The sequence below is a fragment of the Haliotis rubra genome, unplaced genomic scaffold (assembly GCF_003918875.1).
Source record: "Haliotis rubra isolate DU_JTF1 unplaced genomic scaffold, ASM391887v1 Scf354, whole genome shotgun sequence".
Classification (NCBI taxonomy): Eukaryota; Metazoa; Mollusca; class Gastropoda; order Lepetellida; family Haliotidae; genus Haliotis; species Haliotis rubra.
This window is the reverse complement of record NW_025767029.1, coordinates 18983-140878: the sequence shown is the minus strand read 5'-3', so window position 1 is coordinate 140878 and position 121896 is coordinate 18983. Positions and strand designations below refer to the sequence as shown.

General features: G+C 42.1%; 4 protein-coding genes across 6 annotated transcripts; 1 reads left to right on the top strand and 3 right to left on the bottom strand.

The window, feature by feature from the left end:
* Window positions 1-1874: 1874 nt before the first annotated feature.
* Window positions 1875-20912, bottom strand: LOC124285186 (solute carrier family 35 member F6-like). Of its 3 annotated transcripts, none has more exons than XM_046721372.1 (14): window positions 20817-20912; window positions 19422-19513; window positions 17421-17488; window positions 17109-17161; window positions 15768-15829; window positions 15301-15380; window positions 9578-9713; window positions 8738-8832; window positions 8116-8160; window positions 4704-4884; window positions 3966-4048; window positions 3128-3170; window positions 2657-2859; window positions 1875-2594 (listed from the first exon to the last, which is right to left on the bottom strand). In XM_046721372.1, exons 1-13 carry the CDS (start codon window positions 20909-20911, stop codon window positions 2657-2659), a joined length of 1236 nt encoding a protein of 411 aa, XP_046577328.1. In that variant the 5' UTR covers window position 20912; the 3' UTR covers window positions 1875-2594. The 3 variants fall into 3 exon arrangements, with proteins under 3 accessions (XP_046577328.1, XP_046577329.1, XP_046577330.1); XM_046721373.1 differs by having other exon boundaries at window positions 1875-2563; XM_046721374.1 differs by having other exon boundaries at window positions 20821-20901.
* Window positions 20913-24713: 3801 nt separating this feature from the next.
* On the bottom strand, window positions 24714-50233 carry LOC124285160 (mediator of RNA polymerase II transcription subunit 17-like). Its single transcript, XM_046721336.1, is given in 15 exon segments — window positions 24714-25649; window positions 26593-26626; window positions 26629-26740; window positions 27337-27451; window positions 29021-29155; window positions 29549-29605; window positions 30501-30715; window positions 39713-39772; window positions 40623-40694; window positions 41082-41212; window positions 46644-46805; window positions 47427-47604; window positions 48157-48292; window positions 49203-49382; window positions 50137-50233. Coding segments are annotated over 15 exon segments (1890 nt in total). The 5' UTR covers window positions 50229-50233; the 3' UTR covers window positions 24714-25438.
* A 183-nt stretch (window positions 50234-50416) lies between these two features.
* Window positions 50417-62783, top strand: LOC124285159 (pecanex-like protein 4). The gene is made up of 10 exons (XM_046721335.1): window positions 50417-50507; window positions 51027-51881; window positions 52564-52734; window positions 54615-55147; window positions 55685-55821; window positions 57147-57621; window positions 58173-59393; window positions 60130-60250; window positions 60660-60846; window positions 61720-62783. Exons 2-10 carry the CDS (start codon window positions 51166-51168, stop codon window positions 61969-61971), a joined length of 3813 nt encoding a protein of 1270 aa, XP_046577291.1. The 5' UTR covers window positions 50417-50507; window positions 51027-51165; the 3' UTR covers window positions 61972-62783.
* A 5726-nt stretch (window positions 62784-68509) lies between these two features.
* Window positions 68510-81535, bottom strand: LOC124285187 (ketohexokinase-like). The gene is given in 8 exon segments (XM_046721375.1): window positions 68510-68973; window positions 69918-70032; window positions 70777-70900; window positions 71095-71173; window positions 73036-73170; window positions 80296-80412; window positions 81416-81438; window positions 81440-81535. Coding segments are annotated over 8 exon segments (927 nt in total). The 5' UTR covers window positions 81515-81535; the 3' UTR covers window positions 68510-68714.
* Between the last annotated feature and the right edge of the window lie 40361 nt (window positions 81536-121896).

Here is a 121896-nt window from a genome sequence, read left to right as displayed (position 1 = left end):
TCTACATGCATGGATTATAAGAAACTATTTCTTCCTCTAAATCTCCATGGGCTTACGGAGTGATGTGTGAAGGGCCATATGGTTTCCTTGTCTGACAGTTTACTCTGCATTAAGATCACAACACATATAAAAATGTTTTTCAACAAGTACAAAATGATGTATTATCAATTTATTTACCAGGTACATCTGTACAATATTTACAACAGGAGAAATTCATAAAACGAGAAATACATGTACATGATATTGATGCATACAGTTTTTGGTCAAATAACTTCACAAACATAATAGTTGAGTATTTAGGTTGCGAAAGTGAAAGTTTTGCATCGAAGTAAACCAACAAAACCTCTACCTCCATCACATCAATGCTACACATCCTGTATTTATGGCTGTAGTCACTTATAAAGCTAGATTTTCAACAAATACCCTTGCAATAGCACCATTTGAAAACGTGGGAAAACTTCCCAAACATCTCTAACCGAGAGACAGATGACTAGGGAGGGAATACATTTGATTTAATAGAGGATGTATTCTTAGAATTTAATACATAATTGTTAAAATATTTGTGACATTAGGAAATGAAAAATCTTTTGTTTTAAGTACTTAACCTACAAACAGTTCATACAAGATTGTATAAAAGATTTTGATACAGTAAAATTGGGATATTGTCCAAAGATTTGTGACATTAAGAAATGAAAAATCTTTTTTTTTAAGTACATTATATACAAACAGTTCATACAAGGTTGTATAATAGTTTTTGATACAGTAAAATTGCCATATTTAAGTCTGATGTGTGAAATAAAATGTGAATATATAGCAATTACCAGAAGCATATTCACTGATGTGTTGACTAAAGTACTGTCGGAAATAGAAAAAAACCCTGTTATTTCGCATTTATATCTATAATTTATGGAGTTAATACATGAAAGTGTGAAATATCTGTTAAACAAAGTTCGGCCTAACTACAGTCTCAGTGGTAGGGAGATAGGAAATGTAGAAAAGGGACTTTACTGAGGAGAGATTAGTGCAGAAATGGGCAATGTGTTTTTTTCTAAGTCCATGTCGACTTATTTGGAACAGACCATGGCTTCATGCTAATTAGTGTGCGATGATATTGTATTACAAAGGACACTTTTTAATGCCCATTTGGTAATTAAACTTAGCTTCATTATGAACGATAGCTGACATAAAAAATTATAACTTTAACACTTAAACTATTAAGGATGTAGCTGCCATGGAGTCTCATGGCAGAAAAAGAAACAGGTGGGAGGGGTCGTCTCAAAAGCAAAGCCAGGATGGGCTGGGGGAATAGAGATATCAGCTAAGATAAAATCCTTCAGGCGAATTAAACTGGGGAAAAAACCCGGCATGTCATAACAATTTACAAATAATATCCAATCCTGTCGATCTTCTGGTAGTCATGCCACCTATATATTTTGAGACATTTCATACGATGGCTGATATAAACTTTTCGTATCACAACATAAACTTTATGAAAGAAAGACACGTAAGATGTTAATAGACCAAACATATTCAACACACATAAAAAAAGCATAAAGTATCTTTGAGATGACCCCTTGTGCCTGTAGGCAGCACATGCATTTCATGCCAGGTGAGTCGACGGTCCCTCGTCATACCTGGCTGAGCGACCTAATTGCCATTTATAGTCTGATCTATTGTTTTCAGCAGCTGTTCGTAGTTTTTCCCGATTTTACGAGTAAACATGCTTTTCTGGATATCCTATTACGCATCCCACTAAACGCCAAGTTAGGCCGATGTGGGTTATTTCGACATATGCTATTTGCAATGGTGTAAATTTTAGGGATACAGAGTAACGTCCTAAAAAAAGTTTATTTCTATTTCCGACAGTACTTTAGAAGTCCACTGATGAGTGCACCCTGGGCACCATGGTGAGTTACAAAATCTAGGGTAGCCTAGTTGGTAAAGCTCATCCCACTGAAGACCTGGGTTCAATTCCCCTCATGGGTACAATGTATGAAGCCCATTTCTGGTGTTCCCTGCCATGATATTGCTGGAATATTGCTAAAAGTTATCAAACGTCGAGAATCCAAGTAACAAGTGATTGGAGAACATTTTAAGCTGTCAGGGTTTTGTTGTACATAGAATTTCCTATGGCAAGAATATGGATTAAGAACGGTTTTTCGGTTCAATTTGAGGGGACAGATCACTTGTCTGATATGAGATCATAGAGGAACTGGACAACTCTGATCAGCTGGAATCATCCTGTAATACATTATAGAACCAAGAGTGTTAATCCAAACCCATTTTGTTTTACAAAAACTTTGCAGTGTTAATTTTCACAAATGAGAATGTTGTTTTAAGCCCCAGTTAGCAATATTCCTTCTTGGTGGGCTGAACCTGCCAAACCAGTGACTGAAGGCACGAGTAGTGATTGACAATGATGGGATGGGGAATGTAGACTCTCAATCAGCCAGGTCCACACTGTAAACACCTGATCCTCATCATGGGTGCAGGGACCAAGCTGAACCTACAGACCTACGATGACGTATCTCCAGTGAGTGCTGACTGCGCGTTTTACAGCTATCTAGTCATATGATCGCTTGTCATCCAGCTGCCTAGTCATATGATCGCTTGTCATCCAGCTGCCTAGTCATATGATCGCTTGTCATCCAGCTGCCTAGTCATATGAACGCTTATTGTCGTCCAGCAGTCGAGAGCGTTCATCGACAGAGGAGTAGGATTCCTCGGCCCCCTGAATGTGTCGCTGTTCAGGGCGGATGTTCTGCATCTCCTGGCCTGTCTGACAGCAGGGTAACCAGGAGAAGTCCAGCAGGTTGTTGTACAGGGCTGTGCCAATCATCAAGAAGAAGAACCCATCAACTGAAATATATTTGTAGAAGATTCTTAACACCCAGAACAGTGTCATGTTGAATATGAAGTTTTTACTCCCAGCTACAGCTAATCGAAAATTGTCCCTGACCAGACAAGATGCAAAACACAATAAAACATAATCATGATAATTAATTCCACATATCGGTTTAAAACCAATATCACAGTTATCTATGATATGTTGTCAACTGTAACTGTTTGTGGGATAATATACTGAAATGAAAGGTCTTATGCTTGTTCCATGGTGCCAGAGTGTTACCTTGCAACAGTCCATATGTCTTGTCAAATGGCTCCCCAAAGTTCTGCAATGAAGAAAAGAATTGTGAAAGTTGACAGATTATTCTAGAAAATTTTATTTCATGGACACTATGATGTTTGTTTGTTATTGTTGAACACTGCACTCAGTAATATTCCATCTATATGGCGTCCATCTGTAAATAACCAGGTCTGGACCAAACAATCCAGTGATCAACATCATGAGCATCAATCAACGCAGTTGGGATATGATGACATGTCAACCAAGTCAGCCTGCCTGACCACCCGATCCTGTTTGCCGCCTCTTACGACAAGCATGGGTTGCTGAATATCAATTTAATCCGGATCTTTACAGGTGACTATGAGGATTGGGGTAGACTAGATGACCTGGTTGGCATAACTGTAACTTGTAAGATTTTATCTTAGTTGGTAAGCTTGTCCCCTTTGGTGTTTTGGTCAACTGAATTAGTTCTCGGTTTTTTTTCTTTAAAGCCACCCACAGCAATATTCCAGCTGTATGACAACGGACTGTAAAAGCTGAAATCTGAACAAGACAATCCAGTGACTTATAGTGAGAGCATTGTTCCTCACTGTCAGGTATGAGGACATGCAATCAACTGACTCTTAACCACCTGACCAGTTTGGTTGCCGCCAGTATAGGTTGGGAATCTATACTAACAGAGAATTCCCACATGGATTATTATTTTTGTGTGGTTATACAATCAGTTGCTCATAATTTCAATCACTGGTGTTAATATTGAATAATACACATGAAGGAAAGTAACTGAATAATTCCAGAGCCATGTAATACAACTGATTCTTGCCTTTTGAATATAATTTACCTTGTCGAATGCATAGAAGATGAACAGATCTACTCCCCAAACCAGCATGGTCCGACACGCATCAATCAGCGTCCGATGTACAGCTGGAACACACATTGTACAACACATTACACACATTGAATACAACACATTACACACATTGTACAACAACATTAAACACATTGTTTTACAAATCTTTTCAAACATACAGTATACACCTGGATTATATTACCTGTGAGTGACTTGGTCACAGACAACCTGAAGTAGTTATAGAATGCAATTGAGATGAGGTACTGCAGTATACACCTGGATTATATTACCTGTGAGTGACTTTGTCACAGACAACCCTAAGTAGTTATAGAATGCAATTGAGATGAGGTACTGCAGTATACACCTGGATCGTATTACCTGAGAGTGACTTGGTCACAGACAACCTGAAGTAGCTAAAGAATGCAATTGAGATGAGGTACTGCAGTATACACCTGGATTATATTACCTGTGAGTGACTTGGTCACAGACACTGACTGAGTTTAGTTTTACGCCGCTTTTAGCAATATTCCAGCAATATCACAGCGGGGGACACCAGAAATGGGCTTCACTCATTGTACCCATGTGGGGATTCGAACCCGGGTCTTCGGCGTGACGAGCCAACGCTTTAACCACTAAACTACCCCACCGCCCCCTGGTCACAGACAACCCAAAGTAGTTACAGAATGCAACTGAGATGAGGTACTGCAGTATACACCTGGATAGTATTACCTGTGAGTGACTTGGTCACAGACAACCCGAAGTAGTTGTAGAATGCAATTGAGATGAGGTACAGCAGACAGAATATCAGGAGACGAGGGCTGTTTCCTATCTGGTAGAGAGCATCGAGACTGTTCTCATAGCTGTTGTTGACCTGCTTCCCCGGGATAAAGTACATGGCAGGGAGCACAATCTGAAACACCAGAGTCGACCATGTCAGTCTTGCGGTCATGTAACACAATGGAGGGAACATGTCAGTCGTGTCCCTCAGGAAGAACCGCTCTGCTGGTCTTGTCTCCCTGTAGGTAACTGTTTTTGGTCAGCACACTAGGTCCACCTTGTCAGTTTGTTGGCCTTAGCAATATAGCTACCCTTGCAGAGCTAATCACCCAGTAATGTCAGCCTTGTGACCCAGTAGTTGTGGGCCTTGTCAACCATTAGATGTGGGCCTTGTGACCCAGTAGTTGTGGGCCTTGTGACCCAGTAGGTGTGGGCCTTGTCAACCATTAGTTGTGGGCCTTGTCAACCATTAGTTGTGGGCCTTGTGACCCAGTAGGTGTGGGCCTTGTGACCCAGTAGGTGTGGGCCTTGTCAACCATTAGTTGTGGGCCTTGTCAACCATTAGTTGTGGGCCTTGTGACCCAGTCGTTGTGGGCCTTGTCAACCATTAGTTGTGGGCCTTGTGACCCAGTAGGTGTGGGCCTTGTCAACCATTAGTTGTGGGCCTTGTCAACCATTAGTTGTGGGCCTTGTCAACCATTAGTTGTGGGCCTTGTTACCCAGTAGTTGTGGGCCTTGTCAACCAGTAGATCAGTCTTGTCAACCAGTGGATCAGTCTTGTTAACCAGTAGATCAGTCTTGTCAACCAGTTCATCAGTCTTATCAAGCAGTAGTTGGTGGACATTGTCAAACACCAGGTTGAACTGCCTCTCAACCAATGACTACTGCAAACTTCCGAATCCCAACTAGGGAAAGCATGGCGTACTTGTTTGACCCAGAATCAACAGGAGACAATCATAGGCTACTGGGGGATCTGTTCTACCCAGAATCCATAGCAACAGGAGACAATAATAGGCTACTGGGGGATCTGTTCTACCCAGAATCCATAGCAACAGGAGACAATAATAGGCTACTGGGGAACCTGTTCTACCCAGAATCCATAGCAGCAGGAGACAATCATAGGCTACTGGTGGACCTGTTCTACCTGGAATCCATAGCAACAGGAAACAATCATAGCTACTGGGGAACCGATTCTACCTGGAATCCATAGCAACAAGAGGCAATCATAGGCTACTGGGGGATCTGTCTACCCGGTATCCATAGCAACAGGAGACAATCATAGGCTACTGCGGAACCTGTTCTACCTGGAATTCATAGCAACAGGAAACAATCATAGGCTACAGGTGGATCTGTCTACCTGGAATCCATAGCAACAGGAAACAATCATAGGCTAATGGGGAACCTGTTCTACCTGGAATCCATAGCAACAGGAGACAATCATAGGCTACTGGGGGATCTGTCTACCTGGAAGCCATAGCAACAGGAGACAATCATAGGCTAATTGGGAACCTGTTCTACCTGGAATCCATAGCACAGGCGATAATCATAGGCTACTGGGGGATCTGTTCTACCTGGAATCCATAGCAACAGGAAACAATCATAGGCTACTGGGGGACCTGTTCTACCTGGAATCCATAGCAACAGGAGACAATCATAGGCTAATGGGGAACCTGTTCTACCTGGAATCCACAGCAACAGGAGATAATCATAGGCTACTGGGGGATCTGTTCTACCTGGAATCCATAGTAACAGGAGACAATCATAGGCTACTGGGGGATCTGTCTAACTGGAATCCATAGCAACAAGAGGCAATCATAGGCTACTGGGGAACCTGTTCTACCTGGAATCCATAGCAACAGGAAACAATCATAGGCTACTGGGGAACCTGTTCTACCTGGAATCCATAGCAACAGGAAACAATCATAGGCTACTGGGGAATCTGTTCTACCTGGAATCCATAGCAACAGGAAACAATCATAGGCTACTGAGGAACCTGTTCTACCTGGAATCCATAGCTGAACCATAGCAACAGGAAACAATCATAGGCTACTGGGGATCTGTTCTACCTGGAATCCATAGCAACAGGAAACAATCATAGGCTACTGAGGAACCTGTTCTACCTGGAATCCATAGCAACAGGAAACAATCATAGGCTACTGGGGAACCTGTTCTACCTGGAATCCATAGCAACAGGAGACAATCATAGGCTACTGGGGAACCTGTTCTACCTGGAATCCATAACAAAAGGAGACAATCATAGGCTACTGCGGGATCTGTTCAACCCGGAATCCATAGCAACAGGAAACAATCATAGGCTACTGGTGGGATCTGTTCTACCTTGAATCCATAGCAACAGGAAACTATCATAGGCTACTGGGGGATCTGTTCTACCTGGAATCCATAGCAACAGGAAACAATCATAGGCTACTGGGGGATCTGCTCTACCTGGAATCCATAACAACAGGAGACAATCATAGCTACTGGGGAACTGATTCTACCTGGAATCCATAGCAACAAGAGGCAATCATAGGCTACTGGGGGATCTGTCTACCCGGTATCCATAGCAACAGGAAACAATCATAGGCTACTGGGGGATCTGCTCTATCTAGAACCGCAGGAGACAATAGTGTATTTGGGACAAATTGTGTGCTTATAATTTCTATTGAAGACAACTAGGGACCCACACTGATGGCCTACAATCATATGCTAACATGACCCTATTCTGCACCGGTCTCTTTGTGAGGTACTGTAACATATTAGGACCTATTCTGTACTAAGAACTGCCCAATATATGCTTTACCCTCACTCTCTGAAACTCTAGTTCCTATGAAGAAAAACAACTTACGGATCAGTTTGGGTTCAAATGAGAACGATGAATGATTAAATAACTCAAAATAGGGATAAGTGAACAAAACGTAAATAAGACACGTGGTCCTGAAATCTCTGTATCCAACAGGATCGTTTTATGAACGATCACGGAAAAAGTTGTAAACAGCACCGACACACACTTCAGGTGCACCTCAGCACAGCCCCTCAATAGTCGGGAAACAGCCGGTGCTGTTCCACCAGCCGTTTGTCATCCCTAATCATGAAAATAGAACAATGTTAAAAAAAATTCCGTGATCGATCATAAAACATCAGATTTCAGATTCTGTTGAGTACAGAGGTTTCAGAACCATGTGTCTTATTTATGTTTTCTGCACTAATCCCTATTTTGAGTTATTTAGTCATTCATCATTCTCATTTGAACCCAAACGGGCTGTATATATCCTCATGATAACTATGCATAAACTGAAACATTTTGTTTTAATTCTGGCAATGTTGTTACAGAATTGCTCATGAAATCCATTATTTTCATACTCACAAACATCATCAAGAGCAGACCAAATGTCCCTTCCATACCAACAACCTGAAAAACAGAGGAGAGTACAACAGAGGAAATATCTGGACTTGTTTTGGAAGTCAGGCTGGATGTTTGGTACCAAGGTGGGTAAATGGAAATGTGATAGGATGTTTGGCAGTGTGGAAGGGTTTTGGAAGTGATGTAGGATGTTTGGTACCAAGGGTGTATGGAAGTGATTGATTGAGTTAAGTCTTACGCCGCACTCAGCAATATTACAGCTACATGGCGGCAGACTGTAAATAATCCAGTCTGGACCAGACAATCCAGTGATCAACAGCATGAGCATCGATCTACGGAATTGGGATGCAATGATGTGTCAAACAAGTCAGTGAACCTGACCACCCGATCCTGTTAGTAGCCTCTTACGACAAGCATGGGTTACTGAAGCTCAATATTGTAACCCGGACCTTCATGGGTCTTATGAAACTGATGCAGGATGTTTGGTAGCAAGGTGGTCTGGGAGGAAAGCTCTGATCTGGTATTTCTATGCCACATGAGATTATTAATATATGCAAAAAAATAATTAATACAAAATATGTATGCAAGTATATACATTATTGACAGGAAATTCAAAACAAAATACCTGTAAAGGGGGAAAATTTCTTTTCTTCAAAAACAGTTCTTCAATAACCATTTGGCTGGCGCTGACAATCTGACTGGAGACTATCAGGGCAATACCTGAAAGAAGCACCATATCTACCCATAGATGGCAATAATTACTCTCTACCTCTAGATGGACAATAATTACTCACTTTAGCCCAAGATGGGCAATAATTACTCACTCTTGCTCCAGATGGCAATAATTACTATCACTAGTCCTATACAGGCAATAATTACTCACTCTAACCTAGATGGGCAATAATTACTCACTCTAGCCCAAGATGGGCAATAATTACTCTCTAGCCCAAGATGGGCAATAAGTACTCACTCTAGCCCAAGATGGGCAATCATTACCCACTCTACCCCTTGATGGGCAATAATTAGAAATTCATCTTGTTGGAGTCTAGTAAAAATTAGGATAGTGCAGATCCAGTGTGTCAAGTCATCTGAGTTTGTAGCTTGTTGTGCTGCACAAAGCAGGGATTGGGGGATTCTAAACTCAGAAATTTGGCAGGGAAAGTTGGAAAATACTACTTCTAATAGATCTCCAGTGTTGCCAGTCCCTAAAGACTACCAAGATTGAAGTTTAACTACATTCATCTGAAATAGCACACACTACAACGACTGGAGAAATGTTGGTCAAATTCCCTTGCTTTTCTTTTCCATTCGTCTACTGTTTCAGAGATGAAACTATAGTTGATAGAAGATTACAGATTTATGTCATAACAAAACAAGAAACAAGTTTAACATGTGAGTTAAACCACAATGTCTAACCCTGCCTGGAACAAGGTTATGGGCTCAGCTGGGAAGACTGTTTCCCTACCAAGCAGAGTGTTGGATGCCGATGTTCCAGCTTGACTCTTGAAGACACTAGAACATCCCACCAACACCAGACCAAACATCGTCACAATCATCCCAGACCAGTGGATACACGTCAGTTTCCTTTTCAAAAATATTTTCTGAAACATGACACTGATATGAAAATAATATTCAGTAACTAAAAACTGAAAAACATGTATAACATATCTCAAATCTCTTGATGTGAGAGTAGGTCAGTTGAATATAATCCCTGATTGGGGAAGGCAAATAATCCCTGATTGGGGAAGGCAAATAATCTCTGATTGGGGAAGGCAAATAATGCTTGATTGGGGAAGGCAAATAATCTCTGATTGGGGAAGGCAAATAATGCTTGATTGGGGAAGGCAAGTAATGTTTGATTGGGGAAGGCAAATAATCCCTGATTGGGGAAGGCAAATAATCTCTGATTGGGGAAGGCAAATAATGCTTGACTGGGAAAGGCAAATAATCTCTGATTGGGAAAGGCAAATAATCCCTGATTGGGGAAGGCAAATAATCTCTGATTGGGGAAGGCAAATAATGCTTGATTGGGGAAGGCAAATAATCCCTGATTGGGAAAGGCAAATAATGCTTGATTGGGAAAGGCAAATAATGCTTGATTGGGAAAGGCAAATAATCTCTGATTGGGGAAGGCAAATAATCTCTGATTGGGGAAGGCAAATAATACTTGATTGGGAAAGGCAAATAATCTCTGATTGGGAAAGGCAAATAATCCCTGATTGGGGAAGGCAAATAATCCCTGATTGGGGAAGGCAAATAATCTCTGATTGGGGAAGGCAAATAATGTTTGATTGGGGAAGGCAAATAATGTTTGATTGGGGAAGGCAAATAATCCCTGATTGGGGAAGGCAAATAATCTCTGATTGGGAAAGGCAAATAATGCTTGATTGGGAAAGGCAAATAATGGTTGATTGGGAAAGGCAAGTAATCCCTGATTGGGGAAGGGAAGTAATCCCTGATTGGGGAAGGCAAATAATGCTTGATTGGGGAAGGCAAATAATCCCTGATTGGGGAAGGCAAATAATGCTTGATTGGGGAAGGCAAATAATCCCTGATTGGGGAAGGCAAATAATCCCTGATTGGGGAAGGCAAATAATCTCTGATTGGGAAAGGCAAATAATGCTTGATTGGGAAAGGCAAATAATGCTTGATTGGGAAAGGCAAATAATGCTTGATTGGGAAAGGCAAATAATCTCTGATTGGGGAAGGCAAATAATCTCTGATTGGGGAAGGCAAATAATGCTTGATTGGGAAAGGCAAATAATCTCTGATTGGGAAAGGCAAATAATCCCTGATTGGGGAAGGCAAATAATCTCTGATTGGGGAAGGCAAATAATGCTTGATTGGGGAAGGCAAATAATGTTTGATTGGGGAAGGCAAATAATCCCTGATTGGGGAAGGCAAATAATCCCTGATTGGGGAAGGCAAATAATCTCTGATTGGGAAAGGCAAATAATGCTTGATTGGGGAAGGCAAATAATGCTTGATTGGGAAAGGCAAGTAATCAATCAATCAGTTTATTGCATGAAGGCCAGAGGCCCATATACAAAATAAATATGAATGATATGTACAACATATACAACATGCGACATACACGTTACATTGAATCTCTTCTCAATATAAGCATGTGATAAATAAATAGAGCTATCTTATATTGTAATAGGGATGCTTTACATGAAAGTATTGAATACAGTTTTGTAGCATTAATATTTGATTGTAGCAATTGTGGAAAATACAGCTGCCTTAAATCATTATATGCAGGACAAAGAAATAGAAAGTGTAATTCATTCTCTACAGTATTACAAAATGGACAGAACCTTTGTGATTTTATAATAGATGAATATCTCCCTTGATTGATATATAAATCATTTAGGTCAAGTCTCAGGCGTATGAAAACATTACGAAGCATTTTACTACGTAAGTTGTATAGATACGACTCAGGTTCAAGTACAGATATAAACTCATGATAACAATCATATCTTGAACTTTCATATAAAGATGAATGCCAGTCTTGTTTAAAGATATCGATAGCCCTGATACGAAAGTGTTTGATAAATGTATTAACGTCGCCCAGGGTTTGGGATCACCAAACAAATCCAAAGCCGTATCTAACCAAAAGATTACGAATACGGGCCCCAAGTATTTTTACCAATATTATCAAGATGGACAATCATATTGTAGGTTTTTTTGGGCAGACGATGTTCTGGCATATTTATTACTGTCCACCAGTACTTTAAACAGCAAGAGTACGAAATTATGTACACAGGAAATCTCCCACATTCACCGCACACCATATTATTAGGGGTAGACATATCAACATTTAAAAACCTTTTACATGCATGAAGGTGAACCTTTTCAATGGCATAAAATTCCTTATAGCCCCAAATTTCAGACCCATAAAGAAGAATAGGCTGTACTTGGGAATCAAACAATTTGAAAAACATATTGGGACCAACAACCCCCAACTTTGGTATAACAGAGAGCAATTGAAGTAGGGCCCTTTTCCTTCTAAAACAAATCCAGTCTTTCAATGAGACATCTTGAATCAGTACTTCGGTCATAAAATGGAGAATTGACAGGGGGAACATATATACAAACAAGAAATAAGTCATTTGGTAGATTAAATACAGATCTCTGGAATTTCAAACACACTAAATTGTTGATTTCAGTCTTCAGTTCAACACATTTGTTTGCAATGTCCTGTCTCACACATACACACACGCCACCTGAGTGTCTGCCAGATGTGGACAGCTTAGCTGCTGGGGCAAAAAACAATTGGTATCCTGTTAACCAGTTTATATTCATGAAGTCTGTTATGAATGTTTCCAGCAAACATACAACGTGAAATGAATAAAGATAATCAATAAAATCACTGTCATCAAGTTTCTTCAATAGTCCATGACTGTTCCAAGATAAGAAAGTCACATGATTAGTATTACCGGTGTCTATGTTCGTAGTTCCCTCAGTGAAGGGATCTGGGGCCTGGTCTGATTGCTACCTCCTCTTCTGTCCACCGCGCTGAGACTTACTTCTCATTGGTGGTCTCGTTCTCTCGGGTGCCTCCGTTTCGCGTGGAGTTTCTTCATCGCGTGGCCTTGTAATTAGCATTCCATTTTTGAAATATCCTATCAGTTCCCTTTCCTTCGCGTCCTTTAGCTGTTCACGTTGTCTGACAGTGAGATCACTGGATACGCCGTAGCCGTTACACTTCAGTGCTGCTCGAGATTTCAAAATATCAACCTTATCCTCACTAAAACGTAACTTGGCAATGAGCGGTCTTGGTTTTGAACCATCACTACAGGGAGCTGCTAGTCGATGGGCACGGGCGACATCATTATTATTCCATGTTTTAGTCTTTACATTTTCATTCAAGACATCGATCACTTTGGACTTACAATCAGTATGCCTCTCCTCCGCCACGTTGTAGATGATGACGTTATCCCGCCTGCTGAAGGCCTCCAGCTTGTCGAGCTCACTGTCGAACTGGGTGACCTTCTGCTCCATGTTGTCCATCCTCTCCGCATACCAGGCTGACGTCCTCGTTCATGAGTTCTTGGTTGTGACGTACATTGTCCAGGTCGCTTTGAAGATTAGATAACTTCATTTCCAGGTTATCGAAGCGTTTACTCAGGTCTCGGACTTCGGTAGAAAGTGTGGTAATCTGATTTCCAAGTTCATGTTTCACGTTACGCACTTCCTTCAATAGAGTTTCCTTGACTTCTTCAAAATCCTTGTTTAGGGAAGGCAAGTAATCCTTGACTTGGGAAGGCAAGTAATCCTTGTTTAAGGCAGGCAAGTAATCCTTGACTCGGGAAGGCAAGTAATCCTTGACTTGGGAAGGCAAGTAATCCTTGACTGGGGAAGGCAAGTAATCCTTGTTTAGGGCAGGCAAGTAATCCTTGATTGGGGAAGGCAAGTAATCCTTGACTTGGGAAGGCAAGTAATCCTTGATTGGGGAAGGCAAGTAATCCTTGATTGGGGAAGGCAAGTAATCCTTGTTTAGGGCAGCCAAGTAATCCTTGACTTGGGAAGGCAAATAATCCTTGATTGGGGAAGGTAAGTAATTCTTGACTGGGGAAGGCAAGTAATCCTTGATTGGGGAAGGCAAGTAACTCTTGACTTGGGAAGGCAAGTAATCCTTGTTTAGGGCAGCCAAGTAATCCTTGACTTGAGAAGGCAAGTAATCCTTGATTGGGGAAGGCAAGTAATCCTTGATTTGGGGGAAAGGCAAGTAATCCTTGATTGGGGAAGGCAAGTAATCCTTGACTTGGGAAGGCAAGTAATCCTTGATTGGGGAAGGCAAGTAATCCTTGACTTGGGAAGGCAAGTAACCTTGATTGGGGAAGGCAAGTAACCTTGATTAGGGAAGGCAAGTAATCCTTGACTTGGGAGGCAAGTAATCCATCACTGGGGAAGGCAAGTAATCCCTGATTGGGGAAGGCATGCAGTCCTTGACTTGGGAAGGCAAGTAATCCTTGTATGGGGAAGGCAAGTAATCCTTGATTGGGGAAGGCAAGTAATCCCTGATTGGGGGGAAAGGCAAGTAATCCTTGTATTGAGTAGGCAAGTAATCCTTGACTGGGGAAGGCAAGTAATCCTTGTTTAGGGCAGGCAAGTAATCCTTGATTTGGGGGAAAGGCAAGTAATCCTTGATAGGGGAAGGCAAGTAATCCTTGATTTTGGGGAAAGGCAAGTAATCCTTGACTTGGGAAGGGAAGTAATCCTTGACTTGGGAAGGCAAGTAACCTTGATTGGGGAAGGCAAGTAATCCTTGACTTGAGAGGCAAGTAATCCCTCACTGGGGAAGGTAAATAATCCCTGATTGGGGAAGGCATGCAGTCCTTGACTGGGGAAGGCAAGTAATCCTTGTATGGGGTAGGCAAGTAATCCTTGATTGGGGAAGGCAAGTAACCCTTGACTTGGGAAGGCAAGTAATCCCTGATTGGGGAAGGCAAATAATCCTTGATTGGGGAAGGCAAGTAACCCTTGACTTGGGAAGGCAAGTTATCCTTGTTTAGGGCAGGCAAGTAATCCTTGACTTGAGAAGGCAAGTAATCCTTGATTGGGGAAGGCAAGTAATCTTTGATTTGGGGGAAAGGCAAGTAATCCTTGATTGGGGAAGGCAAGTAATCCTTGACTTGGGAAGGCAAGTAATCCCTGATTGGGGAAGGCAAGTAATCCTTGTATGGGGTAGGCAAGTAATCTTTGATTGGGGAAGGCAAATAATCCCTGATTGGGGAAGGCAAGTAATCCCTGATTGGGGAATGCAAGTAATCCCTGATTGGGGAAGGCAAGTAATCCTTGATTGGGGAAGGCAAGTAACCTTGATTGTGGAAGGCAAGTAATCCCTGATTGGGGAAGGCAAGTAATCCTTGATTGGGGTAGGCAAATAATCCCTGATTGGGGAAGTCAAATAATCCCTGATTGGGGAAGGCAAGTAACCTTGATTGGGGAAGGCAAGTAATCCCTGATTGGGGAAGGCAAGTAATCCTTGATTGGGGTAGGCAAGTAATCTTTGATGGGAGCAAGGCAAGTAATCCTCGATTCGGGAAGGCAATTAGTAATAAATATTTTAACCATCCAACATGTTTGAAAACTTTATACCAAGTCATAAAAAGGCCAAATTACTCCTGCCTCTATGCATAGCTGTTACCATGGCTACCTGGCGATGTCAATCACTGGACCTACCGACAGAATCCCTGCAAATATGATGATGGACCCTCTGAGCATCTGCCAGACTGAGGCGTCCACATACAGGAGGCCGATCCCTGCAACACAACTGTCTCTGTTTCAGCTTGAATGTGCAAGGTCTGGCCTGGTCTTATGAAGCCTCTCTTTAAAAAAATCAACTTCATGGAATTGTTTTCATCATTGCCAGACATTGCTGACTGACTTTGAGCTCTTTTCATAGACTGGTTCCCTGGCAATATGTGCACTGCATTACTTTTATCACACAAAGCAACATATATTTGCTTAATTCATTCTATTTTTTTATGTACTTCTGTTGTATTTGATGGCATTGGTTCTTGTTAAAGTGTTCAATCTTCACATCTAACACCCAGATGGCTGGGATATTGATAAAAGTGGTGTAATTTCCTTAACATGCTCACTCCCATCTGTAACCTAATCATTAATAACATAGAATGGAAAATTACCAGCTAGTGATGTCCCGAAAAGGTCACACAAGGTCGGCACAATCAGAATAAATTCAAAAACTCTGCAATGAAAATTATGGCATGAATAGACACTTTGTAAATATATTCAGGTATTCCTTTCAGACTTTGACTGAAATCCTTATAGATAATGTTCTAGACATACAATCATTGCTAACAATGTCTCAGACACTATGAATCTAGTATAGCAGTGACATTCAAATAATTTCCTACATTCTAAAACATTTACTTAATCTTCATTTCACAAGAATAACAAAATAAGGCAAATCTAGGCTCAGATACACAACTGGCATCTACTGTAACTACCCCATCTTCCAACCTATATAGGGGCGGGTGGGGTAGCCTAGTGGTTAAAGTGTTGGCTCGTCATCCCGTGGGGTTCAAATCCCCACATGGGTACAATGTGTGAAGCCCATTTCTGGTGTCCCCCTGCTGTGATGTTGCTGGAATATTGCTAAAAGCAGCATAAAACCAAACTCAGTCAGTCAGTCAGTCCAACCTATATAAAAGACCGGTTTTTAATCTTGCTACTGCAAAATTACTTTGCTGTGTTTAATCATACTTGCCTAAGAGATGACTATCACAAATGTCATTATTCTAGTCAGAGAACATTTTACAAACTCGACATCTGAGTTCCAAAAACCTGCTCACTGTAAGGACCACAGGCACTGACAATAATAATAAAGGAATTTCCAATGAAACTATTTTAGAAAATTAAGAGAAGAAAAAACATATTCAAAGTGGTTTAAAGTTTCCAATCAACTTGGCCAAGTACTTTTAAATATTTGACTGCAAACGTAATTCTTTTATCTCAACAATGACTGAATCCTCATTGCAGTGAGAGAGACTTAGTGCTGTATTAGATGTCCCCCAACAGTGTGTGCCGTGTTACTTGATACTACTTGGTCAGCGTGCCTTTGTCAGAGGTACAGATAAGCTGCGTATCTGCGTAAATTATGCAAATATTTATATGAAAACTCAATTCCTATTAAGTCTATTGCGTACAAGTACGCTTGAATTTTTGTAAATACCCAGTAAATGTGATCTTACATGCGTACACAACTTTATTATATTTTTACAATTAATGGAAAATGGCAAAATACTCAATTGTGTTTGAGTGAGGTGAGTATAATTTGTTTGGTTACTCAAAGGAAAATTAGGATACCCAATTGAGATGAGGGAGTACATAACTCAATGACCAATAATGTTATCTGTACCTCTGCTTTGTTGCTGTAAGAGTGACCTGCTGTTCAGAATGTTTCCCGGAACTTGTGCCGGTAGTCTACTATGTCTACTGCCTATTGAACCTAGAGACAGTCTCACCTTTTCTGTTGTAGAGGACGAATGGGAGCTTGAGGAAGTGTCTGGCTCGTCACCTAAAGTACATATATGTTGTTCAACACAAAATGTCATCTGTGCAAGTATCTTGTAGGAATGTTACTAGTCCCAATAGCCACCCCATGGAATAGAATAGAAATATATAAATATATAATGAAACTGTAAACAATTGATAACTGAAGTTCCGATATTGTAGAAAACGATGATCTTGACATTTCATTTGGAGTAATAATAGTAATTATTATTTAATATATTAACTGCAATCACACAATTTCACACCAGTTCTCATCTACATACCTCTTTTGCATATGCAATTCTTTCTCTTCTTCTGATGACACATAAACCAAACAGACAAAACATTTCACCTGAAACAACACGGACACATCATGCTAACAACATAAAAAAAAATAGTACAAATTTAAGCAGGCCTAAAATTCCAATATCCCATTATTTTCCAAATTAAAATTAATCTGTTGATAACAATGTGCATGACATATACACTACACAATAGAGCTGTGACGATATATTATATTGTAGCTAAAATACATGGAATTATCATGAAACGGCACTCCCATTATCAGAAATTTGCGTGCCTCTGCAAATGATATTGGACCGCTCAACCTTAACGACGGGCCACTATCAGTTCTGTTGTCAAGTGACATCATAGTGGGTGCGTGGGCTTAAGGTTCATTCGACATTGGCTTTGGACAGGCAGATATTCTGGTTCAAACAAGTCAAAGCAACCCGAATTCCCGCTTTAAATAGCGGTAATATTGGCTTTCTTGCTGGTGCTAACCTTAACAATTGCACTATTAATGTTGTTGTTGGACCAAAACCGAACACTGACATAGTTTGACATGTTGCAGGCTATGTTCTTGTCAAAGGCCAAGGTCGAATATCGTCACTTTCTGTTGTGACGTCACTGAATTGTTCGATGACGTAATTGCATTCGGGCAGTCAACCCCGTCAGAAGTTGGTTTTGAGTAAACTTACAGTCAAATTCCTTCATTGTTTCCTTTTTCTTTTCAACACAAATTCCATGTATTTTTAGCAATAATAATGGTAATGCTCCTTCGTCGGGCAGTTAATAGAAGACCTCGAGCTTCTGCAAATGATAATGCCCTAAAAAATAGCATTACCCTTATAATATCGACTATCGTGATATTATATCTGATAATGAATATATCAATACTTTTACGTATTGTTGACATTAAAATGGTTCATTTTCACTAGAAATTGACAGTTATGTCAAAATTTACACTGTTGCTTGCTATCAAAATACACCTTAAAATACATAATAACTACAGATAGCATATCACGATATGCATCGAATCAAATCATATGATTCCAAGATATCGTGATACGAATCGTATCATGAAATGTCTGTAACGTCACACCTCTACTACACAAAACCTATTATAAATGACCACAAGTGAAGGCACTGTGACAGCTGGGTGTTCCTTAACCTATTGAGTACTCTTTAAAACACCTGGTACATCTGTCCAGGAGTTGAACTGATCATCATCCCCTCCGCTGTATGAGATGCCTATTCCTCCAACACAGTAATGTGAGTGAGTGAGTGAGTGAGTGAGTGAGTGAGTGAGTGAGTGAGTGAGTGAGTGAGTGAGTGAGTGAGTGAGTGAGTGAGTGAGTGAGTGAGTGAGTGAGTGAGTGAGTGAGTGAGTGAGTGAGTGAGTGAGTGAGTGAGTGAGTGAGTGAGTGAGTGAGTGAGAATGAATTAATGCGTGCAGCAGCATCACAACTAGCGGTACCAAGAGATGTTTCCTGTTATGGGAATCAAACCAGTGTTTTCAGCATGAAAGCCAAAGATTTCAGCCACAAGACAAGGTAACCACACCCAAATAATGTTTAAACGGCATTATGTTAAAGTTTGTCACCTCTGACAAGCCTAAAGTTATAATCAGCAACTTGATGCCAAGTTCATTTACAAGATGTAGTTATAAACACAAACCCATGGGAACCATTATAAATGTTTTACTAGTATTTAACCATTAACCATTATGATATGTTTTATGCATTGATCAGCATGATCAGGCAAGATGAAAAAGTATCTCCTTATTCAATTCATTTTGTGTCAAGTTATAATTTCTCAATTATTTTTGTTCAGATTATTGTACTCTCTAAGTAAATGACACAGGTAAGGCTTACCTAAAAGAAAAACACTGTGGCTTCAGGTTTTACATTGTCAATGATTGTTAAGCAGAGGAAAGCCTTTGCCTCTTGCAACAAAGCTGAAGGTCCAAGTCAGTCCGCTCACTGATAATGCATAGCACTCACCTATAAACATGATGAAGGTCTGAAACCAGGGGTGGTCAAAGTCATGTGGTGTTGTTGTACTGTTGGCACTTCTGTCTGGGTATCCTGGGGCACTGACACACAAGAGACATAGAAGACAGTGAGTGAGTGAGTATAGTTTTACACCGCACTCAGCAATATTCCAACTATATGGCGGCAGTCTGTAAAAAATCAAATCTGGACCAGACAATCAAGTGATCAACAGCATATGCATCGATCTACGCAACTGGGATATGATGACATGTGTCAGCGAGCCCGGTCACCTGATCCCGTTATTCACCTCTTATGACAAACATGGGTTACTGAAGAACAATTCTAACCCGGATCTTCACAGGTACATATAAGACAGGAATAAACGTAAACACATTTGAAGACAGGGGAATGATGTATAAATTCAATTGTATTGAAGATCTGGCAATACTTTATGAATATATTAGTAGTACTAATGACAGGGCATATCAAAATTAATTTAAAATACTGAACTAGTATTGAAAATCATGAATGCATTCAAAATTTAAATTGCATTTGTGTCTGCTGCTGATGTGATGTCTGATTGTGTATGTTGCATTCGACCACATCTAACATGTCAAACTATTATTTATTATATTCTTAAGGGTGAAATGCTGTAAATATTGGTGAAAATAAAAATGGAATGTTCACGGAGTAGAATAACATGTTATTTCACTGAGTAGAATATCCCTTTTGCCTGGAACTAATAATAATAAAATAATAATAAAATGCAGACTTACTTGATGTCTCGGTCATTTATAAACAATTATCAAAATAGAATAAATAGAATATTTAGTTAATGTTGTCAGATAATATGTAGATCATCGAGTGGTCTGACAAAGTTGATATGTTCACTTGTGGCTGCGCCTCTATATAATACTAGCTTGGAATAATTCTGTGAAATACCAATAAGATTTACTTGTTAAAACCAGAGACCATATAATCTATTATATATACAGAAAACAAAAATGTTACCCAAGTCACAATTCTAAAAAACCAATACGTTGATATATAAAGAAAAGAAAAATCACTTACATTTTTGTTCTAACTTTTCAATGAATACCTACTGGAATTTGACAGAATCTTCCCATACTTGTATGATAGTAAACATGTTGTTCTACTAGGGATAACTATGTACGGGGAATGTATTTACGGGTTGACTGAAACAGACAGTGAAACAAGCTTGTCATGCGAGATACATAGTGTCATCAAAAAGAAGGTTGTGAAACAAAAATAAAAACATCACTTTGTACGGAAGAGGCGTGTGAGGAGAATATTACGTCAACACGTCAAGTAAACTAATCTGTAAGTGGAAAGGTGCACTATTGTCATTCCTTCACCAAACGTGAAATGGATTTAAAGACATACACACAATCATTCTGTGCTTTTTTACTGATCGTGTTTATGCTACCAGTAACAAGCATCCCAATCATGAGAGCTATCTGCATACAGGACAGCGCCATTTTGAAAAGTGATCATGTGACTACAAAACAATCACGTGATTCGCGTTGATACCGAATGCGTTGTCAAGCACTAATGGTTACATTTCACAGAATTAGGCAAATGCCCGTACAGTTACAATTTCGAGAGATTCAAGCGCATTCAAAGTATGTCTCTCAAACAAATAATATAACAACATTTTAAAAATTGCAGTATGTACAAACATATATAAGCGACATAAAGGTTTTTGGAAACATCTATCACTGTTTAAACTAAGCTTTTTTTCAAGGAATCTCATTGTTGTACTTCTATGGCCAATTTAAATATATTTTTTTGCAAAGTATTTCGCAATAAGCAAATTGTTGAGGGAAGCTATTACACTGTTTTGTTTAATATGTTTTGTGTTTCACGAAAACCTTGAAAAATGGAACCTATTTAGGAATCAATTAATCTCGCAGTTGCACTTCTATGATCATTTTAATATACTTTTTTTCAGAAAGCATTTCATCATAAGGAAATAGTTACCGGAAGCTATTACATTGTTACGTTTAATATGTTGTGTTTCACGAAAAGCACCTTTTGTACTTCGCTTTAATAAATAGTACCTCGTTCAGTTTTCTGTTAAACCCACAAATTCATCGACCCCTTTGATAAACATAATACTGCGTATATTGTACAGCACCACACCAAATGTACTGATGTTCAAAGTGTAAATGAAACACCTAAATGCAACAGATACACTCACTGACAAATACAATTATACCAATGTGTTTATATAAATGTTTGATATTTTTGGAGTATGTTATATATTTTGTGCTGCGATCGTTGTGGCGTTGCAGGGTGATCTATCGTCAAATCCCTGCATCGTTGACCTAAGAATACCTGCTTAACCCGTTCACATACATGTACAGATTCACTGAGCATAATTGCACCCCACAGTCGGGCCAGAATCCGAGGAGACTGGTTCGGTTCTCATATATTAGCCCTGATTACGATTCTTTTCTGTAATCGACATGATATTCCTGAGTCCCTGTTAGTCCCATGTAGATGAGATTGTCCCTGTTGCAGTAAGGAAAAGTTAGATTCAGAAACTATTGTCATTCATGTTGATATTGATAGTAAGTTTAATCATATACACATGTATAGGTTTAAGTCTTATGGAGGCATTATTTACGTCGACATTCATTCATTCACTCACTCACTCACACGCTGTACTAAACCATGAAAACAATAATATCATGAAATCAAGACAAAACTTAAGTAAGCAAAAACAACGTACACTTTACATTACGACAGACGTAGACAGACCCAGAGTATTTAGTTCGTGTCCTGATTATAGCTCTTGGTCTGTCCACGAGCTTGTGACGTGCTGGTAAATGTCATGGACCTTCCCTATTTCGGAATTTCCTTTCTCATCAAGCTGATCGTTTGGAATACTGTCAAACGTGGGAGCTCGCGAGAATGTCCCTTGCAGTATTCCATATGACCGACTGTAAAGTAAGTGAAACACTGTTCAAACAGTGTCAACTCTCTCTCCTTAATTCCATGACATTACATAACATGTGAAAGAAATGACATTCCAAAAGCAGGGCACAAATCGATCACATTGAAGTTAGATAGGTTACCTCTGTGAACGTACTGCACGTACTGCGCGTACTGTGGTCCCGTATCTGACAAACAGATCTAACTTAATGACACTGCCTTGGAGGACGTTAGATAAGGATATTGTTTACCCACCTGAGATATCGAAAGAGTAAATTGCTGAACACTTTGAAATATTGATTTGAAAGTTGAAATATTTGAACACTAGCTTTTCTTCCTCATTCTTGCAGGTGTGGTGGGACCTTCTGATAGGACGAGCTTATCGTATCATTCTTGATCATTGCACTTATATAGCTCAGTCCAGACTTGTACCGGTTTTACAGTGCAAGCTCTTTGAGATACCATTAACAAGGACACCCCGCCCTCACACAGTGTACCTTACTCCGAGTCGACTAGTCCATATTTTACCCTGTGAATGAGTGAGTTTCGCTTTACGTCGCACTCAGCAATATTCCAGCTATATGGCGGCGCAATTGGGAACCGATGACATGTGTCAACCAAGTCCGCGAGCCTGACCACCCGATCCCGTTAGTCGCCTCTTACAAGCATAGTCGCCTTTTGTGGCAAGCATGGGTTGCTGAAGACCTATTCTACCCCTGATCTTCACGGGTCCCAGACAGGGTAACAAGAAGCACCATCATTTAACGTCTATTGGCATGATGCAGCAGAGATCGAACCATCGACCTGCGTCACTGTGGGGAGACGTTCTATCCTTTAAGCCACGGAGGCATAGCACTCGTATAACTGTGGTTAACATGAGTGAAAAGGGGCCGATTTGTCTAACTTCAAATGAAATCCAAGTCAGAGTAAGTTTGAGACCCAAGAATTTAGTAACATATGCTTATATATTACAAAACGTGCTGCCACAAAAGCCCCAAGTTCAGTTTTAAAATTATCCTATGCATTTAGTGTTGTCAGAAGCCCCGTTAAAAAACTTGTTGAGACAAAATCATGCACGGCACACAAGTTATTTGGACATACGCGCGTTCGTTTGGAGCATGATACTCACACACGTAAGTTTTGAATGAAAACAGCCTCTAATTAATTTTTTCCACGTTATCAAGTGTCCGCAAAAACACTTTAGTAACCGCCATGACGCACCGCAATGCCGCCACACTGCCGGAAACCACTGTCTAGGCGCTGTGAGTATGCTGCAAAAATGAATGATGCCAAACGGAGCTGCAAGATAATTCAAATGTTCATCGAAACTCAGTGCATCTTTTTGGAGACGTTATCTACAGGACAGCACCGATGACCATTTGGTAGAGGCCAGGTAGTGGGAGAACATCAAGCATCTGGCCCCACGTCCAGCGACACCTCCGATTTCACTACAAAGTCACAATCAAGCAGGCCTCCATGTAGAAAACAAAACTTGCATAGCATACATTTCACAGTTTAATCCACGTTTCATCTGGACAGCTCTGATGGCCGTGCAAGGGTTTTGTGGGTGACCGGGAGTGAGTGACTATATGGGTTTTCGCTGCTTTTAGCAATATCACCGAGGGGGACACCAGAAATGGGCTTCAGGTATTGCAATCTAAGTGAGTTTATTGGAAGAGAGTGCTAAAAAAGATGACTTCAGTAAATCAAATTCCTTAATTATTTAATTATTTTTTGGGGGTAAGAAATCCACATTATGGAACTGATTTTGTGTGTTAATTCTCCAAATGTATATGCAAGCAGTAGTTGAATGAAATTGTCCATCTATCCCATTACAAAATGATTTGTCTGTTAAGTCGAAAAAGTGATCTTACTGTTTGGTGTGTTAAGTATGGGAACATATTTGTTGTTGCAGTGTTAGTGAGTGAGTTTCTTGGAGTGTCAGCCTGAAGTGATGCAGGTGCTAGACCTTTACCACATTGGTGGAACCCTCCAGCATGGGTATGGTGGAACCCTCCAGCATGGGCACAGTGGAACCCTCCAGCATGGGCACAGTGGAACCCTCCAGCATGGGCACGGTGGAACCCTCCAGCATGGGCATGGTGGAACCCTCCAGCATGGGCACGGTGGAACCCTCCAGCATGGGTATGGTGCCCACCAGTCTAGAAACATACCCGGTAACTGAGGCAAATCCCATGTGATACACTGGGATGGAGTATGATAGCACATTCAGTTAGCCCTTACAGCATGGATGATATAAATTATTAACATGGTTGTCTATATACATAATAAATGTCAACCAATGCAAATAGTTGCATTCAGTATTTCAGTGTAAGAAAAACATTGTTATCCTTTCTTTTATTCAGTTTCACTGAAAACATTGCTTCCAGAGACCATGCAAATGATTATTACATCACTACATGAGTACTTTCTTCATACTCACTAAATGATTCAACAATGTTCAATAGGTACAAAATATACAAGTATATGAAAATGTCACAATACACAGAATGAGATTGATCAATGGATGAATGACTCTTCTGGTCATGAAACAATTGTCTATTGTCTTGAAAACCTTTTTCAAAGCTCTGTCTGTAAGCTTTACAAATTGAAAATGTTTCACATATCATGTCATTGGCATGTAAAGGAATTTCTCCACACTGGTTGTTCAGATTAACCTTGATCATTTCAAGGGTCGTGACAAGGAAAGTCTGAGAAACGGTAACTAAACAACCTTCACTTCCGTGGAACAATGCCAGGTCACACATTTGATGTACATTTGATGTCTAATCACATGGATGAACTTTGACCTTGATCCATGCCATTACAGTGACCTTGACCATCCCACAATGAAATGTTTCCAAGGTAACCAGTGCATGAACTGCTCACATCCGTCCTCCAATTCTCTCTGTTTCCTCCTTTCGTGAGCCTCCCACATCTGTTCAGGTTTGAAGCCTCTGCATTTTCACACTGGATGAAGAATGCTGGAAACTGTGGTATTACGTCCATTATTTCCAAAAATGACAAACCCAGGTAATAAGTTAATGCCAGTTTGACAATATAATATTTCATCCTGAAGTCAGTTTAGCCATTAACATGTCCATCTTGCTGGCGAAGTTTCTCCCTTCTAGTCTGTCCAGATTGATAGCTTTAAACTGCCCGCCAAGGTTGTACCATTTGGGGTCTGTGACGGGCGACGACTTGTTGTACTCGCAGGGGTCAAGGTTCTTCAATGAAAGCGATAGCCCACTTGATGGGCCACTCTTTAAGGCAAGAACTCTGGAAGAACAGGGCTAAGGTGTTAGTGATTTTATCTTTTTCATTTGTTTAATGCTGCACTCGGCAATATGCACACTGAATAATGGCGGTCTTTAAATAACCAAATCTAGACCAGACTTTCCAGTGACAATATAAGCATCATTCTACTAACTCAGTATACCATGACATGCAACTGCATGGTGAGCAGTCTGACTACCCGGTGCCATTAGGACACTGTTACGGCTTGAAGACTGACAGGGATATGGAAGAGCAGATAACTGTTTACACTCACATACCACGATCAGTCTGGATTATATAAAACAAATCTGGCAAGTTCTATTCCAAATCAGTATAAAATAATATGAATTTTAGTGGAAACATATGTCTTGTGTAATGACACATGACTGTGTACTAGTCTAACGTTTCACCTGCATTTTCTGTTTGTCCATGTGTTTATTTCATAAGATAGTCAGGTGGTGTCATTTTGTGCCACATCCAGTGATATCACACCTGATTTGAGCCTGGAGCTGTAATAGCTATGGGACTTCAGGGTACACTGAAAGCTAGGTCATCATTTACCAGGGCTCTCACCTCAATAAACAGAGTAGATAACAAAAGGAGTCGACTGTTTTCAGTACCATGCTGACTCAACAAAATATTACTATACTTTGAGGTGATGTTAAAGTGGTTATGAGAGCTACCAACCTGTGAGTGAGTGATTTTAGTTTTACGCTGCACTCAGCAATATTCCAACCATATGGCGGCAGTCTGTACATAATCGAATCTGGACCAGACAACCCAGTGATCAACAGCATGAGCATCGATTGGCACAGTTGGGAACCGATGACATGTGTCAACCAAGTCAGCAAGCCTGACCACCCAATCCCGTTAGTCACCTCTTACGACAAGCATGGGTTACTGAAGATCAATATTCTAACCCGGACCTTCATGGGTAGCTACCCACCTATCTCCCTTGGGAGAAGCAAACATAATGGAGCCGCGGTGCCAAATGTCTCCATGTCTCCGGATCCAATGCCGCCGCTGAGAGACAGCAGCATCCAGCCCTGGAACTTGACCAGCTGCTGTACCACCAGGACGTGGAACTGTGACACCTGAACAGGGGACACATCAGTTAATGTGCTGATTGCATAGAATACATATCACGTTGTGTCAGCTTGATCTGAATGATGTAATTGCTTCCTTTCTCCACTCTGGTGACCCCACGAGCACTGGTCTAGTGCAAGGTTCAATATCACACACTGGGATTCCAACACAAAACATCATGAAGAGTATAGAAGGAACCTCAAAAGATCTTTCTTATTAGCATAATGTCAAAGACAATTATTCTATGTGACTGAAGATTCAAAGACTACGTGAGTAAACTTCAAGGGCTCCTGACCTCCTTTATATGAAACATGGGCCATATTATCAGAACCTTGTCAACAAGAAATGCAATTCCTGCACGAGATCCCTTCATGGTACCAATTCATGAGCTGAAATTCCAAATCATAGGACCAAGCTGTACTTGCAAGACAGGAACCTAATGTAACACCATTTAACATATTTTCACTTTCAAGTCATATCTGTTTGAATAACTGTAAGAACAATTAGCCTTGTGTAAGACAGGCCTTCACGATACACACACCAGCCCTGATATTTGAATTCTCTTAACACAGGTGTTACACAGAAAACAACATAAAGTTTTTACCTGCCAGTGGATCAGATCCTTCAGCTCCTTGTCTTCAAACGACAGCGTACACGTCCGCCCATCTTTCAATATCACCTGGATGGAGTCCACTCCGATCACAAGGCTGAGGTGTGTCCTACAAACGTCATCAAACCAATCATTAAACTCAACAGAGATGTTCAAGTACATCAAACCAACCCTACCATGGTGACATGACCAAGATGACTAGTTCCAATATTCAAACGAGCAAATAAATAAACACTTCCTGGTACCCCAAATAATTCAGCTTTTCCAGTTAGTGACATTACCGGTCTTACCCGAAATTGTCATGAAAACCGAAACACTGTCTGCCCTGCCCTCAACACTGACTCCCTCTTGATACTGACTTGCCCACAACACTGTCTGTGATGATCTTGATACTGTCTGCCCTGCACTTGACACTGTCTTATCTGCTCTGATCTCGACACTGTCTGCCCTGATCTCGACTGTCTGCCCTGATCTCAACACTATCTGCCCTGATCTTGACACTGTCTGACCTGATCTCGACACTGTCTGCCAGATCTCGACACTGTCTGCCCTGATCTTGACACTGTCTGACCTGATCCCAACACTGTCTGACCTGCCCTCAACACTGTCTGACATGCTCTCAACACTGTCTGACCTGCACTCAACACTGTCTGACCTGCCCTCAACACTGTCTGACATGCCCTCAACACTGTCTGACCTGCACTCAACACTGTCTGACATGCCCTCACCACTGTCTGACATGCCCTCAACACTGTCTGACCTGATCTCAACACTGTCTGACCTGATCTCAACACTGTCTGACCTGATCTCAACATTGTCTGACATGCCCTCAACACTGTCTGACCTGCACTAAACACTGTCTGACCTGCCCTCAACACTGTCTGACATGCCCTCAACACTGTCTGACCTGATCTCAACACTGCTGTCCTGATCAAGACACTGTCTGACCTGATCTCAACACTGTCTGACATGCCCTCAACACTGTCGGACCTGATCAAGACACTGTCTGACCTGATCCCAACACTGTCTGACATGCCCTCAACACTGTCTGACCTGATCCCAACACTGTCTGACCTGATCTCAACACTGTCTAACCTGATCTCAACACTGTCTGACCTGATCTCAACACTGTCTGACCTGCACTCAACACCGTCTGACCTGCCCTCAACACCGTCTCACCTGCCCTCAACACCGTCTGACAAGCCCTCAACACTGTCTGACCTGATCCCAACACTGTCTGTCCTGATCTCAACACTGTCTGACCTGATCTCAACACTGTCTGACCTGCACTCAACACTGTCTGACCTGCGCTCAACACTGTCTGACCTGCCCTCAACACTGTCTGACCTGCCCTCAACACTGTCTGACCTGCCCTCAACATTGTCTGACATGCCCTCAACACTGTCTGACCTGATCCCAACAGTCTGACCTGCACTTGACACTGTCTGACCTGCACTCGACACTGACCCCCTCTTAAAACTGTCTGCCCTGATCACGACACTGTCTGACCTGCACTCAACACTCTCCCCCTCTTAACACTGACTGCCCTGATCACAACACTGTATGACCTACCAATGAGTACCATCAACACAGTCTGTTGGACCTACTCCAGATACTGCCCAACCAACCTGACGCTGTCCTACCTACCCCCAAATCATTTATCATCATCCCGACCAACCTGACACTCTCGTAGCCATATGAAGTTATGTTGATGCGGACACTTGACTGCAGACTGTTGTTCAGGCAGTTCCAGTGTGCAGTGATCTGGGGGTCTTGAATCGACACAGCAAGTTCATCTATCAAATGCATCGTTCTGAAATAACAAACCAAACATAAAATCAAAACTGTACAGGGGTGGAAATAACCCATTGCCTGACGCCCGAGTCCAGTGTTTTTTTATGTCGGGCAAGCAAATTTGTATATCACACTGTACCGGAGTCCAGTTGACTTTCCAATGTTAATTATGTTGTTTATTTAAAAAATCAACAAGAAAATCGGTTAGTATAGTGGAAAAATTATCAAGGCAAGTGATTTTACTTGTGCCACTGTACCGGAGTACACTAGCAATTTTAAAGTTATTTCCACCCCAGCTGTAAAATCCCTTTTAAGATCTCAATATCAGATATTGATCCTAATAGTTCTAGCTATTCATGCAACCAAACAAAATGTTTCTACAAAATGTGAAGAGTTCAGCCACGCTCCTCACCTGACTCGTAGCACAGCATGTTTGGTCTGCTTGATGATCTGCTCCAACAGGGTGTCACTGAGAAGGAAACAAATCACAACATATCAATCACAACCCTGGCTTATTTCTCAACAATGATTGTGTCTCGTCCTCCACTATTCTGCAAACCTTGCTCTTGTTTCATATGTAGTTAATCTGCATTCAGCAATGTGACAGATATATGACAACAATTTGTACACTATCAGTTCAGAACCAAACGATCCAGTGATTGGCATCATCAGCATCAATCTCCACAACAGGGATAGGACAACATGCAGCAACCAAGTCACTGAGTTTCACCACCCAATCCTGTTTGCCTCTTGCGACAAGTATGGTTGCTGAAGAGCAATTCTAACCTAGATTTTCATTTCATCAGGTGTACCAGGACCAAGAATTGTGTGTAATGGTGGACTTCTGCTGGTGACAATGACACCACAGTGTTTACTCTTACTCCTAACACATATCTTGTACTACAAAACAGTATCAGAAAGGACAAAACCCAGGGAAATGGAAAACAAACTAAAGTTAAACTTAATACTGACATCAATAAGAATTGCAGTAAGCAAACATGAGGTACATGACAATATTGTATCATAACAACCAACCACACATGAACAAAGTAAGTTGAAAAGAAGCTGATATCCTATGATCTACATTTTTAACTACAGTTGATTATGGATTTGCTTTGAGCAATATTCCAGCTATGTGACAGTATGCTCCACAATAACAGGGATCCACACATGAGAACAGAAAACGCAGAGAATAGAAAACTGGCATTCAGCATTATGAGCTCAAAAACAAGACATGTTAATGGTGTCAGTCTAAATATCAGTAATGATCAGCTTTTATGGGATGTAGAATTATCAATCACATAACATTTACACTGAATGATAATGCAAACATCATCCAAGCCTTATTGCGGTAATAAGCCCACCTTGATCGGCCATATCGTGCTGCCATCTGTATGAGTTCTCCACGTGTGACGCCCTGAGGTCCGGCCAGTCGTCGCCGCTTCGTCATACCAAGCGTGGCAAACATGGGGTGTGGTGGATCAAGGTTGACGTTGTGGTAGTGGACCTCTCGCAGGAGTTGGTGCAATGAGTGCTCCAGGACGTGGTTGTGCTCCAGCTTCTGAGGTGACAGAGGCATCTACACAACACCACAGAAAGGACCTTAACTCCCTGGTCCACACTGCCTACAGGTGTACAAGCTAAGGGTGTACTAACTCCCTGGTCCACACTTCCTACAGGTGTACAAGCTACAGGTGTACTAACTCCCTGGTCCGCACTGCCTACAGGTGTACAAGCTACAGGTGTACTAACTCCCTGGTCCACACTTCCTAGAGGTGTACAAGCTAAGGGTGTACTAACTCCCTGGTCCACACTGTCAACAGGTGAACAAGCTACAGGTGTACTAACTCCCTGGTCCACACTGCCTACAGGTGTACAAGCTACAGGTGTACTAACTCCCTGGTCCACACTGCCTACAGGTGTACAAGCTAAGGGTGCACTAACTCCCTGGGCCTGGATTTTCGAAGCTCTCTTAGCGGTAAGATAGTCGTAAGTTAATGTTAATGTATGGCACTTACGACCATCTTATCGCTAAGAGAGCTTCGAAAATCTAGGCCCTGGTCCACACTGCCTACAGGTGAACAAGCTACAGGTGTACTAACTCCCTGGTCCACACTGCCTACAGGTGTACAAGCTACAGGTGTACTAACTCCCTGGTCCACACTTCCTACAGGTGTACAAGCTACAGGTGTACTAACTCCCTGGTCCACACTGCCTACAGGTGTACAAGCTACAGGTGTACTAACTCCCTGGTCCACACTGCCTACAGGTGTACAAGCTACAGGTGTACTAACTCCCTGGTCCACATTTCCTACAGGTGTACAAGCTACAGGTGTACTAACTCCCTGGTCCACACTGCCTACAGGTGTACAAGCTACATGTGTACTAACTCCCTGGTCCACACTGCCTACAGGTGTACAAGCTACAGGTGTACTAACTCCCTGGTCCACACTTCCTACAGGTGTACAAGCTACAGGTGTACTAACTCCCTGGTCCGCACTGCCTACAGGTGTACAAGCTACAGGTGTACTGAACTCCCTGGTCCACACTTCCTACAGGTGTACAAGCTACAGGTGTACTAACTGCCTACAGGTCCCTGTACTGAACTCCCTGGTCAGGTGTACTGAACTCCCTGGCCTACAGGTGTACAAGCTACAGGTGTACTAACTCCCTGGTCCACACTTCCTACAGGTGTACAAGCTACAGGTGTACTAACTCCCTGGTCCACACTGCCTACAGGTGTACAAGCTACAGGTGTACTAACTCCCTGGTCCACACTTCCTACAGGTGTACAAGCTACAGGTGTACTAACTCCCTGGTCCACACTGCCTACAGGTGTACAAGCTACAGGTGTACTAACTCCCTGGTCCACACTGCCTACAGGTGTACAAGCTACTGTACTAACTCCTGGTCCACACTGCCTACAGGTGTACAAGCTACAGGTGTACTAACTCCCTGGTCCACACTGCCTACAGGTGTACAAGCTACAGGTGTACTAACTCCCTGGTCCACACTTCCTACAGGTGTACAAGCTAAGGGTGTACTGAACTCCCTGGTCCACACTGCCTACAGGTGCACTTAACTTCCTGGTCCACACTGCCTACAGGTGTACTTAACTTCCTGGTCCACACTGCCTACAGGTGTACTTAACTCCCTGGTCCACACTGCCTACAGCTGTACTTATCTATCTAGTCGAGAGTGCCTACAGGTGTACTTAACTCCCTGGTCTACACTGTCTACAGGTGTATAAGCTAGAGGTGTACTTAACTCTCTTGTCCACAGTGTCTACAGGTGTATAAGCTACAGGTGTACTTAACTCCCTGGTCCACAGTGTCTACAGGTGTATAAGCTAGAGGTGTATTTAACTTGCTAGTTCACAGTGGTACAACCTGGATTCAGTTATCCTCATTTATTACTTGTATGTCAAGATCTTTTACTTCAACATGATATTTTGTATACAATGCTGTCTTATCAGCATATCAGTTTCATGGAGCAATTCAATAGATTTTGAAAACAAATATGTACCTGACCATCCCCATTCTCAAAATTATGTTCAAGAATCATGGCATACACAAAGAAACATCCTTCTTGTGGCTGCCTGGTATATTTCTAAAGTCAATGCATGTCATATATCTCACAGTGTCTCACACATTTTTAAGAGTAGTAGTAGAGTGGGGGTTTTGCATTAGATGCGGCTTAGAGGCTTATTTGTGGGAATTAAGCCTCCCAGCCCCCCTTAAAAACGGCGATGGTTTGTCGAGAGGCATCCTTCGATGTGCCAAGATAGAAAGATAGAAAGGTTAAAAAAGTAGCAACACGTCCCCGGCAGCCGCAATTCCCCAAGGGATGAAATCGAAAGATTGATGGTTGCGCATTTTCCCCCAAGGGGAATTGCGTCCGCTGCCTTTCTCTCGCCATGAGAGTGCCCCGCTCAGCTAGGCCCTTTTCAGAGACCCAACTGATGTGATCCTGATTCCTTACCCGAAACACCACCACCACCGAAAATTGCAAGGAATCCACTTAGGCAACTGCGGGATACGAACTGATAATGTATAGCCGCGCAAACTATACATTATAAGCCCGCACCACTCAACCGATCGCGCTACCGGGGACTTGACAGCTTAATTTCGGTTTAACGGGTCTATCCTGAGATTGCATCATGCTCTTAAACCGGGCTCCGTCTATAGTAGCACAAAGGATGTCTGAAACCCGTCATTCCACTTCCGCTTTAATGAGATCGCTCTCTTCAAACACGTTTGGTGGCTTTTTCACCTCGAATCAATGTCTCATAAAATACAAACAGGATGCCCGTAGGTAGTTTGAACCACGCTGAATACGATACATTAGTCGACGTACGCTGAAAAAAATTGTAGAGGCCACAATCCATTATTTATCTTGAGCTGGGCTCCGTCTATACTAGCTACAGTAGCTCAGAAACCAGTCTTGCTCGCCTCGTGTGAAACCGTACCCCACGCGCAACCGAGTCGAAGGACACTTGGCTGGACAAATCCCCTGGTACTTCGTGTTTTCCCGTTCGCTCGCGGTTCTCCATAGCACCGTGTAGCTGAAGAACATGTCGCTGTTGTCGATGCTCAAAATTTTGTTTCCGCTGATTTTGACGGTCGTTTTCTTCACGATGGCGCGACTTCTCACTTATCATCGTCGGATTCCAAACTGAAAGTTGGGAAAGCGCACCAACAGCGTTTGTTTTTCGTCGATCATGCTCGGATGTTTGTGATAACGTCACGGATTCACGCATGGCTTTGACCGCCAAGGGTTCTCTCAATTTTCGGTAAGGGTCGAGTTTTCGTCCGTATTGCGACGCCATTATATATATTAAAAATATATAATATATGTTCAATAAATAATTAATCATGGCCGACAATATTTCCATAGCGATTTGGGGGACGATAGAACCCCTTTGCTCGACGATGAGGAGACCTCGTTCACGCAAGGAAACATGGGTGATGATCTGCTAAAAACGACCGTCGATTATTATTACGATGCCCTGGAGCAACGAGAAAATATAGCTCCTCTTTATCGCGATCCTTCCAAGTTCGAACTCGATCATAAAGGGATACTGCGAGTGAAAGCTGCTCCGGGCATCCATTTCATGGACTCCCGTACAAGAATACCTCTCGCTTTGTCCACACTGGCCAGTCGCCACGGTGCCGACTTTATCTGCGATAAATTAAATATAAACAGCTATCGACAAAAAATAAGCCAGAAGTTCGACAAGGCTTTACGAGAAGCGAATGCTGAGCTCGATGCCTTGGCGGGTGCAGTCGGTCGAGATGATTTGAGTGACGTACCACAACGTGCTGACGACGCATCGAACAACATCGAAAAACTATTGACCACGTAGCGGAACGAACACTTGCCCGGGTTCGAATTTACCTTTCGGGAACTGCGAGGGCTCAACAAGGCCATGCAAACCATTTGCGGATCGCTCGTGGACAACGTAGCCAAACTGGACGCACTCGATGAGCATATGGCGCGTGAAAAAAACAAACTCAACGAAGCGGAGGACGAGTTCAGCCGACATCTGATCGCAGAAAGATTGCGCAACTTGGAAGAGGAAAGATCGACCCGATTGGATGTGGCGTCCTCCGTCCGAGACGAGCTTCGATCCCAGATCAGCCACATGCGCGAAACCACCGACCAAGTGTTGAGAGACTGGACAGTCAAAACAATTGAAATTGCTCGGGGAAGCCCTGGCGAGACTGGCCAGCAAAGCCGCGGAAGCCCTGCCAGGCATCTTGGGCAGCATCGTGTCCTGGTTGCTGGGCTTGTTGTTGAAAATGGTCACGTGATCCGGCCAGAACCTGTGGACAGTCGACGACGGCGTGGCCGGCCTGGTGTACGTCGCCGCTAAAGAATTTTAACCAAATGAGGCACACCCCGACCGCGATCCCGTCGACCATGAGCGCTGTTTTGCAATCGTGGTGTTGCTGATGTTTGACCTCCTCGCATGGTGATAGGCGTGGTGGTGATGTTTGATCGCTGGGCTCTGGTGCTGGTGGCGGCGTCACGATCCCCGTTTCACCGGTATGCGTGGGCGGTGGGACTCGACTCACGTTGACATCGGGATTGATGCCCAGTTTCTGATCAGCGGTAGCGATGACAATTTTGTTGTTGTATCCCACCGTTGTTGGAGCCATGTACAGTCCCACGCCGACACATAGTCGACTTTCGACCGGGCGTATTCCCACGTGTCCTGGTAACGCCGGATGGCACACGGTAAATCTACCGGTCTGGCGATGACTGTTTCTGCGCGCCGTGGGCTGTCCCTTGACCCACGATGCCGGAACGTGTTTGCAACTGAGCGCCAACACGTACGTTCAAATCGAATCGTTCAACCGTACGATGCCTGCACGAGTAAACCCTTTCGACGTGTCCAGCATATATATTTTCCAATCGTCTTCAACGTATTGGGGCTGCTCAACTTTTTTGGATGGTGAAAGGAATTCTACCTTGACCCGTAAAGTTCATGCGATCATCTCTCCATTCATTACTTTCAAGAACATAGGCCGGTGTTAGTAGGATATCTTGTTTTAACAAAGCAGCCCTGGCTTCTTTCACGGGAAGTCCATCACTGTAGGGAATAACCAACCCGTGGTTCGTATCCGGTATACGCCATTCCGTGTTCGGATCGATTTCGAAATCACCACAAATCCGTTCGTAAGCCCGCTGATGGTATGGATTGTTCGATGCATCCCATGCCTTGTCCTGCCGAATCGGGGCGCTGATCTCTTTCAGGATGCGTCTGATCTGGTAATACACATGGAAATAGAACACGGACCGACGAGTGTCCTTCAAGGTCACGCCGCACCCAGTCGTCGCGCACCACACGGCAAAATTGAGTTGATTCTGCCAGAATTGCATTGGGTTGTGAAACCATGCGTGGACTGCCTTGACGTTCGTGACTGAAAGCCTATACTTTTCAAATACATCGATAAATCGAGCTCGAAAGTGGGAACCGTCCTTTGCATCCACCACGATTTTCATGTGCGTGAAATCGGTAGCGGTGACAACATCGCTTTTAGGATAAATCACTCCAGGCTGGTACTTGGGTGTAAACATATTGAATTATTATAATTACGTACATTTTTTTTTTTTTTTTAATATGTACGTCACGCTCCCGGGAATCATGAACGGCGAACCCGTTCCGCTGCTGCAAGCGATCGATAACACGTCGGGGGAACTCGAAGTTGCGCTCTGGGATCTCACCTACTACCCGCGATGATCGAATATCAGCGCTAAGAGAAACAACAACCAGCTGTTTATCGATAATAGCCGCCACCTGTTGACCGATGGTTATTAAAACGTGTGTATGCTGGACGACGAAAAAATTTTTAACCCGTCGGAGCCAGTCTTAAACTCAACGAGTCGGATGCCACGCTCAAGTTGAAGAACAGAGACCAACCCATCAAACTGGGCCTACCCTTGGCGAGAACACTCGGGTTGACGACTTATGAGAGACACCGTCGCGGGCTCGAAATTGCCGAGCCTCGTCCCCTACCGCGAACTGTGCATTCACCTTGATCAGCTGAGCACAATGGACAACGTTCAAGGCGAACGACCTTCCACGCTGCTGAGAGCCGTGCCGGTGAAAAGGGAAAAGTACAACGACGGCAGAACCGAATCGTTTTCGACCTTGCAGTACAAGAAATTTACGCAAGGCAACATCACAGATATAAAATATAAACCCGTTCATATAGGATACCTCAGCGCAACGCTGCACGTCAAACGATGATGACTTCAGCTTCGGGTCCGGGAATACGACCGAGAAAATGCGCCAACCTAGCGATCTCCGACCTCGCGACGGGGACGCAGCGGCGCGACAACCCGGCGTCGACGGCAGACTGTACGCCTTGCAACTCAAAAACAACATTTACAAACGCGTCGAAGTGAGCGGCAGATCTGGTCGTAACCTAGGAGATTTAGACGATGTCGAGACCGAAGGTCCCTTAAAAAACATGCAGTACAATCTCGTTCGCAACGCCAATAACACATAGGTGATGGTTCCAATCTTCGGCGGCAAACTCTTCGACCTGGACGATGTTGAGAAGATGGTCGTCGCTCGAAACACGCCCGTCTTTACCAACGACAACCGATGGGTGTTCGTGCCCTCTCGAATCGACTGGAATCTCAACACCGCCCTTGACTCTCCCCACCTGTTCACAGAAAACAAAGACCACTACCTCACTAAAGTCGTGAACAACGGAACACTGATCATGGCTTAAGTCCCGACGCAAAGACGCAGCGTTGTCGTCAGCACGGTGTCACAACCCATAGCTCACATCCTATCGAGTAAACCCGAGACGTCAAACGCGACGTTGCAGTTAGTGTCGGAAGTCGACAGCGTGGTCAGCATCCTGCAAAATCTGCCAGTGCAATCCACGCTGATCATCCAAGTCTACTTCGGCGAACCACGGGTTGGTAACGTCGAAATCGTCAAAGGCATCAAACTCCAGTGGACCCAACAACACCAATACCAAGTTTACTCCGTTTACGTACGGGTGGGCGTGGATGCCTTCACCAGTCAGCAGGGAGTCAATGTCGCCGTGGAAAACACGATATCGCTCACGAAAATTTTTTACCTACACGATTACATACATCTGATCTGATTCCGAAAACCAATTAAAATGTCTTCTCTAATATAAACCATGACAAACGTGACTCCGCTAGCCACCATCACATTCTCTGATCTCGGGGACACGTGAGGATTCGACAAACCCAGCACGGAAAACGACTTGTACGTCCTGCACTTACAAAACAACGTGTACGAACGTCGAGAAGTCATCGTCGAATTGAACTGGATCATCAAAATCGTCCAAACCTACCCCTATCTCGTCATGGATCAGGATTGTAATATCCTCGAACTAAAAAACAATGGGATTCTACTGGGGAGTTTTATTCCGGTTCATTAAAAGGGAATGTACGCATCACCATTACCAGAACAAACGGGTTATATGCTAGTCCCTCACTCGGAAGACGCAACGAAATGGCTCTATTTAAATCAATATAGTGAAGTCCCAGACTCGTGGATCACTGTGATACCAGGTTCTACCCTTATTATTGACATCGTTCTTGGAAATGCCTCCCGACAATGGGTGGGACTTCCGTTTGGGTTAAACATACCCTGGCACGATCGCCATAAAAAAATCAACGCTGTTGTATTTATGTACAACTAGGAACAGCTTCCACCACAAGCCTTGAGGGAGTCGAGGTTTTATTACAGGTGAAATTTTACTCTACCAGAATTTTGAATCCGAACACGTTTACCTCATCAGCTTCAAGTATATTCATCGACGATTGACGGAGGACCAATTAAATATTATTTCGAAAACTATATACATAGTGCAAGATGGGATTGTATCCGGCCATGGACGACGTGGCTCAAACACTCGAAACCGTGGATGGATTTCGTTTGCGACAGATCAGCGACATCAAACGCCAACTGGAATGAGAACGCGATGTGCGACTCGGATTGCACAAAAAGGACCATTGGGCCGTCAATGCCATCGACGGCGTGGACACGGCCCTCGTGGTCGCTGGCATGGGACTCTGGGGTGCCGGCATCGGCTTGTTGTCGACCATCGTGGCCGCACCCGTCGTCCTCGGGTAAGAAGTAGCCGCCGGGGTATCGGGGCTGGCGGGTATAGCTCTTAAGCTCGTTTCGTGTCGGTTGCAACAGAAGGCCTTACAACACGACGAAATCCGTGTGTTGGCTGAAGCCAAGCTGAACACGATCAACAATCACGTCTCGTCGCGCTTACGGACTGTAAAATCTCCGAAGAAGAGTTCCGCCTGAATTTAGCCGAACTCGACAAGCACCACTGCATGAAGGAGGAGATTCGAACCAAGACTCGGAAAACCGCCGACTTCAGCGAAGACGAGAAGAAAAGGCTCATAGAAGAAGGCCGACAACAGGTCAATCAATCCTTCCTGACCAAGAATGTAAACGATTCACGTTCCACTGCTTCGTAGATGTCATCACCTAGGAGGAGGAATGACCCCCGACCTCGCTTACCCACGTGACCTGACTCGACTCTGACTCACAAAAGTGTTTTCATCGCTACCCCGACTCGAACTGCAAACGCTGGATTACAAGTACAAAGCTCTAAGCATCACACTGGCGAGCCAGCTGATAGTCCAGGGCTCGGAACTTTGGGTCTAAGCGGAGGGTGGCTATTTTAGAGCGAGTCTTGTCGGTACCATTCACTGAAGTCTTTATAAGCCTGTTTAAATAGTCAGTGATATATCCACTGTCTATTCAGGGCAGCACACAGCTATACATAACTCTATGGTTATACGCTCCAGCAGACCGGCTGTATGGGTGACTGCATTCAACCTATATATATATAGCTGAGCAGGTCACTCTGACTGTGAGAGAAAGGGTAGTAATAAGATTGGGGTACGGGCCACTGGCACATTGAAGGATGCCTCTCGACAAACCATCGCCGTTTTTAAGGGGGGTTGGGAGGCTTAATTCCCACAAATAAGCCTCTAAGCCACATCTGATGCAAAAAACCCACTCTACTACTACTTTAAGTCAGTTAAGAATATTTACCTTCTTTTCTTTTCCAGTATAATGACAGAGCACTATGCATAGCTGAATCCCAGGAAACACCTGTAAAAACCATTCATCAATGTATTGTTAGCATGGCACACAAATGAAATCATAAATGAAATCACAGGTTGTACATATTTGTCCCAGTAGACAGTTTTCCTATGACATATCCTCTAGTTTGGATACAAACCATGCCACTCTGCAGTATGTAATCCAGCTGTTTTATATTGGCCAAAAGGCCCCAAGCCATAGAGCTCTACATGCACAGAGACCCATCCTACTGGGCGAGTGTCCTTACTAAATTGTTTCACAGTTGCCAAAGTTGCAAAAATGTGTTAAATGTCTCGGCTTTGTCACATTTAGACAATAGGTTTCAGTTTTTAGGTTACTTTTCATAAATTGACAACAATTATCCCAACAGCTTGTCAAGATTTGATTTGGTTCATTTCCACGTGATCACTACGGTGGTGCCTATAAGTGGTGATAAGAAACGGCACAACGACTTCACTGTACACTGGGGTTTGTATTCTTCCCCAGCATGTACATTTCGTACAATGACAAAACATAATGTGTCCATTTATATAGCGCCAAACTCCACATGCTCATAGCGCTAACAATCAAGGCACAGCACATTATTACCCCGGATAAAACAAGCTGCCTGTCAGGCGCTAGAAGGTTATAGTCATATGACTTTTCCACCAGGTACCCATTTTCCAGCTGGGTGAACAGAGACAATTTTGAACAAACTCACTTGCCCAAGGTGAGACCACATGTGTCACATGTGCTTCGTTGTGGGGCAGGACTCAAGACCTAGAAACTCTCAGGAGTCAAGCTGCCAAACACGGTCACCCATCCAAGGACTCTCCGAGCTCGACGCTGCTTAACTTCACACAATCTATGCATTACTCACATTCGTTATTATCTGGTTGCTGATGACCATGTGTGGGGAGGTGCCTTTCACCTGGACGGCCTCTCTGGCTAACTGAAAGAGAAGTTTAAATTCTCTCATACTAGAGGTAATTCATGTGCGACTACTACTACATGTTTTTAATGCATTTACTGCATGATAAGTGACCAAACATCAAAACAATAAAATACTGGGTACACTTACAGAATACTGGATACATACCAACCATATTGTTAATGTCATGTCTATCTAACTCTAACGCTAGCCCTAACCCTAAACCTTACCCTAACCCGAACCCTAAACCTTACCCTAACCCTAAACTTTACCCTAACCCTAGGAGTTAGGAAGGTACCCGGTATTCTGTAATCTTACCAAATACTGGAACGTAACAGTAAAAGAATTGTTATAATCAGTCTATATTTACTCAAACTCTACATGACAAAAGGAAGCAACATATAATACCTGAGCAAATAGTTCTTTACAAAACAGAACATTTTGTGCAACTTCTAGTTTCTGCTGCCAGTAAGCATCTGATGGGACAGACCCCAGGCCAGCTGGCATCTTCAGTGTCGCCGATGTCAGATCCATCATGTCTGAAACAAAGACAGGGAGTGAGTTTCAATAGTATTACTATCACTGCACAATGTTTAGATGTGCATACTTTATGTTCCTTCATCACAAGTGTATGGATGAATTAATTATTCACAGAGGTTAAAGTCATGGAGATAAAAAAACTCATTCATGAACATTAAAAGGACCAAGTATTTATAGAACAAATATTGTACATAATCTGACCAAGGGAGTGAGTGAGAGAGTTTAGTTTTAATCCACGCTCAGCAATATTCCAGCTATATGGCGGCGGTCTGTAAATAATCAAGTCTGGACCAGACAATCCAGTGATCAACAGCATGAGCATCTATCTGCGCAATTGGGAACCGATGACATGTGTCAACCAAGTCAGCAAGCCTGACCACTCGATCCCGTTAGTCGCCTCTTATGACAAGCATAGTCGCCTTTTGTGGCAAGCATGGGTTGCTGAAGACCTATTCTACCCAGGATCTTCACGGGTCCTGAACAAGTAGACTTCTGAGCATGTTAGTTATAAGGGGAAATGATGACCAAAATGTAATTTTCTGACTAAAATTTAACTAAACCTGCAGAGGTTTCCAATTCTTTGAAGAGAGTCGTCCTTGGGGTATATATATGCATTTTCTGCAGCTGAAAATGTCCTGTGACAGTTGTATCAATGTTTTAATAAAAATATTGTACAATAAATAAAATCTTTTTTATCTATTATACGGCCCCCACCACATGGAGTTACCTCCCTGCTACGCAAGAGCAGCCAACCAGGTAAGCACCTAGGCCCGTATCATCATTCCTTCTGCTGAATATATCAGTGAACAGAATTGCGGGGAGGTGGGCGGCCCTACCCCAAGGACAACTCTCTTCAAAGAATTGGAAACCTCTGCTGGTTTAGTTAATTCTTTTTCAGAGAGATCGGCCTTGGGTTTCATATATGCATAAACACAGACTCCCAAAGACCGGAGGCCAGGGAGGAGGGAATTCTGTCAAGTGCACATGAATAGCGATTGTTAAGAATAATGTAATAGACGCCACAACACTCACCTGTCACGTGTCCCAGAGATTCCGTGAGAGGCATTATGGGAGGGTAACCGACAGGGAGGATAGGTACTTAGAACCGACCTCGTAGGTTAAGCATAGCAAGTTCACACATAGTGTGAAAATAAACAACCCCACCCACATCATGGTCTATTAGAGAGCACCATAGGGGGGAAAACCAACTCACAACCGACCATAATCTCGAAAGGAGTTAGATCACACAACAGGGTATATATGAATAAACACAATTGAAAGCAGCGTCAACTAACCAGATAACCAAGACTCACTCGGTCAGGGTGGCAGGACACTGTCCACTAGAGAGAACAGAACGGCCAAAACGCGCACCATCACGTGAATGTGTATCGAGCTGATAGTGCCTGATAAAAGTGCTAGGCCTGCTCCAAATAGCGGCAGAGCATATCTCTTCAATGGGTAGTGCCGATGCAAAAGCTTTTGACGTGCCTACTGCCCTGACCGAGTGAGCCTTCAACCCCTCAGGTGGAGGCTTGCCTTTAGCCTGATAAGCAGCACAAATGACCGAAACAAGCCAGCGAGACAGGGTCTGTTTGCTCGCCGGCACCTCAGCCTTCCCGCTACCGTAACAGCAGAACAGATGGGTACCCGTACGGATCCCCTGTGTTCGTTTGATATAGACCTTGAGAGTCTTTCAGTCATCCAACGGGTGAGTGTTCGTAGGAGAGGTCCCTGATGTGGAAGGCTGGGTAAGAGTAGGAAGTTCGATAGGAGCTGTCACATGGAAAGCGTGATCGACCTTCGGGCGGTAAGTATCCAGGGGGGTTAATTCTGACATGATCTGGATGGAACACAGTCAGCGCCGGGTCTGCCGACATAGCATGTAAGTCGCCGACCCTACGCCCAGATGTTACCGCCACCAGAAATACAGCCTTCCATGTTAACAACTGAATGTAAATAGCCGATAGACGTGAAAAGGTAGGACCGGACAGCCAATCGAGCACAATTGACAAATCCCAAGGTGGGCTGGTTCGCCTGACAGCAGGTCGAACCCGATCCACGCCAGCTAAAAGCGCTGCATGAGAGGGTGCTGGCCCAGAAGAGCACCATCGACAGGGGTGTGAAAAGTGGAAATAGCGGTGGAGTAGCCACGAATGGTCGAAGCCGCCAAGCCTTCTTCCAAACGAGCTTGCAAGAACTCCAATACTCGGACTAAATAAGCAGAAAAGGGATCTGCAATCCCCTTATCTGAACACCAGCGTGCATAGTGGGGCAACCTATCCTCATACTGAACGTTTGTCGAATCCCGCCTCGAAGCCAGAATTGTGTCTGCAACTGCTGCAGCAATTCCGCGTGCTTCGAGGCTAGACCTGACAGAGGCCAAGCCACCCACTGAATCCTTGGATTGGGGTATGGCGCGCCGTTCTGAGTGAGAATGTCCGGTCACAAAGGTAATAGAACAGGAGGCTGAGCCAGAAACCTGAGAATTACCGGAATCCAGCTCTGTGACGGCCATAGCCGTTCTGAGTGAGAATGTCCGGTCGCAAAGGTAATAGAACAGGAGGCTGAGCCAGAAACCTGAGAATTACCGGAATCCAGCTCTGTGACGGCCATAGCGGTGCCAGCAGCACAAGTAGCCGAGCTGGCTGGGTGGACAGCTGGGAGAGGACCCGGGGAATGAGTGGTAGTGGCGGGAACGCCCAGAGCACTTTGCCCGTCCAATCCAGCAGGAAGGTGTCGGAAGCCAACGCCCTCTGCTCTGAGACTCTGCTCCAGATCCTCCGAGTGAGCCCACAGACTCGCCAAAGCTTGCTGTATAGGGCGCATCCTCAACCGCGCCCGCCACACTACAGAGATAGTCGCCGCCATATGTCCCAGTAGACGGAGCCAAGTCCGCGCTGGTGCCTGGGGCTGGGAGAGGAACAAAGACACCATCTCCCGTACTCTGGTGACCCAGACGGGCGACAAGGAGACAAGATCCTTGTGAGTTTGGAACCGCGCCCCGAGAAAAACCAGATCTTGGGTGGGTACCAGGTGGGATTTCTTGAGGTTTATGATCCACCCCAGTCGAACTAGAACATCTATCACCTTGTGAGTAGAATCTAGGCTCGCTGGCTGAGTTAGAGCGCTGAGCAACCAGTCGTCGAGGTAAGGGTAACAACGCCTTCCTTGCGATCGTGCGAGGGTAGCTGGCACTAACATGAGCTTGGTTAACACCCTGGAGGCAGTGGATATGCCAAAGGGGAGCACTGTGAATTGGTAATTCATCCCGTCGTAAGCAAACCGGAGGTACTGCTTGAACGATGGATGAATGGGCACATGTAGATACGCATCCTTTAGATCGATCGACGTAAGCCAATCGCCGGGCTGAACAAAGGAGATCACCGAGCGAAGTGTCTCCATCTTGAAGGATGGAACCTCTAGCATGCGATTCAACCCCTTGAGGTCGAGAATGGGACGGAACCTGTCGTCTTTCTTCGGAACGAGGAAGTACGTGGAATAAAATCCCGCCCGTTACGCAAAGCCTGAACTTCGTCGCGCAGTATACCCGCCCCGACTGGACATGATGACACCGGAGTGCGACGTATGCCGGTGAATTCTGGCGGGCCTCGCTTCCACAGTGGTAGATGTCCGACACTGACGGTGGAAAGCACCCAAGTGTTGCTGGTAGCCTTCTCCCGCTCCGCCAGGAATAAAGAGAGGCGGCCCCCCACTGGGATGTGTGGTAAGAGAGCGTGAGTGGTCCCGTGCAGACGAACTGACTGGGACGGACCCACGGCGACAGCCTGTTGGGTTAACGGGAGGTCGGGCCAAACCTCCCGCGCCAGCGAAAAGGCTATGAGCCAGACGAAGAGGACTGCTCCTTGCCCTTACCTTTGGCGGGACGGCTCCTCTGCCTGCCCCTGCTCAGCGGCCTAAGCCAGCCGGTAGACTCGTCCCCCAGCTGGTACCTCTTTACGAGTTCAGGCAAGTCGAACCGGAGGCGTGTCCCAACCAGGAGGAGATCCATCACGTCCTGCACCAGGGAAGGCAAGATGCGGAGCAGTGTCTGTGAGGGTTGCCTTGGGGCAAACGCCTCGCCCGGCAGGCGGAACTCAGATGAGTCTGAGTGACTGGTGGGTACCGCGGCCTGGGAAATGAACTCGACGGAGACCTCCAACCGACTCATGAACAAGGGACTTCATCGAGTCCATATGATGCTGGAAAAATTGCGTAATTAAAGACATATCAAAACCACTGTATGACTGAGAAGGCGCCTTAGGCGCCTTAGCTTTCTTAGCCGGCTTAGACTATTTTGCTTTAGACTTCCTGGGTCAGTTCCCCTCCCACCTCTCGCAACTCTTTATAGAAGAGAAAATCCGCGGCCCTTCGTTTCTGGGCCCAGGGGGAGAAGGCCATGCAGAGTTCACAAATGTCAGGATTGTGGCCGACTTTTTCAAGACAACACAAGCACTTGTCGTGCTTATCAGCTCTGGGAATGCTCTGCCCACAGACAGAACACCCAGTAAACGCCTGAAAGCAAACACGCAAGCATGTAGCTAACAGCGGAGCCAGCAGCATAAATATACACGTACAAAACATTGAAAATTATGTCAATGCGACCACGGGAAGAAATACTTGGTTAATAACGCAATATGACAACCACATGGCACGCTAGACATCCCGCCATGGAAAAGTAACACGTGCGTAAACCACGGGAAAGCTAGCGTATAATTTAATACAAAGTCACAATTATGAGAAATAACTGACTGCAAAAGTCTTATAAAATTGTTCCGTCAAGAACAAATAAAGACCATACATACAGGTGAAGTCTCAGACATTATTCTCTTTAGAACAAGATATTCAGCAAGGCAACTCTACACGTCTGAACGGTTGAGTGACAACAGAAGGAATGATGATACGGGCCTAGGTGCTTACCTGGTTGGCTGCGCATGCGTAGCAGGGAGGTAACTCCACGTAGTGGGGGACGTATAATAGATAAAAAAGATTTTATTTATTGTACAATATTTTTATTAAAACATTGATACAACTGTCACAGGACATTTTCAGCTGCAGAAAATGCATATATGTACCCCAAGGATGATCTCTCTGAAAAAGAATGATATTTTATACTTATCCTGACTCATCCTAAATGCTTGTCTCCTTCTCCTTGCGAATGGCAACCTCCCCTCTTATGGCACTCTGGATTTCCCTGTAAATCCGGGTGTCGGGCATTCATACGGAGAGAGAGTGACAAGACATGGTCGGTCAGGTGACCAAAAGGGTGCCAAAGGGGCAAGGGAGGCAACTCCTGGGTGAGTAGTGATTTTACTTCTGCTTTTTAGAAGGGAACTTCAAGGGATTTCAAGTGTTCCACTATCATTCGCAAGGAGAAGGACACAAGCATTTAGCATGAGTCAGGATAAGGAAAAATTAAAATGCTGGCTTCACCTGGGACACTCTTGACCTCTACCTGGATGTAAGCCACGCCCTCCAGCTCACTGGGGATGTGCACCTCCAAGCAGCTCTTCGGACCCCCAGCATCCTGCTCTAATGTTGACTCGCTACTTTTTACAACCTCGAACGTCCCTGCCTGCATGAACCTAGAACCAGCTGCAGCCCAAAGCCAGGTGAATTAAACATAGACAACACAGTACATTTGTTATGCCTCAGTTAAGAATCTTTCATCATTTAATCCATATGATGTCATGAAACATTTAAATGTTGAACTGACAATAGAATACTAACTCGGAAGGTTTGGTCATGTGACTGACAGTGACCTTGAATATAAGTTCATCAAATGATCATTATTGACCTCATTCCATATGCACGATTTTTATCGATCGAAGGATTTGACAAATGGGAAAGCGGTGACAGCAAAGGAAGAAACTAACAAAACATTTCATAACTTGTGGCAAGTTCATTAAGCAAAAACAGGAACCTACAGTATAATGCCCAGTATCCCATAACATTTCTGTGGGTGCAGGTGTGACTTAATCCAGCCTGCCAGACTCTGGCAGAAAAAGTCATTGCTACACTGACTCAATTTTGAATCAGACACTGACATGTGACTCACTTATCTGAGAGCAACAACTACCTTTTTGATTACAAAGTTAAACATGCTAAAGGCATGAAGTAAATCTGTGACAAGTAGTGATCATAACATGTAGCTACAAATATCACTGACAACTTTAAAGACAAATACAAATTAGTTACCATGGTTTCTTGACTCACCCGATTTATAGCTGAGATCCCCAAAAATGGTGTTCCCCACACGTTTAAGCCTCCAGTTCTGTCGCAATTTGAGTAGCTCAATGTGGAAGTCATTCTGGGTTCTGTTAGAAGCATCTATCTGAGACTTCTTCAGTCGGTCAGCGCCTCTCATTAGGCATGCAGAGGCTTCTATCAGACTCTGTAGAAGATGAGTTACTTGTCACTGACAGTCCAACACAGGTACAACTTGACTGATATGACAGAAACTGAGACTTCAAATGTCCACAAATCTAAGTTTGATGTTCACACAATAACATTTTAGCTATTATCTTCAGTTTGCCAGCATATTTCAGTTATCCAGTACATTTTCAGATAGGGGTGTCATTAATCAGAAAGTTTAGTAATGACATATTAACTCAAAAGTATCATTTACATAATGACTTATATAGACAGACAGACAAAAATGCCCTACCAAATAACAGAAATAATTCATTATGCAAAATGTGAATACGACCGATCCATTAAATGTTAAAAATTTAACTAAAATTATATTGTCTATATTATGCATGATAATCTAAACATTTTCACATTTCTGTGCAAGTGAATTATTAATCAGGATTGACATTTGGATGTCATTTTAACTGTTTCTCATTTATTAACTCTTATCAGCTGCTGATGTATTGATAAAAAGGGTTTAATTAGAAATAGTAATTAATTATGATCAATATACACATGGAACAACATATTTCACCTTCTTCTTTGCTAGCAGTTGTAAGGAAGCTTTCTGATCTGGTGATTCTTGTGAGACATTTTCAGCAACCATGTACCGTTTCTCTTTGGCCAAGTTGAGCACATCTAACAACACGCTGATCTCTGTCAGGGAGGATCTGTCAGGACAACAAGACTACCTTCTTATCATCATGAAACAGGAATCAAGTTTACTTACATCCAACATGCCATGGGTGTGAAGAAATGGGGACCTAAAGACAAATTCAAGATGTTTGGGAATTAGGGCTGGGACAAGTCACATTTTACATCCCAGGAACCCAACCCTATATTTCCAGAACATGGTAACCACTGTATGTCTCAAGAGTTAGATACAACATGTCATCTGGAAACTTTCTAAATTGATCATGCTTACAATGAAGTAAAATGAACCTTTACTAAACTCATAAAAGTCTAAGGCATGTCTGTACAATCAGAATGAATAGTGAACAATAGCAACTTGTCTTGTTACCAATATTGGAAAAGCATCAAGCAAGATATCTTGCCAACATTACCACGGGTGTGGGTAGTCCTGTGGGTACTCTGGTTCTACTCAGGACCCACATAACCCCAAGACCTCAGTCACCCGTGCTGGCCCTAGGAGTGAGTGCATATGCATCTGCTTGTACTAGTCTGGACAAATCCTGGTTTGATAGTACCATGCCAGAGTTGTAACCAGCTGGTAACAAAGCTAACTTATTCATACACAGTAAACAGAGTCCTAGCGGACTAGTCCTTGATTTGTCCTTAATGCCAAGCACCAGGTATAGTAATAACTAGTACTATCCTTTAAGTCTTTCAGTATGATTTGACTGAGGATACAAAAATAGATCTTAAGTCTTCTGGCATAGTTTCTATCCACTCGACCACAGAGGCAGTCAAAACATACTATTAATAATATATGATTAATAATCTGACTATACCTCAGATATATCTTAAACATGTTTCAAGAAGGTGTGAATGACATGTAATTGCTTATTTAGTGAGTCACAACTAAGCATGTTAAAAACCAACACTATTAAAATCACTTACTTAAGTTTATTTCGTACTGAATCCCAGGGCCACAGAGATGGCTGAAAAGGGGCCAGGACTTTCTCCTCATCGCCGTCTTTCTCTCCTTCTGACGTTGGCTTGCCCTTTCCCTCACTCTCATCTTTGTAGAAATCAATCTTATGTGCAAGTTTTGAGAGGTTCTCCGACATAGACAATGGACTGCATAGAAAGAGAAACAATATCAAGGTCATGTATTCTTTCTCTGTTTACCACACTTCATCAAATTGATTCAACTAGCATTCCATTGCCATGTTTGTCTGAAGTGTAGTTAAAACAAATTAAGAATGGGCCTTCCTTTCAAATATTTAAAAAAAGATTCACATTACACTATTATATATTTTGTGAAATGTCATCTCACAAATGGTAGCCAGCCTTAGTGACATGAGTTGTGACAATAAGTTAAGTACTGTGCTGAATACTAAAGGTGCTTCTAATCACCCTTTATAGTGATGCCTATCATGCTTTCTATTATGGTAAAAGCAAACAGTATCATAATTACAGGAAAAGGGACTGGGACACCACTCACGAGACATAGAGGGACAAAACAAGGTTACAAATTTCATGAAAACTGAAGTTTTGAAATTATCACCATTGTTTATCATATTTACCCAAACTGAAAGTATTTACGAGAGAAACCCATGGAAGTATTCCGGCTAAAATGCACTTTACCGGGTGCAGTACTCCCAGTATTCCTAAGTGGCATAATCTCAACAATGAAGTACATCCGATTTACCCCAAATGGAACGGTCACTTGTTCCCGAAAACTTTCCATAGACAATAGTGAACTACCGCTGAACTAACTGTGACATAAAGCGACAGCATGCAACGTATTTGTTTATGGTATGATGTACTCTGTTATCTATCATTAACATAAACAGTGTGCATTGTTAAAATAAACATAAAATATCCGTACGGTACGTAAACTTCCTGTCCATCGAGCTTCACTTCTTGAATTTGGTGTTCTAACACTGGTTCAACTGTTACTGTCACACCGGCCAACGCCATTTTGAAAATATCTTTGCAGGTGCGTGGTTTAGTTCCGTATCTTTCCGAGACGATAGTATCCGACACAACGCTGTTATAGTAAATTCATAATCATATACTTATAGATATTTTGTAGTGATACACAAAACACTTTTTTTGAGAAAAAACTTTTGATACGAAAGCAAAAATGATAGCTTTGTCGTTGCAAAGGAAATGCCATTTGTGTCAAAATGGCTGATGTTTGTCTGTGCTCAAGACAACATAAAATTATGAAATTGGGCCATTCATGAGGTCTTTTAAGTAAGTTAAATTTATATCATAGCATGATTATTAGGTACTCTCGGTAAATATGTAAATATTAATCCTCAAGAAACTTTATGCACCTATTTAAAATGCATTTAAAAATTCTATCTTTTGTTTGTTTGTTTTGAATAATTCATATCATGCACCTTGTTTTGACAGCCGTGGAGTATTGTCTTTAGTTTCAGAGTGAAATACTATCAGCTGTGCATTCAGTGTAACTGATTAGCACATCATGATCTTAACTAGGCCTATTCCTTTTGGTTTTATCCATTTATGATTTACCTTGTTGGTTAAGAAAATGTGGCGATCATGTCAACCCCCACTAAATTTATTCCACAGATTAATCATTTACACGTATTTGGCAGACTTTCAGCATTGGAAATTTCAGAACAATTGTAATGAATCAATAAATTCAAATGTAGAGTTACAGTCACCATACAATGTTGGAGTAGACATGGTAGAAAAGAAACACATTTGGGATGATGATTATTTTACGTTGGTTTAACATTTTTACAGGAATTAAGAAAGTAAAGAATGGTGGTGAAACTTGCCCACCGATTCCTCAGCTTACCACCAACAGCATCTTGAAGTCCATTGTGCATCAGAAGTCATCTAATTTCTTCCTTTCACCCAGAGCAAAGTCAAGATCACAATCATGGGAACTGGAGTACCACTGCTGAACGATTACAAGCAGGAGTTTTTCTGGAAACGATTTCCACAGACTGTCCTAGGTGGTCCAAAGTTCCGCCTTGGCTATGATGCACCAGCTTACGTTTATCTGAATCAGATTCTTCTTTGGATTATTCCATGGCTACTTGGCGGCATTTTCACCCTTGTTTTGGAATTGAATTACAGCGATGAAGTCATACAGGAGCAGCTGCTGCTCTATTGCTGTGTCTATGGTGCGTGTATGTTTATATTTGTGCTTGTGCTGCAAGTCATCAGCACTGTCGTCAAAATGCAACAAACTGAACTTGACTTGAAAATACGAAACAAGAAAAATTTATTTGCAGAAGAGGATGAAATTGACTTTGAGTCCTGCTGTGGAGCAGAGACTGTTGAGTTTGTTACCCCACCAAAAAGTTACAAATTCAACATTTTCTTTCATGCTCTCGTGTCTGGAGCGATGTGTGGATTGACTCTGTGGTATCTGTTGCCCTACACACTAAACCGACTGTACGGTTTTAACTATGGCGCTACTGCTGTGTTGCATATTTTTGGTTGGTTGACTCTTTGCATGGCTCAGTACTCTTTGACAGCGGCACCCCCACCTGAGCCAGCTATTTTCAAAACAATGGATGTTTATGAGATAGCCCCTCTCATGCGACCATTTTATGTTCTAGTCTGTACATCTCTCCATGTGTTATACTGGTAAGTAAAAGTGGTAATAATAGAATCAACAATAATTCTGTTAGTAATCTCTTCATTTAACAATAGCTAACAGGTACAAATACAGACTGATGTTCAAATTTACATTCTGTAATCATGGTAATCTTTTCTACTGTAAACAGTAATGGCATTCCTTGTCCCTCATCATGATAACCTAAGCAGAGTGGAACTCCTAAAATATTATGTTGAATACAGTTACCATGTAATTATGGTAAGTATTATTCTCTTAGTTTGTTTACAGTATACGACTTCAGTGTCATCTTTGCAATCATTTGAATCTGGAAGTCCAGGTGTCTTGGGGGGTAGGCAGCATTGCATGCCGCCTGATAGGTTAAGCCACTCTGGTTGTTTTCATTGCTATTACTATTAGTGGTGGCCTAAGAGACAGCTGGCAGTTCCGGCAATTACTGATTGCGCGAATAATTGACTGTGCGATGTAGTCTCAACTGTCAATACTGCAAAATTTGCACCAAGCGAAAAGAAATTCCTTTACCAGTAGTCTGTATTTGGTTAGATCCAGTCAATGATCTAATCTAGCCTTCATTTACCACAATGTTGCATGTTAACATGGTTAAGCAGTACAAATTTGGTTGATGGTTGTCATGAAATAGGACCGTTCATCATCAAATTATATTGCATGTAAATATATGTTTTCCAACTTCAGGTATTATGACACTTTCCAAGTAGCCAACCAGGTTCTCCACATCCTGTTTGCTGTCCTTCCTCTCTTGTGGGTGACTGGTATCCTCCCACCAGTCGATGCCCTTTTCCTCTGGCTTATGGAGCAGGTGCATGTGTTTCTCCTCGGAGGCTCACCCATGGCTTCTAATGCAAGGTTGGTACCTGAGCATAGACATGGTTACCAGTGGCTGCTTTTTGAGGGCTGCAACTAATACACTATGAGGCGAATACGATGTCCAGGGCTCGAAAAATTAAAAAATCTGTACTCACCATACAGGTCAAGTAATATGAACTTTCGTCCTTCTAAAACTGTACTCGCCCTATAGATCATGCAACACAATGAATGTAAATTTAAATTGTTTTGTTTCAAAATGTTTGCTTGGAATATTACTTACTTTGTCTCCTGTACAAAGTCTTTTGTTTAATCTAATTTTCAGTTTAGTGTACGTGGTAAATCATATCAAGTATTTTCTCTAACCTGGAAATTACCTGTGTATCATAATAAAAACAAATCGTCACTCTAAAGAAAAGTTGACTACGATAAACGATTGGTAATAACAAGCAGGGAAAATAACAAGCAGGGAACTCACTATTATAAAGCTTATTCTGATTTGACAGCAGTAACATTCATGTGGTGATGATTTTTCTCATTGGTCAGTTTATTAATAGCAGCCAATCACGATATTCCGAAGCATTTAGGTTACAAAACCATGCTGCATGATCTACATGCATGATACCAAACGCATCAAGACTTAAACTTTGCGGTTAGTTTTCGGGGAATTTGAAAATACTGCTAATCGGGAATGACGATGTTAAAATTTAAACTTGTTGTTTTGACAAATGGTTGGGTCAGAAAACGTACTCGGCCTGTAGGACAAGCAAAATATGTTTTTCACTTGCCCAAAACATATCTTACTCGTCAATACGAGCGGACGAGTGGAATTTTCGAGCCCTGATGTCTTGTACAAATATGCAGTAACGAATACTGGTGAATTATAATGGTACTATTGATGTTGTAAGGTAATTATGGGTTATTGTTGTAGTGGAATTAAAGTTACCCTTTCTTAGTAGCTGATGTAATTGAGATTGTGATCATGGTTATGGCTGACAATGAACGGTGGGAAGATGACACAGTGTGTTCTCTCTGTTGATCATGTTGATGTTAGTATCATGTACATGTAACTAGTGGTTACAACTTACATACTTGATGTGACAGCATTTAGGACTGTTTATTGCCTGGAAGCATGTGGTGCAAATTTGCAATATATTGCAATGTGCATGATAGATATCAATATAGTGATATGCATCTCAATATGTTGTAATTGGCATAATTTAGCTGAAAAACGTAAACAAAAGAGATCTTTATGTGAACAGTGACAATATATAGCTGGCAATAACGTATGAAAGTGATGTTTTGCACATTCACTTGTATCTTTGCCCGGTGGTAGTACCTACCTATATGCCGTGGACAGTGCATACGTGAGAAAATGGGGCGGTGGGGTAGCCTAGTGGTTAAGGTTCGCTCGTCACGCCCAAGACCCGGGTTCGATTCCCCACATGGGTACAATGTGTTAAGCCCATTTCTGGTGTCCCCCGCCATGATATTGCTGGAATATTGCTAAAAGCGGCGTAAAACCAAACTCACTCACTTGAGATAATATTTGTCTTGGAATGGCTGTACCAGGACGATTGTGAATTCTTCTTCTTTTTTTTTAATCCCCAAGAAACACATGTATTTACATAATTTCTTAATATACCAAGCCATTTAGATGGTTTTGCAGTACATACCAATTAAATTTAATGTTGCATCGGTAATACTGTGTAGTTTTCAATGCTGTTATTAGTATTACAAGTCTTTCATGTTAGGATTCACCCTTTGTTCCTTCTACTGAGAATAGGGTGTAATGTGTTACTCGTAACGTCTTCCTTTTGCTGAGGACACTAGGTAGCAAGTACACTGTACTCTGCGTAACTGAGTAATGACTCTTGATAGTAATGACTCTTATTTATTCAGTGTTTCTTGTTTTCTTTCAGATTGATTGTGCTACTTGTTCTCTCTATTGGAGCTTATTTGGCAGCCTACTTCATTCCTTTTGTGTTTGCAACAGTCGTCATTTCAGCCATATTTGGCTACATTCTTAGCATTGACCTCGGTCATCTAGGCACACAGATCTGGAACCTGTGCCGAACTACAAACAGGATATCCTCCAGTCAGAATCTTCGAGAGTCCCAGCGGGTGGCTAAAAATGAAGGATTTCTATGGACATGGGGCTTAGCAACATTTGCATATCATTTCATCATGTTTGCTGTAATTGTGGGAGAAAGTGCAGCACTTAATTACTACTCTCAAAGTATTAGCACCAGTGTCAAGGACATCCTGGGCTATGCCATCATTGGAGTTTGTGTAGCAGAGAAACTGCTACGAGATTCACAAGGCGTGTATGTGTTCTTTGGACTCTACAGGAACATACTGTTTCCTCACAGCTGCCAGATTCAGAGGGTCTACAGAAGAAGGAAGACTCAGCTTCTGTACCTGGGCTTGATGAGGAGAGTGTTTATTACATTTGGTGAGTGGACACTGTTTCAATTTTGTCATCATCCTGATAATGTTCATAAGAATTGACTGCTTTGTTGGTTCCTCTCATCTGTACCAGTGGTGAAGGTTTGAACATAGGTGAACGGAAGTAGATCATAAATCACACGCGAATGTAAGAGATCAGTTCTTAACTTTTTACTTGTTCCAAAGTCTACAGTGAATAGGTTTATCCTTGACCTAGTCACAGTATTTTGGTTTCTATGATATTATGTTTTGTAGCTTTATTCATTCATTCAAATTGATTTCTGGGGGATTAAAACTTGAGTATACCATCTACATAATTGTCCAAAAAAGGGAAAACAATTTGATATCATATGGTCAAGACTTCTTGCTGTTTTAAGGTTTTCGGGCAGAAATTACAGTCTTTTCAAATGTTTAATTTACTTCTCCATGACATTGCATAGAGCTAGGACAAAATCAGACATGAACAAAGAATGTCATGAACACAAATCTGCCATGCCTTGTCTATTCATTCTGCAGCCCTGATTCAGAATGTGTTTGATTTCAGTTGGCCCATTATTGATGCTGGCCTACTTGTCTCTCATCGTCACGCAGACCAATGTGATGACGTCATCTGCAACAGAAGGACTGGATATGTACCATGCCATATGGTACACATTCGGTGTTGTCCGAGCTTTCAGAGTGGTATGTATGGCATTGGACATGTTACGTGTCTGATTTCTAACTGCATGCATGTTTTCTGAATAAAAGAACAACAGGATCACTAGTCACGATTTTCTAACAATACAGAGCGTATGAGCTGGCTGCAAGAAAATGTTTTCAAACTAAACAATAGGGCTCTAATCTTTGAAGGGCAATCAGAAGTGGAATGCATAAGAAAAACAAGATTTATGGATGTCAACTTCTTTATTTTGACTAACATGACATTTCAGAGTGTATGCCTGATGAAGGAGCAAACATACACTCTGAAGTGTTGTGTTATTCACAATAAAGAAGTTGACATCCATAAATCTTGCTTTTCTTAAACAATAGGGCTATTGGGGTCCCAGTTATCATAGTCCCTATGCAATGTGGTGTCCCTTTATAAGCTTGGATGTCTTAAAAGAAGCTTGGATGTCTGTCAGAAGATTGGACGATTCACCTTGATTATGTTGATTGTTGATGGATTTAAATGTCTAAGACTCTCCTCTCACATCAAGCTGACAGGTAATAATATAGCTGAAATGCTGTCTGTGTGGTAATGACTTATTTTGAGCAGAAGTAGCAACCACAGTTGTTAATGATCCTGCTGTAACATTCTCCTGAAATACTGAGTCACGAGGAGGTGCTGAATGATACTCATAAAGGTTTTACAAGATCTGGGTCACAATATTCTCCCAGCAGTAACAAAGTAAAGACACTGTACATGGATTTTGACTCTGTGATGTAATGTTTTACAATTGTGACAAGGTTTAGATCAAAAATAAAAGTATGTGCTTGCTTTGATGCTAAGAGGAATGGATGGCTAGTTGTCTGTTATAATAAAGGCACTGCTGTTGACTGCTATTAGTTATGTATGCCAGAAACCTCTGCTTGTTTTCGAATAACAGTTCTCCCCAATCTCGCTTTGCCCCCACCATTCATGTGATACCCGTGTAGATCCGGTTTAGAATTGATCTTCAGTAGCCCATGCTTGTCGTAAGAGGCGACTATCGGGTGGTCAGGCTCGCTGACTAGGTTGATACATGTTATCGTATCCCAATTACATACTCATGCTGTTGATCACTGGATTGTCTGGTCCAGACTCGAATATTTACAGACCGCCGCCATAAAGCTGAAATATTGCTGAGTGCAGTAGAAAACTATTCTTACTCACTCACTCACCCAGCCATACCTGTCAGGCTTACCTCCCTCATAAAGCTGACAAGCCAACAAGCCAAGATATAACGAGTAATGACCAGAGTGACATTAAACCCAACTCACATTTGCATGATGACATGAAATAAAGGTAAAGTTTGTTCCCCCAACAGACTTGGCAGAGCAGTGTCCATGCCCTCCTGGAGATGTCGGTGCTGCACATCTTCACCCTGGCCAGCTCCGCCACTGTTACGTCCCTGGGAGCACCCCTACTCCTCCTCATCATCGGACTGGCTCGAGACAGACTCTTCCAGCTCATGAACAAACTCTACTTCTTTTTTGTCCTGATCTCCACCTCCTGGCTTGACAAGAAACAGCGACGTGGCTCTACTGCCATTGTCATCTTCCTCTCTCTCATCTTCTTCCCCATCATTTTGGCAATACTTGGGGCGGCTGCTGCTCTTTCAGCCCCCCTCCTACCTCTCTTCACCCTGCCACTATTTTTTATTGGGTTTCCACGTCCCCAGAAGTTTTGGGCGGAGGCTGTAGGTGGATCTGCCAATGTGTGCACTGATACAGTCTACTACAGACAGTTCACACCCCAGTTTGCAAGAGGCCTCAAGGCTGCATTTGCCAATGGGAGTCTAGGTCAGTAACTTTACATGTACAGAGTGTAGGATATTTGTTGTAGTTATCCTTGTTAAGAGGTCTGTTTGCAGTAGTCTATGGTTGATATAAGTCATATACTCCTTCCTGGTAACTCAAGGTTTAAGATGTCAGAGGGGTACTCAAAGTACTTGACCTCGACTTCCAGTTGTCAGACTTCTATTTTGTTGTAGCTGAGAGGGTTAGATTGCTGATTTTGCCTGCTGGCGAAAGTGGCGATTAGGTGCCTGACTCTGCAAGTGTCAGAATCCTGAATGGGACTTATCTGAAAAAAATGTTCTAGAATCTGTACTTAACTGAGAAACTGTAATCCCAAATATAACATGTTACATTTGACCACTTTCTAAATAGCATTGCATATTCTTAGCTTTCGCCAATAGGAACATGCAAGATTTTTTTTCGCAGTCCAAGGTTGAAATCCAAGTGACACCACTATGAATGTATTAGTAACTTGAACGGTCATGTAATCATGATAGTGCTTTACCTTGTCTGGAGAACTGTTCCTCCTCAGCATGATTGTCACTGTTTTTCAGGCGAGCCAAAGCCAGGCAATCACTACCTGGTGCGTTTCCAGGACCGCCTCCTGTGGCTGATGATCCTGGAGCGAGGGGCTGGCTTCTGTACCGTCAGTGTCAAGGGGCTGGAGCTGCAGGAGACTTCCTGCCACACAGCCGAGGCAGCCCGACTAGATGATATTTTTGAAGTAGCATTTGAGAAGGAGGGAGGATTCTCACCTTGCACCTTTAACAAATACCCCTTGCACTCTCTGACCCCCATGGATTCAGCCAAAGTGAAAACATACTCTGATGCACGGAATGTGTTGACGGGTGTGATTGACACTCGGGACAGTGTCAACGCCACCATGGCATTCTTTGTGAAAAGCCTTGTGTGGGTGATCCTTCATCATGTCAACAAGACAAAGAGAAAAGAAGAAAGTATTAAAAAAGCACAACCTGTGATAGAAAGTAAAACCAATGAGGAAATTAATCACAACCACCACACATCTGATCTGAATAACAAACGAAACAATACAGTGACAAATGTGCAGTCGGTAAACAATTCTTTGATTAAGAACAACCTTGCTGCAATTGACAATGGAGCAAGGCCACCATCAGCCCAGTCAGTTGGCAAGAAGCAGAGGAAAGCTTCTTGGTCATCTTCAATTCACAGTTTTACTGATAGTATTTGGTCTGATGACTTTGATGCAGACAGTGACAATCGTAAAAAGATGAATCTGAGAACATCGAAGAACACGATGTCACAGCCCAAAGCACCCTCACCCGCTCCATACTCACAGGCGGCCAAACCTACAAAGAAGATGTTTGATAATGAAATTGATGATTTGTTGGATGATTTTGAGTTTGGGTTCCCTGCACAAGACATGTCTCGACCTAAGAAGCCAGTGGCAGCTGCTGTGTTTTCAAAGCCGGTCACAAACTCCAAAATGAATCCTGTCAACCATATATACAAACCCGTCACCAACTTGGCAGGTTCTCCAGACTTTAAGTGTCAACATTCCTCCCACATCAGCCTGCCTGTCAAGTGGCGGGAGCTGCCTATAGAGTACTCCCAACTGTCCAGGCATATCGGTCAGTTCCCGGTCACCTGGTACCGCAGTGTGCTCAGCCTTTTGGACTGGTCAGCCACAGGATTGCCAGGGGAGAAAGTAGCCATTGATGTGGGTGCCGATGATGCGCTGACCAACTGCTATTCACAGTTGATTATGGCTTGCTTTTCTGCATTTGATAGTCAAAGTAAGTTGAGATGGAAAATAGTAAGGCGATCCATTTCTTAAGCTTCACTTATCTGAGTTGGTACTGGGCCTCCTTTCAAAAAGCACTATGGTGATCATAAATCATTACGGTAACCTTGGTGCAATGTTAAAGAATAGGAGTTAAGGTTAACCTTTGTAAAGGTTGCTTTGTGAAAGGAGCCCCTGGTATTTATATTATGCCCAGTAAAACGTACTGCCGTTTTAACTGCTGAAAGCCTCTTAAAAAATCTAGTTGAAATGACCTATCCATGCAGACTTCCCCTGTATTGACTACTCATAACATACTTGATGCATATTTATAAATGGGATATTCATTACCCTTACCAAACATACATCTGTAATTGTATGGCTGTGTCATACACTGAGACTGTCTGAGCGGGGTATCCATGTTAATCTATGACATGGCATCTCTCACACACACATCAACGGTCTTCATCAACCCATAGTTCTTGTAGAGACAACCAACAATAATGGATTTTCCAACACACGGGAATGGTTAATGCATGTCCTCATAACCCAACTGCATTGATCAATGCTTATGATATCAAACACTGGATCATCTGGTTCAGACCCGAAATAACTGGAATATTGCTGATTGCAGCATTAGACAAGCAGTACTGCTATTTATGTTAATTTGATACATTTGGTTGTACAAAAAATAAATGTCTGTACTGAAAAGCAGTCAAACTAATTCAGTGATGATAATTTTCTTGCAGACAAGCCAAATGGCCCCAACTATCTGTACAAGTGTTACACAGGTGATGTTCCGTGGAACGCCATGATGGACTGGCTGGCAGAGGACAAGGAACTATACAACCTGGTCATCAAAGCATTCAGGTAACTGTCATCATGACATGCATTCTAGGGATCCTGGGTTAGGGACCGTTCATTATTTATGGCGAGGGGGATGATGATGATTTTCATGCTGAAGCATGTACAATGTGAATGACTCCCTCTCTCTCCCCCCCACCCCCACCCACCCCTAAAATTTACGTTCAATGTAAGTGACCACCCCCATATCATGTAAATCAATTACCCCCTCCCGATTCCCATAGATTTTAAATATTTAAACACACACACACACACACAGTACATGTGTACTAAATTGATTCCATGTGTTCTGGATGACCACCCCTTAAAATCATCATTCCTCCTCCTCTTTTCTCTCCCTCCCTCCCTTCTCTCTCCCTCCCTCTCATTCCTTTAAAACGTGTACAAGTTGCATACAGTGCTATTGTGCCTGCAGATACGGGTTGAAGCTGATGATAGATGAGGTGCTGCTGGGGCCGATCTCTTCGGATGAGGAGCTGATCGAGTACCTCCAGGACTATGATGACAGCTGGTACATTGGGCGTGATAGTGATCCGCAGTGGAGCAAGTCTGTGTTGGCCAACACCAACAATCTGTTCTCTCTTGGACACAACTCCATCCAGGTCAGTTGTACACACTACCTCCAACGGGGAATACTGCTTTGTTTCATTAGAATAACAATAATGTAAGAAAGAGAAAAAGCACATCCGTAAGTTGAAATTTGGTAAAATATTGCTCAGTATTTGAAGGGCAAGTAATTGAAATGTGAAAGGCATTTTTCTTCAAGTGATTTTGAGGACAATGAATATAAATTCGAGGTTTATGAGTAACTTCGACCGTTTGAAACAAAATTGTGATCCCAACAATAATATAGATCAGAAAGGATGTCTCTAGTTTTCCAAGTCTTGTGAAGATCTTCAGCCATATTACCTTGTTTCTCCACTCTGACCTCAAGTTTACATGATCTGCTTACCTTTCGGGGAAAAATAAACATTTCCAAAAATGAACGACTGTCGAGGCATGCCCACATTGGTGGATTTGTTTGTCTCATGACAAGCACAAGTAATGACAAGTAATAAAAACATTTAGAGAATGTCTTCCGAATATCTTTTCATATCATGTCATCATGAGTTGAAGATTTAAACCTGATGTAAGACACCTGGGTGAGATTCCATTAATTGTCCACAATCATCCTTCAAACTATTACTATTTGTAAACAGTAAACAGTGTAAAATGTAAAGCTAACCAGATTCAGGAGGAGAGAGGTTTGTGGTATCATTTGATTATGAAGTATTAATGGTCAGCAATACTTTGTAGCAGTATCTTCTGGGAGATCATGTTCAGGTGAAGGATGATCTCCGGAGGAGGTTTAAGTTTGTTTTGGATGATAAACAGGCAGAACCAGTGTCAACTCCTAGTCTTCTTGTCAGCCCTGGAAGTGTACATGCTTCTTGCTAATATGACTATGATGCTGACCTGTTGTTGAACCCCTGCAGGGAACGTATAGCAGTCGGGTGCTGTCCCTCCAGGATGTCATGGTGCACATCGGACGACTTAGCCCAGAGGTTGTCCGAGGTCAGTGGGCCAACCTCAGCATGGAGCTTCTCTACCTGACCAACGACGATGAGGAGCGCTACAGCATTCAAGCACATCCCACCATTTTAAGAAATCTGACAGTGCAGGCGGCTGACCCTCCCCTCGGCTACCCTATCTTTTCATCTGAGCCACTCACTATTCCTACATTGTAGAGGCCCTACAAGGGGGGCCTTGACAGCAAGGACTGGGGCTATGATGAATTATGCTGTATAATGCTATGGAATATTTGAAAACATAACGTGATACATGTCTTTGGTATAGTTTTAGATATCAGTTTGTGATGTCTCAACTCTCAAGGTGAGGTATGAAACTCAAACTAGGTACCACTTTATTACCTGTTGATAATGATTTTCTATGTTAAACGAAATTGATCATGCTATTTTTCTTCATAAGTATGAAAAATGTGGAGTGTTGTGAAGCAAGTGCCAATGATTTGATGTGAGGATATTGACTCAAATTGAATATAATAATGGATTTCTATTTGACTGTTGTGAAAAAAGAAACATTTGCCCTTAAAAATCAAGTAACGTTCATGCTTTGATGGGTGACCCTCCGAGAAACTGATTTAGTGTGGCGTCTAACATTGATTAATGCTCACGCTATCAACCCCTGGTCTACATGTACTCTGTTACAGTGAACATTGCTGTGCTAAACCCTACCCACCCACTCAATGGAACATGTGAATACTGTTGTCCCACCTCCCGATACTGTTGCATGGATGCTTAAGTATGCTTAGTGTCTCGGTTTCTGTCTTACAAACATTTGTGAGGATAATTAATATGTTAGCTGTATGTTGTTCATGTGTATCGGTGCAAGCCACCATCAAGGTCACATGTTTTGTTGATACGACTACATAAACGTGGAGCTAATTAATATGGAACATGCAAAGTATGATATACTGAGAGAAACAAATAAAGGATCACCGGAAAATTCAAGCGTTCCTTCAATATTTTCCAGTTTTCATCACCATCCTTGAATAATGCTGTGGTGATGAAAACTCGAAAATAATGGAGGAACGTTTGAATTTTCCTGTGATCCTTTATTTGTTTCTCTCAGTGTATATATATATTTTTTGTTATTGTGATTGTTGAGTTGGGTTTTTTATAGGGAAAATTTCATGATGCTTTACCATGCTAAATTGGTGACAAGCTTGGCTTTCTTGGGTATATCAAGCAAACATTGAATGTATCAACTTGACAGCAAACATCTCAGTCATTTGCCTATGGTTTTATATTCTCCTTTAGATTTCCTTGAAGTGTTTTCTACTTATAATAATTTGGGCAAGTTACTATAGATTATATATCCAAACCCACCAATATTTCAACAATGTGGAGACATGTTATTCCTTTTACAGGAGTATCTGTTTACTGTTTGTGTTTTTCAGTTAGTCAGACAGTTCTTCTGGCCTTTTTCACTTTGCTAACCTCTCTCGGTGACACTCCACTGATATCATAGTTCCATATTTGTCATGTGCCTGGAATAGTTTAGCTGTTCAATGCGGTTCGACTGGTGTGTTTACATGCGGCACATCAGGTGCTGCAGCTCGTCCAACAGTTACCTTCAGTTGTCATGCTCTAGCTTTGTTTCTGTGGGCAACTGGCTCAACACTATCTAGTTAAACTAAGATCTGGCTTTCCTGTGATTGCAAATGGAACATTCACCAAACTCCCTCACTCATTTTAGGTTCATAGAAAAATAACACTGAAAATTTGTTTTCCTGGAAGAAAAGAAATGGGAATAAGAGATGACAAATTTTTGTATGCTGGTACTGTAGTAAGCTGTTCCTCCATACCTCTAATGACTGACTGTGTATATATCCGTGACGTTATTAAAATACAATGTTGTTGTGACATGTTTAAGAAACTCAATGCTGTTTTGGGGATGCAAATCTAATGTAAGGCAAGTCTTGTTCCCTAACTGGCAAGAGTAAGTGAGTATAACACTATTCTGTCCTTGATATGGATTCATTTTGTTTATGATATTTTCTTATTCTGGAGTAGCCAAAGAATCTCAACCAGTGTCTGCAGACACACTGCAGGCACCTGGAGAAATGTGTGAGTCTGTGTAAGCTGTTCTCCTTTACACATTTGTTGTCCAATATTTATTTTTTAGTCATGTGCAGCATTATCTTGGGAAGACAGCTTTATCAGTTTCATTTTCTTAACATCATTTGTGTGTTATGTGTTGTATTTTCCCCTCAGTTTTTTATCAGTGTAGTCACAGTGAAACTGGAATAATGCTGATGCAGCTTGAAAACTTTACAGAAACACAATAAAAATGTCAACTCGTAAATATATTTGTCATTTGAATGGTAGTGAAAAATGGTTAAAGATACTAAAAAAATTAGTTATTTTTACAGGAGTCCTTTATGAATGGTAATGATATTGCATGTATTTGCATGGTTGCATAAAGTTTCTGTAAATGTTGATACCATGTAGAATCTCTTGTAATTTCATGTGTGAAAACAATTCATCTATAGCTATCCATTATGTTCTTGTGTTTTATGTTTTTCTTACAATTTTATAGCTAAATCAGTTTTGGATAGTGTTTATCATCATGGATCTATCATATATATTTTATTAGATTGTAACAATATTTGTGTCAAATATTGAAAATCAAAATTATTTTCTTTGCTTTTTCATTAGTCAGCAAAGTCAATATTTTATTTGATCATGGAGACAATTATGAGTCAATTGTGACTCAGTCAAGGGTATTATAGAAGAGAAACACATTTTACTTAACATTAAAAGCATGTGTTGAATGTGGTTAGAAGATGGCATTGTGTTGTGGATACGTGTGACAAAAGCGTATGCCTTAAAGAACATGGAAGTAAAATATGTTAAGAGATTTATTTATGTCCATATCAAACGAAGACATGTCAAAATCATTTAGCTCAAAGGTTTGTAGCCGTCCATTTGTACTGCTGAAAGAAGTCAGAACTACACTTGAACTAAATAGTCTTTACATCCATGATTCTACTGGATAGTGTACATTTACCACCAAATACAGTGAAAATAACAAAACGTTCAAATATGTTTATTAGTGCTGGTGTGACGTGTTTTCTATACATGATGATAATGAGTAATTAATGTCTGCCCCAAACAGGGTACTTTCACGTTTTTTACCTATTTTCTTTTCTGTGTGCAATACTCACAAGATGTATGTGCAGTTTTAGTTGCATGAACAGCTAATATTGTTTCGTTTTTTTAGTGATGTATGACAAGGAATCGGTGCATCTTCTGCCAAACGTTTCGCTTCTGTTTTCATTGTAGAGGCATTGCATTCTGTTGATAAACTAACCATCGATGATGATGATTTGGGGATTTTATGTGCATGATGCGGATTTCATGCACGGTAGTAACTGTCAACGCTTTATACAGTATATCCCTCCAACACCATTCGGTGCATACGGCCACTTTGCAGTGTAGTCGCTATTTCAAACCAACGAATCAAAACATGACCGTTACCTTGGAGAAAGAAGCCAATGTTTGCTCTGGCCAGTGAGCGCTTAGCTTACATCGCTCAAACGGTGACACGTCTCTTTCCATGTGTCATGCAGCTATGTGGCTACCTACTCAACACGTCGCTTCAATGTCAATCAACGTAGGGTTTGCACAGAGTCATTTATTAGATGCTCACGTCCTCCAACACCACATACAGGCCGTATGTATTCATGGAGGGACTATGTTGGGTATTAACTCTTAGGTAGTGACAATGATGAAATCAGTAAGACCATATCTTGGAGGGGGGAAGAATATGACTGCGAACACAACTCTAAATTATAGATGGTTTGGGGTTATTTGAGTATTGCACATGTAATATGTCCTCTCTTAATGTATGTTTTATTTTCTGTGTTTTGCCATTGGTACTTTGTACCAGAAATTCTGTGATAAACATATTTTTGTATATATCGTGTGGACATACTCAGTGAAATAGACAATTTAATATTGTTTTTGCCCATATTTAGACTTCATATGCTACTGATAACTGTGTGTCATGTAAACTAAAGAAAATAAAACGACTTGAAAATATCATGAATCCTTATTGTATTGTATGTCAGAATTACAGTCCGCTCCTGATTAAGATGAGTATAGGAGCCACGGCACTGTAGATTGATTGATATATTGACAACCGTTTACAATATCAACAAAGACCAGCGTTGATTACATACCTTCTGCAGAACTACGAAACTCCAAGAATCGTAGATGTCAGCAGCCTGGCAATATCAGGAGTCGAAAGAGCTGAATACACGTGGCTCTTTGACAGAATTCAAGAGAGTGATAATAAAGGGTTATGTTATAGAATGTCGGTACATCCAACAAGTGGGCGAAATATGTTGAAACTCCGCTGTTACCTGTGAGACAAAGTAGCAGTAACGTGTGATAATGAGACTGATAGGACTATAGATTTAACATACACATCTCAAATGTCTGTGATGACGTAACATGTTGGTCTTTAACATCTATTCATAAAAAGTCCAGTCGAATTACTACATTTCACCACTGAAAGTTTGTCAAGAAAAGATCACGAATATTTGACTCGAAAGGAGAGACTCTGATATGAACATAAAATTTATAGTGTCGCATTACCTGAACACCATTATCGAGTCATTGAAAGTTCTCTGTGCCTATCTCGCAAAGCGTGATTAGTACTTAGATGATCTTAATCCCCATACTTTGACATATGGTTATAATTGGTCGGAGCGTCAAGATCACTTTGTGGTCCTTGGTCATGTTGCACAGAGCGACCGTAGTGCTTCGACCGTCGTAAATCCTTTAGGTTATGAAAGACTTAGGCAATCGTAGCCTTCCTTTGCGCAGGTCAATGTTCAAGTAGGGGAGTTACGACGACTTTAGCACAACGGTGGCTCTTTGAGCCTGATGTGTAGTGAGTGAGTACAATAGCAATATTCTAGCAACATCACACCCATATCGGGAATCGAACCCGGGTTCGGCGTGACGAGCGAACGCTTTAACCACTAGGCTACCCAAATGCCCCTCCTGATATGTGAGGTGAGGTGAGGTGAAATTGGGTTTTACGTCGTGCTTGAGAATATTTCGCTCATATGACAACGTGCATGCGTGTGTATGTGTATGTGCGGCTGCTTGTGCTAGCCCAGACTTAAGCTGGTTTTATAGTGCTAGCCCACTGAGATACCATGCCGCAGTTAAGCATGAATACCCCACTCAGACACATTATACTGACTCTGAGCCGACCAGTCCTTGTTGTACCCATTAATGCTGAGCGCCAGGGACCAACAAGTACCATATTTTAACGTCTTTTGGTATGACGCGGTCGGGGATCGAACCCGCGACCTTCCGCTCTCCGGGCGGACGCCCTAACCACTACACCACGGAGGCGGTCCCTCCTGATATGTAACTCCCTTGGAAGTGGCAGACATGCGTCACTTGAACCTCCCACTTCAGGATGTATATACTCGCCTGCAACATAGAAGCCTCCATGCCACGGTAATTAGTGAGTGAGTTTAGTTTTACGTCGCACTCAGCAATATTCCAGCTATATGGCGGCGGTCTGTAAATAATCAAGTCTGGACCAGACAATCCTGTGATCAACAGCATGAGCATCGATCTGCGCAATTGGGAACCGATGACATGTGTCAACCAAGCCAGCGAGCCTGACCACCCGATCCCGTTAGTCGCCTCTTACAAGCACGGGTTACTGAAGGCTCATTCTAACCCGGACCTTCACGGGGGTCCACGGTAATTAGCCTTATACGTACAATGAAGAGTCATGGAGACCCGGTACCAAATGTGGTACCAGATTGGATCCATTCTCTTGATATGCTGCTGGAGGTGAGCAGTGAAGATTTGTGTATGACGATCACGCCCCCTGAGAAACACGCCGACCAACACGCCTTGCAGACAGGACAATGAAAGGTGTCATTATGAAGTCTCGATAGCTCTGTCTTGTGAACCTTCTTTGTACAACGTGGGGCAGGGTTTTGTCAGTTATAGAATGTCACCCCATACCTAAACCGATTCATCGGCGAATCTGTCTGTCTGTCCCAGATTGACATTGGCATTGCGTTCAACGTCTCCTGATACGACCACGCCAATCAAGGAGGTGTCACGTTAATCACAGTGTATGGCCTGCAGTGAGTACACACGTTGTGTGTGCACATTTGATGACTGTTAGCAATGTGTTGATTTGAAATGTGTCCTACAACACGTTGCTATCGAGTGTGGGGATCAGCTGCACTTGGACGATGATTAATTGTCCCACCGTAACTGTCATTATCCAGTTGCCGGATGAAAGTTTGCAGTCGTCTGATTCGCCGTTTGAGCATTACTTCGTAAAGCTTGACTTATAACTGAATTTGTGTTGTGTTGTGATACTGTAAGCAATATTCCAGTAGTATCACCACGACACACTAGAATGGGCACGCGTTGTCCGTATGTGGAGAACTGAAGCCTGACTAACGGCGTGGCGAACCAACGCTTTATCCACTCGGCGCCTATCGCCTCAGTTTGTTACAGCCATGTTATGTGTGTATGGTCGACAACAGTGTTACCTTTCTCAGTGGATCAGTATGCACTGGAGTTTCATTTCAGCTCCACTGGGATTCCACAACCCAGGCTGCTCATGAGGTGCTTGAAGGTTAATAGTCACACGTCATCTCAACCAACGTTATCATTAAACTGAAAACATGTAAAACAGACCCACGGCAAATTGCAATGTACATATTCTTTTCTTGCATTCAAAGCTTTTTCGTCTTGAGTACTATCTTGACATGATTAGACCTGACTAGTATTTTCAATCTGAAATATCCCTTCTCATTACCCAGGAAGAACAGAGCCACACAGTCTTACACACATGCACCTTACGGGGCAGCACCTCATCCATAGCGGAAGTTTACACGGGGGCATCCATACATTTAGGATTTCAGAGACGCTAATCCCTTTAGTCCTCTCATCCCGCACTTCATCCCGGCCACTTTACAGCCATGACCAATTGCCTCTGCTATAGATACTCCTCCGCCAGACAAGGAGAAAATAGATCCGGCAATGAATGTGTCACCAGCCGCCAAGGTGTCAACGACCCGTTCAAGTTTTACAGCAGGGGAGATAACTACGTCTGAATCTGACGACTTGGACGCAGCACCCTTGTCACCCCAAGCACAGATGACCGTGGCTCTGAAATAATGACAAGATAAATCATCAGCATGGAACAACACGGCGCATTTTACCATAAAATGGTGTCTGAAAATTTTCTCAAGATGTTTGCTGTTAAATGCCGAGATCAGCTATATCTGATCTACAGCTGTTGGAAATTAATCAGGACCAGACAAATCTGAGACTGAAAGACCGGTTTGCTTACCGCATTGGATCAGAAGCTTTTGAGACATTGCCAACCCAATAAGTCAAAATATGTGAGCGCTGTTTCTTTAGGGTTAGGTTAGGTTAGTGGCACTGCGGCATGTTGGTGGTCGACTCTGGACCAGATACACCAATGGCTGGCCCTAACTATATAACGATGTATTTTGTACTTTAACGTTAGGTGTATGGCTATTGTCATAGTATGCAAGTACAGTGTTTCCTTGATCACATTGTCAAATATCCTGCTGTTCACAAATATGTAAAACGGTCAAGACTAAGCCTGTATATGAAGTGTTACATGTTTACAGACTTTACCTCAGTAGTACACAGTACAGTACAGATAGCTTCATATAGTATACAAGTACAGTGTTTCCTTTGTCGCTCACTCTAACATGCTGTTCACAAATATGCAAATATGCATGTACAGTACAGGTAGCCTCATAGTACACAAGTACAGTGTTTCCTTGATCATATTGTCAAATATCATGCTATTTCCAAATATGTAAAATGGTCAAACTAAGCATGTATATGCACTCAGCAACATTCTAGATATATAAAGGTGGTCTGTAAATAATCAACCCTGAACGGGCCATGATATATGTCACCTCTTTCGACAACATAGCTAGCACAAAACTCTTTCGACAACAAAGCTAGCGCAAAACCATTTCTAACCTGGATTTTTATTGTTTGTCGGTTACAAAGGCCACACGGGTTTCAGATTACTGATATTAAGATATATATTGTACATATGTCCAACATACCCAGGTTTAGTCTTGGCGGAGAAGCCTGCAACAGCATCTTCCATGTTGTCATAGCCGAAATGCTGGGCAAACTCCTTACTCAGAAATAGGTAGTCCGGCAGTGCGAAGAGCTGCTCTGCAACACAACCTTTCTCAGTCTAAGTAAACTTAGGCTCAGTATTATTCGTTACACTGCTATATACTGATACTGAGTCTAACAAAACCTTGTGGAAGGTCGCGTCAGGTAACCTTTGAGCGACCTATGACCGTCCAATCAAACGCGAGACGACGGAACGGATTTAACCAATCAGACAACGGCTACTATTTAGGGTTCGGCGGGACTTACAAAATGGATTTATTCTTCCTCGGTCGCCAACACTGATCTCACAACAAATGAAAACCCGCATAAAACACAGATATATGACCTGCAGAATATACGCTTTTGGGTTTCTGTTGACATGGTTATCATTAGCGACTATTTCCGCAAACTGACAAAACGCTATTTTCAGTGACTGTTTACTCACGGTTGTGGCGTGCTCCATGTGCATCACTCGGAAGCGATCGTACGGAAAAAAGCAATCGGAATCGTTCAGGTACAAAACTTTTTCGAGGTAAAAGTTCAAAATGTATGCGCGAATGTCAACTTTCGCGATTTGGTAAGCTGTGTTCTGATTGGTCAATTGAAAACGTTACCTGACGCGACCTCCCACAAGGTTTTGTTAGACTCAGTATAGCAGTGTAACGAATAATACTGAGCCTAAGTTTACTTAGACTGAACTTTTCTGTGAGTGGTCATTATGATGTCTATGAGATAATGTCTGGGCAAACCCTGCGAGCTTATCTAAGACAAAATATATACTGCAAATCATTGTAAACTTACCACACCCGTTCCGACCTATTTTTTCAAACTCGACAGAGGTAACAATGCTGTGTAGTCCTGCTGTTTTATTATGATTCTGCACATGCTCCAACATTAGGGCGGTCTCCTGCACATTGGGCCGACACTGCAACAGCACAGCAAACGGTCAACGTCGTACAATAGTCTGTAGATGAAGGAGATGACTCCTAGAGGTTAAAGCCTTTGTCCCACCAAAGGTCGGATTCGATCAAACACGGGCGTATCGTGGGAATTCGGGAGAAATATGTCTGTATAACGCACATGATGATCAGACGCGATGTTTACAAGTTTAGCACAAACCTCGAAATGTATCCATTTATATTTGTTCCTGGAAAGATCTATTGCCGTGAAGTCGTCCGCATTGGCTTCTCTCAGATTGCTGGAAGAAGACAACACATTTATACATTAACAGCAATGCTACTGTTTTTCATCAGTGTGTATAGTGTAGCAGTGTAATGATTATCGCGGTATGAACTTGATTGAAGTGCACTGATAATGGTCAGTTGACCTTGATTTAGATTGACCTCCCTTTGTTGTTTTATAGTCCAAACTCCGTCCCGGTGCTTGACACATTCATTACCTTCCTCGAATAGAGGGTTCCTCTGTGTGTCTTGCATTCATTACGATGTTTGAGTCCAGTATATACGATCCGATTTTCGAGAAGGCGTGCAGGACGACAGGAAGATTCGAGACGTTCCTTCTACACCGTGACTTATCTACTCTCACAGTAAAGACTGGATACCTATCGGAAAACACACGGACATATCTACCCGTTCCCAGCATTGATTTCTAGAGTGTTCCAGGGTGCTTCTGTCAACAGTGAAAGAAGTGAAATGCTGTACATTCGTGGGTGCACTAACATTTGTAATTGAGCCTTTGTTCATTGTTTTGTACCATACATTTCGCTGCATTGCCTTTTATGTTGGTAAACCAACTTGTGTGTGTTGAAATATAGTTTCATTGTTCATTAATCTTGTATGTTCATCACTGGCATGGATTGTCTGGTCCAGACTCGATTATTTACAGACCGCCGCCATATAGGTGGAACATTGCTGGGTGCGGCGCAAAACAAAACAAAAATGTTAAATTGATATCACATTTTATGCTGTTTACGTAACAATTTCAGGGTTTACCCTCGCATTTCAATTCTGGAATCAAAATCAGTACTGGAAACAGCAGTATGATTGGCAATAGAGAGGCATATAATTGCATTGTCGGCTGTTGCTTACTGATCAAGTCTGACCCAGGACAATCAGCACGCAAATGAACACTAGTCTGAACATCGACTCGAACTTGAAGACACCCAATCAAATATGCAACCACTGAAACCGACGGTTCTATAATGAACCGGCCCTTACGGACAACACAGGCTGGTCAGCCAAAGTCGGAGTGGTTTGGCTTAATTTGGACAACGCCGGGTTGTGTCAGTATGCAGTATTGTTTGCCGTTTGACTGACTTGTCACTATGCAGTATTGTTTGCCGTTTGACTTACGTGTCAGTATGCAGTATTGCAGTTTGACTGACCTGTTAGTATACAGTATTGGTTTCAGTTTGACTGACTTGTCAGTATGCAGTATTGCAGTTTGACTGACTTGTTAGTATGCAGTATTGGTTTCAGTTTGACTGACTTGTCAGTATGCAGTATTGCAGTTTGACTGACTTGTCAGTATGCAGTATTACAGTTTGACTTACTTGTTAGAATGCAGTATTGTTTGCAGTTTGACTGACTTGTCAGTATGCAGTATTGCAGTTTGACTGACTTGTCAGTATGCAGTATTACAGTTTGACTGACTTGTTAGAATGCAGTATTGTTTGCAGTTTGACTGACTTGTCAGTATGCAGTATTGCAGTTTGACTGACTTGTCAGTATGCAGTATTGCAGTTTGACTGACTTGTCAGTATGCAGTATTACAGTTTGACTGACTTGTTAGAATGCAGTATTGTTTGCAGTTTGACTGCCTTGTCAGTATGCAGTATTACAGTTTGACTTACTTGTTAGAATGCAGTATTGTTTGCAGTTTGACTGCCTTGTCAGTTTGCAGTATTAGTTTCAGTTTCACTGACTTGTCAGTATGCAGTATTACAGTTTGACTGACTTGTTAGAATGCAGTATTGGTTTCAGTTTGACTGACTTGTTAGTATGCATTATTGGTTTCAGTTTGACTGACTTGTTAGTATGCAGTATTGGTTTCAGTTTGACTGATTTGTTAGTATGCATTATTGGTTTCAGTTTGACTGACTTGTTAGTATGCAGTATGGTTCTGGAGCCGTTGCGGGTGTTGACGATGACCACAGACAGTGGGCAGGACGTGTCCGGGCACACAACGATGTGGTCAAGGCTGACCCCGTAGCTGGCAAAATCCTCCCTGAGAAACCTGGAAAAAACACTCAGCGTTACGGTAGAATTTTGTTCAGTTGAGACATGTTATCTTTCAGTCCAACCATGGAAGATTATATGGCCGAAAAGAGGTAAATACGGATCAGGTGGTCACACCATTAAATCCACTTACAAACCCTTAGCCAACTTTAAACGTAGTCAAATTCGTTTCATCGTAATTAGCTTGAGTAGTATACACAATGGGGCTACGGGACCAGGAAGTCCCTAATCCCGTAGCTCCATTGTGTATACTACTACTGAGGTGCATGCCAAATTTGATGAAAATCGGTCGAATAGTTTAGGAAATAATCACTTTTTAGTGAGCATGGGGTCGGTCTGGCGAAAGGCTAACAATCCAACGTATAGTCGTTCTTGTTATATATTATTGAGGCGAGAGGTGTTTTCGGCCGAATGAAACGCAGCTCTCGGCAGTTCCCCCGAGCTGCCTTGCTACCATCTCCTTAGGACGTACTTGTAGCGATGTGTCAGCTGTCTGAAGGTGAATGAAACGCAGGTCTCGACAGTCATCACCTCGCTACCGTCTCGGGGATTGCTTTGAGCGAGCGCTAAGGACGAGTATAAGTGGGTGTGTGTGTGCGTGTGTGTCTCGGCTCGGCTATGATGATGCACGGCTGGCTGACTAGCGAGGCTACAGATGTATTAAGGTGAATGAAACGCATCTCTCGGCAGTTCCTGCCGGGGGGTCGCCTCGCTGCCGTCTCGGTATCACCGAGCGAGTGCTGTGAGCCAGTCGCAGTGTGTGTGTGTGTCAGCTCGGCTTGTACAGCCGACCGGTTGGCTGGGTGGCTGGGCTACGTTATGTTGATTTCCACTAAATCATACGCAAGCTCTCGGCAGTCCCCTCCTGTCGCCTCGCTGCCGTTTCGGTAGTACTGAGCGAGCGCTGTGGGTGAGTCGCAGTGTGTGTGTGTCTTGGTTGGCTTGTACCCCCGACCGGCTGGCTGGCTGGCTGGCTGGAGGGCTGGTTACGTTATGTTGATTTGTGCAAAATCATACCGCAGCTCTCAGCAGTTTCCCTGGGTCACTGCAGCTCTCAGCAGTTTCCCTGGGTCACTGCAGCTCTCAGCAGTTTCCCTGGGTCACCTCGTTGCCGTCTCGGTAGCATTGAGCGAGCGCTGTGGGCGAGTCAAAGTGTGTGTGTCTCGGCTCGGCTATACACCTACAGCTCGCTGAGCTGGCTGGCCGGCTGGCTACGTTATGTTGATGTCCGCGAAACAGTTTATTGTGAATCTCCTATGATTTGTTTGTTTTTTGTAATGAAGGCTTGTCGGGCCTGTTGCTTCCCTTGTTCTATGATTTTTTTTTTCTCGTCTTCACGAGCTTTTTTACGAGACTTGGTCCGAATCTCTTGTTTCATTCTGTGATATTTTGTGATTTCTGTTAGCACCAAACGAAAAACTCTTCTTCGGAGATTTTAGAGTTGGTGAGCGCAGTGGAAATATGATCGTCTATCGTGTTTAACTTCGCTTCGGCTAGAATTCTAATTTCGTCTTGTTTCAATGCTTTACGTTGCTGTCTGCGAGATACGAACTTATGGGTTAATCCCATCAACCCTGCAACTCCGGCTGTTATTTCGATGCCTAGCACCACGGGTGCGGCCACGATGGTGGATAATAACCCGATACCTGCCACGCCTAATCCCATGCTGACTGAAACCAGAGCGCTGTCAACACCGTCCATTGAATTGACGGCCCTGCGTGTTTCTGGAGACGGCCGTGGTCTTGACGTCGTCCAGGTGGAACAGCCTGCCACGGAACACTGGGGTTTATGTCCATTCGTCCTTGTCGTTGCGGATCAGGTCGTATCGTGTGTTGTTGACCGCTCCTTCTGTATCGACGAAATCGCCTAGGTCGTTGTTCTTACCACCACCACCAGCGGCAGTAGAGGGCAGCAGTTTGACGCGTTGGTAATGTTCTTTTTCAGTTGCAAGGAGTACAGTTTGCCGTCGACTCTGGGTTCGTCGAATCCGCGCGTGCCCCCGAGATCGGAGATCGCTATGTTGGCGCATTTTCTAATGCGTGTTCCTCGACCTTGAGACTCCGTCATTGTCGGATGTGCAGCGTCGCACTTAGATATCCTATACTTACGGGATCGTGTTTAATGTCTACAACAGATATTTTCAATTCCGTGATGTTGCCTCGGATTAATTTCTTGTACTGCCGCGACGAAAACAATTCGGTTCTGCCGTCGTTGTATTTTTCCGTTTTCACCGGCACGGCTCTCAGCAGTGTTGAAGGTCATTCGCCTTGAACGTTGTCGGTCGTGCTCAGCTGATCGAGATGAATGCACAGTTCACGATACAGAACGAGATCGGGTAATTTCGTGCCGGTCACGATGATTTCCGGTGATAAGTCATTCAACGTAAACCCGAGCATTTAAGCCAACGGCCGACTGAGTCTCAAGTCATTGATTCCGTTGTTGGCTGTAGTAGCCGTCCGTTATTTGGTGCGGGTGTTATTGACGAACAGCTTGTTGTTTCTGCCGTTGATGTTGGTCCATCGCCGGTAGTAGGTGATATCGCAGAGCCCGACTTCGAGCTGACCGGACGTGTTATCGATCGTGTGCAGCAGTTGAATGGACTCGTTATTCCCGGAAGCGTCACGTACATATTGAAAAAGTAGATATGTATACTATATATAACAATTCAAATATGTACAAACTGGGAGTGTTTCATTCTAAAAGTAATAATATAAGTGCTATCAACCTCACACAACCAAGTATTGTGGTCGATGCAAAGGATGGTTTACATTTCATGGTTCGGTTCATCGACGTGTTTAAAAATTACGTGTTTTTGGTCACGAATGTGAAAACGGTACACGCTTGGTTTAACAACCCGATGCAGTTCTGGCAGTTCCCGATCAATTCAATTTCGCCGTGTGGTGCGCGACCACCGGGTGCGGCGTGACGTTGAACGACACTCGTCGTGACAATCCATACGATCGACGTGCGTACCACTGCGGTTGCGATCAATTCGAACTAGATCCGAAGACGGCCGATTGACGTTTGCCGGGTCCGAACCCTGGTTTGGGGATTCCCATCGTTCACAACATGTCTCTCGTGGAAGCCAGCAAACAGCTAGTGAAAGATTGGGGTTACAAGTCGTATCATTATGTCACAACGAACGAGTGGAATGACGATTACATGGCTTTCAACGACAGCAAGGATTACCTTGTTGGAGGTTTGAGCAGGGACCCGTGGACGATTTGAAAATGTTCATGCTGGACACTTCGAAAGGGTTTACTCGTGCCGGTGTCGTCAGTTTGAACGATTCGATTCGAATGTAGATGCGGGCCGTGCTGGGCGCTCAGACGCAAACGCATTCCAGCATCGTGGGTCGTGAAGGGACGGCTTACGATGCGCAGAAACAGTTCGTGACTAACATCGAGGATGCCATTGCTAGACCGGTCGATCTACCGAGTTCCATCGAACACTAGGAAAACGCGCTGGAATACCCCCGTTCGAAAGTCGACTACATGTTCGGCATGAGACTGTACATGGCTCCGAGCGACATGCAACTGAGGGTGAACAGAGCGGTAGGCTACAACAATGAAACCGTCATCGTCATTGGCGATCAAAAGTTGGGCTGTGTTGAGTCATGCCGCAGTATGAAAGGGGCATCGTGGCACCGACACCTGAAGAAGTAGAACCACCACGACAGCAACAACAACAACAGCAGCAGCTGCCCCCACACGTGCACACAAACAATCAGCGGCACGTCGATCGCAAAACAGCGCTGGTGGTCGGCTAGATCACAGTAGGACTGTGTCTCATTTGCTTAAAAATTCCTTAGCTGCGACGTACAACAGACCTGCCACGGCGACGATGAAAGCCCACAGGTTTTGACCGAGCCACGTGACGGTTTTCGACAAGAAGCCTAACAACCAGGAAACGATGCTGCCCAAGATGACAGGCAGCGCTCCGGCGACTTTGCCGACCAGTTTAGCCAGGGCTTCGCCGAGAGATTTCAAATACTTTTTGATCCAGTCTCTGACGTCCTCACTTGATGATGGGCTTGGTGGTGTACCACCACCACCCGTCAGCGATACGACCAGGGTCGATGTGATGAAGCCCAAAGCTGTCAGAACGCTGGCGATGGTGATGCCTTGTTCCCGGAACAGAATTCGGATCCTGTCGGCCAATGTGGTGTCCTCGTTCAAGACTCGGTCGATGGTTTCGTGCACGCGGCTAATTTGCTCCCTGTTGGAGGAAGCGGCTTCCAATCGGGTCCGTCTCTCTTCTTCCAGGTCACACAAACTTTTCTCCGTGGTTTCGTCGTCGTCCACGATCTTGAGTTTTCTTTTCTCGCGAGCGATGTGCTCGTCGATTTTGTTCAGTTTACCCATGTTGTTCACGAGTTTTATATTAAACTTATAAAGTACATAGTTTCAAAATAAACAATGTCGCAATATGGACGAAAGCTAGATACTTTCCGAAGATTGAGAGAGCCGCTTGGTGTCAAAGCCGTGCGTCAGTCGGTGACGAGGTGCGGGAACGAGGTGCTGAGCATCGTCGACAGCAACATGTTTTTCATTTACATGGGCCTGTGGAGAACCTCGAACGAACACGATGACATGTTGTATCAAGGAATATGTCATGATAACGACCAATCGAACAACCAACATGTGGGAAAAGTTTACGTGCCAGACCAGCTTGGCAATATAATGACAGGAAAAAAAGCCGTCGCCGAGGCGTACGGAATCGGTTTTGCATACTGCTCGACTTCAAGCTGCTGGAGGGGCACATGCCGTTTTAACAGGTCGCACTGGGCGACCGGCTGGAATTCGAACTCACGTTCAACGACTACAGCAAAGTTATCTTCACGCCGGATGGCACCGAGGCCAGCTACATCTCGCTGGAGGTCGACATGGTCACGAGCACGGGAACTGGCGCAGCAGATTCGCAACCTGTACTCGGGGAAAGCTGTCCATCCTGTCAGATCGCGTGTTGCGGCACCGGACGATTGTCAAGGACAAGAGCGACACGCTGTTGAACATTAAACTGAACGTGCCGGCTCGATCAATGAAAGGCATCTTGATCATTCCTGTGGCAGAATACGAGCCGTTTCAAAGAGAAAGCGAACTCACTTGGAATCCCGAGATCACAAAAGTGGAAGTGGCTGTCTAGGGCATGCCCAACCAGCTTTTCCGTGCCCAACCAGCCGGAGCCTCGGTTCATCCCGAGAAGAAAATTCGACATTTCAGCGCCGAATCGCTTTCACCAAGCCAACCTCCTGTTCCTACCTCACGACAGGGTGAGGCGTAAAACCTACAAGTACGCCCTGACAGTCGCCGACGTCGCCAGTCGCTACAAGGAAGCCGAACCGTTGATGACCAAAGGTTCGAACGAAGTCACCAAAGCCTTAGAACGCATATACAAACGCAGTCGCTTGACCTGGCCTGCCGTATTGCAAATCGATCCCGGGACGCGAGTTCATGGGAGCCGTGTCACAACGGCTGTCCAAGCACAAAGTCCAGGTGAGACAAGGTGTGTCAGGAGCTCACCGAAGCCAAGCCATAGTCGAAAGATTCAATTGCACCTTAGCCGAACGTCTGTTCTCACATCAGTACTCGCAGGATTTAATGGATCCCAAAAACAGAAACACGGAATGGGTCGTACACTTACCGCGAGTGGTGGATGCCACCAACAACGAAGTCACCAGACTCGTGAGCAAGAGACCCGTCGAAGCCATCAACATGAAATCTGTCGAATCGTCGTCGGCAATGGCACGTCGCGATAAAACAGAGAAAACATTACCGGACCGGTCAGCGTTAGGTACTTGTACCAGCCGGGAGAATACGAGGGAGACAGCAGAAAACACACAACCGATCCGATATGGTCATGAAAACGTACAACGTAGACCTTGTCGACATCAAAGACGGCGAACCGAACTTGTACTACTTGAAAGACGGCCCGCCGAGAGCATTGGTCAGAGAGGAGTTGATGATCGTACCTCACGACACAGTCGCTTTTAGATCGCCCACTGTATGATAATTCTCATGACTATTTGTGTGTGCTATTAGGTTGTGGTATGCTATGTTGCTAGAGACGCAAAGTTAACACAACAATATGTCAGAGTTGTATTTTCTCAGAATAGTGAGCCCAGCTCTGTAAAAACCTTTACACCCCGGAGGACGCTGATAGCACTTGCAAATGAAAGCTACTTATCGATCTAGGCTGTACCACTGTCGATAGAGAGAGACGACCCATCATCATACTAACCATATTTTTACCCCTCCAGGAGCAATGGATCTTAAAAAATTTAGGAATCTGGTCCAAAACTATCATTACATAATGTAGCCAACAGCCAGCCAGCTCTACAGCGAGCTGCACATGGTGAATTATAGCTGAGACACACACGCACACACACACTTATACTCGTCCTTAGCGCTCGCTCAAAGCAACCCCCGAGACGGTAGCGAGGTGATGACTGCCGAGACCTGCGTTTCATTCACCTTCAGACAGCTGACACATCGCTACAAGTACGTCCTAAGGAGATGGTAGCAAGGCAGCTCGGGGGAACTGCCGAGAGCTGCGTTTCATTCGGCTGAAAACACCTTTCGCCTCGATAATATATAACAAGTACGACAATACTTTGGATTGTTAGCCTTTCGCCAGACCGACCCTATGCTCATTAAAAAGTGATTATTTCCTAAACTATTCGACAGATTTTCGTGAAATTTTGCATGCATCTCGGCAGATAGTTACGCTATAGCAAAACGGCATTGGGAACACTCTCGATGACTTCATTACATTAATTAAGACTTAATTACGACAAAAAGTTGGACATTTTGCCTTTTCCCGACTGACCCCATGCTCACTTAAAAGTCAATATTTCAAAAAAACTATTCGACCGATTTTCGTCAAATTTGGCATGCACCTCAGTAGTAGTATACACAATGGGGCTACGGGATTAGGGACTTCCCAAGGACTCAATTTAAAACTTGAGTCCTTGGGGGGGACCTGGTCCCGTAGTCCCATTGTGTATACTACTGTTTGGTTATTACAGTTATCTCATTCAGTACTTTAAATGTCGTCATTATAGTTACTAGAAAAAGGTGCGTAGTCACCACAAACATATTTGGGACTCCGAGGGTTGTATTACCTTAGTTCTTGAGATTGTGCTACCGTTCCGAAATATTCCACTGGTTGCCCCAGTAACGCCAAAACTGATGACGTGTTTGATGCGTTGCCACCACGTTGCCATATGCAATCCAAACACCTGTTGCAAATAATAGTAGAAAATGTGATCTTATCTAGATGCTGTCTATTTTTTACATATTAAAAAAACTCCGAACTTGCACATGTGAAACTTTACATCGTGTTAAATCTAACTTTGTTCAATCGATGCATTATCCGAGACTGAGAGAGTTACTGGTAGGACAGGGAATGTCTACAAAGGTATTTGACTGGATCAAAATTATATTCTAGTTTTAATTCCTGGTAGGTGTACGAGGTCCCCATCTCCAAAGGAGCCGGAATTCGCCCGTTCGTTCCACAGCCCTATGGTTGTAGGTTCGAATCCAAGGCAAGCTTATAAATCAAGGTGTGACGACGCGTGTTCCTAAGATTCATATCCGCGTGGAGCCCTGCATCACCTTAGGCTTGCTTCCCACATCAATCTGGCACACCGTGATATAAGTGGAATACTTTTTTAAATCAGCGCTATCACACACGCACGCACGCACGCACGCACACACACGCACGCACAATGCCTACAGTTTCAAAGCGAAACACTACAGTGGCACTTTCCAGTTCTTGTAACATTTTCCTTGTCTTGTATATTTTACCAAAGAAAGTGAAATCCCAGCCTACATACCGAGGCATTTTGTGTATGCACGTAACATCACAAGACGTGGTAGATTCAATACGCTGTGACACGATATGAACTGCTCCGTTATTACTATATGTTCACTAGGCGCCTGTGATAACTGAAAGAGTACGGTTTTCGACGCTTTTAACAATATTCCAGCAATATCACTGCAGATCCATTTTACAATTTGCAGACACAGCGGCCGAAACAGTAAACACCACCACAGGGCGAACCTCGGATGCGAACCCGCCATTATGGGTTTCTGGCACATCAAAGGGACGCAACTCTACACACCGAATTCCGGCCCCTCAGAAAACTTGGTCACGTGTGCCCTTTCATTCTTCATACTCCCTGCATTTCGCTGAAGTACAATCCTGTTTTCTACTGATGATGAGATGGGTTGTGTGCTCACCGTTGGTCGGAGTCTTCCTGGGGGGTAGTGTTCAACCATCTTCACTATATCCAGACACACCAGCCCCACGCACAGCACGCGCTTCCCATCACGTGACATCGTACACAGTCGAACGTAGTGGATCACTGCACATATCAACCATATGCTGGTTCAACATCTCCAGGCAGTAATAGAAGTGCATGATATTGTAACCCAACACAATTAAATATTTGAAAGGCATTTAGAAGTTGAATGCATAAGAAGAGCAAGATTTATGGATGTCAACTTCTTTATTGTGAATGACACAACGTTTCGGAGTGTATGCTTGCTCTTATGCTTGCTCACCTGATGAAGGAGCAAGCATACACCCCGAAACGTTGTGTCATTCACAATAAAGAAGTTGACATCCATAAATCTTGCTTTTCTCCTTCTAAATTAGTTAGGGGATCACCATACTGTGGCTTCTGTGTACAGCTGGGTTACCTGCAGATCTAACCGCGCTCATTTGAAATATGAGTGGGTGAGTGAGTTTAGTATTCCAGCTATATGGCGGCGGTCTGTAAATAATCGAGTCTGGACCAGACAATCCAGTGATCAACAGCATGAGCATCGATCTGCGCAATTGGGAACCGATAACATGTGTCAACCAAGTCAGCGAGCCTGACCACCCGATCCCGTTAGTCGCCTCTTACGACAAGCATGGGTTACTGAAGATCAATATTCTAACCCGAACCTTCACGGGTCATTTGAAATATGAACGGAATACCCACTGCAATAGAACTTTTCTATCGTGATTTCCGACTCAAATACAGTCACACTTGAATACTGCAGTAACCGCACATTTCCATTTCACAGTCTAAGTAAACTTAGTATAGCAGTGTAACGAATAATACTGAGCCTAAGTTTACTGCTACATTTCACGATGTGTAATTATTTAAAAAATACTTTCCGACAAAGCGTGTATAGTGAAAGGAGAGATGTACAACAAACTTCGTAAAAATCACTGTGGTTCATTGCAGAACAAATGTTTGTCTGAAATTTTAATAATGCATCTTTCCTCGATCTTTGTATAAGTTAGTTCTCAAATTCACATATTCTATACAGTATGTAGATGTATTTTCACTAATTTTGCACCTTAATCAACAGAGTTCTAGCCATACCTTCAAATGTAATGAAGGAAAATAATACACAATTTAGCTGACGTCATGCATGGCTTGTTTAATGCATTTTGTACAACGGCACCTGGCTAGTCAGAATGGAATTATTTCCATGGAAGAACATTGCTTATAGCGGAATGAGACATGTAAATAAGATAACGAAGAATTGTGCCCAACACGCTGCTTAAACTTAAATTTGTTGTATGGATAATATTACAGAGATCGCTTTTAGGCACATGATATGTAAATATACCATTAAGCTGGGCCCCGTCTCGCATATCGCATTATGTCGAACGTTAGCGCGCGTAAAGGGAGCCGGGAACCAGCTTAAATATACAATATGCACTGTAGCCCGCCTCTATCGCTGCAGCTAACTCTGAGAACTCTGCTTGAGTACACATTGCACCACGCTATTAAACTGGAACAGCTGTGTTGTCACATAGTGTCTTCTAGGATATACGTGCACGTCAATTCAGTACAGTATATGTTTCAATATGAACTAATAGTTCCTCTAAATTCATAACACACTAGTTCCAGTCAATACTCACCCTACACAGGAGCTAGATATGGTGCGCCATCGCAGCCTGGCAGCTGTGTAATCGGGTCACGCTTTAACTGAATCTTGGCCGGTGTTTTGTCACATACTCTCACCCTAAAATTGTATCCTGTACTGTCAAAAGATAACGTATATAAACACAGCGTGGGCTTCGCAAACATTTCATTTAGGAAAATTAAGACGTTAGCAATATTTTGAGCATTCAGTCCTTCGTAATACTGTATCTTCTTGTTGCGTCTAGCCGGCTGCCTCCAATAGATTGTTGATGAAGCGTTAAGCAATCATTGCTCACTCCCACCTCAGTAAAACATAGCCTGATTTTATCACAGATACGTGCAGACATCGGGAAAGTAATATACCGTACGCTTTCGTAATACATGTATCCAAACATTGATTAGGGAAGTAACAGAAAGTATGCTGTCGTATAAGTGAGCATCATAGGCGGATCCAGAGGGGGATGCAGGGGTGCCCTCCCCCCCTTGTGCTGAAAGTTTGTTAAATGACCATTGAAACTCGGGTAAAACTGAAGTGTGCACCCCTCCTTTTCTCAATAGTGTGCACCCCCCTTTCTCAAAAAGCTGTATCCGCCCCTGAGCATGGGTTTAGCAACATTTTAGCAATATTCCAGCAATATCACACCAGAGCGAGTAAGTGAGTGGAAGTGTTGTGTTGAATATAAAACATGATAAATTCAGTATAGATGTGGAAGTGTTGTGTTGAATATAAAACATGATAAATTCAGTATAGATGTGGAAGTGTTGTGTTGAATATATAAATTCAGTATAGTTGTGGAAGTATTGTGTTGAATATAAAATATGATTAATTCAGTATAGATGTGGAAGTGTTGTGTTGATGATAAATTCAGTATAGATGTCATTGTGTTGAAGTATGTGGAAGTGTTGTGTTGTATGATAAATTCAGTATAGATGTGGAAGTGTTGTGTTGAATATAAAACATGATAAATTCAGAATTGATGTGGAAGTGTTGTGTTGAATATAAAACATGATAAATTCAGTATAGATGTGGAAGTGTTGTGTTGAATATAAAACATGATTAATTCAGTATAGATGTGAATATAAAATATGATTAATTCAGTATGTTGGAAGTATTGTGTTGAATAATATGGAAAAATAGATTATGATTAATTCAGTATAGTGTTCAGTATAGATGTGGAAGTGTTGTGTTGAATATAAAATAGATGATTAATTCAGTATAGATGTGGAAGTGTTGAAGATGTGGAAGTGTTGAATATTCAGTATAGATGTGGAAGTTGTGTTGAATATAAAACATGAAATTCAGAATTGATGGAAGTGTTGTGTTGAATATAAAATATGATTAATTCAGTATAGATGTGGAAGAATATAAAACATGTGTAGATGAAGTGTTGTGTTGAATATAAAACATGATTAATTCAGTATAGATGTGGAAGTGTTGTGTTGAATATAAAACATGATTAATTCAGTATAGATGTGGAAGTGTTGTGTTGAATATAAAATATGATTAATTCAGTATAGATGTGGAAGTGTTGTGTTGAATATAGAAATATGATTAATCAGTATAGATGTGGAAGTGTTGTGTTGAATATAAAATATGATTAATTCAGTATAGATGTGGAAGTGTTGTGTTGAATATAATATGATTAATTCAGTATAGATGTGGAAGTGTTGTGTTGAATATAAAATATGATTAATTCAGTATAGATGTGGAAGTGTTGTGTTGAATATAAAATATGATTAATTCAGTATAGATGTGGAAGTGTTGTGTTGAATATAAAATATGATTAATTCAGTATAGATGTGGAAGTGTTGTGTTGAATATAAAACATGATAAATTCAGTATTGATGTGGAAGTGTTGTGTTGAATATAAAACATGATAAATTCAGAATGTGAGTATTGTGTTGAATATAAAACATGATAAATTCAGAATTGATGTGGAAGTGTTGTGTTGAATATAAAATAAGATTAATTCAGTATAGATGTGGAAGTATTGTGTTGAATATAAAATATGATTAATTCAGTATAGTTGTGGAAGTATTGTGTTGAATATAAAATATGATTAATTCAGTATAGATGTGGAAGTGTTGTGTTGAATATAAAATATGATTAATTCAGTATAGATGTGTAAGTGTTGTGTTGAATATAAAATATGATTAATTCAGTATAGATGTGGAAGTGTTGTGTTGAATATAAAATATGATTAATTCAGTATAGATGTGGAAGTGTTGTGTTGAATATAAAACATGATAAATTCAGAATTGATGTGGAAGTGTTGTGTTGAATATAAAACATGATAAATTCAGAATTGATGTGGAAGTGTTGTGTTGAATATAAAATATGATTAATTCAGTATAGATGTGGAAGTGTTGTGTTGAATATAAAACATGATCAATTCAGTATAGATGTGGAAGTGTTGTGTTGAATATAAAACATGATAAATTCAGAATTGATGTGGAAGTGTTGTGTTGAATATAAAATATGATTAATTCAGTATAGATGTGGAAGTGTTGTGTTGAATATAAAACATGATTAATTCAGTATAGATGTGGAAGTGTTGTGTTGAATATAAAACATGATTAATTCAGTATAGATGTGGAAGTGTTGTGTTGAATATAAAACATGATTAATTCAGTATAGATGTGTAAGTGTTGTGTTGAATATAATATGATTAATTCAGTATAGATGTGGAAGTGTTGTGTTGAATATAATATGATTAATTCAGTATAGATGTGGAAGTGTTGTGTTGAATATAATATGATTAATTCAGTATAGATGTGGAAGTGTTGTGTTGAATATAATATGATTAATTCAGTATAGATGTGGAAGTGTTGTGTTGAATATAATATGATTAATTCAGTATAGATGTGGAAGTGTTGTGTTGAATATAAAATATGATTAATTCAGTATAGATGTGGAAGTGCTCATCACATGAAGGTTCAGTACCGAATATGTACACAGCAAATATTGCTATTGTTTCTCGAAGTTTTATCGCGTGAATATGATCCGAGACTTAATATCGCCCGGTTGTGTGGCTGTATTTATACCAGAATGTGTTCAGTATATCTTCAATATGTTCAGTATATCTTCAACGTGTTCAGTACACCTGCGTGGGCGGGCAAACTGCGACTGAAGTAAGGCATCATGACGCCATCTATACAAATAATGAAGGTTGTACACACAGTTTTAGACCAATGTCGCACCCTGTGATAAAGCACTTACAAGCCTGTTCAAGGCCGGGCGGTAGTGATACTTGGTTGTATACATACATCATTACTGACAAAATCGTAAACTTGAGGTTTATGCTCTTAAAACATTTAGTTTAACATACCGCTTTTTATTGTGTTTTTTTCTCACATTTTTGTATTCCTCTATAGGTGAATGCTACTATAAATCTTAAAGGTTAACCTTTAGGAGCAGAAGGAGAAGCAAAGGACAAATTCCTTTGATTCTTCACACTCCGGTTTGTGAAGCATAAGAATTTTTTCGGCATCGAAATTCAGCATTACATTGATCTGATACCTGGCGATACGTGGAAAAACCTGGCTATGGCCGAAGACGAGTCGCCTGTCTGCAGACGGCCCATGGCGTTGTTGCTTTGTGTTTCAGTGGTGGAATGTTTTCGCTTGCTGTACAATCATGACAGACACTGCCAATCCATCGTTTTCATTCAAGCTGGTGTGTTTGGCCACCATGCTCCCACGTGGTCGCGTTTACCCCATGTTTTCACTATTTTCGTGGCAGTACTTTATTGAATCCACACAAATCACTCCTGGTGCTTACAGACATGAGAAAATTATATTTAGTATTCATTTTGTATGAATATAAGCAAAACTCCGTAAGATATTCTCTATTTTTCTACTTTTTACGGGGTTTTCTTGCACACAGCTGTCACACAAAATAACAACTTATTTGAAGTTTGACCCGGCAATGGAGTGAGTGGATCAATTAGGTGTAACGTAACTTTGAAACTTATTGCATTTTACTTTTTCCAAGATTGTTATTTTCCATGTCTGTATACACGGTGTAATCATCCATATAAGCAGTACATGTTCCTCTACAATATATGGTTCAATGAAAATCAGCCATGCTTATGTTCATTTGGATATTTCCAATCAATGTTACCTATATAGCCGTGATATTTCAATTAAAGATGATGTGTATCTTAACATATATCCCATATATCAAGAATATGGAATAATTTCAAGACATGTGCCTGGTTGCAGTGTGAAAATGCAATGAGTTCAGTTGCTTCATAATAATTCCTCCTTGAACCTGCTTTAAATGTGATCTTACTTCATGTATTCTTTGTAAAAAATGTGTTTAGTGATTAGAGTGATCACATTACTAGGTTGTTGTGTTTTAACTGAATCTAGAACTGGTATTTTCCTGTGTAAATTGTACTTTGTCTCTATTATGATTCCAAGCCAGACATGTTCTTGGAGCTGATGAAAACAATTTGAAAAATTTCCATCCAATCTCCAACCTTTCATTTGTATCCAAATGTTTAGAGAAAGTGGTAGCAGGCAAACTGAAGGTACATCTTGAGACAAACCACCTTGCAGAATCGTTCCAGTCGGCCTACAAGACATCTCATAGTACGGAGACAGCTTTGGTGCGTATCCACAATGCTATCTTTCTCAATAAGGGCCAGAAGAGGTGACAGCGCTTGTGCTCCTTGATCTTTCAACCGCATTCGATACCATAGCTCATACCTTACTCCTGCATCGACTTAAAAATCACATTGGGGTAACAGGAAATGCGCTGAAGTGGATTTCTTCATATTTACGAGTCCGCACACTATCTGTCAAAATCGGAAATGTTCAGTCATCAAAGTCACCATTGTTATATGGTGTTCCCCCAGGGATCAGTTCTTGGCCCCCTTCTGTTTACAGTCTACATTCTCCCCATTGGTGACATTATCAGGCGGCATTTCATTGGTTTCCACATATATGCGGATGATACGCAACTCTACATTGCCTTTGAATCAGACGATATTTCACTGTATATCAACAAACTTGAGCTATGCATTAACGAAATCAAATCGTGGATGACCTCCAACTACTTGAAGTTGAATGAGGAGAAGACTGAGTTCCTTCTCATCGGCTCCAATCATCAGCTTATAAAGTTGAAGACTGCTTTGTCATTACCTTCACTTCGTATTGGTGACACAGACATCCTACCATCAGAAAGTGCCCGGAATCTTGGTGTCATCCTTGATTCCAACATGTCCATGGATGCACACATCACCTCCATCAGTAGAGCCTGCTACTACAACATCCATAACATCAGCAAAGTCCGCCACTACCTTGATACTGACACTTGTAAACTTCTGATGCATTGTCTTGTCACTTCCAAACTCGACTACTGTAATTCACTATATGCCAACCTCTCAAATAAATCACTCCAGAAACTTCAAAGAATCCAAAATTCTGCTGCCAGATCACCCACACTCATCGTCATGACCATATCACCCCAGTACTACAGTCTCTACACTGGCTCCCCATCTCTGCAAGAATTAACTTCAAAATCCTCATTCTGACTCATGACTGCCTCTACAATGATAACTTTTCTGACTATCGCAAACATCTCATCTCTGTGTATGTACCTCAGCGAAGTCTCCGATCCTCCTCTGGCTATCTCCTAGCCCAACACAGATCTCCAAACCAACTGTCTGACCGAGCTTTCTCCTGTGCCCGCCCTAAACTGTGGAACTCTCTTCCAAAGGAAATCAGGAACACTTCATCGAAAGAAACTTTTAAATCTCTGCTAAAGACCGATCTGTTCACTGCTGCCTTTCTGTAAAGTTATATGAACTATTTCCTTCACCAATATTGTCACAGCGCCACTGAGCATCTCTATGGTGGATATTAGGCGCTTTATAAATACATTATTCACTATTATTATTATGTTTTACAGATTAAAGATGAAAATGCAGCAGAGAGGGTTCGGGTGATCCTGGCGCAGTCAGGCTGTTAAGGCTCATCATCAGCTCAGGGCCCTTGCCCCCTCTACACGAAGCCCAGACAGCGAATGGGACTTCTCCCAGGAAACACTGCCTAGTCGAACCCACCAAGAACTTTCCGGAGAATATGAAGGCTCCCCAACACGGCAGCCTTCTGCATTACCCAGAGTGTCAGAAGGGCTGTAGTCCCGGTGGAGAACCCGGGCACTCTCCTGGTCTGCGCCAAGAGATCATTGGCTTTATCAAAAAGGACAAGATCAGGTTTGTTGGCAGGAATTCTTCTGAGGCTGTATATGGGCCTGTTACATAGAAGTTTGAAAGCATCATTTTCCATGACGCCCTGGACATGATCAGGGTCGTACAATGGATGGACGTCGGAGTCAAAGCCACAGGCATGGCGAAGACGGTAGTACAAGCAACGAGCCATGCCATCATGTCTCTTAAGATATGCTGTTTGTGCCAAGGAAGGGCATCCACTGGCAGGGTGTTGGACAGTCTCTCCAAATTCATTATATAGTCGACATTTCATATTGATATTTTCTTTAAGAATCACATTTTGGCGATTACGAGTGGGAAGTGACACTATTATTATTATTATTATTATTATTATTCCGCACCGATCTGGCAAGAGGAAGCATACACTTGAATATGTGAATTTGACGATCATACGATCACCAACGGTTTGAGTGAGTGAGTAGTGCCTAACACCGCATTGTGCTGCTGATGTCTCTGTTTGGTTCTGTTGTACCTGATCCGTGAAGGTCCGGGTTAGAATTGATTTTTAGTAACCCATGCTTGTCGTAAGAGGCGACTAACGGGATCGGGTGGTCAATCTCGCTGATGTGGTTGACACGTGTCATCGTATCCCAGTTGCGTAGATTGATGCTCATGCTTTTGATCACTGGATTGTCTGGCCCAGACTCGATTATTTACAAACCGTGGCCATAAAGCTGGAATATTGCTGAGTGCGGCGTTAAACAACAAACTAACCAATCTAAAATTTGTTGTACCTAGCTGTAGCAAGGAGCTGGGCCTGTCTCATCAATGAGCGCTCTCAGACAAAAGGTGCGATTGTTGGGAACAGTCTTCAGTATAGTCTTTCCCTAAAGCACAGACAACTATGAAAGTCGTTGTTTCACTCCCGCCATTTTATTTATCAAGCTGCACCTGCAGTTGGATGATAACACTCGATGTTCATATAGCGGGACGTGTAAGTCGTTGGAAATGAATTGATAAAGAATAAACCAAACAGTTTTAAATAGCCATGTGTACACGAAAGGTACGAAAACATGAAAACTTGCATATCATCTTGAAGAAAAACACAAAGTTTGGAGTTAAACCCTTGAAACAAAACACTCTTTCATCCTTATTAGTTCAGGGCTAAAAACAGAAACTAATTCAGAAATCCGACATAGATACTAGTACGACGGTTACTGGACGTTTTATTGAAATGCTGTGGTTAACGTCACGACGAAGGAACGAGGTCGGGTACACATGGGGGAAAAATGCGTGTCCTCTATCTTGATGTTGTTTGCGGAACCACATTCACTCTCTCACTCGTTAATAGTCCCAGAAACGCACGTAAAATACAGTCAAAGGTTTTCTTGCAAACGGTGATTGGAGCCAGGGATTTTATTAGAAATCACGTTAAAGAACCACTAAACTTTGTTTTTTGTTACTCTTTTAACCATTACATATGACAGATGTGTGGTTAGTCTTATGCGGAACACCAAATTTATTCTTTAAAAACTTGTGGTTAATTAATACCGAGCGATTAAAAGTGGCCAAAAAGTCGACTGCTTCCCTCTCGCCCGCCAACGAAACCAGACAGGTTACGTAACTTTGTCGCCAGAGCACTGCAGTGACGTCATATGAGGAACGATTTTCAGTTAGTTGTATAGAAAGTGTGTAGCACGCTCATCATTTTGATGATTTCTCGACATCAACGACGACATGCCGAATCGTTGCTTTGTCGTCAATTGCTCCTAGGGGTCGGGCGATGGTGTCACCATGCACAGATTTTCACAGGACCCCGCAGTTCGTGCTAAATGGGTTATGTTTGTGAGTGCGAAGCGAGCGTTGTGGAAGCCTGAAACCATATCTTACTTGTGTTCAGATCGCTTCACGGAAGTTAAAGAATCAAAACTACTTACTAGTTGTAGTAAAATATGTATATGATTGATGACCATAAAGATTTTCCATGACACAACTTGTGACATAACGATTTCTTCCTCGGAAGTGAGGTTGTGGTCGAAGTAACAATAATATTGTAAGTAGTATTATATTGACACCCACCTCGTTGCCAGGAGAGAAATTGTTATGTTATACGCTATGTCATGCAAAATCCTATTGGCCATCAATAAACTACATATTTTACTACCAGTAGAAAGTAGTTTTGATTTTGTAACTCGGTGAAAACAAACCTAAATAGCATTTATCCTCAGACTGGCGGATGTTCGCCATTTTTGAAAATCGTAAAGTCTGTTAGAATTAATGAGATTATAGTTTGTTTTCATCAAGTTAGAAAATCACTACTTTCTACTCGTAGTTAAATATGTATTGGAATCATAACCAAACGGATTTTGCATGACACAACTTATAACATAACGATTTCTTCCACGGAAGCGAGACGGGGGTCGAAGTCACAATACTGCGCGATAAATGTCTTGCTACATTCCCATGGTTAATGTCCACTCACCAGTATGTAGATACTAGTCAATGTGCGTCTTTATATTTGGTCTTATAATCCTAATTAGTTTATTATCATACTTGTATGCATTTTGAAACTAAATAAAAAGCAGACGATCTCCTGATACTTATAGTGAATTATCTAGACATTTTATAGTTTTCCAATGTGAATCATAATTCGCACACACACCCTAGTGTATGTTGTCTGTCTCATTACACTTCACGGCGAAAACAATGATTCTGTTGAATGCTACGACAAATGAATAAAAACAACATGCAAACATTAAAATTAAAACAGATTCAAGTTATAAGAACAATATCAGGCCATTACCTTGTTCGAGGAATGTATCCATCAATATCCACAAAACTGTTCCAAATGATGTGTCTTTTAACAGTTTGATATACGAAAAAGTGATAAATCTTTTCAGGTATTGGTGTATAGTCCCATTGGTCATCCAAGATAGCACACCTGGCAACTAATTGCATAATGTCCGCCTTTCTTTAAAAACAGTAAATGAGTTAACCTATAATGGGCAATCAATCAATGTATTGCCGGTTAATCCTTTTTGAAAGAAGGACGTTGTTTTTACGCAGACACCGACACGACCGAGTGTATTCAGTATAGATTAGTAAATCTACATATATAAACACTACCTTTTGACAATTCCGCTGTATAAGATAAAAGTAATTAATCAATCAGCGTGTTATCGGTTAATCCTTTGATCGATGTTTATAATGTTGAATATTTACTCCAGACACAAGAAATGCCAAATGGGGACCTTTGTCGGGTAATCTAAGTGTGTTACCACTAATCATACCTGTTATAAATTCATTAACTGACCATCAAGTGAATGATGACAAATAACATGTGTAGGTTTATACCACCTAACACGGGTTACAACAAGGGAGTATTAATTGCTGTATTGCATGTGAAAACTTATGGGCCGACACTGTTTTGAGAATACAAACAGGTTTTTACATGACATGATTAAATATCGAGGTAAAAAAAACAGAAATGGGATCAATTTGGATCAGTCATTATACAAATAGGGCCTAACGACACCAATCGATTTTGACAGAATCGTCTATGAAAACAAGTTGTAACTCGGAAACTAGGCAAAGCAGGAGACAAAATTAAATGACAGTAGATTGTGAGAACATATAGCTTTCATTTTCCACAACAATTGTCACGATTTCAGGTTTATACCAGCCTGTAAACAAGATAATTTACCCCCTAAAATGTAGATGAATTCTGCATCGGCCCCCAAAGCTATTCCTCATATGACGTCACAGAGACGCGCCGCTCTGATTGGTTGAAATTTCGTTCGCGGGTGAGAATTGTGCACTGTTGTCAAAAAGGTCGATTTAAGTCAATTAAAGGTCGAAATGAGTAGTTTTAATGACGGGGTTTCATTTATAACGATGCCAGTTAGTGATTTATGTATTTATACCCCCTAGGGTTTATGTGACCTTTAAACCAAAATGAGAATTGAGAATGTAAGCGTTTTCCATTCAATGAACCAGGTAAGAAAAATATCGTGAACATCATTAAATATGCATGAAGCCGTTCGTATCACCCATTAAAAGCACTCAGTTGCATGGCGGCCCTCAGCAACACACCACTACGTTACCACAGGAGGCAAACCGTCATAACAAAAACTAAGGTGGAAATAATTGTGATGACATAGCGTTCGACACTCTTCAGTTCCCTGATTATCAATATGGCTCCTGCTTGTAATAGTTGTAGAGTTTTGACAGGCCAACAACATCACATTATGACGTGGTGCCCCCAGGACAACTGGAAGTCGTTAAGTGCGAGGTATCACGATCACGATAACGGCATTGAAGCCGTGTTTGGGCAGAGAAGGGAAGGAGTCCAAACTAAACGTAGTGTATGTGGAAATGCATGGCAAAATGTCGGCGGGTAACGCGTGTGGGCTGGTGGCAATGGTACGAAATGAAACTCGATTAAATGAAACGAAGGATAGGAATCAAATTCAAAGACTGACAGAGAAGTAGATTGATAGGAAGCTGAAAAGAACATGGAAATGTGTTTTCAAATACACAGACTCTTTAGATTTACTTGCTATTTCTCTATACCAGACAGATACATGTGTTCGGTCTCTGTCCTCTCATTGAGACCAACAATATTGACTGTGTTCAGGAAGAATAGAATGCGTTGACTGAAGGTTATTTAAATCTCTTTTGTTAGACTTGCTACACAGTCATCAATAGACATTTCGTAAAATCAGGCCTCAGTACTCACTAACACTAAACAGACAGCCTCCGTGGTGTAGTGGTTAGAGCGTCCGCCCGGAGAGCGGAAGGTCGCGGGTTCGATCCCCGATCGCGTCATACCAAAAGACGTTAAAATATGGTACTTGTTGGTCCCTGCCTGGCGCTCGGCATTAATGGATACAACAAGGACTGGTTGGCTCAGAGTCAGTATAATGTGTCTGAGTGGGGTATTCATGCTTCACTGGGGCTTGGTATCTCAGTGGGTTAGCACTATAAAAGCAGCTTCAGTCTGGGCTAGTACAAGCAGCCGCACCTACACATACACACGCATGCACGTCGTCATATGAGCAAAATATTCTCCAGCGCGACGTTAAACTCCAATTTCACCTCACCTCACTAACACTAAACAAAGATATGAGAACATACCATCAAAGGGCGTGTCAGAAAGACCTTTCGCTTACTTTGACCGACCATTGACATACAAGAAGCCTTAGAAGGCGACATTAGCCAACTTTCTTAAGCTATACAACATTAGTTACAATCTTTCCGCGAATCGAACCCACTCAGCCAGCGCTGCTTCCACGCTGGTGATTAGGTGATTCGCTCTGAGAGTGTGGACTCGCATTCCGGAGGGGACCCCAAAAAAGTACTCTTTACTGAGAAAGTGTAATCCCAAATATAACATATATATGTTGCATTTGACCACTTTCATGGCACTGTTTGTTCGGAAAAATGGGTGTCGTGTCAATTTAAACTTGTAAAAGGGGTACACAAAGTACATGATCTAGACTACCGGTTGTCTGACTTCCATTTGTGTGGAAGCCACGGTGGCTGGGTGGGTTAGGTGGCTGACTTTATGCTGACGAATGGGTGCCTCACTTAGAGCGTGGGTTCCATGGGACTATTGAGAAAGTGTAATCCCAAATATAACATATGAATTTAAGTGTACCCTGAATGAGTTGCAGTTAATACTATGATCAAATATAACCATAACATTGTAATCATTAATCACGCCACAAACATTCTTGTAGAAGGTGACGTTTGAACGTAGATATGGTTGAAGGAAATGTGCACTCCACTACATAAAGTGTGCGATAACCACATTAGCATGTCAAGCGATGGATTACTCTTCTTTTACACGATTAAGAAAATGTAACCAAGGCTTTCTATATATGTTGACTTATTTTTATGTGTCCCATTTTTTAATAGTTCTATTTTTGAGAAAATACTTACACCGCAGTGGCTACAATCATAATCGGAAACAGGGAAAGAGAGAATCGGTCTTTCCATAGGGAAAATGTGTTTTCGCCGCATGAGTTCGCGCCATCGTGATTAACTGGCTGCAAAGCATTTGCGAGAATGAAATAAATTTAGAATTCCGTGTTGTTAAAAAGATCCATCTGATGAATAAATATCAAACAGATGTTGCAAATGGTCGCAAGTTGTGTGTCGCGTTAGCAAACTACAGAAAAACTAGTTAACATACGTCTTCATTAAAGACTCGTACCAAGCGTTTAGTTCTACACACTGACCTGGATCCAAGCTAAAAACATATCCTTTTCAAAAGGAAATTCAAGAAACTGTCAACGAAGTATCCGGTATTTCACCCAGATTCCTATTCGCCACAGCTCAATGGCCCGACCATGTAGACTGTTTCCAGCTTGTAATTAAATTATGACATCGACAGCTGCACTTGAATAACCTAATTATTTCATTTACGATAACATCTTTGTAAATGTCTCCAGCATATACATATCTTGGAGTTGCTTCCACGCTGAGCCAGTGACTACTTCAATCAACTGCTGGCGCTGAGGGTCGCCCCTTTAACCTCGGTATGCCCTCACCGCTAACGCCGCATGTAAACAGGCCTTTCCAGTTCCATGTAAATGTTTACGTAATCCAAATATACAAGATTAACATGACTAGGTTAACGTTTAGCCTCTGAAGTGAACTATTTAAAGATTAGTTTTGCTTACATCGCCATTTAATATATGACAGAAAGACATTTTTAGAATTTCCGCAAATCTAATTTAGAACTGTGGACTTACTTGGGAGTCAGCGGATATATTTCAGGGTCTAAATGAGAGTCTGTAGTCCTGCATCAGGACAGTGGAATACATGTATTTTATGAACACAAAGCTAATCTAGACTGAAAAGAAAAAAAATATCTAGTCAGCGCTATTCCACATGAATAGAAATATGGGCCAGATTGTATTGTGTAATAAGATATGTCATCTGTTAAATGTCAGTCTTTGGACTGGTCTCTAGTCTGTCTCACAGTCCCTGACCCACATTATTGTCCCTACTGCCTAGCCCTCCCGGTCTGCCTCACAGTCCTTGAACCACACGCTTTTCCCTATTGCCTAGCCCTCCCAGTCTGTCTCCCAGTCCCTGAAACACATTATTTTCCCTATTGCCTAGCCCTCCCAGTCTGTCTCACAGTCCCTGAACCACATTATTTTCCCTATTGCCTAGCCCTCCCAGTCTGTCTCACAGTCCCTGAACCACATTATTGTCCCTACTGCCTAGCCCTCCCAGTCTGTCTCCCAGTCCCTGAACCACATTATTTTCCCTACTGCCTAGCCCTCCCAGTCTGTCTCACAGTCCCTGAACCACATTATTTTTGCCCTACTGCCTAGCCTCCTCCCAGTCTGTCTCCCAGTCCCTGAACCACATTATTGTCCCTACTGCCCTAGCCCTCCCAGTCTGCCTCACAGTCCCTGAACCACATTATTTTGCCTACTGCCTAGCCCTCCCAGTCTGTCTCACAGTCCCTGAACCACATTATTTTGCCTACTGCCTAGCCCTCCCAGTCTGTCTCACAGTCCCTGAACCACATTATTGTCCCTACTGCCTAGCCCTCCCAGTCTGCCTCAGTCCCTGAACCACATTATTTTCCCTACTGCCTAGCCCTCCCAGTCTGCCTCACAGTCCCTGAACCACATTATTGTCCCTACTGCCTAGCCCTCCCAGTCTGCCTCACAGTCCCTGAACCACATTATTTTCCCTACTGCCTAGCCCTCCCAGTCTGCCTCACAGTCCCTGAACCACATTATTTTCCCTACTGCCTAGCCCTCCCAGTTTGTCTCACAGTCCCTGAACCACATCATTGTCCCTACTGCCTAGCCCTCCCAGTCTGCCTCACAGTCCCTGAACCACATTATTTTCCCTACTGCCTAGCCCTCCCAGTTTGTCTCACAGTCCCTGAACCACATCATTGTCCCTACTGCCTAGCCCTCCCAGTCTGCCTCACAGTCCCTGAACCACATTATTTTCCCTACTGCCTAGCCCTCCCAGTCTGCCTCACAGTCCCTGAACCACATTATTTTCCCTACTGCCTAGCCCTCCCAGTTTGTCTCACAGTCCCTGAACCACATCATTGTCCCTACTGCCTAGCCCTCCCTGCAGTGCTAAAACCCTAAATGAAGTAAGCCTAGATATCATCAGGTTCAGGGTGACTACCATCTCATGGGTGCTTTATTTGGTTTATTTGTTGCTATCAAAACTGGTATATTCAGAGACTAGTTAGTCTAACTGGTCTCCAGCAGAAGAGCTCTACTGCAGAGCTTGACTGAAGGACGGTAATTATGCTTTCTTGAAAGTGAGACACAAGTGCGTATATGAGGTTTGGATTTGGCTTCTTAGTAGAAACGTTTTCGGCATTTTTGACATTTTCTGAAATCCGTGTTACCAACAGCCATACCCATAACAAAATGTTCCGATACGTGGTTGAACATGTTGGGCCGATGAAGTTGGCGATAATCCATCTCGTATAATCAACTTTAAACCGTGTTTGATAAGAAGAAGAAGAACGATTAAAGTCAGTGGTCAGCAATACATGACATATAGAATGACGATAATTACAACACCTGTAATATATCCCAACAACTTAATTAGTGAATGTAATATAGTTTGATTTAGATAACCCCTGATGCTGTTTCGCGGCGTTGATTTCCAAGTACGTCAATTTGTTGTTGTTTGTTCATGAAAATTGATATTTTTTAAAGCGTTGAGTATCTGAGTAACGATTTCTGTAATGTTGGATGATGGGAATAATAGCACATGCAGAAACTGTGGTGATTTCTAAGTACAGCTCGGTGCAGTCTAAGTAAACTTAGGCTCAGTATTATTTGTTACACTGAGTGTAACAAACCCTCATAGAAAGTCGCGTCAGCTAATCTTTCAGCAACCTATGGCCGTCCAATCAAACGCGAGACGGCTGAACGGATTTAACCAATCAGACAACGGCTACTATTTATGGTTGGGCGGGACTTACAAAATGGTAGCTGACACTGTTTTTTCAACAAACGAAAATCCGTATAAAACAGACATTTGACCTGCAGTATATACGCTTTGGGGTTTCTGGTGATATGGTTACTATTAGCTTAATTTTCCGCAAGATGACATCCTGGAATATATTGACAAAAACGCTATTTTCAGCGACTGTTTACTCACTGTCGTGAATAATGGCGTCCTCCATGTGTATCACTCGGCAGCCATCGTGATGGCCTTCGGAATCGTTCGAGGTAAAGGTTCAAGCGGTATGTGCGAATGTTAACTTTCGTGATTAGGTAAGCTGTGTTCTGATTGGTTAATTCAAAAGGCTAGCTGTCTCGACCTTCTACACCGGTTTGTTAGACTCAATATAAGCAGAGAAACGAATAATACTTAGACTGCAAGTACCAACTAAACATGATGCCAAAAAGCATGTAGATGTTCTTGTTCTTATTCTTGTACGTGCATGGAGATGTTCTTGTCCTTATTCTTGTACGTGCATGTAGATGTTCTTGTTCTTATTCTTGTCCTTGTAGATGTGCTTGTTCTTATTCTTGTACGTGTGTAGATGTTCTTGTTCTTATTCTTGTGCATGTAGATGTTCTTGTTCTTATTCTTGTACGTGCATGTAGATGTTCTTGTTCTTATTCTTGTACGTGCTTGTAGATGTTCTTGTTCTTATTCTTGTACGTGCATGTAGATGTTCTTGGTCTTATTCTTGTACGTGCATGTAGATGTTCTTGTTCTTATTCTGGTACGTGCTTGTAGATGTTCTTGTTCTTATTCTTGTACGTGCATGTAGATGTTCTTGTTCTTATTCTTGTACGTGCTTGTAGATGTTCTTGTTCTTATTCTTGTACGTGCATGTAGATGTTCTTGTTCTTATTCTTGTACGTGCTTGTAGATGTTCTTGTTCTTATTCTTGTACGTGCTTGTAGATGTTCTTGTCCTTATTCTTGTACGTGCATGTAGATGTTCTTGTTCTTATTCTTGTACGTGCTTGTAGATGTTCTTGTCCTTATTCTTGTACGTGCATGTAGATGTTCTTGTTCTTATTCTTGTACGTGCATGTAGATGTTCTTGTTCTTATTCCTGTACGTGCTTGTAGATGTTCTTGTTCTTATTCTTGTACGTGCATGTAGATGTTCTTGTCCTTATTCTTGTACGTGCATGTAGATGTTCTTGTCCTTATTCTTGTACGTGCTTGTAGATGTTCTTGTTCTTATTCTTGTACGTGCATGTAGATGTTCTTGTCCTTATTTTTGTACGTGCTTGTAGATGTTCTTGTCGTTATTCTTGTACGTGCATGTAGATGTTCTTGTTCTTATTCTTGTACGTGCATGTAGATGTTCTTGTCCTTATTCTTGTACGTACTTGTAGATGTTCTTGTCCTTATTCTTGTACTTGTAGATGTTCTTGTTCTTATTCTTGTACGTGCATGTAGATGTTCTTGTACTTCTTTCTGAACTTGTAGGTGTTCGTGTTGTACTTCTTAATGCTTCTTACCTTTGTCACAGATTGAATTGTTCATACAATGTATAGCACAGCACCCCTGGCACATTTCACAAATTCACAATTTTGGTCCCTAACAGCTTGCCATACAGATGGGCTGGCTGCCAGCAGGTACATCCTGGGCTCTGGCACATGCTGCTCCTGCAGTCTGTGCACTCAGGTGATATAAAAGCTGCATGTGCCTGGCACACGCCATGCCGACAGTGGCAGCCCCCACGTGTAGTATCCTTAAATACAGGTATGCAAGTTTGTTTGAATGAATTGTTCATATTAAAACAATTTCTCATTTATAAGTCAGGTACATCCTGTATTCTGGTAACTGTCTTAATGGTTTAGTAACCATGAACTTTCATAAATATTTTTTATTTAATAATTATGTAAATGTCACAATAGTTTTACTTTGTCATAATAATTTATAATGTATGACACACCATGCTGGCAGTGGCAGCCCTCAGTGTAGTTTCCCTAATTACAGGTTTATGGCACGCTCTGTGTTTCTACCCTAAATGGCAAATGGTAGAATAAAGACATTGGACACCACCCCAGTGGTCATGTTTTAAACCTGCAACATTTCCGCGTCCAACGTGGGGCTGGTGTCTTCAACAACATGACCGCCATAACAACATGATTATAGCATGTCATAGCATCATGACAGCTTTAGGCACTGGCCGTGGGCATCGTTTCATCAATGGATATTGTATTCCTTTCAGTGTTCTGGTTAACAGGTTTTGTGTTAGGGCCCGATATAACATACGTTGCCGGCAGTAGTACCAAGACTAAAAGTAAGACGAGGAACGATTACAGTCAAGCAGTTTACGGTCAGTATTGCTGTTTATTACCCACGTGGTCAACGTATGGGTAGTTGCATACTAATCTCGTACGTCACACGAGTGTCGTATCGCGTTGACCTGTGTCGTAACGACTTGACCTGAGATTCTAACGATTTGATTGGATAACCGATGACCTCTCAATTAGGTCACATTCTGACGTAACTATATTTTCACTCATAACAAACACGTGAATTCATTCATTCTACAACTTAAATGCATTGTGGGAATGTAAACATCGCGAACGTTGCCGTGTTGCTGTTTAATTGTGAGTCGAACTGAGACATTATACCCGTCGAAAAACGTAAACGCATTGTTTCCACCAGTGATGTTAGCCGAATGAAGCAACTGGAAACCAAGAAACGGGGTGCTACGGAGTAGTTTACTGTAGGACGCTGTACGAGGCGATGACAACTGACATGCATCGTGACGTCGGTTACCAAGGCAGTGACGTCATTACAGTGACGTCATGCAAATATTGTACTACAGTACAAAACTCTTCCGCAACCTCTTTATGAAACCGGTGTCGGTTTGAAACCAAAATATTAACAAAAATACGCTATTTTGTCAATTTAATGCACGTAAGACGTGGGTAATAAATAAAATACCACACTCGGTCTCATTACATACGAATAATACGAAACTCTTGACCTTCCTATGTTATCTGACCTCGCTTTCGCTCGGTCAGATACCATAGGAAGGACACTCGTTTCGTATAATTCGTATGTAATGAGACCTGGTGTAGTATTCTCTATGTACTGTCTGCTCCTATGGTTTGACTTTGAGAGATTCCTTACTGAATCAACAGGGGCGTGTCACGCTTAGAAACAGCGTTAGAAAGACATATATAGAGAATACTATACGAGGGTCTCATTACACGAGATATACATATAGGAAGGTCGAAGAGTGAGCGAGCGTATAGGAAGGTCACGTATGTAATGATAACCGAGTAATGGTATTTTATTTATTACCCACGTCTTACAAGCATTAAATTGACAAAATAGCGTATTTTTGTTATGTTTTTGGTTTCAAACCGACACCGGTTTCATAAAGAGGTTGCGGAAGAGTTTTGTACTGTAGTACAATATTTGCATGACGTCACACTGTAATGACGTCACTGCCTTGGTAACCGACGTCACGATGCATGTCAGTTGTCATCGCTTCGTACAGCCTTCTACAGTAAACAACTCCGTAGCACCTCGTTTCTTGGTTTACAGTTGCTTCATTCGGCTAACATCACTGGTGGAAACATTGCGTTTATGTTTTTCGACGGATATAATGTCTCAGTTCGACTCACAATTAAACACCGACACGGCAACGTTCGCAATGTTTACATTCCCACAATGCATTTAAGTTGTAGAATGAATGAATTCACGTGTTTGTTATGAATGAAAAAATAGTTACGTCAGAATATGACCTAATTGAGAGGTTATCGGTTATCCAATCAAATCGTTAGAATCTCAGGTCAAGTCGTTAAGACACAGGTCAACGCGATACGACACTCGTGTGACGTACGAGATAAGTATGCAACTACCCATACGTTGACCTCATGGGTAATAAAGGTATATATAGACCCTACCCTAGTACTATATAAAAGGAGACGGAATCACCCCCTCCTCGTTCAAAGTTAGATTTCACAACGTAAACTGTTTTTAAGGCCCCGTCGAGGCATACGGATCGAAAGCTAGATGATTACCCTACAAAATGAGCTATAAAAAAGCGTCAGAATCGGATCATCATTTCAAAAGTTATATGCCACGACTCGCCGAAAACAGCTACCTTCGCAATTCCAAAATCATGGATCAGCCCAGACGGCGAAAACTCACCATTTAAATTCGTTTATTAATTCCAGGCACGTTGACAGCTCCTATGTAGGGCTAGATTCGATCGGCAGCGGCATTCCACGGGTCTAAAAACGTATTTCGATATCAACAGTAAGCAGGCATTTTCTCCAAAACCATCGGCGATCATACTCACTTGTCGGCCATAGATGGCCTTGACATTCAAATGATCTGAGCAGTAAATTGGTAAGAATTATTTTAGAGGTTAAATATTTATAAATATAATTTCCTAAAATGAATCATTATCGAATGCATTTTTACAACCTCTAAAATAATTAACAATTTACTGTTCCGTATATCATCCAAAATAGAAGGAATATTGCAAAGTTCATATTTCGCGCCAGTATATTATATTTTCCACCAGTCAGTTTCTGCGGATCTGCTCAGATTACTTGAATGTCATCTATAATGATCAAATAATGATCCGATTGTGACCATTTATAGCTTATTTTGTAGGGAAATCATCTAGCTTTCGATCCGTATGCCTCGACGGGGCCTTAAAAACAGGTTACGTTGTGAAATCTAACTTTATGTCAGTATCTGGTGTCACCACCATGAGCATCGATAACAGCTTGGCAGAGGTGACCCGTAGAAGAAAGGAGATGCCGAATGCTGTCTTGAGGAATGTTTTGATACTCTAGCTGAAGTGTGCAGTTCTTGTAATGTCTGAGGTGGTGGATTACGCTGGCGCAATCGTCGATCAAGAGTATTGGGTCCATAGGCTTGATGGTCTGTCTGGACACGCTGAAGTGCCTTGCCACATCATGCTGCGATGTCCGTCTGGCGTTGTGTCGTTGAGCTTCTGTCAGTCTTTTCATTCTCTTGTCTATAGTGGCTTAAAGCATTGCATGTGGAGTACCATTGATGTGTCTTTTTAAATCTTACAGTCATAGGCTTCAGCTCAGGGTGATACACAATTTCATGATGCTCGTGCATTTCATGTAGGGTGCGTTTTAGCGATTCACTACAGACGTGAGTGTAACGTTACGTTTTTGTTAAACGTTTCTTTTTTCAAACGTTTTGTCGTCGGCAACCATTTCCCCACATGCTGGGATTCCGCATGGAATGGTTTGTGTCAAATATTTTCCTAAAATTCAAATTTGTCCTATGTCAAGGTTCTTTTTTTGAAGAGTATATATTCTCTTTCAGTTTCAAAGACCCCCGACTCAAACGCTACCACTTTACACTTATAACGCAGACTTCCAATTAGATTACAGCACCGGCGAGAAAAATCTTGTGCATGTTAATGATAAGAGACACGTAGATGATGAAGTCACTTCCGGAAGTTGACGAGGTTTTGATTGCGATTTTCTCACGTGTATTTGTCATAATACATTGGATAACCGATGATGCTGTTTCGCGGCATTGCTGAACAGCCCCGGTCTCGCTCCGCTGATATAATAAATGAGACATGATATTGGCATTACGATAGAGTACCTTGTGAGTCGTTAACACTTGAACGAGGAGTTAATAGAATCCACTTGTTACACAACATGAAGGTTTTCATTACCTGAAGTACACTCTGCACCCCCCTGTCATCGTGTACACCAGGCGTACTTTCAATGAGAGTGAAACGTACGTTTGTAAACACCGTACCAGTGAGGTATTTGCCTGTATATCTCGATTTCTAAACTTCCATGCTAAAATTGCAATGATACAACAAACGCAAAGCCATTACGTTAGGCACATGCAAAAGCGTTGGTTCCATCTCAAGCTAAAAACGAATCCTGTTATATAGTAATGGCAGCTGACTCGTTTTTACATGTCAGGGGATTAGGTGAATCTGAATTTTGTCACAGGTATGCCATTATTAAATATGAATAGAATAAGGTAAACATTAAGCTGTTCACTTCAAATCATTTGAAAATCTTCTTCCAAAGAGGTGTCTATTTTACGTATGAAAAGAAAGATACCTACCTGAAACTGTGAAACGCCCATTAATGTATAATCGCTACGGGTTACATATTTCAAATTTAGTATGAAGGCACAATAAAATGAAAAGTTTATGGATGCAATCACTTTCTTTCAAAACAATTGTTTTGAAACGTATTCATATCAGCAGAAGAGTCATGCCTAAGACGTATTTCACATCAGTTTAACAGAAGTCGATAAAATCTCTTGAGTAATTTAAGCATTAAGATTTCAATAGTAATAAGCTAACTTTAGAAGAAAATTATGAACTCTGCATTAGAGATAACAGGGGTTCCCCTAGACTTGCACAAGTGTCTAAGGTAATAATTAATAGTCTAAATGATAATTTCTAATAAAAATCTCCAACAGACTGGTGTCCTCGGTCAACTTATCTAGACTTGCCGCTCTGAATGATTGAATTACTATACATCCATCGGCTCAGTATTCAGTACAGCCTTGGAGCTAGGCTAGGTTTCCGCGTGCAACTGGAGAATTCATTCCCGTTGACAGGGGGAATGGGTGTGACGAGGTCCACGAGGGGTTCGTGCTTCTGACACCTGGAATTGATACCTGACACCTGTATGCCGACACCTGGAACAGTCGGTGGAAAGCAATCGAACGCATACACTATTGGTCCGCGAGCATACTTTCCAAACTGGCTGCTGTTATATACTACCCATCAAAAGTTTAGACTCACCTAAAGCACTCACTATATGTTATGCATATATGTGTGGTTACATCGAAGATGAATTTCTCCACTAGCTTTGGGGAACCAACTGCAAACTTTATGCAGATGAATTGCACGAGGACCATGCATTAAATTGCTAAAAGGCATGTGCAAATATCGTGCATGTGAACAGCTGTGTTGTGGTGTAAACATTTGTTAACAATTCGCCAATTTTCACTCAGTTTCATCATTTTTTAACCCATGACAACTATCTTTTCAACGTTACGAATATGTTTTACAATACATCAGTTCATGTGTAAACAGTACCTTTTAATTCTAAGATGCTTTGGTGAAATATCAAAGGCGTCGACAGTACTTTATCAGACGATAATGTACACTTTTTGCATTACGTCACAATGTATTTGCGTCACTGTGCCATTCTAGTCTGCCCCCCTCGTAATCGAACACTTTTGCATAACGTCACAATCTGAGCGACGTCACGATGCATGTCAGTTGTCATCGCCTCGTACAACCTCCTACAGGAAACTACTCCGCTGCATCTCGCTTCTTTTTTGCAGTTGCTTCACTGAGCTAACATCACTGGTGGAAACATTACGGTTATGTTTTACGACGGATATAATGTCTCAGTTCGACCAAAGATGTATATACGTCTTCGACTCACAAGTTTTCAGCGACACAGTAACGTTCCCACAATGCAATCGTGGAATGTCGCTTGACTAGTCAGCTTCATCTGGATGTACTGATCTAAACTTACGTTGGTAGTAAATATGAGACGTTCATATTGCCCCATATGGTTTACGTTAAGCACAGATGCAGTTAAAATAATTTAGAGAAGATATTTAACCCGAACGTAAACCGCCATCAAGCTGTTTATCTTTTCTTTCTCTGGTAACGTTCGTCTTAACGTAGGAGGGAAGACACGTCAATAGAACAGCGCGTCAGTTTTCCCTGTGCGAGCATTCTTAATTTAGGTCACCGAAACCGTCGTTTGTTTCCTGCCTTAGATTAATCGTAATTATCCTTAGAAAGTCTTAAATTTGGCATCTTAGAAAAGAAATACAGTTCGCTCTACCACAATGTATAGTGTAATAGAGCACACTTTCGCCCTGAACTATCATAACGTTAAAGCGCTCGGACCCAAGCGTCCTCGTGCTTTAACTATAATAGTTCAGGGCGAAAGTGTGCTTTATTACACTATACATGGTGGTAGAGCGAACTGTATTTCTTAAACGGTATGGAAAATTTTGCAAAATCTAGTTTAGAAGAGTTGACTTAAGTAGGTGGCTACATTTACACTAGTGAGTCTAAACTTTTGATGGGGAGTATAGATTAGATTATGCAGTTCCGTTGTCCCGGTCGGGAGTTTCTGTTTGTTATGCAGTAGTTTTAAACATCGCGGAATGACCAGTACAGGGACGGAAAGACCAGTGGCAAATTACATGTACTACCACACCATGACCAGGACTGATAATCGCTCAGTAGTGGCGTGAAATACGACATACGGCTCCTCCAACACTGACTAAAGTACTGTCGGAAACAGGGTTTTTTTCACATTTATTCCTTCAATTTAAGTAGTCAATTTGTGAAATATATATGAAACTAAGTTCAGCCTAACTACAGTCTCAGTGAGATAGGAAACGTAAAGGAAGGACTTTACTGAGGAGAGATGAGAGCAGAAATGAGTAATGCGTTGTTTTTGTACGTACTGTGTGACTTATTTAGAACAGACCGTAGCTTTATTCAAATTAGTGTGTGATGATATTGTATTACAAATGACACTTTTTAAATGCCCATTTTGAAATTAGACTTACCTTCATTATAAACGATAGCTGACGTTAAAAATGATAACTTTATACTGAAACTATTAAGGATGTAGCTACCATGGAGTCTCACTATCACTATAAAAAGAAACAGGTAGGAGGGGTCTTCTCGAAAGCAAAACCAGGACGGGTGTCGCAGACGGTGGTTGGGGGCGGCTGGGGAATAGAAATATCAGCTTACTAGTAGATTAGATAATCAATAGAGACATCATTATTCAATACACATGAAAAAAGCATAAAACATATTTGACATGACCCCGTGTGGCAGCACGTGCATTTCATGCCAAGTGAGTTGACAGTCCGTCGTCATACCAAGCTGAGCTACCTCATAGCCATCTATAGTCTGATCTATTGTTTTCAGCAGCTATTCGTATTGTTTCTAAGTTTTGCCCGATTTTACGAGTAAACATATTTCTGGATATCCTATTACGCATCCCACTGAACGCCCAGTTAGGCCAATATGGGTTATTTCGACATATGCTATTTGCAATTGTGTAAATTTTGGGGATACGGAGTAACAGCCTAAAAACTTTTTTTTCTGTTTTCGACAGGACTTTAGTCACTTGAATCCCCAGTCTGTCATACAGACCCTGAAGCAAATATATCCAAGAAAGCCCACGTAAGTCTAGAAAATGTGGCAAGTCTAGATTTCCACAGCTTCAGCTGAAAATGAAGAAAATCTCAGGGCTCCTTTTTCATTATATTTCATTTTTTTACTATGAACATTTTTTTTCTGTAAAATATGTTCATTTCAGACACTAGTTGTTAGTCACTTGAATCCCCTTAACACCGAGCAGGGTGATAACAAGTACCATCCTTAAACGTGTTTTGGAGTGACGCGGCCACAGATCGAACCCCGGACCCTCCGCTCTCAGGTAGATGCTCTATTCCTACAGAAGGGGACGATAGAAGATGCATGTAAAGTCTGACATTGCCTATTCTAAACCATTTTCTAGTTTACAGAAACATTTACACTTGAGCCAACTCTGTCGTTCAAGGTTCGTAGCACTCAAGCTCTCCTTCCAAGAGCTGCTTGAAAATGTCCAAACGAGGCTAAATATTGTAGAATTTTAAGCGCTACTCTGGTTTTCCACTTATAATACTTTTCGAAATACGTGCAGTCAAGGTATTTGGTAGTTGTAAGCACAGGGGCTTGTAACGCTAAAAACTGCCATCAAGGCATATACTGTAACTGATGCCCCGCGATGACAGGCGCCATCAGTTCAACATGTTTTTGTGCATGTCGTTTGTGTATACTGTGACAATTCTGAGCAGGGAGTTTGGCTCGGAATCGAGAAATCACGATTTTTCGAGCTTCCGAAGACCCTAGCTCCCAAAGTACAGTATCGATTTTTGTGCTGTATGTCTCATTTAGTAGGTAAATCTATTGGCTTGAAATGTGTGCATACTTTAAATGGGATAAATACAGTGAGTATTGTTGAATTCGTCCTGAAACGAACCTGGTGTGTTGACCTTATCGAACGATTACATATCCATTTCCGAAACTTCCAGCTGATCTTCGTTACTCAATACAAACTGTTACTATGGTGGATTAACCTTGTTCCGAGGTAGTGTGTCTGTGAGTGACCTACTACTAATTACCCCAGATTCTACATTATCACAAAATGTCACATTTGACATCGCTGTGTTTTGTTTGGACATGTCTCCCCACGATCGCTCTCCAAATGGATGTATAAGAGCACACAGACTAGATATACTTGGGGGCTTGGCCATTATGCATAACTGAATGTGTCTTCGGGTGTGGTTTGGTCCCAAAACATTTGTCACATGCTTCACATTTGAATTGTGTTTCATGGAAGGAAATATGTCTCTTAAGTTTGGCCTTTGTATTAAAAGCCTTATTACATTGGCTACATGAGTGGACTTCATCTCCATGCTACTTCACATGTTCCATCATGCAACGAAACAAACCAGGTATCTTCCCACAGATCCTACACTTTGTACCCCCGGTCCCCGGGTGGTCCTTGGCAATGTGTTCCTTCAGTCGTTGACAATGTGTTCCTTCAGTCGTTGACAATGTGTTCCTTCAGTCGTTGACAATGTGTTCCTTCAGTCGTTGACAATGTGTTCCTTCAGTCGTTGACATGTGAGGTATATGTTCCCACATGAATCACAATGAAAATTATAATCTTTCATGTGCCGCCTCAGGTGAAGTCCGAGTAACGATGATTTGCTTGAGAGGCACTTTCCACATTGTCCACACTGATGGATACTTGAATCCAACTCTGTAATGATGTCGACTTTTGGCTGCCATCGACTACAACAGATATTCAGGAAATGTAGTGAGACAAGTCTATATAATCAATAGCACTTAATCAAGTACATTTCTCAACTAATTCATCTGATGATGCCATCAATTATATTATTAGTGTATTTCATGAATATATTTTCTTAAAATTCTGCATAATGAGATTGATAAAATACAGACACGTATCACTTTCCACTGCTAGTCAGGTTTCCGCTGCCTTTGGTGTACTTGGTATCTCGGGTATGACATCACTCTCCATCAGACTGCTGATGTCAATACTTCAATATGATCGATTGGTATCTGTAAATATTGAATATTAATATCTACATATCATATATATTATATAATTTTAAAATACAAGTTTTAATTTGAAAGAACATAAGAAGATATAACATATAACAATAAAATATTTTATTACAAATAAACAGTAAAACCTATCTTAATATTGGAAAAGGATTCGATCATGACAATTTGCAAACACAAGTATGAATGTAAGAAACGAAATTACAAACATAACGCTAGGATATATTTACGTAATATACGACGATTATCACATGTTACTGACACTGTCATTCTAGGAATTGTCTGATTCGGTATTGGTTCTTAGTATATTTTTTTCTACCATAGAATATAAATATGACATAAACATTAAATAGATCTATATCGGCTTTAATCGAGTATACAGTGTCTGCCACATCAGACAACACATGTCCTTTCCTTCTGTGAAGGCTTCAGTTCGGTATTTGAAACCCCGTTATTTCCGAAAATCACACTAATGTGCAATAGGATGAAAATTATAACTATGTATAATGTAGAAATTACCACTGATCTGAGAACCTCCTCTTCCAATGTCCGCCATTTTCCCCAGCGCTTTGTTTCGCGGAAGAGGTGTCGTTATTTGCCAGATGCGGCCGAAGTACACCCATTAAGGTTGCTTTTGCTTCCAATAGCGAGCGTGTGTGTAACCGATGTAAATTGCTTTCTTGACGATAATTACGGCTTTGTTTTCACATTTGAGAGCTATGTAGCGCATTCAGATGCTCTATGCTCGATAATCGCGTAAATTGTTCCAATTTGTGGTCTTTTTATTCCGATAGATAGAAAGGCCTGAAGTTAGCTGAGAGATCAAGACTGGCCATCACCTTGAAAGAAGAAGGAAGGCTGTTTGGTATCTGCAGGCAAACCGATGATATGAATGTAGGAAAGTACTTGTTTTTGACATTGGTACACATACTCACATTTGGGATATTGTACTATTAATATATAGACAGAGTACGTTCGCAAGATGAAATATAGTCAACTAGATATTAGCTCAATGATATCTGTCACAAGGCTACGATTATAACCTAACTTAAACCAAACGTATTGAAATCGTTACAACAACATAAGTTAGTTTAGTCAAAACGTGTTTTTACCTTGAAAGAACAGAGAAGGCTGTCGAGACTTCGGTAGAGAGTGAAGCTATCCCAGACTCAAACCTAAATAAATTACATAACCCAAGATTTATAATTCCTATAGTACCTACAAAGTCCCAGGTTGTTAGCGGTTCATTGGCCACCATCCTGGATGGTTGTGTCATTCTTGAAGAATAATATTCAAGTAGGCTGTTATGGTGCCTGTCTGACCCTTATCGCCCAGTCGGACTGACCCTTATTGCCCAGTCGGACTGACCCTTATCGCCCAGTCGGACTGACCATGTGTGCCGATTGTGACGTGTTATAACTTATTTGCAGTTCCCAGAGGGAGAGTAACCATTCGCGTCAGGCTAGGCTTAGTCTGTCTCACAGTCTCTGAACCACATTAATTTCCCTACTGCCAAGCCCTCTCTGCTGTGCTAAAGCCCTAAATAAAGCAAATCTAGATTTCCTCAGGTTCAGGAATCTCTGGTCTCCCTAGGGCTCCTTTTCAATATAAATGGGCTTGTTTGTTACTATCAAAATTAAATAAACTCTGTCAAAAAAGAAACGCAACCCCTGTCCTCAGATATGAAAAATTCGTTTGAATGAAGTTATTGCTTCCAAACTAAATTTTATTCGAATGTATTGAAATGATACACGTAATTAATGAAGATTACCATCCAAACAACTGCATTTGTACGCATAAGTGTATTTTATTGCTTATTCCGTCACAACGCATGAAATGACCCTCATGGTGACTTCGCACAAAAAAACCACATGCAAATCATGAAAATGGCAGTTAATGTAGGGGTGTATAAAAGCCCATGTGCTTCCGTATTATATTCATTCATTTGTCGCCGAAAAGCTGTGTTAAAAATGCCACGATTGAGTGCTGCCGACCGAAATATCGCCATTGGTCGTGTTCAAGCCGGAGAAAGTTTTGGAACTGTTGCACGGCAACTAAATGTTCACAAAACAACGATATCCCGACTTTGGAGCCGCTACAACAACTTCAATTTGACCAACGATCGCCCGAGAAGTGGAAGGCCAAGAATCACGACCCCCCTTCAAGATCGGTACATCCGGGTCCATCACCTGCGTAATCGGCATGCCCTACCAACCGTGACTGCCACACAAATACCAGGTTTGAGGAGAGTGTCAGCTCAAACGATTAGGAACCGTCTGAAAGAAGCGGGTTTACGTGCCTGTAGACCAGTTGTTGGACCTGTACTACGCCCCTACATCGACGCCGACGACTCAGGTGGTGCAACAACGTAAGGATACGGACTTTACAAAACTGGAGGCGAATCTGGTTTTCTGATGAATCACGTTTTCTTTTGCAACGTCACGACGGAAGACAGCGTCTGTATAGGAGACGTCATAAACGTTTTGCGCCCATCTACGTCCGACAGGTGGACAGATTTGGCAGAGAAAGCGTCATGGTTTGGGGAACTATCTCATACAACCAGAAATCAGACTTGGTGATCGTTCCAGGGAACCTGACAGCCCAACGTTACATCAACCACGTGTTAGAGCTTCACCTTCTCCCGATTATTGACCAACAGACACAGATTTTTCAACGGGACAACGCCCGGCCTCATACTGCACGTGCAACAATGAACTTTCTGCAGAATTCCAACGTCAATGTCTTGCCATGACCCTCTAAATCACCAGACCTCAACCCTATTGAACACCTGTGGGATACTCTGGATCGACGCGTACGTCAACGTCAGCCGCCGCCACAGACGCTGCAACAGCTCGCCGTTGCACTGCAGGAGGAGTGGAGAGCCATTCCCCAGGAAAGAATCCGGCGTCTTATCCGTTCTTGTCCAAGGAGATGCCGTGCAGTGATTGCAGCGCGTGGTGCTCATACGAGATACTGAGAAAGACGCCCCCCTGGTGACAAACTGGTGTCTGTGAGATGACTTTTGAAATGACAATTTTAAACATGCCCATCTGGGTTATTATTCTGCCAAATTTCAGACTTCTGTCTTAAATAATAAAAATGCCGTGTCGTCCTAAAACTTCAGATCAAATTCTCTAAAATACAGGGGTTGCGTTTCTTTTTTGACAGAGTTTATATTCAGAGACTAAGCCTTAGTCTAGGCTAGGCTTTACATAATGGCCTCTGGCTCACAGCTGGTGTGGCGGTACGTTTAGCCAAATGTGCGAAATGTAGAATATCTTGTATGTGGCGGTCAGGCAGTGCACTGTCAACCCTGAATGTACTTTAAGAATGCTCATAATAACTCACAAATATACGAAGATGTTTCAGGTATATTTCAATATAAGAAATAGGTGTCAGTGAGTATGGTTTTACGTAGACTAACATCTAGTCTCTGAAATGAACATATTTTAAGAAAAAAACTGTTTATAAAAAATAATCATAAAATATAATGAAAAGGAGCCAAGGAGCCTTTCTTCATTTTCAGAAACTGTGGAAATTTAGACATATTCTAAACTTGCATGGGCTTTCTTGGATATATTTGTTTCAGTGTCTGTGTGACAGACTTGGTTTTAAGCCGCTAATAGCAATATTCCTGCAATATCACGGCGGGGGGACACCAGAAATGGGCTTCAGACATTGAATCAGGGTCTTCATCGTGACGAGCGGACGCTTAATTAGCCATTAGGCTACCCTACCGTCCCAGGTGCCATAAGAAAACTATGAGTTCTATGACCAAAGTACCTAATGATGGCGGATCTGTTTCATAACATGTGTATTATGATGTTTGGTGTCATAGGTGGAAGCAATATTGAAAGAATTGAAATGTCGAAGAGAAGGTGTCTTGTATAGTAAACAGCCGGGCAAAAGAAAGCCTATACATGTATAACCATTTTTTATGGTGTCTAAACATCAAACATTCAAGAAATGGTGTATTTTATCAGATTTGTTTTGGAAATAGAATTGCAGCGTTTCGGCGACCTTCAACCTGGTTTTGGAAAAATACATGTTTTCAGGAGTCTGACTTTTTCCCCCGTTAGTATTCTTGATTTTATTGTCCCCCCGCCGCAACGCGGAACGGGGACTATGTATTCAGCAGCGTCCGTACGTCCCGATTCTTGTTAACGAGATATCTCATGAACTGTTGTACCCAATATCTTCAAATTTGGTGACAGTCTACTTTGGGGGATAATGCAGACACCAGTTGATTTGGCTGACCTTGACCTTATATTTAAGGTCACCACGACACTTTGACCACGTTTCAAACTTATGTAAACGCGATGTCTAATAAAACATTGCACCCAATGTCTTCAATTATGTCGACAGCCTACATTGGGTGATTATGCAGAAACATTTCAGGCATCTTGTATGTGACCCAAAAATAAAAAGTAGTAGCGGGGAACATTGCCATATTAGTGGCAAACACTTGTTTGTGTTGTTGGTAAAGTATGATCTAATGGTCTTGAACCAGTGATCTAAGGTAACTTCCTTAATACATGTGTATCAAAGCAAAGGAAGTATATTCTTAAGTGCTTTCTGGCTCAGCCCCAAACTGTCTAAACATGGCCTTTGAAAACTCCCTTCCGTGATGGAGGAATTGTAAAGATGGCGCGCAGATGCCGGGCACATTGTACCAGTGCGTCATGCCGAAGTTAAAGAAATATTTCGCCGAGAGTCTGCCCCATTACCGGCATGACCCCTATCTTCGCCAGAGCTGGTCATTGATCTTATCTCTCCACTGTGTGGTCATCGCCTGGTCAAGCCCACACAAGAGCTCAAATAAGATTCTGACTATATATTTGTTGTGTTCGCGCGATGCGTTTCAAGGCTCTGCCAGATTTTCGGTCTGAATGATATCGGTGTGGTAGTTTATAGTTCGACTTTGGCACTTTTGTTTTATTACGCTTATCAGCCAGTTAGTCACGTGTCTTTATCAGCTCAGAATGAGAACTGGGGGACATTTCAAGTTTCAAACACTGTATATTTCCTACACACGCCTGCCTTCAAGGTGGGTACTCGTTAAATACATACATACAAGCCTGGAATGTTTCCCCTCAGTAGTTGGGTAAATAGCTTCTATGTGAGATATGGACCCGTGAACATACGGGTATTCAGCAAGCCATGATTGTCGTAAGAGGCGACTAACAGGGTGGTCAGGGCTCGCTGATTTGGTTGACACATGCCATCGTATCCCAATTGCGTAGATCGGTGCTCATGCTGTTGACCCGTGGATTGTCTGGTCCAGACTCGATTATTTACAGACCACCGCCATATAGCTGGAATATTGCTGAGTGCGGCGTACAACTACACTCACTCACTCACTCACTCTGTGTGAAATACCTCGCTCTTGCCACTGTGACTATCAAAACTTCATACTTGAATATAATGTAGTTATACTTTTAGGGGCGGTGGGGTAGCCTAATGGTTAAAGCGTTGGCACGTCACGCCGAAGACCCGGGTTCGAAAGCCGGGCCCATTTCTGGTGTCCCCCGCCGTGATGTTGCTGGAATATTGCTAAAAGCAGCGTAAAAACCAAACTCAGTCAGTTATATTTTTAAACCAAACGTATAATAAAATGGACTAAAATGAGTAATTTCCCTTTGCTCCTCCGTGGAACTATTTCAAAATGTTTTCAACAAACAAAAGGACCCATTTGACTATATTTGACAAACAAAAGAAACTTTCTAGAATGATTTATTTGCATTCATCTTGCAGTTTTTACAAACTACGATTAATAGTAACAAATGTGTTCACACAACCGGCGGAGATTTCAGATACTGTTATATCAGACAAATACAACGGTTTTTACAATGAATAGCAGGTACATTAATTGTAAATTAAACTGCTAAAATAGATCTGACATTAACTGCCCGGTTCAATCATCTGTCGTCATATTGCTGACGTCAACGTTTTACAACATATACTTGTACAGTATCTGACGTTGACTGGGTGATTGTGATTTACAGGTTACCGTAACGGCATTCGTCGTAGGTGCAAAGCTAATACAGCCTGTGTGTTGTCGAGTCACAGGAGAACTAGGGCGGTGGAGTCGCCTAGTGGTTAAAGTGTTTGCTTGTCACACCCAAGACAAGGGTTCGATTCCCCACATGGGTACAATGTGTAGAAGCCCATTTCTGGTGTCCCCTACTGTGATATTGCTGGAATATTGCTAAAAGCGGCGTAAAACCGTACTCACTCACTCATAGGAGAACTGATACTTTGGTCATTATCACAGTGTCTTAGATATATACTCACGATGTCAATCACTGGATTGTCTTTTCCATACAGGATTATTTAGAGACCGCCATCATATACCTGGAATATTGCTCAGAGCGGCGTTAAACAAACAAACAAATAAAGCATATCAGCTGAGTAGGAGTAAATAAATGTTATTTTAATGTCTGGTACCAGTAAAATAACCCAATATATTTAAACAATTCGTTCTCTTCTGAACGTTGCGATATCTCATTTTCATTTCTACATCTAGACAGTTTTTATTTTACAACTGTCGTCGACTTTGTAACACATCGCTCGAATACAGCTTCGAAAGATATTAGACACACGAAGGGAGATAACCGCTACCAAGCTAAACCGGTTAATGTTCTGATAAGATAGCCCAGTCGAATGTTTATATTCAGCGGAGTCCACACCGGATACTTTAAAACCAGGCAGTGTTCTGGAGACCAGTCTGAGAAAATGGGATAAAGCCTCACCTCATGTGCGTTCTTTAATTGTGAACAACAATTTAATCAACAAATGAAATGGCTAACGCGTTCTCTAGCATTTCTTCACTGGAATACAGATGAACAAAAGGTGAGCCTATGACTGATTGTACGTTTCATTAACAGCTGTTTTTAAGCATTAATCATTTCATCTTTGATTCATAACACCCAGCACAAAGTGTATTAAGTAAATACGTTTTATATACACCCCATGACAGAATGCGCTTGTAGGTACACAATATAATTGTATTCAACTAATTAAACTGCCCGTCTGTAACTTGCACATATTGTTTCAAACAGTGTTTGGGGGATACTGCAAGTCTGTCTCACAGTCCCTGAACCACATTATTTCCCCTACTACCTAACCCTCTCTGCAATGCTAAAGCCCTAAATGAAGCAAGTCTCGATTTCCTCAGGTTCAATCTCTCGTTTCCATTGGGCGCCTTTTCAATATAAATGGGTTTGTTTGTTACTACCAAAATGATATATGTTCAGAGACTAAGCGTTAGTCTAGGATACTGCTTGCTGCTTTTAAGGGGCAGAGGCGCAATGCACAATGTTCTTCACAAAGACTGTTGTCTATAGTTAAAATACGTATGTATATACAATGGTACCAATGTCTTCTTATTGTTCAGTCGCTCATTGTCTGTCCTTCAGATAACATCATTATCATCAACCAGAGCTCTAGTATAAGTGCTGATAACTTCTTTGAAAGTAATGTAGAGGTTGGAGCAGTAAGGAAGGATAACAGCTGATACTTGTTTACGAGCGTCCTTAGATGTACTGTCCACTTGTCCAGCCTTACTATCCATCCGGGGCGGTGGGGTAGCCTAGTGGTTAAAGCGTTGGCTCGTCACGCCGAAGACCCAGGTTCGATTCCCCACATGGGTACAATGCGTGAAGCCCATTTCTGGTGTTCCCCGCCGTGATGTTGCTGGAATATTGATAAAAGCGGCGTAAAACCAAACTCAGTCAGTACTATCCATCCACGAACTCAGCATTCAGTGGGGCAAGGCCTTTAAACGGCCTCCGAATGCTATTGCTGCCCCGATTCATATTGCATTGTATAAACACTTCCCCCAACTTGGATATATGCCTCTCAGTCTTTATTCTGGCCATAGTTTGCTTGATAACGGTGTGAGGACCTACACCGAAACGTCGCTTTCGCGATAGTCTGTCTCACAGTCTCTGAACCACATTATTTTAGATTTTACCAGGTTCCCAACTCGCTGGGGCTCCTTTTCAATTTAATTGGATTTATTTGTCACTATCAAAATCATTTATATACAGGGGCCAAGCGTTAGTCTACTCTCGCTGTAATACAGAAGTTGTTCATGTAACCTAGTCATGTTCACACTGACCTGTCCACTGAATACATGGGTGATAAGGCCAATGGTCGCACAGAGTCTGGACAGACATCTTGTTTTGATACACAGACAATGACAACAGGACTGTTAAACTGCTGATGCCGGTGTTACACATGTTATGATGATAATCAGGTGATATACTGGAACTCAGACCTGCCAAAATATTGTCGACAAATCTTCTGCCAGTGGAGACAAACAAAGTGTTTACCACGAGAACAACAGGAACAGGCGGAAACACTCGGTCAAGAGGGTTGTGACCCTTGCTCTAGAAATCAGGTATACATGCACCATGTATTCATTGGCAAGGCAGACTTCGTCTCGGCGACTTGCCGCGAGTCGTAGAGCGCCTCAGTTCTAGTTATCTAGACTTGCTTTAAGTCTGATGTTGTTTCTATTGTAAATATGCACCTTGTGATGTACTGCTGAACGTCTACGCCGATTAAACCTCCATCTTCAAAGTCAACTGATTCCTGTTGTTGGGTCTTAGCTTATGAACTTCCAGATCGGGTTACTCTGTCACATTCATCCATATATGGGTTGCCTTACACGCAGATTTGAAGGGTATATCAGATATATCGCGAAGTTTATGGATTAATTATATATATCATTCTTTTTTTATCAGTACATATAAAAAGTTTCAATATTTCACCTCAGATATATTTTCACTATTAAACAAAATATTTACCACAGTACCAACGTACTCTTCGTAGCCTATGAACTTTACTGTTTACATTTAGAGGAATCCACTGTGGAGATCAACCATGTCTACCTCATATGTTCGTGACTGATATGTTTGGGTGTGTTTTACCATAATAAACTAAGCTCACATTTTCTGTCCGAGTCTGGCAAACGTCGATATGAACAGTATTTTGGCCGCCCCACGGCGTGTTTGTATATGTATTGTGGCAGGAAAGTTTTAAGTGAGGCAGTGTTTCACGTTGACCACCTTGGTGCCACCACATCCATTCCCGAGAAAATCCAGGTTAGAATTGACCTTCAGCAACCCATTCTTGTCTTAAAAGGCGACGAACGGGATTCAGGTGGTCAGGCACGCAGACTTGGTTGACACATGTCATCGTATCCCAATTGCTTAGATCGATGCTAATGCTGTTCAGGCGGCTAGCAAGCCATTTTTTTTTTTCGCGTAAGCCCGATAGATTGCAAAGCTTTATATTTAGATAGTATTGAGGGCATGTTCCCATTTCGCCTACATCCCATTTCGCCTACAGTCTTAAAACAACAATTCATGGTCTGGTGACTGTTATTTCATGCATGAGTAATAAGTTTACCCCCTTCAGATATAAATGGAATCTCCCCTAGTTTTCCTTTATTTGATTAATAGCACATGTAGACAACATGGCTTTTTGCATTAAAATAAAAAATTGTTCTTCTTTCATGTTTTTTTATTCGCAGCAAATCATAGTACAATATAATACAATAATCAAAATAACACTGGCTGTTAACTAGTACACTGTACTTGAGTTCATGGATGTCTGAGTTTATTGAAGCTTCAATAAGTGACCTGCTGCGTCCAGGAGCTGAATAGGTGATCTTCTTCCACTTTCAAGTTGTTGTCTCAGTCGGTTGAGACACTGGTCAAGATCTCTGTAAGCTCGTGAGCGTAGCCGAGTTGTTGCACCATGGTCAATCTGAAGGCGAGTGATCTTGTTGGTGGATTCAATGTTCTTGATAGCTGTTATGAATTCATAAATGTTCGGATGGTGCTTTCCCACAAGTTTTTTCAGACCATTATGGTGCTGCATCTTCCTTTACATCCCTGGATCACACACTTCCAGTGTGTAGCAACAAAATGATTAATATTTGTTTATAATCACAAACTGTTGTAAGTATGTCACTGCTACTTTTGATCTTCATAGCCGTAATCCCTGAAGCCAGTTGCTTATATAAACACAGATTATAAGTTGACTCCATTTAAAGACAATGATATACTTATCTTTTTACTCATACATTGTGAAACTGACCTTCCTTAATTCCACTAAGTCAAGTCAATTCTCTCAATAGGGGTGCATTTTCTTTTCCCAATTCGCCTACATGTTTACTGTAGGCGAAATGGGATGTAGGCCAAATGGGATGTAGGCCAAATGGGACTCAACCGTATTGAGGGCTTGCCCAGCCTTTTCAGAAACGATCATGTGTAAGCCCGGGTTTTTTTTATAATGGTAGCTACTCCCCTGCTGTTGATCACTGGATTGTCTGGTTCAGACTCGATTATATATAGACTGCCGCCATATAGCTGGAATATTGCTGAGTGCGGCGTTAAACAACAAACCAGCCAACCAACCAACATCCGTGGCCCAGTGGGTAGAGCGTGGTGTTCGATCCCCGTCACGTCAAACCCCAAGACTTAAGAGATTGTACTTGTTTTCCAGCTTGACACACGATATTAGAGAGACTGGTCGGCTCGCTGTCAGTATACCGACACTTTGGTGAATCCACGTCATAGTCAGCAAACACCAAGGATCACCTTCAGGTTCCTGGTTTAATGTTTGTATGTCACTGCTTATAAAGGTTACAGGCCCACCAGTTGGGAACGCCTGCCAATGCATGCACAATGTTCAGGCCAATTTGAATCTCCGATTGTCTACAAATGACATCGTTAACATTTACACACGAATTGTTTCTTATATACTTGACGCAAAAGACCTTTGTCGTAAGAAGTGAACTTTCGATAAGGATACAAAACTTAACCCCGTATCGGTTTTGAGAAACAAGATGGCGACCCCCCATGCACCTTCCCGAAGAAAGAGTGTGCACTGGTCTACTTTAGTATATAAGGGCGCCTATTCCGCCTAATATTCATCTCAAAGATGCTCAGTAGTGTTGGGGACAAATTGCGCGCAAAGCACGGGCATTTTTAACCCGGTTACCCCAACCTGCCTGTGAGGCGCTAAAAGATTAACTGTCATATGACCATCTTATCCCACCGGGTACCCATTTTCTGCTGGGTGAACAGAGGCAATTTTAAACAAACGCACTTGCCTAAGCTGAGACAGGGAGTTTCATTATGGGGCAGGAGAGTCTTAGAAACTCTCAGGAGTCAAGCTGCTATAACGTCCACCCATCCTGGGATTCTCCTATATTTAATTTCAATTTTATGGACACACTTGTGTCGGGAAGTTGCCCACAGTAGTGGCACATAGGACACGATAAACTGATGTGATGAACCGTATCTAAATCAGGGCATTTGGAGATTCAAACAACAACAGAGAACAACAAAGGTGATGCCTTAAACCACGCGGCCACTCGGATCCCTTCGAAATTAAAACGCCTTGAACATATTGATGAATTCTGGGGTACATATTGGTGACAATGGTACGTTTCTGGTTGATACCATGGTTTTTTTTCTCCCGTCGCTGTGTGAGCTGTAGTCATTCTGTCACACCAAGCATGTGGAATCTCTCACTGAGAGCGTCGCAGAACACAGCATATGGTCAGACCAGTCATGGAAAGATGTATCAGAATGCACATAAGAATCTCGTGAGAAGCAAATGTCTCGTGCTGCACGTGCTATACATATGAACATGGAGCTGCCAACGTAAAATTCTAAGGATATTGTATGCGTCAGGGCCCTGTCTCACAAAGCAATTTGATATTCTAGATATACTTCATTTAGGGCTTTAACATTGCAGGAAGGGCTGGGCAGTAGGGAAAATAATGAGGTTCAGGGACTGTGAGACAGACTAAGATCGTTTGAATCAACGGTCTGTTTTCAACGCACCCTTGTCAAAACTTTGCGCACATCGGAAACTAGGCTTGCTTTAAGGCTGTACTGAGATGCTAAACCCATGCATGTATAGTAAGTATATCCTTTATGGAGCCAAGTCTACATAAGAGGACAGTACAGTCTGCTATTTATATATTTCTTTTAGAAATTATTATTCCCACTATCAGTTATTACCTTAGAGACTTGTACAAATCTAATCGGGGCCCTATGGCCGTGGATCCGAATTCCAGTTCGTCCTGATAATGTTTCTGTGTTAATCATCACCGTGGCCATGCTGGTGGGATTTACCAAAGTTGAAAGTCCGATGCCCGCATCACATGGGACTTGTCTCCCACCGTACACTGACAAGCCGAGATGTAACTGGAGTACTGTTCAAAGCACACTCAACACTAATCTGTCTCACAGTCCCTGAACCACATTATTTCCCTACCACCCAGCTCACCTGTAATGATAAAGCTCTAAATGAAGCAAGTCTAGATTTCTGCATGTTCAGAATCTCTGGTCTCCCTGGGGCTCCTTTTCAATTTAAATGGGTTTATTTGTCAAATCAAAATTATATATTCAGAGACTAAACGTTTGTCTAAC

Coding starts and splice junctions, on each gene's coding strand:
- LOC124285159 (XM_046721335.1), top strand. CDS start 51,166: ATGGGAACTGGAGTACCACTGCTGAACGATTACAAGCAGGAGTTTTTC. Junction 55,148..55,684: donor GAGAGTGTTTATTACATTTG/GTGAGTGGACAC, acceptor GTTTGATTTCAG/TTGGCCCATTATTGATGCTG. Junction 59,394..60,129: donor TTCTGCATTTGATAGTCAAA/GTAAGTTGAGAT, acceptor ATTTTCTTGCAG/ACAAGCCAAATGGCCCCAAC.
- LOC124285186 (XM_046721372.1), bottom strand. CDS start 20,911: ATGGCGCTGTCCTGTATGCAGATAGCTCTCATGATTGGGATGCTTGTT. Junction 17,489..19,421: donor GACCTTCATCATGTTTATAG/GTGAGTGCTATG, acceptor GTGTTGTTTCAG/GTGAAATGTTTTGTCTGTTT. Junction 8,161..8,737: donor GAAATTTTCCCCCTTTACAG/GTATTTTGTTTT, acceptor TCTGTTTTTCAG/GTTGTTGGTATGGAAGGGAC.